The 141436-nt window shown below is 44.8% G+C and overlaps 9 protein-coding genes across 19 annotated transcripts; 7 read left to right on the top strand and 2 right to left on the bottom strand.

Moving 5' to 3' along the window:
• Positions 1-4508: 4508 nt before the first annotated feature.
• malt2 (MALT paracaspase 2) lies at positions 4509-17058 on the top strand. The gene is made up of 17 exons (XM_058073143.2): positions 4509-4941; positions 7266-7432; positions 7525-7664; positions 7892-8051; positions 8169-8356; positions 10016-10112; positions 10181-10231; positions 10320-10394; positions 12628-12831; positions 12904-13081; positions 14350-14424; positions 14504-14631; positions 15704-15853; positions 15914-15968; positions 16127-16229; positions 16305-16442; positions 16525-17058. The coding sequence occupies exons 1-17, from the start codon at positions 4802-4804 to the stop codon at positions 16759-16761; spliced, it is 2286 nt and encodes a 761-aa protein (XP_057929126.2). The 5' UTR covers positions 4509-4801; the 3' UTR covers positions 16762-17058.
• Positions 17059-18118: 1060 nt separating this feature from the next.
• Positions 18119-33132, top strand: safb (scaffold attachment factor B). Of its 2 annotated transcripts, none has more exons than XM_078790268.1 (21): positions 18119-18385; positions 18672-18762; positions 20378-20442; positions 20508-20696; positions 21175-21234; positions 21313-21352; positions 21979-22432; positions 22723-22766; positions 22839-22927; positions 24936-25085; positions 25185-25270; positions 26724-26755; positions 26823-26899; positions 26984-27126; positions 27195-27300; positions 27361-27560; positions 27628-27790; positions 30933-30997; positions 31134-31192; positions 32294-32342; positions 32427-33132. In XM_078790268.1, exons 1-21 carry the CDS (start codon positions 18233-18235, stop codon positions 32536-32538), a joined length of 2427 nt encoding a protein of 808 aa, XP_078646394.1. In that variant the 5' UTR covers positions 18119-18232; the 3' UTR covers positions 32539-33132. The 2 variants fall into 2 exon arrangements, with proteins under 2 accessions (XP_078646394.1, XP_057929746.2); XM_058073763.2 differs by having other exon boundaries at positions 27364-27560; positions 32427-33131.
• Positions 33133-34688: 1556 nt separating this feature from the next.
• On the bottom strand, positions 34689-36403 carry mrpl54 (mitochondrial ribosomal protein L54). The gene is made up of 3 exons (XM_058074342.2): positions 36189-36403; positions 35096-35252; positions 34689-35001 (listed from the first exon to the last, which is right to left on the bottom strand). The coding sequence occupies exons 1-3, from the start codon at positions 36313-36315 to the stop codon at positions 34869-34871; spliced, it is 417 nt and encodes a 138-aa protein (XP_057930325.2). The 5' UTR covers positions 36316-36403; the 3' UTR covers positions 34689-34868.
• Positions 36404-36625: 222 nt separating this feature from the next.
• Positions 36626-40046, top strand: fam32a (family with sequence similarity 32 member A). Its single transcript, XM_058074344.2, has 4 exons — positions 36626-36789; positions 37562-37706; positions 39087-39140; positions 39801-40046. Exons 1-4 carry the CDS (start codon positions 36644-36646, stop codon positions 39867-39869), a joined length of 414 nt encoding a protein of 137 aa, XP_057930327.2. The 5' UTR covers positions 36626-36643; the 3' UTR covers positions 39870-40046.
• Positions 39895-41711, bottom strand: fh (fumarate hydratase). Its single transcript, XM_058074334.2, has one exon. It carries the CDS (start codon positions 41666-41668, stop codon positions 40169-40171), a length of 1500 nt encoding a protein of 499 aa, XP_057930317.2. The 5' UTR covers positions 41669-41711; the 3' UTR covers positions 39895-40168.
• A 721-nt stretch (positions 41712-42432) lies between these two features.
• Positions 42433-55977, top strand: hdgfl2 (HDGF like 2). 2 transcript variants are annotated; one of them, XM_058074332.2, is made up of 16 exons: positions 42433-42683; positions 43076-43152; positions 43907-44048; positions 44119-44307; positions 44947-45066; positions 45147-45218; positions 46393-46582; positions 46884-46977; positions 47478-47769; positions 47838-47947; positions 48011-48078; positions 49297-49367; positions 49456-49557; positions 52209-52362; positions 52436-52535; positions 55484-55977. In XM_058074332.2, the coding sequence occupies exons 1-16, from the start codon at positions 42612-42614 to the stop codon at positions 55566-55568; spliced, it is 1938 nt and encodes a 645-aa protein (XP_057930315.2). In that variant the 5' UTR covers positions 42433-42611; the 3' UTR covers positions 55569-55977. The 2 variants fall into 2 exon arrangements, with proteins under 2 accessions (XP_057930315.2, XP_057930316.2); XM_058074333.2 differs by having other exon boundaries at positions 46396-46582.
• Positions 55978-58143: 2166 nt separating this feature from the next.
• On the top strand, positions 58144-93370 carry ap3d1 (adaptor related protein complex 3 subunit delta 1). 3 transcript variants are annotated; one of them, XM_058074329.2, is made up of 34 exons: positions 58144-58431; positions 63642-63737; positions 63836-63916; positions 63986-64066; positions 64139-64246; positions 64317-64446; positions 65313-65452; positions 65842-65915; positions 65993-66042; positions 68487-68536; positions 68724-68772; positions 72247-72392; positions 72537-72685; positions 72774-73004; positions 73428-73659; positions 74555-74700; positions 74777-74918; positions 75010-75081; positions 75153-75228; positions 75315-75514; positions 76645-76718; positions 77020-77043; positions 80158-80305; positions 80386-80529; positions 82559-82612; positions 85270-85365; positions 85435-85593; positions 85759-85806; positions 88543-88732; positions 88853-88941; positions 89010-89095; positions 89909-90030; positions 90495-90574; positions 90642-93370. In XM_058074329.2, the coding sequence occupies exons 1-34, from the start codon at positions 58336-58338 to the stop codon at positions 90735-90737; spliced, it is 3759 nt and encodes a 1252-aa protein (XP_057930312.2). In that variant the 5' UTR covers positions 58144-58335; the 3' UTR covers positions 90738-93370. The 3 variants fall into 3 exon arrangements, with proteins under 3 accessions (XP_057930312.2, XP_057930314.2, XP_057930313.2); XM_058074331.2 differs by lacking the exon at positions 82559-82612 and having other exon boundaries at positions 58147-58431; XM_058074330.2 differs by lacking the exon at positions 77020-77043 and having other exon boundaries at positions 58147-58431.
• A 402-nt stretch (positions 93371-93772) lies between these two features.
• On the top strand, positions 93773-110219 carry cdc34a (cell division cycle 34 homolog (S. cerevisiae) a). 3 transcript variants are annotated; one of them, XM_058074340.2, is made up of 6 exons: positions 93773-93877; positions 94628-94859; positions 106103-106189; positions 106252-106349; positions 106663-106797; positions 109170-110219. In XM_058074340.2, exons 2-6 carry the CDS (start codon positions 94677-94679, stop codon positions 109381-109383), a joined length of 717 nt encoding a protein of 238 aa, XP_057930323.1. In that variant the 5' UTR covers positions 93773-93877; positions 94628-94676; the 3' UTR covers positions 109384-110219. The 3 variants fall into 3 exon arrangements, with proteins under 3 accessions (XP_057930323.1, XP_057930324.1, XP_057930322.1); XM_058074341.2 differs by lacking the exon at positions 93773-93877 and adding an exon at positions 94410-94428; XM_058074339.2 differs by lacking the exon at positions 93773-93877 and having other exon boundaries at positions 94437-94859.
• A 142-nt stretch (positions 110220-110361) lies between these two features.
• LOC131130137 (C2 calcium-dependent domain-containing protein 4C) lies at positions 110362-119452 on the top strand. 5 transcript variants are annotated; one of them, XM_058074338.2, is made up of 6 exons: positions 110362-110475; positions 111997-112030; positions 112173-112205; positions 113362-113422; positions 114888-115037; positions 115539-119452. In XM_058074338.2, the coding sequence occupies exon 6, from the start codon at positions 115570-115572 to the stop codon at positions 116800-116802; it is 1233 nt and encodes a 410-aa protein (XP_057930321.2). In that variant the 5' UTR covers positions 110362-110475; positions 111997-112030; positions 112173-112205; positions 113362-113422; positions 114888-115037; positions 115539-115569; the 3' UTR covers positions 116803-119452. The 5 variants fall into 5 exon arrangements, with proteins under 5 accessions (XP_057930321.2, XP_078646396.1, XP_078646398.1 ...); XM_078790270.1 differs by lacking the exon at positions 110362-110475 and having other exon boundaries at positions 111824-112030; XM_078790272.1 differs by lacking the exons at positions 110362-110475; positions 111997-112030; positions 112173-112205; positions 113362-113422 and having other exon boundaries at positions 114893-115100.
• Positions 119453-141436: the final 21984 nt, after the last annotated feature.

The raw sequence follows: 141436 nt of genomic DNA on the forward strand, positions 1-141436 counted from the left end.
TGAAATGGGGGAGGAACATGCAAACTCTAAACCACGACGTTGTTGAAGGAAGATGTATTTATTCATGGTGATCTCCTGGCTGTGTGGCCAAGATGCTAACCACTCGTACACCGAACGGCCGCCAAGCGCCACAATTCCCCCCATATTGTGATTTACATATTAGCTTATTTTATCTACATATTTAGATTTCTTGACCATGTAAACACAGCATTAGCAATTGGATTCATAATGACATAAATATTGCTTGAGTAGTTATTGACAAAAATGGCATGTTCCATAATGGCGCTTTTCTTCTGGCTCTAGTGCCATAGCTTTTGGAGATAGGACAAAATCCAGATTCCATATGGTCTGTCTGGGCTATATACAACATAATATTGCTGGTTGCATTTTATAGCTTCATTTCTTCTCTTCCTGATGAAAATACCAAAGGTTTGTACAACCTGTTGGAAAATTGACCTGCTCTGACCAGTGGCGTCATTAGGCCTATTTTAGGGGGGCTTCAGCATTTTACAAAAAAAAATCTCTGATGAATTTCATATAATAGGCTAATAATCAAGCCAATAAGCTACTACAATGAGTAGTAGTAGTAATAATCATAATAATAATAATAATGATGATAGTAATAATAATAGGCTAATTAAAAATATAATAATGATGATTATATAATTGATCACTGTCCACTGGACAGAATGGTTGCAGAGCTTGAGCAGCGGTTTTGCGGTGTAGATTGTGTGTACTTTTGTAAATTTAATGGTGGCCTAAAACAATTGAGTATCTCTACTAAATCTGTCCAAAAGTGGGAAAGTTATATCCCGGTTCTTGTTCATTATTTGTTTTGTTTTTTTGTTTTTTGGGATTTTTTTGAATGTCTACTACATTCATTCACATCCTGAGCATCTCCAGGGGGCTAAGCCCCCCCCCATCCTCAGAACCTAGTGACACCCATGGCTCTGACCATTTATTGTGGAGTTCTATGCAAAATGCTGAAAATGTTTTTTAAAAACTTGCTGGTTCCAGATGGTGATCCCGATCATCCCCCAAATTTGACCACTTTTTCCATACCCCATTTCCCACAACCCCTGAACATGTCATCATTCAGAACTTTTCAAGTTATTTGGAACATAAACAGTCCAACAATATTGCAGTAAAAGTTATTGGACACAATAAGTAGGAAAAACAATGGGTTGGTATCGCCATTGGTCCGATACAACCCAAATATACTGGATTGGGGCAAATGAGGGGTTTAGTGGGTTTGGATTGGTATCAGTAACGTTATTCATCCTCAGTCCAGAATACTGTCTATGTACAGAGATCTTTACATGTATGTAGAGCAGTGGTGGGCAAACTACGGCCCGGGGGCCACATGCGGCCCACCAAGTGTTTGAATCCGGCCCGCCAGTTGCTTTTTCAGTATTTCAACTTTTAACATACAAACTGGCAACATGTCTTATTTAGTCATTTTTTTTTTAAATGTAAAATTTAGTGACATAGTTTGATGTTTAAAGTGCACCTGAAAAAAGCGACATGAGAACATACAGCTACAATTAGACAAATCATTCAAGGAAAATGTGTGTGTGTGTTAAATACATGTTCTGGCCCCCTGGACAATTTTGTTAACTCAATGCGGCCCACGAGTCAAAATATTTGCCCACCCCTGATGTAGAGCTACATGAAATATAAAAGGAAGCAGGGACCTCTGGTGGTAAAAGGAGAAAGTTGCAGCTTGCAGAAGCTGAGATTCTTCCATGATGACAGCGGTCAGGTATGTTTGGACTTGATGAAGACAATCCTGTCAAACTCTGCTCAAAGTTATATTGTAGTATCTTCTCTGATGTCTGCATGGCATGGAGCTTCACAGTTTGGTGAAGATAAAGTCATTTCTCAACCTCCTCCAGACGTCTGGCTCAGTGCTTGTACAAGAGCTCCCAGAAATACATCCATATGGAGATGTTTAGGTTTCGGTGTGCTGGGACGTCCACCCGGTGATTAGAGACAGGAACTATGCTGTGTCGGTGCTATTTTGGATCTGACCCAAACAGAACATGAAACATTCTTCAACATGCATACAATGGTACCATGTGTTGCTTTTGTGTGCGGCCTTCTACCTGACGTCTCAGTAGATGCTGCTGCTTTGATGAGCAACAGAATCAAGCTTTGAAGGTCCATGGAGGAAAAGGCAGGAAGAGATGAGTGTGGAGGGCAAATATGTTTCCAACTGGTGGAGGAATTCCTTCCCCCCGTCCTATAGGAAGGAAAATCTATACATGCACACATGCACATGTGTTTCACATTCCCACCATGTTTGCAGTCCTCGCTGGAGGACGCCAGGGACGGCAAGTTGCGAGACGCTTCCTGTATTGGACTTTCGGTGGGGGTGATGTGAACATGGACGGGCCGCGGTGTACGTTGCAGTGATTAGGGGTTACTACAACGGAAGAGCACACGTCATCAGCTCGCAAGCAGAAGATGCAACCTCAAGTTGTGATGAGTCAGCAAGGCAGCTTCTAGGAGATAATATTCCATAGGGGTTCCTGTCTAATGCCGGCCATGTGTGCATACAGGACAGGCTGTTATTCTGCTGACTTTCCATGGGAATGCTGCGGATGTGGGGTATTATTGTGTGAATGCCCACAAGGGCGTGCCCACTTTTCATTTACCTAATTAGATCTAATTAGATCTAATTAGATCGAAGGCATTTAGACTACATCCGCATTTCTCAACAAATTCCAACTGTTCCAACATCAACATGGACATTTTCTTGCTCCTGTGCTTTTATCCACAGCATAAAAATTCCCACTTTTACAGATGCATTTCATCTAATTAGATCAAAGGCATTCAGCAATGACTTCCACATTTTTCAGCAGATTCCAACCATCCCAACATCAAACTATTCTATCAATAATTGAGGACATTCATGCTATTTTCAACATCACAGTAAATCCCACTTTTCCCGACATTCCTTTTTTCCAGAATACTGAATGCCTTTGATCTAATTAGCTCAAGACATGCAGCAACTACTTCCACATTTCTCAACAAATTCCAACCCTTCCAACATAATTTTGTTGCCCCCCCCCCCCCCCCCCATCACACTCGGGCATTCACATGCAATGACTCCAGATATTGCAATCATCTAGTTATGTTTATGATTATGATTACTATTACTGTTCCAAGCACAGGCACAAAGCCCAGTGCTCATTTAGCATGGCATTAGTTGTGTGCTAGCAAAGTGAATGAAGCATATTGGATAGCTCATTTGTCAACACACAACAAGTAGCAATGGAAGACTTTAGCCAAGATAGCCTGATCACAGGTGCAAGGCCGTGTTTGATCATTTTATCAGCGCTCAGACACAACAGGAGACGAGCAACAAAACAAAAAAAGACCTTGCAAGAGTAGATTCCTGCTCCGGAAGCCTTAATCCAGCTGGAGAGAGGATCAAATCAAATCATAAAAATTCCTAAGTAAGATAGACTCATTCGGCCATTGAGAAATGGTTGTTGGGATCAGCCATTCCAGGTAAATATATCATATAGCAGACCAACACAGGGATAGATGAGAAGTCAAGTAGATGCATACATTTGGGCACCCCAACAGAAAAATGACTTTCAATATTTAGTAGATCCTTCTCTAGCAGAAATAAATGGTTCTTACAGCTTCTAATGGGAGTCTGGATTCTGGTTTGAGGTACTGTATAGCATGTTATACGAGAGATAGAACATGTAATACATGAGATATAGTGTGTTATACATGAGATATAGCATGTTATATGTGATATATAGCATGTTATACGTGAGATATATATATCTGCAGTAACATCCAGTCCGAGGCCTTGCATATATGAGATATACAGTATTATGTTGTACATGAGATATAGCACGTTATAATTGAGATATAGTATGTTATATGTGAGATATAGCAGGTTATATGTGTGATATAGCATGTTTTATGTGAGATATATTATGTTGTATATGAGATATAGTATGTTGTACATGAGATATAGCATGTTGTTTATGAGATAGAGCATGTTATACATGAGATATAGCATACCAATAAAGTAAATATTACCCAATGTAGTACTTAACAGAGACATGATATGTTCTTTTATACAGTATATGCTGAGGGACAATTAAAAAACAAGCTATGGACCAAAAACGGGCCACGGGCCACACATTGGACACCCCTCATGTAACCAATTCTACTCTGGTACTTTAGCATTGCATTATTAGCAGTGCTCGTGTCTGTGATAGTTACTGTTGCTTGACGGCAGTATTGCTGTTGCCATGGCAACACCTGCAATTTACATCCCCTTCCCTCCCCGGCACGAGCTGGAGCAAATTAGGAACTGACGGAAGTCCATGCTGGAGCCTATCCCAGTTGTCTTCTTGCGAGAGGCGGGGTACAGCCTGGACTGGTAGCTGACTGAAGTCATCACAGGAAAAAAAAATCTAACTCGTCAACTTTACCCAGCTAAGTTGTTCTTCTACCAAAGGGACATCTTCGTCCACGAGGGTGCGCAATAACATCGCTACAATCGGTAACATTTTCACCAATTTAATAAATCAACAAAGATTCCGGTGTTGTGGAAAGGTGGTGTGTTCGAAGCATGTTCGTATGTCAATATACACTTTTTCAACAGCTGTTTCAAACATACTTCTTCCTGGAGATGTACTTCCTTTTTTTTTTTTTTTATAAAGACCTGATGGGGAAAGTCCCCTCAGCGAAAGTGACATTTTTACTGGTGCTACTTCCTTTTGAGTAATTTGTGTGATGTATTTCCTTTTGCCGTCCAGCAGACATACGGATGATGGAGGAGTGTAGCTCCACTATTGCTAATCTGGGAGAAGAAGTGATGGACAGGTTGGCCAAGATGTTGGATAACGCCAGCTGTGGATGGAGGGAGCTAGCTACAGCTGTGTCTGAGCAGCCCGAATTACACTGCAGGTGAGACCTGGACCGTACAAAGAAGATGGAGTTGTGTTAGTTAAGTTAGAGTTTACCTATCAGGATGACGTAGTGTGGTTCTAGTTATTATACTGTAAACAGCAGAATAGTATACTGTAAACACAGCCATTTTCACCACTTTACAAGCCAGCAACTGCACTCGTCGTGACAGGAAGTGCCCACGTGGCCATTAAAGTAGTCAAATATACCACCTCGTGATATTTTCTAGCAGATTTACATATAGTGTGTCTGTGGAAGATGTAACTTCCTGTGACGGGGGGGGGGCGTGGCCACCCACTGGCTGCCTCGTAATTCAGGTATCAAATTGTGGAATCATGGTCTCACCTTGGCCACCCCAATGAAACATTTCTGGCTCCACCACTGCCTGTCAAGTAGCACCAGGTCTGAATTAGGGATGTGACGATGTCACCGTTATTGTGACGTCAGTATTATTGTCAGTATTTTCAGGGCATTGTTGATGTTTAACCAGCACTGATCTACACACACCCAAGTCTAACAAAGGGGTATTCTGTCCAGCCAGTTTAGTGGGCTAGCAAGCTTTGTTGAGTGGAAGGTAGCAGTTGTATTGCCGTGGTAACTTTGGGTAAGCCCATAGGCTGGTCGATACCAGGTTATGTCCACTCTTGCACTCATTTTGGAGATGAAGAGTACCAAGTAATATGCAATATGAATACTCAGCCTGTGTTATGTTACCTTATAGCCTTATATTACAGTAGCCTGTTAGTCTTATTCTATTACAAAGACATTGGACACAAAAGACTGCCATGGAAAAAAAAGCAAGTTCTTATTTATTTTTACACACATGAGTGTTATTATGTCCAAGTTGTGCAGTGTTTAGCGTTGATCAATGAAATAATAGTTGGGATGTTAGTGTAACACACTGGACACGTTGCTTGGTGGCATCCCTGCAGTCCTCCCTTGCTGCGTTGGCCTATATGGCTTTTAGCGCTCATGATAACTATACGTAGTCACTTTGTGTCAAATGCACAGGCTGGGATGGCTTCACTTCTCAGCAAGTAGACTCATATGAGCCCAAAGCTGAGAACCACAATGGCAGTGAAGTGTGATTGCAACTATTGGGGTATCACACTCCTCAGCCTCCCTGGGAAAGTCTATTCCAGGGTACACAAAACAAATTGGAAAAGTAGTTTGGGGCAAAAGGCCAATTATAACGAGAATAAAGTCATGATATGAAGGGAAGTTGACAAGGATTATACTGTGAAAGAAGAAGAGTGAAATATTTGGAAAATCAAAAAAGAATAGAGGGCGGCACGGCGGTCTAGTGGTTAGCGCGCAGACCTCACAGCTAGGAGACCAGGGTTCAATTCCATCCTCGGCCATCTTTGTGTGGAGTTTGCATGTTCTCCCCGTGCATGCGTGGGTTTTCTCCGGGTACTCCGGTTTCCTCCCACATTCCAAAAACATGCTAGGTTAATTGGCGACTCCAAATTGTCCATAGGTATGAATGTGAGTGTGAATGGTTGTTTGTGCCCTGTGATTGGCTGGCGACCAGTCCAGGGTGTACCTCGCCTCTCGCCCAAAGACAGATAGATAGATAGAAGACAGATAGGCTCCAACACCCCGCGACCCTCATGAGGAAAAAGCGGTAGAAAATGAATGAATGAAAAAAGAAAAGGCTGAAATTCACACTTGTAGGTCTTTTCGTGTGTCATCAAGCTGAGATCATTTTTTTCTTGAACTATACTGTATTTTAGGCCTCTCACGATAACATCCATCTATTTTCTATGCCTCTTATCCTCACGAGGGCCGTGGGTATGCTGGAGCCTATCCCAGCTGTCTTTAGGTGAGAGGTGAGGTACACCCTGGACTGGTGGCCAGCCAATGGCAGGGCACATATAGACAAACAACCATTCACACTCACATTCATAGCTATGGACGATTTGGAGTCGCCAATGAAGCTAACATGTTTTTGGAATGGAGGAGGAAACCGGAGTACCCGGAGAAAAGCCACGCATGCACGGGGAGAACATGCAAACTCCACAGATTCTTGAGCTGGGACTCGAACCCGGGTCTCCTAGCTGTGTGGCCTGCGCGCTAACCACTCTTCACCATGCAGCCTGTCTAATTATTGACCGATATTCCATCAATTCAACCTTTTCTTTAACTCTACAAAATGAATCACTCTCATTCAAAGATCATTGTGTCGCTAGATCAGGGGTGGGCAAACCATGTTGAAATGTTAGTTGAAACACAGCCTGTGGACTTGATAAAGAAACCAAAGACAGTAACAGAAGGATTTCCTTCTCGTTCGTCCATGACGTCATCCCTTTGTTACCCTGCAGTGAAAGGGACGTGACCAGATGCTCGCTCCAGGTGCTGAGTGCTGCAGGAAGTCCGGGACGCAGCCTCTTAGGTCTACTGGCCGATCGATGCTGCTCCCAGGGCTTCCTGCTCCGCTGCCTGAAGAAGATCGGCCACCAGGAGGCTGTACAGCTCCTCACTGCGACGGGTGAGGGTTCTAATCGTCTCTTCTGCAGCAAAGACTTACTGTATCTGCACGAGGCAACTCCAAGACCTCATTTGAGTGGTCTTTCCACACAGAACACCCAGAAACACGGCAGATCCGGGTTACAGCACATCCCAAGTCGCTGCAGGCGGAGCTGGGCAGCAGGGTGGCGTTGACATGCAGTGCCTCGGGACCGGCCGGTCTTAGTTACCAGTGGTTCAGAGGCAAAGAGGAGGTGAGCATTGTGATTAGCGTGATGTGCTTTCACACATAGATCCCAGTGTTAGTGTGGTGGAGCCTTTTACATAGAACCCACATTTACACCACCTGAATGAAGTGGAACAACTGGCACCCACTTCTCCTGTGGGTTCTGTGTAAGAGGTGCAGCTAAATGAGAGCAGACGTACTGGTCTGGCTGTGCTCCAGGATGTGTTTGTCAAAGAGCTTCCTCCTCTGTTGAAGATTTTGGAAGCGACTGGAAGCACCCCTGAGCTGGTTCTGTGTCCCTTGGGCCCCGAGCACCAGGGTTGGTACATCTGTCGGGTCAACCACGGAGACACCTTCTGCTTCTCCCAGTGGGCTCGGGTGCGCTCGGTTCACCTGCCATTCGGCACCGATCCAGGTATTATTCTCATGTGTGAAATTGCCTTTTTATCCCACAAAAGTGTTGGATGATGATCTGTTCCTTGCACTGTTGGACCGATCAGTCTTCCTTGTGGAGTAAATCTTGTCTTTTCAGGCTGTGGTGGTGCCCTCTTTTCAGGGTCGGCCAGTGGTCTGCGTATCATCTACCAGCCTCGTTCCCAGGCCGTGTCTGATGGTGATGCGCTGCTCCTGGAATGCAACGTCCTGGCAGAGCCCCCTGCCCAGTACCAGTGGTACCACGACTCCGTTCCCATGCCACAATACAAAGCGCAACAACTTCTAGTAAGTCCTACCCGACCAAAACACCCTCTAGTCTGCTTTAGTCCTCTTGGCCTAAACAGCACAGTTATTTAGCAGTTGCCCTCAAGTAGCCAGTTAGCACCCTGTTTGGGTGCTCTATTCCCGCAGTGATAAATGCGTACTACTTTCTGACCTGCAACTCTCAGGAAATTTAACACAATATAACTCCTACGTTCATTCATTCATTCATTTTCTACCACTTATCCTCACAAGAGTCGCGGGCGTCTTCGGGCGAGAGGCAGGGTACACACCGGACTGGTGGCCAGCCAATCACAGGGCACATACAGACAAACAACCATTCACACTCACATTCATACCTATGGACAATTGGTAGTCGCCAAAGAAGCGAACATGTTTTTGGAATGTGGGAGGAAACCGGAGTACCCGGAGAAAACCCATGCATGCACGGGGAGAACATGCAAACTCCACACAGAGATGCCCGAGGGTGGAATTGAACTTAGGTCTCCTAGTTGTGTGGCCTGCACGCTAACCACTCGGTCACAACGCAGCTATAACTTCTACATGTACCAGAAAAAAGGCGTCCGTCCATCCATCCATCCATTTTTTTATACCGATCATCCTCACTAGGGACAAGACGTACATTTGTTACATATTTACGAAAAAAGGTCAAAGATTGTCAAGAAAAAAAGTTGTTCATTGGTGTGGAAAAAAAGCCCTAAATTTACAAGATTAACCCGGACTCACACTGGATCCATCGTGGCTGCGGTCCTGATCCAGTCTGTCTTGCGGCAAAGTGCCACTCACCTGGCTCTGGTCTAGCCTTGTATACAGGAAGTTCTTGTAAACAGTAGCCGTACTGGCCTGTACAGAGGCGGCGGCGCAGATTTCTGTGTTTTTTTGGTGCCTATTACTTAATACAATGAGTACATAGAAATGAGTATACAATGAGTATGTTTATGATTAAATTGACCAGAGAGTGCGCTGGCGTCGGTAATGTCTGTGGCATCCAAAATTAAAGTTAGAACCTGAAAAAGACAGAAAAAGACTTTTAAATTTACGAGAAAAAAGCCACAAAGGGGACCTATGTTGCTTTTTCCACTTGACCTCTGACCTTTAAATGTGAGTTAGAATGTTGTATTCTGGTGTTAAACGAAAGTTTCAGATCATGAGGTGTGTGCATGTAGAATCTCGGGATGGCTCAAAACACTCGGTTTCCAAAGGAATGGTAGAAACAGTTCCTTTGCGACGTCACAGAGGGACGGACTTCATTATATTGGCGCGTATGTAAGCCAGAAACTCTCTGCCCTCCCACATGCACTGCTACGCTGTTTACTTGCTAGGAAAGCCACATTTGTTTCCAGTTCCTAAATATGAGAAGAAGTCGTGCATCTATGTCCTAGCTGTCCCAGGCGATGCCTGTTTTCCTACATAGTAAAATGTGGGTGCTAACCCACAAGTAACCAAAGGTTTCTTGGTAATAATGGTGGGTTTGCCAGAAGCCCTCGCCCAGCTGTGTCATGGCGAGCGTGGCCAATAGCGGTCATCATAGTATTAGCATAGAGTAAATAGCGTACTGGCCAATATCATGTGGTGGCTGCGGCTATGCTCCCGTGTCAGGTGGGAGCATGGCTGTGGGAAAGTGAAAGATACACAAAGCGAGCGTCACTGTGCTACTTTCAGATCCCCAGTGTGACCACGGCACACAGAGGCCAGTACAGGTGCCGGGTCTTCAACTTGTATCACCAGGCGTGGAGCGAGGCAGCAACTGTCACGATAGGTCAGCTCGCATCTGCCATCACCTGACATGATCACATGACACATGACCTCGTGTCACCTTCTATGCAGGCCCGACCTCCATCACAGATGTGTCGTTGGTACAGGTTGATCGTGGCGTAGGTACGTCACTCCCTCTATTCGTGATGACGCCATGTGCTCATCCTGCTAACAGCGTGGGAGTACTGCATGTGTGTTTCATGTCTTACAGAATCCCGTCAAGTGGACAGATCCGTCAGCAGTGCAGGAAGTCCTCCACCACGAGCACCAGCCAACACTTTCTATGGTAGCTACGTCTCATCAACACACCAACAAGCAACACTGAAGGCCATCAAGCCAAATAGGCTGTTCATCAAAAGTGGAAGTGCCCAGCCTTTAAGAGGGGATGGAATTTAGTGTCAGTGTCAAGTTTATTTATATTTAAGGAACCTCAAAAGTCAGGCATTCACACTGGAATCACCTCTTGATGGCAAAGGCAAAAGCTTTCTCTCTTTCAACTCGTCTCACTGCTGCTGAGCTTGGATGCAGTAAGATGGTCATTTCACACTTCTCATAAAACATCCCGTGGCTCATGGAACTAAAACGTCAAGACATGATCCCACTGGCTATCTGTCAAGGCACGGGAACATCCTTGCCCAATTGGTGCCGAGTGCAGTCCCATAACCATCAGACAAGGGATTCAAAAATGAAAAACATCTTCAAAGGCCTGGTCTCCTTCAAGTTCTGGAATGAGCAGGAGAGCAAAAAACATGGGACATTGAGAGGTGGAAGAAGGTTTTCTTCTCCCTTGACGGCCCTGATCCCAAAAAAGTACATTTATGAAAAAAAGTCATACCGGAAAAAAAGCCATATATTTAAGAGAATAAAAGTTGTAAATTTCTGGAGAAAAAGTCTGACAAAACTTTAAAATCTGCACGAAAAACTACAAAAAATTTACGAGAATAAACTTGTAAATGTACGAGGAAAAAAAACATAAAATTACGAGAAAATAGTTGTACATTTACGGGAATAGAAGTCTTAAACGTCTAAATTTACAACGAAAAAAAGTTGTACAATTTTTTGAAAAAATCATACATTTACAAGAAAAAACCTTCAACATTTATGGCAATAAAACATTTACGAGAATAAAAGTCAAACATTTATGAGAAAGTGTTGTATATTTATGAGCAAAAAATTCTTAAATTTCTGACACATTTCTGAGAAAAATTGTTTTTTTTTTTACAAGAATAAAAGTCGGAGTAAAAAGCTGGACTTTGACGAGAACAGAAGCTGTACATTTAGGGAATAAAAGTCATCCATTTCTGAGAAAAAAGACATTAATTTACGAGCAAAAGAATTTCTGAAACAAAAACTGGTGGCGCCATTTATCACCTAATTTCTTTCAAGATATTGTTTCCATTTTGTTTTTTTGATCTGTGGTCTTAAAGGGGACCTGCTATGCTCATGTTGGCCCTTTGTATTGAGTTGTGGACTCCTATAGAGCAGCTACACACAGTAACCAGCACATGAAGCTTTCTAGATCTTTCACAATCTACACCTATTCCAGCTGGATTTCCTTGGATTTGTGCGTCCCACCAAAAGGGACTGTTTTAATTTATTCCACCCACAGCCCACCTCCAGGCCCGCCCACTCCACTGTGATTGGGCACACCAAAGTACTTCTTAAGTACAGACTTTGTCAGAGACACTGCTGGTGCGGTGGAGCTCAGAAGCCAGGCATGAGGGTGCCGCGTGGACGCACAGCGGGTCTGACATTAATGCACCTTTCCCAACCAGAGTGCGCTGCTTCTGGCTTCAGCAACAGTTTGGCGGATATTTCACGTTCATGTTCACAAAAACAGTCCTATGTGAAATGCCGTTGACAGATGAAAATATTTTTCTCTCACTCCAATAACTTCTGCCTGATCTTGCCTCATAACCAGAGAAGCAGAGCTTGGGGGAGGGCAGATTTGGCCTTCAGCCACGCCCATATAAGAAAGCCCGCTCCTCTGTGACATCACAAAGGAACAGTTCTACCATGCCCTCTGAAAGCGAGCGTTTTTTAGCCATCCCCAACTTCTTTCAGGGCTCACTTCCAAATGTACAAACCTCATTATCTGAAACTTTAACACCAGAATACTACATTTTAAAGACATTTATAGGTAAAAAAGTGGGAAAGCATTTTAAACTTTTGATAAACTGATGAAGAGCCTATTTCACTTCAATGCTCCTTTGTAATCAAATGTTTTGTCCATCCATCCGTCATCCACTCATCCATCTCTCATCCATCCATCCATCCAGATCGGGACCCAGATAAATGGAGGAAAATGGATGGCTGGGTTTATTTGTCTCACTGCCATTTCTTCTTTTTGCATGTGAAGCTGGTTTAGGTCCAACAGTGCTAAATGTCCATCAACATTTGGATGAGGAGTGTATCTTTACCAGCCTGTCAGTGTAGACCTGCTGTATGTTCTGCAGCGATTCCTTGTTGCCTTGATCATCTGAGGACAAGGTGACTTTTCTCATGTGTCACGTCCACAGCAACAGACAAGGTGGCTCTCCTGATGGGAAACCTGAACTACCGGCACCTCAATGAGCTGTGTGCTCCCATGGCGGATGTCCACCAGTTAAGCAACCTGCTCAGACAAATGGACTTCAAGGTGGTTTCTCTGCTGGACCTCAATTGGCAGGAGATGCACAGCGCCGTCACCGAGTTCCTTCTGCTCCTTGGCAAAGGAGTTTACGGTTTGGCATGAAAGCATTGACTTCCAAACAAGTCCTCTACCAAAAATGCCCTTGGTTTTTCTCCTTGTGCAGGATTGCTGTACTTTGCCGGCCATGGCTATGAGAACTATGGCAACAGTTTTATGGTTCCCATTGATGCACCAGCCTCCTACACGTCAGAGCACTGCTTGTGTGTGCAAAATATTCTTACTAGGATGCAGGAGAAAGAGACGGGACTCAATGTCTTCCTGCTGGACATGTGCCGCAAAAGGTTTCCTTTGACTTCCTCCTTCTTTTACTGTCCTATGCTAAAGTTTGGCCACCCCTGGTAATTCCCATCATTTTCTTGTGTAAATCAGTGGGGGTTTGGCTCTGTTATTTCATTGTGATAACTGATGGACACAGTAGTATTAGGAGTATAATCGAACCAAGGTTTCTAGGATGAACACACATGAAAACAAAATGCAGGAATGTGGGCACCCCAGTCATGGCGTTGATTTGAACACCTTAATTGTTGATTGTTCAACATAATACCATGCTCGAAATGTTAATTTTGATGTTAGCATGCTAACACCTAGCATAATAGTTCCAAGTGTTAATGTAAGTGTCTAGCTATGAAAATGGTTAAAAAAAGCTATTATGCCCATGTTAGCATACTGGCAATGTTAACATGCTAAAATGTGTCTAGCTATGAAAATGCCTAGAAATGATTCTATGCTAATGTTAGCATAAGAGGTGAGTATTTATATAGGTTTCTAGCTATGAAAATGTATACAATTGCTACTACGCTGATGTCACAATAATCTTAGCTTGCTAACTCCTAGCATGATTGCGCTCTGTGTTTATGCATTTACTAGCAAGCCTAACATACTAACGTTAATATGCAAACACTTACCATAGTAGCAACCGGGAAGGCCAAATGTCCCAAATGAGGCGAGAATTTTAATTTTGGAAGGGTTGAGAAACATGGAAGTGAAGTCGCTAGAACTCCTTAGATTCTGGAAGAAAAAATTTTGGAATTTTTGGGCTAACCAGCTAATAAAATGAATGTCCTGTTGAAAGAGTTGATGTTGGAAAGAGGTTGAGAAATGTGGAAGTTGTAGTACATCAGCAGTTTTAGGGGAAAGTGTGAATTTTCAGTATAAAATGTCTGAATGTCTTGAACATGTTCAATAGTTTGATGTTGGTATACCTTGAATCGGTAGCAGATAACGGTTTTAGAAAAATTGAATAAAATTTTGGGGGAAAATGTTTGGATCATCGACAAAATGTAATCGGTTATGCCATATCCCCTCTCTGACAGTTCCTGAAAATTTCATCCGAATCCATTCAGAAGTTATTTTGAACACAAAGAAACAGATAAAACAGAACCTCTGTGCTAGGCTGGTGGTTGGCGCTAACCTCGGCTGGTGCTCGGCGCTATGCTCGGCTGGTGCTGTGCTTGGCGGAGGTAGTGATGGAATTGGCCAGGGGTGTTCAAACGTTTGCTTACCACTATATTCTGTATTTTTGTGCTTCAAGTGTTTCTGTCCCCTTCAGAAACCCAAATGATGGAGTGGTGGTCCAGCCTGGAGAGGTGAAGGTGACGGCCAACATCGTGTTTGGCTACGCCACGTAAGCTGCAGCTCTTCTACTATCTACCGTGCCTCCAGGCGGTGAAGACATGAATGCATGAGTAAACGTTGGTGTTTAGGTGTGTTGATGCAGAAGCTTACGAGGTGAAGAGGGAAGACGTGTCCAACGGCATCTTCATAAGCTTCCTCAAGCGCCGTGTGTGTGATGGCGAGAAGGTCACGGTCATGCTGGACAGGGTGGCGGAAGGTATGTCCAAAAGTCAGCCAGCGATGACAAGTCAATTGATTCATACGTGCTCAGGCACCCGTATCTGTAGAAGGCCCCACAGTGGGCTTACAGCATGAAGACAAGTTTATAAGGAAGTGTGGAATCTCACAGATTGAACAATGAATACTACTGGCTCTCCATCTGGCTACAGCAGTAAAATATGGTGGTGGTAGTGTGATTGTGCTTCAGGACCTGGAAGACCTCCTTTTTCAAAATGCATTCATAGCAGGGGTGCTTCGATCAATGAAGTTATGGGAAAGAGTAGTCGAAGCTAGACTAAGGGCAGAAGTCAGCATCTGTAAGCAGCAGTATGGTCTCATGCCAAAAAAAGATGCATTACTACAAATGCAGTATTTGCTTTAAGAATATTTATTGAGAAGTACAGAGAAAGTCAGAGGGAGCTGCATTGTGTCTTTGTAGATCTGGAGAAAGCCTATGACAGGGTGCCTAGAGAGGGACTGTGGTATTGTATGAGGAAGTCTGGAGTGACAGAGAAGTATGTTCAAGTGGTGCAGGACATGTATGAGGACTGGAGGTGGAGGTGGGACTGCATCAGGGATCAGCTCTGAGCCCCTTCTTGTTTGCTATGGAGATGGACAGGCTGACAGATGAGCTTAGACAAGAATCTCCATGGACTATGATGTTTGCAGATGACATTAGGATTTGTAGTGAGAGTAGGGAACAGGTGGAGGAGATGCTAGAAGACCTGGAAAGGAGAGGAATGAAGATTATCGCAGCAAGATGGAGTATATGTGTGTGAATGAGAGGGACCCAAGTGGAAGAGTGAGGTTACAGGGAGAAGAGATACAAAAGGTGGAGAATTTTAAGTACTTGTGGTCAAGATTCCAGAACAATGGAGATTGTGAAAAGGAGGTGAAGAAGTGTGTGCAGGCAGGATGGAACGGGTGGTGGAGAATCTTCCAGACAATCGCTTCAGAACCGAAGTAAAATGTTTCAGTTAGTTGGTGAATTGCAGTGCTCCTGATTGTGCAACACAACATCACATCAGCCATCCCATAATAATCCATCACTTCTGTCACGCTCTCACCAGACATGGGCCGCTTTGAAATCACCCGAGGGAGGCAGGCTCTGGAGCTCCGCAGTAATCTGTCTGAGCCACGATCCCTCACTGACCCCATTCTGACCCGGGACTGTTCTGCAGCCCATTCAGCTCGGAACCTCCAGTGGGCCGTCGCTCATGGTACTGACTACAGTCTTAGCTCAGTGGGCTATGTTTCATCTGGGTTTGTGTCCTTTCCAGTCCTCCCTGAGAGTCGTTTCATCCACTTTGACTGCGGTGTGAAGGTCCAGCTAGGGTGCGTATCAAACTCTCCACCCATCTTCCTCTTTCTATTCCAACCTCTTCATGGGCTTATCGGAACAGCTTGTTCTTCACACGCTCAGAGCTCTGAGGTCCTGTGACTTTCACACTGGATTTTTAATCGGTCAGGTTAAACGGTAATGTGCCTGATAGGTTTGCTGCTGAGTTCTCCAACATCATGGTCATCTACACGCACGTACTGGACAAGCCCAAAGAAATACATTCATGCTCCGCTCAACTGATTGACTTCCCTGAGGTACACACTGTGCTTCTTCTACATCTTATGTCGTCAATTCTGTGGAAAAGATAGCATTTTGTCCTCTAATGGCAGGAGGTGGACATCGACCTGAAGAAGAGCAACCAGGAAAGCCTGCTTGAAGCCGGCAGTTTGTTATTAATCAAGGAAGATCTCCCCTCCCCAGAACTCCCCAGTCTCTACACGCGCATTGGAAACCTGCAGAGGCTGAAGGTCAGGCCTTGGTCCAGTGAGACCCATTGTTCATAGTCGAGAGGCCATCATGTCAACAGAGACGGACTGTAATGTCTTACAGAAGGAGCTGACGTTCTGCCTATGTCTCCATTATATTTACTCCAACATGGAGGAGGAAGTAGAGGAAAGGCGAGCCATTACAGTCGGAAAACCGCTGGTCTCCAAACTCAACCTCCATCAACCACGACCTCCTCACGCAAGCTCCGCCACCGCGTCCTTAAGCCTCGACTCATGTGATGTCTCGGAGGTCTCTTGTTTCTCGGAGGACTCTTCCTCCTCCAATTCATGTTGCAACTGATAAATGTGGGCACAAACATTGATGCTGATCATGAAAGCTCTCATGTTGGACTAAGTAGCGAAAACATCAGCAAGCACAGTACGTGGCTAGTTGTCTTGTGTCGCTGTCTAATAAGTCCCACTGGAAACACCAGCTTCTCTCTTTCTCTTGTTGTCATGCTAATGACTCCTGTTTGCTGGGCTTCAGGAATAACTATTCTACACGACACTATGTGCTGTACTACTACCCAGTATTAGGGCCACATTCCACAATAAAGTCATAAATTTACCAGAATAAAGTTGTAATATTACCAGAACAAAGTCTACTTACTTCTAGTCTCATTTCTACATGCAATGCTGCGACTGGAGTAGATCTAACAGCCCCGCATCCCAACTGCAAAGCCTGAGCCTGTATTGTATCTAGTTTCCTCAAGACTGTCTTTGATGCAGACCCATACGCCGTGCATCCATAATCTATTGCCGACCTTATAAGTGCTATATATAATTTTCTCAGCGTTTCTTTACTTGCTCCCCATTCCCTGCCTCGAAGGCATCTCATGATGTTTATTACTTTCTTGCATCTATCAACCACCTTATCCACATGTCTTGTAAATGTTAGTCTTTTGTCAAACCAGATTCACAGATATTTAAATGACTGGACCACTTCCAACTGTTCATCATGGAGTTTAATCTGTCCTTATTTAATCTTTTCTGTGCAAACTACAACTTTTGTCTTTCCCACTGAAAACTTAAATCCCCACTCACCAGCCCAGTCCCGTTCCTGCCACACACGCGACATTTCTCTCAAATTACTCCATCATCTGCAAACAAGGAGACTCCATATGAGCCATCAACTCGACTAAAAATTTCATTGATCATGACTGAAAAGAGGACTGGACTAACAATACTCCCTTGAGGTGTACCATTTTCCACCGTGAACCAAGAACTATGTTCCCTCCCAACTCTCACCGAGTTCTTCTCTGTTAGGAAGTTCCTGAACCACTGACCCATCCTTCGTCTTATCCCCAGCCTCCAAAGTATGATCAATAACCCCTCATTCCACATCATATCATATGCTTTTTCTAAAACAAAAAATACAGCTATAAGATTTTCCCTGTTAATTTGTGCTTTCCTTATCTCATCCTCTAAATATAATGCTGGCCCTATGGTGCTCCTTCCCTTTCTAAATCCACTTTGATATGGTTTTAACAGCTCCTTTGTTTCTAAAAAAATAATTCAACCTCTCATTAATCATTTTCTCCGTTTCTATAGTCGACTCCTTCCACGCCGTTTTCACCGTGGACCCTGCACACTGCTCTTATTTGAACATGCGCAGTGAGCGGCATCGTGGGCCCTGCACTGTACTTCAACTGAGCATGCGCAGTGACGTCACTGACTAACCAGGGTCTCCATTTTGAACTTTTGGACACAAACACGGTGCAGTCAAATTGATTTCTTTTCAAGCTGAGCGAGGATCTTTCCCAGACAGAAGGATGGCTGATCCAGCAACTGATGTAGATCTTCCAGAGGGCTCAGAGGTTCGCAAACTATCGGACCTGAGGGTTATTGATCTGAAGGCCGAGCTGAAGAAACGAAACTTGGACACCACTGGTGTTAAGAGCGTGCTGTCGGAGCGTCTGAAAAAGGTCTCATTCATTGGTCTTCTCTTTACTACTACACATTCAAATATCACTTTATTCACCGCACTGCATCATTTAGCCTTATATTAATGTACACAGCAGGTACTGATACTATATCGTAAATGTGAAACTGCTAGCTCGTATGCTAGTCATACTAACATGAGCAGCTAACGCTATTAGCTCATGTAGTGTACAATTGTCTCCTTCCAACGTCACGTTGTGATGAATTAACTCTTCGTGGAGCAGCCCTGCAATGTCATTCAATTTGTGTTTGTGTTATTTGTATACGCAGGCTATCGAGGAGGAAGGTGGAAACCCCGACGCTATTGTTATTTCACCCGAGTCAGCGTCCAAGAAAGCTACGCCGAGGCGGGCCGCTAGAGGTACACACGAAAGCTGATATTTGCCAACATGTACACACCATTTGCAGAAAACTGCGAGTGAGCGTGGGAGTATGAGTGGAAACCTTGTATTTACGGCCACTGTGGATTGTTCTGCGTGTTCCTTTTCAACTGTAATCCGAAATTACGGAACACTGAACTTCACCCCCCCCCACACACACACAACACTATAAATTATAGGGCCCTGTGATTTCCACATTAACAGAGTCATGGAATTTCACTGAACTTGATTGTCATTTAGAGCTGGGTGATTAATTGAAAAACTAAAAAAAAGCACTTGAAGTGCAGACCTCCGAAAAGAAAGGTATACAAAACTGTTTTGTGACCAGCCATGTTGTTTGGTTTAGAGACAGTGCTCTGAGGAAAAGACAGGAAGCAGAACTGGATGTTGCAGAGATGAGGATGCCGAGGTTCTCATTGGGAGTGACCAGGATGGATAGGATCAGGAAGGAGTACATCAGAGGGAAATTACATGTTAGAGGCCTTGGAGATAAAGTCAGAGAGGCCAGACTGAGATGGTTCGGACATGTCCGGAGGGGAGATAATGAATATATTGGTAGAAAGATGCTGCGTTTCGAGCTGCCAGGTAGGAGGTGTAGAAGAAGACCAAAGAGGAGGTTTATGGACATAGTAAAGGGGGATATGAGCGTAGTTGGTGTGGATGATACTGTTACATTGATACACATTTGTAGTATGACGGGGAAATGCTTGATGGGAAATTTACTTCTGGTGGCAGTGAATCACCTTGATGGGGAAAAGATCATAATCCCATATTAACACCTAGCATGATACCGCCGAGTTAATGAAATTGCAGAATGTCAAAAATGGCAAAATTTGTCAATATGCTAATGTTGGCATGATAATCCAAGTGTTCGTATCAGTATCTACCCATTAAAACCCCTCAAAATGCTATTATGCCAATGTCAACCTGCTTGCAATGCTGACAGCTACCATGATAGCACAACATATCAGGAAGGCTGAACATCCAAAACAAGTGCTCTGACCACTTTTTGTGGAGTTATATGCATAAATGTTGAAAATGGTCCTGTCTTGCGATATTAAAGACTCCTTTAAAAAAATTCCTGGATCCAGATGTTGATCTGGATCACCCCCAAAATGTAATCAGTTCTCAATATCCCATTTCTGATGGTTCCTGAACATTTCATCCAAATCCATATAGCACTTTTCAAAATAAATTTGAAGATCAACATAACCTAAGCTGTGGTGTTAATAACCAAAACGGCCTTTAAAGCTTCTAATCGACATATGCCCTGTTGGTTATTTGCCCAAAATTGGCCACTCATGTTTTGCATCTATAGATGGAAGGGTTTTTGCATTTAGTCCATGGACATTTCATTCACAAGCTTGGAATGCACACACTCTGGTGTGGTATTAAAGATATCATGTGGGAACCTAACACCAAAATAAAAGGGATTTGCTTGGGCCCTGTTCCATGCACAATGGAACATCACCCCACAGGCAAAGCAGAAGTGACTTGGTGCATGAGCAGGGCAGGAAGCTACAAAAGCAACTCTTAACATGCAAGCTCATAAGTCCTCATCCTGGACCTGACCTCTGTGGAAATGCCTTTTTGCAGATGTCAGACAGGAGAACGATGAACCCGAGGATGCCAATTTAGAAGAGGACTCCCACGACGGCAATGTAAGTTTTAACACACCCACCAACTGAGATAATTAAGATGTCAACAGAATCTCGCTTGCGCTCAGGATGAACATGAGAACATGCAGGACATGGACATCCTGGACATGAATGTGTTGGATGAAGCCGAGCATGACAGCGGAATGCCGATGGAAGACGACGTGGACGAGCTGGGCAACTTACTCAATGGGGATGAGGAAGAACACCTGGGCGATGACGATGATGACGACGAGGTAACTCTCGACTCTGAAGACGAGGTGAGGAACTTTTTTGGCTGAAAACAATAGTGCATTGCATATCAATATCCAATATCCACGTTCAAAATAAGCAAAAACAACCAAAACGGTCTATTTCCACATGCATCAAATGTGAATTACCAAAGGGAAACATATTTGCATAGTATTTAAGAGTGCCTTATTGCTGCTACACCAGGGGTTGGCAGTCGTTAGCATGCAAAGAGCCATCTGACCTCCTCTTCAGTAGAAAGAGTGGCTGCAAAAATGAAAAAGAAACCAACTTAGGCGACCTCTTGTGTAGCCATTCGATATTCCATACACAAAATGTAACATTACATGTGACTTGACCGTGATTTGTACGAGTGATTTAACAGCTTTAGCATGAGCAATTCAGAGCTGTGCTCCCACAGTCATCCCTGTACATTTCATGTTCAAATATCCCGAAGCAATATTTCTAATATTTCAAAGGGGAGCTAATGAATTGCAATGTTGTTTTCAGCAGGTGAATGAGTCTGGGCAGATGGATAAAGATGACGATATGTTCTCCTCGCTTTATATGGTATGTGTCTTTGCACAAAGAAGGGAAGGTACGTAAGATGGTGATTTTAAAGGGCTGGTGTATGTTTGTGTGTTTCAGACGGTGGATGCAGGTGCAGACAGCCTGATGGAAGAAACAGGTAATGTAGATACTTGGTCAGAAGAAGAAGAGCTGTGTCTCTATCGCTTAGCTTGGAATGCAAACACTTTCTTTTCAATTCAGCGAGGGAGAGACTGGAAGCCCAAAGGTGATTGCTGGTTGTGTGCCAGGAAGGTGCTTAACTGCATGTATTCCAATTGGAAAAACAAAAACGGCCAAACAATCATCCAGTGGCCTTTTTGGGCCTGTTTGTTATGGTTAACACTTTTGCCGCACATTGCCAGCAATCGAAGAGAAGAAGAGTTAGGATGAGCTGATGTAGGCTGCCAGCAGGGGGTCCTGCGTGAAGATCCGTCAAGGTTTCAAGCACCATTTCACCACCACGCTGACTCAAGATGGATATGAAAACAGTTGGACTTGAGATGGAAGCTTTGTTCAATGTGCGCTGGAAGCCCAAGCAAAAGGAGTTGCAGCGCCACATATCTTCCACCGTGGACTGCTTGCTTTGGATCAGTTAGTGCCCCCCACCTTTGGGCTCCCTTCCAGTCTCTCCATAGGGTCTACTTAGTAAGAGCACAGGCACGTGGCCTTGCCAGTTCCTCCTTAACCATTGCTGTGTTTCAGAAGTGATTAAACTCTGCCATTCTATTCCTGTTAAATCCGTAGAAAATGACAAAGTAGCTGGGTCTTGTTTATCTGAGCCGCTTATCGAAGACCGCCACCAGAGCCGCGAGATGAGCGCCGAAGATGATCAGGCTACCGCCACTCCCGTCACCACCGCCACCGTCAACGCCGAAGGGGAAGACCAGGTGTCCGCCAACACTGGAGCCAAAGCCGACGTGGCTGTCTCCAGGGATGCGGAAATCGACAAGGATGCTATTGAGACGGACGCCACCGAGGCCGGGGACGCGGGGAAAGTCCCAGAAGAGACAATGGACAATGAAAAGGGCTCGCAAGCTGTTAGTGTAAGCGAACAGGACGTTGGGGGTGAAACTGTTGGTTCAGAATTGGGGTCTAAGAAGGGGGATGAGGATGAGAAGACTGAAGAGAATGCCACTTCGGATTCATCCTCGGCAGTGAAAGAGTCCTCCTCTGTAGAGGGCGATGATCAGACCAAGAGGTTTGTTGCTTTCTGTCTACTAGAAACCAAAATGGCTATCTCTCTTGCATTGGCTCCTTTGTGCTTTTAAGAATTGGATGTTCTTTTGAAGTCTTTCGTATCTCCCTCCCTGCTCACCTTTTTTATCCAGCCGTAACGCATCCGGGTTGTCTGGGGTCAAGTCCCGTTTACTCGCCTGTAAAATCTTCCCACAAAGGGTTGCTTTTCGTACAAGGACGTGCAAGTGTAGGCCCCCACCCCCCAGCGGTGTTTGCAAACATCCTCACTCTTTTTTCTTTGACTTTCTCTAGTTCCCAAGGCACAGACTGCAAGGACGAGTCCAAGGATGAAAAGGGTGAGTGTCTTCTGTGATGATCACAGAGACGGCTTGCTTCTTCTTTATTCTTATCAGATTGTCTCTCATAAGCCACTGGGAGCAGAAACCTGTGGGTCAGCGGTCTCGCCTCCACAACCAGGGCGACAGATCTGAAGACACTCTTCAGCAAATATGGCAAGGTCAGTGGCAAGGACAGGAATACAGACTCCTAAGAATGCTGGTCAGCACTGGAATTTAAGTGACTTGTATATTAACCAAGCTATAACAATATTATGATTGTAGCAGCTAACAGCAAAAACTCTATCTGGCGGACTAACACGATCCTCGCTAGCCGCTAGTCTCAGCGTCATTCCCAGACGGAAGAGTGGATACCTAGCTCTCCATTTGGCTAGATGCTGGTTTGCCGTCAGCATTTTGTCCTGAAGACTGGAACACACGTCTGAGACGGGCATTAACACGTCCTCTCTATTGTTGAATGAAAAACCTGCTTGGTTGGACGCTTGATTCACTGAACATGGCTCTTTGCCATTCAGCTGTGGCGTTTTTGTGTCCTCGTTGAGAAGTCTTGCTCTTGCCGTCGTGTTTATTGCCCCCTGTGTTGAGGATTTGTGTGTTCAGCTGCCTGGCTTCTGCCTTCCTTTCAAGGGTCTGGGCTGCCTTCTTATACCATCTGGGTTCAAAGTGATGTTTGTGGGGAAGTTACATGGTTGGCTATTGTTTACAGTGTTGGCGCTAAGCAACCACTCACACTGGTAGCTAGTTTGCTAGCCTGCCACGATGACAGTTGTAATTTTTGGACCCAGCGCCTTTACAGTACAAATGTATGACTAAATATACGGCATGTTCGAATTGCCCCAATCTAATCCTTTAAATATGTACTTGTGGAAACACTATTACCAAGGTGGTCCAACATAAGGGAGCAAGAGGTACAGCAAACAACCACAACACGGTGTGGAGCCACCATTCTTTGTTTGCTCACTCTGTCTTTACCGTTTCAAACAACTGAATGCGCAATCTCAGTCGCAGTTTATACTCTAAGCCAGGGGTCGGGAACCTTTTTGGCGAAGAGAGCCATGAAGCCCATATATTTTAAAATGTGTATCTGTGAGAGCCATATACATTTTTTTAAACACTGAATGCAATAAAATGTGTGCATTTTTATGTAAGACCAACAGTTTTAGATATAATGGGCTCTAATTGTGTAGACCAGGCACACTACCGCACGCCAATGGGGTGTGGCCAGCACACGTGAGCAGCGCAGTGTCTAATAATAAATCAAATACTTGTTGCCATTAATACAACTTCTGCTGCTGCATAATTTTGCACTATACATTTCATTCTTTTGGCCATCTTTGCCAGAAGGCTTGGTTCTGCAGCTTTAGCTAGGTGACTATTTGACTAAAGGAGGAAAGTTTATATTTACATGTTGACATCTCAATGACCGAGGTAGACTACCGCATTACCCAGTAATAATCGAGTTTTGGTGTTTGACCTGGAAAATATCAGGAAAGATGGTCGGCCGTATTGCAGTAGAAAATAGATGGACGAATTAAAATGCATAATTAAAATGCATAAAAAAGTTGTTGATTTTTAATATTTTCATTTCTGTGATGTTTACTTTAAAATGTTTTTATTGTGGTAAGAAATGCTTGAGAGCCAAATACAGTCATCAAAAGAGGCTCCCGAGCCATAGGTTCCCTACCTCTGCTCTAAGCCGATGTAAAACATGACTGGACTTGAAATCATTGAATAAACATGAGAAGTCTTGCGCCAAGATTGCAAAGTCTGATATAATGAATGAAAAGAACAAGGAAATGGCAGACTTACCCGGACCCAGGACAATCCAGGTGCTGTGATGCCACTGTCCCGTGGTTTTTATGACGTCGAGAGGATGAATCCATCCAAAATAATCACAAGTCACCTTATGCACGCAGTGCCATAGTCGTATATATCATCTGTTCACATTCTTCGTGTTTATGGCGGAAATGATTTTTGACCGCACTGTTGCTGTAAATTGTTGATTGACGTGTGTGTGTGTTGAACAAAATTGACAATGTAGTGAGATTTGTAATTTTGAAACCGGGTATATTTTTTAAATTCCACTAAAGTCTCTTTGAAGAATTGATGAATACAAAGGAAAAGAACTGTGTTATAGTTGGGACTAATCCATACCCTATTGGGGCTTAGGTTGTTGGCGCCAAGGTGGTGACCAATGCTAAGAGTCCCGGGGCGCGCTGCTACGGCTTCGTCACAATGTCTTCTACAGACGAGGCGGCTAAGTGTGTCAGCCATCTTCACCGGACGGAGCTGCACGGCAAGATGATCTCTGTGGAGCGGGTTCGTGGTGTCACCATCAGTTCCAAGACCATGCAGAACTACAGCAGTCCAAACCTCTTCCCCCTCATATTGACAAATTCCTTTTAACTATTGATGCAGGCTAAAAATGAGCCAGTGGGCAAGAAGCCAGCAGATGGTGATGGCAAGAAGTCAGGCAGCGATCGGAGACGCTCTTCTGACTCCAAGTAAGATTGATAGATTTCTGATAAAATGTCCAGGTATTCCCTGTCAGATGTACTGTCCAATCCGTTTAAGTCCACGCCCCTCGGAGTGGCAGGCACCATGTGCCTCGTATTTTTCACAACACAGTGAAAATGTATTCATCCAGCCTGAATCACCCACACAGTTGGACTAGCATGCTCTGCTAAACTAAGCTAAACCTGCTAAGAGTTTTTCACTGGTGTTTCACATTGCTGTTTCCACATGTTTAGTTCGGGGAGGGAGCTTTGTCACCACCATTGGGAAATACACTATATGACCAAAAGTATTTGCTCACCTACCGTGACTCGCATATGAACTTAAGTGCCATCCCATTCGGAACCCATAGGGTTCAGTATGATGTCGGTCCACCTTTTTCAGCTATTACGGCTTTAACTCTTCATGAAAGGCTGTCCACAAGGTTGAGGAGTGGGTTTATCTGAATTTTTGACCATTCTTCCAAAAGCACATTGGTGAGGTCACACACTGATGTTGGTGGAGAAGGCCTGGCTCTAAGTCTCCGCTCCAATTCATCCCAAAGGTGTTCTATGGGGTTCAGGTCAGGACTCTGTGCAGGCCAGGTCAAGTTCATCCACACCAGACTCTGTCATCCATGTCTTTATGGACCTTGCTTTGTGCACTGGTGCACAGTCATGTTGGAAGAGGATTTTTTTTCTATGGGAAAATGTGCTTTCCTTTAAGGGGAGTTACTTCTTGACGTACTTGCTCCTACGTGGGGATTGTCACATGAGGCATGCACATGACCCACACAGATTTCCAAACCAGCAGTCAGTAATGCAAAGCCTGTAGGAAGGGAATTGGGATGCAGACTATTTACATGTGTGCATGCAGGAAAATGCAGCCAGGTTGCAAGGGCAAGGCGGGGGAGGAGTGCGTATGTACTACATTGTTTACATTGTCCAACCTCGGCACTGGCTCCTCCTACAGCGGGCGACATACTCCTCCAGTTGTACACTGTGGTTCTTTCCCAGCCATGACTGGCGGCTTCTCCCACTGTATGCTCTGGTTCTCTCTGTCACAATAGCCGTAGGTGGCCTAGGAAGCTACTACGACCACTTTAGTGTCTGTTTTGGTTTGAGTCAGACCTTGTGGAGATTAGTGGTGATAACCAAAGCACCACTGCTGAGTAAAAATGTCATGTACAGTATACACAATGTGTTGGTGTTGATGAAGTGAACAATACAACACATGTCCACAGAAATGACCCATTTAGTGTTCATAAAAGCGGGGACCACGTATGTGGACATCTCCATTTTTACGAATAAGATGATGGGGGACCGGGAGTTGGTCTACATAGACTGGTTGTAAACTTATACGGGTTGGACTGTACGAAGTAAATGCATAAAACCTTCAACCTTGGCATGTTAGACATTCCATAGAAACAATGCGACATGAGCTGACGGGGTTGTCTTCCTGCAGGTCTGACGGAAAGGATGACAGGGAAGGCAAAGGTGAGGTGTTTGTCTGGCTTCGTATGAAGGAAAAGTATTCCCTCTTAACGGCTGTGTTTTTTAACAGGGGACGAGAGGACTGTTGTCATGGACAAGTCCAAGGGGGAGCCTGTTGTCAGTGTCAAGGCCAAAAGCAAAGAGCGAGTGAGTGAGCTGAACCTCCAGCAGTGCAGGAAGACGCTGTGAAAGCTAGCTTTCACCCAATGCACTCCTCTTCTGTGCCTCCAGAGCTCTAAGAGTCAGGACCGCAAGTCCCCCAGTAAGGAGAGGAAGGGCATCTTGTCCTTCGACCAGATCAAGGAGCAACGTGAGCGAGAGAGGCAGAGGCAGCGTGAGCGAGAGATGCGAGAGGCAGAGCGACGCAGATACACGTAAGGAAGCGAGCCATGGAACCTCACCCTTTTGCAATAGTGCTCACTAGCCGCTGTGACTTTGGCAGGAATCGCGGGCATGACAACCGCCCAGACCGCGAGCGTGAGCGAATTCGCATGTTCCGTGAGAAAGAGGAGCGGAAGCATTTGATGAAGAAGAGACACTGGCTGGAGGTGAGGTCACCATACTGTCTTTCTCTTTTTCACACTTGAAACGCCACTTTGATTCCTCAGCAGACTGAGAGAGAGCGCCTCGATGCGGACCGCATGGAGCGCCAGTACCTAGAACGGGAGAGGATGCGCATTGAGTACGAGAGGCGGCGAGAGCAGGAGAGGATCCTGAGGGAGCGTGAGGAGCTCCGAAGGCAGCAGGAGCAGCTACGCTACGAGCAAGACAGACGGCCCATGAAGAGGCCGTGCGACATGGATGGCAGGTATGCAAAGCTGACCTCACATGGCCATTATTTCCATCCTCCTTCTCACATTCTGCCATCTTGTCAGGAAAGACGACTGGCCCGACAAGCGCATGAACATGGATGACAGATACGGCCGCTCAGACTTTGGCCGGCAGGATCGCTATCAGGACTTTGACCACAGGGACAGAGGGCGCTACCAAGACGACATAAGGGATGGCGGGCGTGGTATGGCTGACAGAGATGGTCCGGTAAGACCTGGAGCATTCCTCAGCTACAAAACATCTGATTATTGGTGAATGGGCTTGAAAGTAACACCTGCATTCCATCCTACCTACTTTCACTGTTTCACGCTTCCATGCATACATCAGGCTTTAGGCATGTGTCATTTAGCTCAATGACTAATTAGCTACACAGGATGAAATTGGGATTTGTAAGTCCCAATGTTGTAAATTTACCTACACAATCCAACTAATAGAGAATAAGAAAAGTATAAATTTAATTGTAATAAATTTATATCAATCACAGCCATTTTTCCAAATTCAATCCTTTCAGTGGCCCATCTTTCAAGCAACACAATATTGTGATCTATGGCCGTATAATCATGTTAAGTACCAAAAGAAAAATCAGTCATCTTTGTCCATTCTTTAGCAATCGGAAATAGAACAGTTGGAACCTACACCTTTAGCTCAACTTAGACACATCGTCAGTGTTCCAGTCTTGGTTCACTGGGTGAGTCGAGTCTCACAACAGACACTCTTGCCCAGGAGACCCAGCTGGGGTGATCAGTCCCAGCCTGTGTCTAAGTAGCCTTCGCTTGATCCACAGTCATCTAGACGCCTTTTGTCTGTGGCTTTCTCCATCCTCTGTTTCGATATTGGCCTCCTCCCTCCGGTCTTCCCAGGGAGCAGTCAACTCCAGCAGGACCACTTTCTTAGTTGTTGGACCACGTCTGGCCTCAGAGTGGTTGGGCTGTCTCCCTAGGTCGACTTTCAGCTGCCAGCAGCCCCCCTGCTCGACTCCAGCACTAACAAAGGCAATTGATTGCTTTGTTGGTTGGTTACCGGGGGAGATCCTGTGCTGATGACCTCTGCGATGACCCAATGACTTTGGCCATGGTGCAAGTGGTATCTCCCAACTTCCAGTGCCCTTGGGCAGCATCTCCTATGTGTATGCTATAGGGGTGGAGCCGAACCCGAATACGGTATTCAGAAAGGCATGAATAATTATTTTTTTTTTACAAATAATTAATTCAAACAAACACTTAAAATGTTTGTATTCTGCAACAATTAAAACATATCAGAAAGCTGCGTTTCTCCATGAGACCGCAGTCCATGCCCGGTTCAGCCAATGAGTGACTGGTGTTCAGCAGTCGGGGGTGGAGACTGAGCAGTTTGCCTGCCCCTCACAAGTCTGAACTTGGTAGCATCTGTATTTTGCTTTATAAACATACTACCTTTCACCTCAACTGGGTTTCATATGCTGTTTTCAACTATCAGTAATAGCGGAGTTTGACCTGGAGATTATTCTGTTGGGCTGCATTTAGTTGCCATTTACTTCTCCTGTTGCCTCTGTTAGCATTAGCTTGCTAACATTAAGGCTGTTGACATTGGTTTTAAACTGTTAAGTAAGTAAGGCTTGGCAACTTGTGTAGAATTGGATGCACTTCTGGGTGCTATTTGGTACCTCTTCCTGGATCAGCTGACTGCTTTCCTTTCCCTGGGCCTTGTTGAAGGGAGGTCCTGGGTTGCTCTGGAGACCTGAGCGTCTGGATGCGGGGCTTAGTCTCGTGGACTGCTTCATCAGCCTTTCACTTTCTGCCAGTTCTTACTGCTATGCCAGCCGAGGAGACTTTGTCACTGGAGTCACTATACAGCAGCACCTCTCTTGCTCGGGTGACCAAAAACCCCTCCGTCAGACAACCGAAGGGCAGTTTCACCTTGTTGTTCCTCCCGTACAAGGCGATGCAGCTGAGGCTTCATTGTAGGTCCACCCACCTCCGCAGGAAATGGCTGACCTTTTTCTCAAAGCACACAACGGTGGTCAGTGGCACATCACAGCCCAACGGTTGCCAGAGTAGTCGTGACAGGATGGCACTGGAGACCTTCTCCTTTGGGATCTAGACACTCGCTGCGGGTTGCCACTGCTGTGCTGGTTTCCTTTGTTCAGATGACATTGAGGATCATCCATAGTCACTTCAAGAGTCTGGGCCATCTCTTTTAGACAACATATGGCACTCTGCTGGAACCTGGTACTGAGCTGGATCTAGCTGCTTGACAAACTGCTCTTCTTTCAAGATTAGCTCATTGGTATTAAATGCTGCGGTGGGTTCTGGTGGAGTTAAGGTCCTGCATGGCCCAAGATCTTTCCCTCTCTCACTGTCACTGGGGTACTTATTGACAACCTCTTCTATGCAGTCAAGTTGGCCACATTTGTCTGCCTGAGGATCTTCTTTGTAAAGCCCAAGGGGTTTGCGGTGAAGGCAACCCGTTTCTTCGCTCTCGATTTTCCATTAGCAAGCTTTGTTGCCTGTTTCATCCTGTTTGACTGCTCATACCCCACCGCCCCGTCACATGTGATTCTTCAAATTCACATGCCGACCTTGGCTGGTGGCTGTTTTATATGGCTTAAAACCGAATTTGGTGGTGCGCACCTGACAGGCTATGGTTAGTTATTGAGCCTGGCACTGTGATCATCAGTCGGGCGGTGGCTAATACAGTGTGCATCGCTGTCGGAGGTCTAATGGGCCTTGCACACAGGAGGGCAAGGCGCAGCAAACCACGCGCACGAAGGCGACAAACAGCTGCGACCAACTACACCGGGAATAGTAGCTGGTGTTGATTGGCTCTGGTGCTTTATGTGGATGTTTCCGCTGTCTTCCTGTCAATGAAGGAATGGCAACAGCGCCATCCACCATCCTACTCTCATACCGGGGATATGGTCCTAAAGAAGCCGTACCATGGATGGTGCTGTTGCCCTGTCTTCATTGACAGGAAGACATAAATCAGCTGGCATGACCTGTCACAGGACCATCATGTGACCACTCTGATGAAGACTGCTAGCAAGCAGTCCAAACTGTCAGGTATGACAAAGAAGTCTGTTAAAAAGAATCCTTTAAGAATACCAAAACAGCATTTTTGGACGAAGAACTGTATCCTGAATAAGGTGACAGTAACTAGTAAGTAGCCAACAATAACGGCACTGGATGACATGGGAAGTGTTCTCTGCTGCTCAATAAATGTTTAGTGAGATGAAGATTAATGATCTGAATGTGGAATATCCATATAGTTGAACATCATACAGCAATGGCATGTAACACCCAGAGGAACACAGCAAATGGGTTTTGGTGGACACTGAGCTGATGGTAATGGTTTCAACTTATTCTGTGTGCAGCATTTCTCAGACAGACACGGCCGAGACTCGTGGGGCGGAGGCTATGACAAGCGCATGAACTCCAGGTGAGCAGCTTCTTACACCTCCCCCACGGTCCAAATGTCCACCTTGGCCTGTTCAATCGGGGTGTGAATGAGCGCACACGTGGAGCTGAGGTAGGCCGTTTCATGTACTCTTCTGAAGTAGATGTTTGCATTGCAGGGATGGGGGGCGTGACTGGGACTCTGGGAGGAAGATGGATGGTGAGCGGCCGTGGCAAGGTACAAACTCATTTCATCGTCTGCTACCCTTTTATGGTTGCAACCATCTACCCTAAGTCCTGCTCCGTCACTAGACTGTCCATGTCCACATCCTTTGTGAAAGCCAAAAGACTAATTTCTATGGAACATGTTGGCCATCATCCACAATCCTTATGAGACATAGACATACATCTTTTTCTTTTCTCTATTCTAAAGATATAAAACAGGTCAAAAGAGGCAGCCAATGAATGCATGCTTAATATTCCTGCATACCTACCATTCTTCCTCACGGTGTCTCAAAGTGCTAAAACATCACACAACAATGTAATATGTAGATAACAGATAAGACACTAATGCAAAATAACCAGCAACTGTGAGCTTTAAACATGTCAACCTTGCAAGCAACCAGCTGGCACGGTAAGGCAGGGGAGGAGTGAGAGAGTCTGGGGTATAAAAGTACATTGGCCCTTGCCACAGTAGGGGCTTCTTCTTCCCCTGATCCTGCAGTTTCTCCTGCTGTACAATCTGGCCACGGCCGACACATTTCCCAAAAACTGCAGCTCCTGTGTGTGTGGTAACAAGTACATTAGGCTGCAAGTTAATGCCTCTGGTTTATACGTTCTCACACTCTTAACAACAATGTATTATGGCTTCTAAACAGAATGTACATGGAAAGCTGTGTAGCTGATCTATAGGAGTCCACAGTTCAATACCAAGGCCAACATGAGTATCAGGTTCTCTGGAAGACCACCAGCCTGGTTGATCTCAAACATCTTGCTAGCAGCAGCTTGCACCTCGGCCAATAACATACACACAGGCAACTGTGGCTCACACGGTGGACAATACTAGAGTACCACCTAGTGCTCCAAACACCTCATGACAGTTCAAGAAAAAAATAGCCTTAGATTGTTTGTTTGTTTGTTTGTTTCGGCTTTTTCCTGGTTATGGAGGCGCCTCAGCCTGTCTTTTTGATCCGCATACTGATTTGGCTTACGGAGGATAATTTGTAGCACAACTGTCGACCAGCAGAATGTGTGGTGGTGTCTCATTGTGTTGATGTGAGTGGCCAGTCAGTGGGCCTGGATTTCCACTGACCCACTTAATTCAGCATGTCCTTGTCAGGTCGTGATGGCGGTATCCCTGGCATGGCACGCGGAGGAGGAATGGCAGGGTGAGTTTCATGTCTTGCCTTTCAAAGCTAAAGTCTCCCCATTGCTTGTACTAAATACTTGGTGTGTGTGTGTGGCGTCACCAGGCGTGGGGGCTACATGAACTCATCCCAGTCTCTCTCCGGGGCGCTGAACCGCCAGAACCAGATGATGCAGGGGGGCGGCATGCAAGGTGGAGCCTTCAATCGACGTTTCTAATCTTTTAGTGTACGCAAGACAGCAGTGGTGGGCGTGGTCGTGGTGGATTTTACCTTTTTTCCAGGTTTTGCCTTTTTCTACGTCATGTGGTCACAAACCTGCAGTGTCTTTTATGTTGTCAATGGAAGTGTTATTTTCACACATGGTTGATGGACCTAACTAACCCTCGTCACAGCTCTTCACGGTGTACTTTTTAGACGGCTTCTGGCTACGCATCCTAGTCAATGGACCGTCCTCGTCAGTTTTCCACTCAATAAGCCCCCAAATGCTAGGATCTATTGATGTGCCGGTGATACTCCGTGGAAGACTTTCACATCCACTACGTTATTTATGTTGACACTCTGCTCATGTCCTCCAACAATAAAATATTTGGTCTCTTTAAACATGCTTTTCATTCCTGACTTCAAAACTTACTAGATGGCAATGGAGACCTTGTCAGCATGAGATGAATGGAAGGAATGCCGATACAAGAACTAGCGAAAGGCAGCCTGTGATGAAAGTTTCATTGTTTCAGCAGTTTGAAATCATTGTAGGCTCATAAAGACATCATGAAAGGAATACATGTTCTCACATTGCTCATCTTAGGGGATCTATTTGCTTCACTTCCTCCACAAGCCAATGGCGTCCACGTGGTGCGGGGCCCTGAGGGGACACTTCCAGGCGTAGCTTTCCTCCACGGGGTAGAAGTGCATCCTTTCATTTCCCTCTTCAGCATTTGTGCATGCAGTACTGCGCGGTTGTACTGGTATGAAGTGATCCTGTTACTATGGCAACAAGTTTTAAATTCTGTGATGGTTATTTGGTTCGACTGAAAATAAAATGCAAACATCCGGCCCAAGCCTGCGTTGTTGGAAAGCATCTCCTGGAGTACTGGTACTGGAAAGGAGTCTTTGACTGGCATGTACTCTTGTCCTACAAGTAACAAACCCAGCCACAGTGCTGCTTTTCATTTGACCTTTCACCGGAAATATCCGCTCTCAACACGTAAGTAATCATACAGGAATGTCCTTGGGAAACCCAAAACTCTTTATTGTTGGTGCCTAACTGATTCCCGAGCATATTGGTGTGTGTGTGTGTGTGGCTGTCAACTTCCATTTCTTCGCTGATGGACCAATGAGCAGACATCCCGAGCGGCTGATGCTCGTCCTTCGGGGGGCATTCCCAACCCCGCACGTACTTTCCTATTGTATGTTGATGAGCGTTCCCGGCGCATGACATTGCACTCCGCATGGCGTCTCTTCTATATGCATTATCAGTAGGGATCGACCGATATGTTTTTTTTCGGGCTGATATCGATTTTTTTCCATCACCCTTAGCTGATTGCTTGGGCCGATTCATGTGGCCGATACTGTTTTTGCGCCCTCAATTTACATGAAAAAATTAAAATGATAATATTACAGGTCTCGAAGTTGAAACAAATTTATTGAAATATAAACACTGAACACAGTCGGATTCAGCTTTCTTAAACACACATTTAAATGGTATTATTTAACCTCAGCCCGGCGTTGGCTGAATGAAACTCCCACAAACATCATGGGACTGAATTAACAACGTTGACAATAAACCGGTGTTGGTAACAGCTGTACATATTAGCCTCCAACAGCTCCCTAATTCCAACGGTAGGCACTTTTAAAGATGAAGCATTCAGCAGCATTCCTGGTTTTCAGACCCACAAACTAAACTACGTATATTTTAAAGCACATATATTGCATGCACTTGGCATTCATGTTTCCTATTTCAAAGCAGGTGGCAATATTTCAAGTTTAACTGTTAGAGGCTAACTGAGAGTTGAAAATGTACCCTTGTTGTGATTCACCACTCTTGCAGTGTGGGAAGGGGTACCGTGACTGTGTGATCCTCCGGCAACACAAAGCTGCCTGACAGATGCCTGTCTGTAAATCATGCGGCAATACATTGGTGAACTCACGCGCGTATCGGCTGATACCGATTCAAATACAGAACACAAATATCGTCTCGATTTATCGGCCGGCTGATGTATCGGTTGATCCTTAATTATCAGCGGACGTCCCACAATCACGGTCAAACATTGCCGTGCTCTTGTGTCGCCAGCTTTCAGTAGGTTTGCACCCCTGGTCCTGAGAAAGATAAGACCAGACTAAAGCAAAATAGAGTGAAACAATGAGGGAAAGTTATTGAGAGATGCTTTAATCAGAGAGGGTCAAAAGAAAGCACATGTAATCTGCCTGCATACACATGGGCTGAAGAACAAGCCATCATTGTCAACATATCAACAGTTTCTTCAGCAAGACCATGCAGAACCATGGCGGTGGTTGTCCGGGACCGTCCCATCCAGTCCAGTGGATGACACTCTAAAACTTCTTTCCTTTGCTTAATCTGTTGTGACGCCAAATGTTTTCCTTTCGGAGACGCTTCCAGTATTCCCAGCTCTCTTTCTCCAGTTCGTGAAGCGCCGGGGTCGGACCCAGGTTCAAGTGGAAGAGCCTGAGAGAAGACGGGTGCACACAGGTAGCTCTTGGTATACCAAGTACAGAAAAGAAGCGCTCATCTCCACTTGTACGGTGGAAGCAGTCCTTACCAGTCTGGGTACTCTTCAGGCGGCTTCAGTTTGGGGTCTTCTCCTTGTTTGTAGATGTTGGCCCCCACCGCATACGTGGTCAGTCTGACTGGATCTCTGCACACCTCTGGACCTTTCAGCTCCTCTTTCACAAAACCTTTTCCTTTGCCTTTGGCCGCTGGGGGACAAACATTTTCATTATTAGAGCACATCGGGGACGGCAGTGGCTCGAGAGGTAGAGCGGGTCGTCCGGAAACCAACAAGATCCCCCATTCGATCCTCACTCCCTCAAACCCAGTCACTGTCGTCATGCCACTGGGCAAGACACTTCACCCGCCTTGCCTCCAGCGGCATGCCATGTTTGCATCAGACTACGTCGGTGCGGCTGTAGCTACACATGTAGAATACCACCAGCGTGCGACTGAGGAGTCATGAAGAATGGCTTCACTTCATTGGGTTCCTTGGGAGCTCGTTTTTGTGTGATGGGGAAGTTAAAGTAGCTTTAATAGAGCTGCAAGTTGGATACCATCAAAAACTTGACCCGTCAACGGACCTACCAATGAGCAGCGAGTGCCACTGTGGGCCACTCCTTTTTCTAAAAGCATTCACACGCTCATTCAGAGTTCCAAAAACATTTTCATTTCACGTTTCATGTTTTTGCACACTTTTTACCTCCCCCAGCGTCCATAAAAATGACATCATCTCACCCCTCAATTGACTCACTGCCATAAATAGATTGCAGTCCTGTGGTAATCACGATAGAGAAACTGTATCACTAGTAATATGTTGATATTAACACAATAAAGCAATGGTTTTGAGTGTTTGTGTCCCCTGTTGGGATAGGCTCCAGCACACCCCGCCATCCCCGTGAGGATAAGCGGTTGAAAATGAATGAATAAATGAATGACTTCAATTTAAGCAATGTGGTGCTACAAATTTACACAAGATTATGGATGTAAACTATGATTCAGCTGGCACCAGACACCGTTTCTTTCACACAAGACGATTATTTAATACTAAATAAAATCCTATTTATTTGAGTCTCGTGATGCTAACGCGGCAAATTGCGGTTTCCGCAATAAAAACACAGTGAATATGCCCTCAGTATACTCACCTGCTTTTTTCGCATAGCCGCACGCTTGGAATCTGTTGCATAGGTTATTCCTACGTAGCGTTAGTAGCACACTGTTTGCTATGTGTTTTGTTAATAAAGAAACCCCAAACAAAGAATAACTGGACATTTTTTACATTGACTTACGAACTGCGATTGCCCATGCTACATTTGACATTCAGAGTTTAACTTCCGGTTCCGGGTTGTAGGGTTTCTCTTCCCAGCAAGGGTTGCTTACCACTGCCTGTATTAAATCATCACTGCCCCCGCTAGTCGGGAAGACGCATGACATGCTATTTTGTGACATGATAGGCTTTGAAATTAAATATTTTAAGGCTTAAAATGTTTAAGTTCCCATTAAATGTCTTTAATGGGAACCGAAACTTCTCCCTGAAATATCTAAAATAATTCACGATTGAAGCATGACTCAAAATGACATTGGTGATTGCTTCCACTAGATGGCGCGCGCACTCTTTACATTCCTCCTTCAAAACCCGAAGAAGAGACAATTTCCAGCATTTCTTGAAAACATGTCAGAGTACGACACTGTTCAGAAAAGTGCCCTCAAAATTAAGGGTGTGGGAAGTATTTCTTCTGGCAAAAAGTGAGTAAGATGCAAAGATTTGTTGTTTAACTACGGTTAAATACGTGCCTGTTGTCGTTGCGTTTCAAATAGCCCGTATGCACTCGAGTTAGCTTACATGCTAGCACAACACTAAGCGAATCGGTCTTTCTTGGTGTTTATGTAGACGCAACGCTCTTGAAAACACGTCCTTGTACAATAAAACACGACCCTCCGGCACTGTAGTCTTCCGAACGTAAGCCAAACTGCTACAAACATTTTATAAAATGAGGTTGAGGTGGCAAGTTTCAGGCGCAGTATGGTTTGTCGTGTTTCTGTACGTTTGTTTGCACAAATCCTACAAAGTCAGTCACTAGTGCGTGGGTCTGATAACACCACTGTCTATTTTGAAATAAGGTCAATTAAAGATACTGTATCTTACATATAAAATGTACTAATACCGATGGACATACGTTATAATGCGTGATCCAGTCAGCTGTGGTATGGGCATATGAGTATTGTAGCTAATGGCTGCCTTAGCGTTGAGTGACGTCATCATACCATTTTCATACATGTCACGGATGCTGTGTAACCTCGTAGGAGAGACAAAAAAACTATAAACACCTTGATTACATTTACAACTACAAATAAACTTGATCGAGTGAGTCCCAATGAGGCCCGAGTGTAAGTAAGTGTGTAAGTAGCATTCATGAATATTGAAGTATAGCATATTAACATTTACACATAGGAGCCCAAGTTGTTTTCACTGTACATTTTCAGGCTATACAGTATATAAATACGTGTTGTTGTCCAGGAAGAAGAAGAAGGACAAGGAGAGCAAGCGTCGGTTAGAGCAGGTGGTGACCAATGAAAACGAGGAGGAGGTGAAGGCCACCAAGACGTACATAGACAAAAGGACGCCTGCTCAGATCGCTTTTGACAAGATGCAAGAAAAGAGGGTAAGTATGTCAAATATCATATGAGCACACAATATATGCTTTTGATGCATCTTATCTTAGTATGGCTTTCTACAGATGTACCTTACTGTCTCTTTAAGAGAACTTGGGTGAACTTACTTGACAGCTTCTATTCCGTTATGAGGGGCGTGGGTTAACCAAAGTGATCAATAGCGAACACACCACGGTGACCTTTGCTCCGTAGCTGGGAGATTACACACTGGGCTTCCCGCTTCTACACAGTCCTGGTTCCTTCTTTTTTTGCATGTTTGTCCCACTTCAATGTTTCAGCTCATCACACAAATGTAAATATTAGGCCATGACAACACAACTCGACCCTTGATGAACTTTGAACCTTTTATGATGAAGGGAGGAAACGGGGCGGAGCTCCATGTCCCTGTGTGGAAAAGTGATTAGCCTAAAGCTAATAAGTAGCTGGGCCACCCTTAGCAGCAACAAGTACAACCAAGCCTTTGTGATAACTTGCAATGAGTCTCTTCCAGCTGTGGAGGAATTGTTGTCATTCAGCCACATTGGAGGCTTTTCCAGCATCAAGGACTTTTGAAGGTCATGCCACAGCATCTCAATAGGATTCAGCTCAGGAGCTCAAGTCTTCATTTGCTTAGGTGGACTTGCTGCTGTGTTTTGGATCATTGTCCTGCTACATAACCCAAGTTGCTTTCAGCTTGAGCTCACCCACAGATGGCCGCACGTTCTCCTTCAGCACAATTCATGTTTCCATTGATCGCAGCAAGTCTTCGGGGTCCTGAAGCAGCAGACCATCACACTACCATCACAATGTTTGACTCTTCTCTCATGCAAGATAGAACGGGACACACACCTTCCAAAAGGTTCAACCACAGAGTATTTTCCCAAAGGTCTTGGGGATCATCAAGATGTTTTCTGGCCAAATGGAGATCAGTCAGTGTAAATGTTCTTTTTGTTCAGCAGTGCTTTTGGTCTTGGAACTCTGCCATGCAGGTCGTTTTTGCCCAGTGTCTTTCTTATGGCGGAGTCATGAACACTGACCATAACATTTTGTTTGGCCGGCCGCTCCTGGGAAGGATCATCACTGTTCCATGTTTTAGCCATTGGTGGATAATAGCTCTCACTGTGGTTGGCTGGAGTCCCAAAGCTTTAGAATGGCTTTATAAAATATAGAAAGTGATAGATCTCAATTCATCTCAGCTGCGTCTTAACAGGGGGACCTGAATCACTTTTTCACACAGGGACATTACGTTTGTTTGATGATCTGAGACATCCAAGTGTGGCAAATAAAAAAAAAAAAATGAGGAAGGAGGCAAAGACTTTTCCGCAGCACTCTATAACAGTAGTACAACATTCTAATCATCCCTCACGCTTATTCCTGTTCTTTCTTGACAGCAAATGGAAAGAATACTGAACAAAGCATCGAAGACACACAAGCACAGAGTGGAGGTATGTCATGACACAAAACAGGTCGATGATCCCCAAACACACTGTTTGCCTTGTCTGTTTCAGAGAGCACACATCAGTGTTAAGGGGGTAACCATACACGTACCAAGCATTTGTTCTGTTTATGTTGTGGCATAGTTGTTTAGATATTTGGGCTACATTTGTGTCAAATTAAAATATCTTTTCATGAAAAGCTGCTTTTTAGTTGAGGACTGATATTTGGCTGAAACCTCCCCATGTCCTAACACTGATTACTAAATAATTCCAAAACGTAGAAAGAAACCTTTTTGTGATGAAAGATGAATCTAACCTTTGGTTTGGTCGGGTCTATGTCTCCACCGCCCTGGAAGAAAGATCAGTCCAAAATGGCGGCCACTGGGCGGGGTATCTTTTGAGAATTGTCTGGTTTTGAGTGAGTTCATAATGACAAGAGACAATTTTATTGTAGCTGTTCGGATGAGAATGTCAAGGGAGGAGGCGGATTGGGGGGGGTAACAAAATAAATGTCTCAGGACCTGATAGGGCCGGTGTCAATAATAGGGACTAGAAACGCCCTGGTGTTTGTGTCCAAAAGTAGTCCTCCTGGATCTACTGTATTGTCTTGGAGCATGCTGTGAAGAAACAGTACCTGCATAGACTAACCTGTCCGTTCTTATTCTGCAGGACTTTAATCGCCACCTGGACAACTTGACCGAGCATTATGATATTCCCAAAGTCAGCTGGACCAAATGATTCTCCATATGTTTTGTCTTGGAAGGTTATGTTGTGCTTGTTTAATGTATTCACTTTTTGATATGAAAGAATGAGGAAGACATGATGGTGTTGCTTTTTTTAATGGACAAACCACAGTCCTATTTGGAAACAATGATGGCACATGATGGCAAATCCAATAAACTGCGTTTGTGTCACGGCTTCATGACCACGTCTGGATTTTTTATTAGCGGGCAGACAGTCTAGAACCGCGCGGTCATTGGTTCCATTCCCCAAAGTCATGATAGTTCCACACCCATGTGTGACGTCACAGGAAGAGTTCACTTTGGTCCAAGCATGTCGCTGGGCTTCACCCACTGGTCAAACTGCTCCTCCGTGAGGTATCCCAGCTCCACGGCCGTCGCTTTCAGCGTGGAGCCTTTCTTGTGTGCCGTCTTGGCGATGGTGGCCGCTTTGTCGTAGCCGATGTGCGGGTTGAGGGCGGTGACTAGCATCAGCGACTCGTTCATCAGCTTGTCGATCCTCTCAGTGTTGGCCTGGATGCCCACCACGCAGTTGTTGGTGAAGGACACGCAGGCGTCGCCCAGCAGCCTCGCCGAGTTCAGCACATTCTTCACCATCATGGGCTTGAAGACGTTGAGCTCGAAGTGGCCGTTGCTGCCACCGATGGTCACCGCCACGTGATTCCCCATGACCTGGGCGGCCACCATAGTCATGGCCTCGCACTGGGTGGGATTCACCTTCCCCGGCATGATGCTGCTCCCGGGCTCATTCTCGGGTAAGATGAGCTCTCCCAGCCCGGAGCGCGGCCCCGAGCCCAGGAAGCGGATGTCGTTGGCGATCTTCATCATGCTGACGGCTGTTGTGTTCAAGGCTCCGCTCAGCTCCACTAAGGCGTCGTGGGCCGCCAGGGCTTCGAACTTATTGGCGGCCGTGATGAACGGCAGCCCGGTGAGGGAGGAGACGGTGGAGGCGATCTTTTCCGCAAATCCGATGCGGGTGTTGAGTCCTGTCCCGACAGCGGTGCCTCCGGCTGCCAGCTCATACACCCTGGGCATGGCGGCTTCCACTCGCAGGATACCGTACTTCACCTGCTGCACGTATCCACCAAACTCCTGTCCTAACGATAGCGGCACCGCATCCTGAGTGTGCGTGCGGCCAATCTTGATGATATCTTTGAACTCCTGCGCCTTTGCAGCCAAGGCATCATGCAGGGTCTGCAGGCCAGGCAGCAGAACTTGATGGACCTCCGTGGCTGCAGCAATGTGCATGGCAGTAGGGAAGGTGTCATTTGAACTTTGGCTCTTATTGACGTGGTCATTCGGGTGGACTGGATCTTTAGAACCCAGCGTCCCTCCCAGAATCTCAATAGCTCTGTTACTGATCACCTCGTTGACGTTCATGTTGGTTTGGGTACCAGAGCCGGTCTGCCACACCACCAGAGGGAAATGATCGTCCAGTTTGCCGGATGAAACTTCATCCGCTGCCTGGCAAATGGCGTCCGCTATCTTCGGGTCGAGTCCATAATCTTTGTTCACCACAGCTGCCGCTTTCTTCAGGATACCAAAAGCCCTGATGACCTGGAGGGGCATTCGCTCAGATGGTCCCCCTATCTTGAAGTTCATGGTGGATCTGACAGTCTGCGCGCCGTAGTACTTGTCAGAGGGGACCTTGAGCTCGCCAAACGTGTCCCGTTCGACTCGAAAATTTGAGCTGGCCATCCTGGACGGGTTTATTACAAGTTTACAATTGACGCCAACTTGCAGCACAGCCCGGAGACTGTGGTTTAACCGCTGGACGTGAGCGAAAGAGGGGAACATGGCTGCTCTTTAGAGGTGAATCCGTAGGACGTAAAAGCTGCCTTTCACTTTGGGAGCTGTGATTGGGCGAATGTGACGCTGAGGCCCCAACAACCAATTGGAAGAGAGAGAGAGAAGCGTAGGCGGAATTTTCTGAATTGGTGACCAATCAGAGGAGGACCGTGGAAAGAGTTATAAAATGGCAAGCGTCTATTTCCGTTTTATCACTGAAACTAAGACTGGTCTGTTTATATATGGTAATCACTTGCGTTGAAGCATTTAAAGAACACTTGAAAAAATCAATCAGTTTTTGTTTATATTTACAAGGAATACATAGAATTGTGTTTGTACGCAAATCTTCATTTTTTTTTATTTTGAAGCGAGAGAACAACCTCTCACCGAAAGTCCATTGTGTCATTACTATACGTACTGTGAGACAGAAAGTCTGGACAAAATTATAAATACTGTCGACGGGAAGCTCGTAGAAATACTAAAAGCTTGTAATTTCCCCACTGAGGGACGAATAAAGGCATATCTTAAGGCATATCTTAATATCTTAGTTATACATTTACATAAAAACAAGGGAAATGCAGAAAAATATCTATTCACGCCACCATTTTATGTATTACCATTAAAAGACCACACATTAATTTTTTTGCAAAATTATTTGAAATGCAATGTGATTTATTATTACTTTCGTACTACTACACTCCAAACCAGAAGTGTCTTTATTTTGAAGTATGTCTACAAGCTCTCACCGGAAGTGAGTCGCGTGGTTTCAGTCCATTCACCCTGCTTGTATCTTCTCGCGGTATCGTTAGCATAGTACACGATTAGCTTCCTTAGCTAGCTCCGTCGTTTTCAGGTTTCGTGTCGACCTGACGACTACAGCCAGGGAGCGACACGCAAAAGGCTGCATACATATTTATATTTTTGATTCCAAGCTGCTGACGGGACCAGGACCATGCCGCACAACTTCCAGCCGGGAGACCTGGTCTTCGCTAAAATGAAGGGGTACCCCCATTGGCCAGCCAGGGTAAGTTAGCTAGCAGCAGCAGAGGCGAAGGCATCCTTCCTTGCAACCGTCCTAACACGGACGCATAGAACACACTCTGATATTGTGTATATCTTCACGTGGCGTTGATCTCATTTGCTTATTTTCCAAGTATGCAATTTAGTAAAAAATAATAATGAACATTTGCATGCCACAATGTCGGCCTGCGTACACCATCAGCCAAGCTAACGTTCATTTTAAAGTGACGTGCGACATATTTGCTTAACAACCTTGTTGGAAATTCTTCACCAGCATATGCCGGAATGATGTAAAGATTGAACAAGCATCCTACTGCCCAGTAGTGCAGCAGCTATGTGTGCTATTGTCTTTCTTTTGAAATGGAAAACATGCAAAGTTGTCTTGTTTATTCCTAGATTGAAGACGTGGCTGACGGAGCAGTGAAACCGCCACCTAATAAAATTCCAATTTTCTTCTTTGGGACTCATGAAACGTAAGCATTAAACCACTGTTTGATGCCGCAACATGGGTGGGGGGCGGGGGCACCTGCTGAATCTTTTCCATGATTCTTCTGCAAGAATTTCTGTACGGTTGTGTGGTATACAATTCATGGAAAAACAGACAATATTGATTCATTCATTCATTTTCTACCGCTTTTCCTCATGAGGGTCGTGGGGGTGCTGGAACCTATCCCAGCTGTCTTCGGGTGTGGGCGGGGTACACCCTGGACTGGTGGCCAGCCAATCACAGGGCACATATAGACAAACAACCATTCACACTCACATTCATACCTATGGACAATTAGGTGTCACCAATTAACCTAGCATGTTTTTGTAATGTGGCAGGAAATTGGAGTACCCAGAGAAAACCCACGCATGCACGGGGAGAACATGCAAACTCCACACAGAGATGGCCGAGGGTGGAATTGAACCCCGGTCTCCTAGCTGTGAGGTCTGCATGCTAACCACTCATCCCCCGTGCAGCTCACAAGATCGATTATTGAAGATAATTTGTACCACAGTTATCACAATTTTTGTTAACCTGTTGAAAGAGAAAATAATAGGTTTCTACTTCTGGGAAAGAGGTTTTTCAGGGAGCTTGGGCTGCAATCTGGCCGTGATGGAGGGAGGTGGGACATGAGGTCATCTACTAATTTGCTTAATTGTTCATAACGCACGTGCAAGTGACCAGTAGATGGTGCAATGTCCCCAAAGGTGCGACATGAAAGCCACTGTTTTGTTCCACAGTGCATTTCTGGCAGCCAAGGATCTTTTCGCCTATGAAAAGTACAGCGAGCGCTATGGGAAGCCCAACAAACGGAAAGGCTTCAATGAGGGCTTGTGGGAGATTCAGAACAATCCACATGCCTCCTACAGTGCTCCACCTGTGGTAAGCTTCTCTCTTTGGGGGAGACGTGGCCCCTCAATGATGTTTGGTTGACTTGGTTCTTCCTTCTCAGCCCGCCAGCTCATCTGACAGCGAAGACAACAAGGCCGGTGGTGGAAGCGATGATGACGAGGAGGAGGACGAAGAAGCCCCAGTGCCCAGGAGGGCAGACTCTGCAAGCGAAGTGGACTCTGATTCTGCCAGTGAAGACAGAGGAAGGGGGGGAGGAGGAGGAGTGAAGCGGAGGCCGCAGCCTACAAAGGTAAATTGTTTAGCTTTGTTTATCTTCCAATTAGCATCACAACCCCCCCTCTGTTGCTGGCTAACATGCAAACCTTTCGGATACTTGTACCATGTGTGAGTGACGGGAAGAAAAGCTCTGACATGCTTGGGGAAAGAGTTGTTTGGTGCCACCTTCTGGTTTGCAAGTGTAAATCCCCAGACCCCTTCTTGGTCAGACCGTGTAGTGTCCCGCAGGACTGCAATCTATCTATGGCTTTGGTGGATTGTGTGAAATAGTAGGTGCTTGGAGATATCCTCCAAACAGCCAGTGACTTATGTAGAACAGCTCCCTCTGTGCAAAAGCCCAAGTCTTTCCTCACATTGGGCCGCTGCCATCCGCTATGCTACGCTTTATCCAGCAACCTTTGATGTATTTATCTTTAAAAGGGCTGAAAGAAAACTCCAATGCTTTATTTCCTATTATCAATGCAATCCATAATTGCCATTTAAACCACGTTGCATCCATATATGTCATCCGACCGTCCAAAGACCGGGTATCCACATGGATCCTTCCTGCTCCATCTTCTTCTTCATGAATGTCTGTTCAATCTGTCTGTCAATACAGTACGTACGGTACGTGGCATGACCTCACATTCAGTGCGTCCGTGTTATCTCTCAGCGGCCGCCTCCCCCGAAAAAGACCCGCCGCTCGTCCAGCGACAGAGACGAGGAGAGCGGATCCCAGTCGGAGTCGGAAGCCACTCCCTCAGAGTCGGACTCTGGCAAGAACAGCGACCAGGTGATTTCAGCGCGAGGTGGCAGGATAGTGGCGGTGTTGGGACGCGGGCACCAAATGTAGCGTGTGTTTTTCTGATGCAGGATTTCACTCCCGAGAAGAAAACAGCAGCCGGCCGAGCTGGAAAGAAAGCAGCAGGCAGAGGAAAGAAAAAGGTAAACAAGAACCAAAACCAACTTTTTTCAATTTATCTTCATCTTTGGCACGTGATTGTCAGTTTACTCAGGTATTGCTTAGCATGTTGGCTGACACCTTTCCCATGGCCACACTAACTGGCCAGTGAGACTCGATCGCCATCACACCGTGGCATGAATGACGTAATGATGATTTTTAAATAACTATCAATAACTATCACAATAATGATATTGCAAATGATATTCTGTGTTTGTAAGCCACAAAGTGTCCCAGACAATTTCAGTCTCAATCGTGTGTGCATGGCTTACAGCAGTGGTTACAGCATGTAGGGAAGAGTCACTCCCACAAGTTTACCCAGCATGCCTTGCGGCTTGTCAATGTGGGTATATCCTTGAACAGCGAGGTTACCCAGCATTTCTAGCGGCTGTGAATGTGGGTCTAATTTTGCACCACAATGTTACCCAGCATGCCTTGCAGATTGTACTGTAGATGTATAGTTTTGTCCCCAAGGTTACCCAGCATCCAGCATGCCTTGCAGCTTGTCAATGTGGGTATAGTCTTGCACAGCGAGGTTACCCAGCATGCCTTGCGGGTTGTAGATGTGGATGTGTTTTTGCATGGTGAGGTTACCCAGCATGTCTTGCGGGTTGTAGATGTCGGTATAATTTTTAATTGTGATGTTAGCCAGCATGCCTTGCGGCTTGTCAATGTGGGTATCGTCTTGCACAGCGAGGTTACCCAGCATGCTTTGTGGGCAGCAGATGTGGGTGTGGTTTTGCACCGTGAGGTTACCCTTCATGTCTTGCGGGTTGTAGATGTCGGTGTAATTTTTAATTGTGATGTTAGCCAGCATGCCTTACGGCTTGTCAATGTGTAGTCTTGCACAGTGAGGTTACCCAGCATGTCTTGCGGTTTGTAGATGTGGGTATAATTTTGCACCGTGAGGTTACTCTTCATGTCTTGTGGGTTGTAGATGTGAGTGTGGTTTTGCATGGTGAGGTTACCCAGCATGTCTTGCGGGTTGTCAATGTGGATGTAGTCTTGCACATGCCTAGCGGCTGTGAATGTGGGTATAATTTAGCACTGTAAAGTTACCCAGCATGCCTTGCGGGTTGGAGATGGGGTGTGGTTTTGCAGGGTGAAGTTACCTAGGTATTTCAGTAAATGTATTGTTTTTGCTTTTGCGTTTTGGAGCAGAAAGATTCATCCGACTCAGATTCAGACTCAGGATCTGCATCAGAGAAAAAAGCGGCAGACAGCGACTCGGAGGACGAGAAGCCTCGACCGGCCGTGTCTGGTTCCGAGTCTCAGTCTGGCTCCAAGTCTGAATCAGAATCCGACCCGCCTCCCCGGAAGGCGCCGCAGGCACGCAAAAAAGTGCCAGGCAAGTTTGACAGATTCCTGTCACCATCTTTTTTTCTTTTTTTGTCAGTCATGTGTTTAAAAACAGAACACCCCGTTGAAGATGACACCCCATCAGCCATCCACAGGGATTGTATTGCCTTCTTTTGGTTGGGTCCATGTTGTTATTTGCTGTGGGAGAATCCACAATAAGCCATAAGCCACCATTGCTATAATGATCATGAATGTTTGGGGATAATTGATTCAATTTATGATGGTGACTGTAAACATATGAGGATGCATGCTAGCATGTCTTGATTGCTTTGTATATTTGCCTTCCACAGAGAAACCTGCACCCAAACCCCGCTCACGGAAACCCAAAGCCGCGCCTCCCAAACGAGCAGCGGCAGCATCGTCGTCATCGTCAGACAGCGACAGGTCAGCCTGTCCCCCGCTTCCCACCCCACCATGCCAAAGGGCTTTCCGGTCATTATATGAGGGATCATGATGTCATAGCAATGGCCGCCATAGCTAATGATTGAAAAAAGAGGCCAAATTACTTGGGCGAACAAATCAGGCGCCCTGTGATGTCAACAGCCTGTCCAGCTAGCTCTCTTATAAACAAACATTGTGCCGCCATGAGAGGAAATACGCAAAAAAGTGCTAGAGGTGTCACAGCGGCTCGGAGTGTGTGCCTCAATACGGTGCACCTTGCTGGGCCACAGCAGGTGGCTCCTCCCCCTCTAGCCTCTGGTTCTCCTGGTAGTAGTCATTCATGATATTTGATTAGGACCCATTCATCCAATCCTCATTTCATTGCACTAACTAGGCTTACATCTACATTGGAAAAGTAGATATCAAAAGTTAGCCGTTTGAGAAAAAGGATATATCATGCGGCGTCTCTCCCGTGCATCCATTTCTGTTGCGTGTCCCGACAGCGACAGCGAGCCGGACCGCATCAGCGAGTGGAAGAAGCGGGATGAGGAGCGCCGGAGGGAGCTGGAGGAGCGGCGGAAAAAGGAGGAGGCTGAGGAGCTGCGGCGGCTACGGGAGCGGGAGAAAGAGGAGGAGGAGAAGCGGAAAAGAGAAAAAGAGGTGAAAAAAGTGAGCGACAGTGACAGCAGCAGCTCGGATGAAGGCGTGGACCATCACCCCTTGAAGAGGTCCAAGAAACCTCCTCCCCCGCCCATCCCCGCTCCCTCCGACTCCGACTCTCCTCCATCAGCTGAGGTGCGTGTTGATGAAAGCCACAGAGCGCAGGAGAAGAGTCGTCTCTGACTTGTGTTGTTGTGCTGAAGGTGAAGAAAGCAGCCAGGAAGTCTGACAAGCAAAGTAAAAGCAGAATAAAGAAGGAGAAGGAGAGGAAGGAGAAGAAGAGCAAACCTTCTGAGGAGAGATCCAGAGCCAGGTGAGGGCGCCACAAGCTCATACGTGCTGATGCTGCACACATAGACCTGCTCTCTCTTCTTAGGTCCAAACCTGACAAACCCAGACACAAACCAGAGAGGCTTCCACACAAGAAGGTGGAGCAGAAGAAAGGTTTGTGTCTTATGCTTTTTTTATTAACATGATGGTCAGATCCACAGAGCACCATGACATTGGTACCAGGGGTTGCACCACACACCAGGGGGAATGTCACAGCAGATTGCATCAGCACCTTTAAAACTATCCACTGCGTCGCACTCTTGTGTACACCAGCGGCCCCGCCTCCACCCACACTGCAGATGAATTTGGGTTTTTTCGTTCATATGCAACCTGTGTTTGATTCTTTATAATTCACATTCATTTTCCCATGTGGCTCTATCCTTGTTCGTGTGGAGGTATAGATCTGATATGCCCATCTACTGTTCCGTATATCCCACTTAGACGTGGATAAAGGTACCCACTGTCTGGGCTAAATGCCTCTTCTAATGTTCTTCTGCAAGCTTCCGATGAGAAGAGGAGAGGCAGCCACCAGCAATGGCTTTGTCTCCTCAGACCATCGACACCAAGATATGTGTGTGATGGTTTGTCATCGGCACCTTGCGCTGTGCAGAATAGAACACACGAGCCCAGCACAGCCTATCTCTGGCCTAGGCACACCTTCTCAGACTGTTGAAGATGTGGCGATTCTTTATCTTGAAATGCATGCTCATCTATTCAGCCAAGAAGTGAAGAAAACAACATCCCAGCAAGTCCTCCACTATCTTACTTCTTAATCTCCGACGTAGAATCCTTTGGGCAGAAAATAGTGACTATCTTTGCACGAAATCCTTGAAATGCCACAAACAAGGAGAGCACACACCACAGCAACCTGCGTGTGACGTCGTGCACAGCACTTCCCAGATGCTTGGCTGTCACGTGACCAGAAAATGTCACCTGTTAATGTGATCAACCATCAAACATTGGAACCCTGCATTGTAAACATAGACAAAGAGGCCGTATGGCCGACGTCACTCCGTTCATGCCGTTGTTCTATAGTGCTGAAGGCAGTGCACGGCGTGAACCCACGCATACACTTGGCAATGCATCATTTTCATTGATCCTGTCATTGATTGATTGGTGATCCTCCAAGGCCATTTTATTTCTGAAGGACAAAGCTTTGATGTTTGGAGATGTTGTGACTGCCCTCCTCAATCTACCTAATACATTACAAAATAAACATTTTTCCACTCATTTAGCATCCCCATCCTAACAATGGAAAACTCTTTCCTATAAGCTCCCATGGAAAGTGTCCAAGTTGGAGTTGCTGTGTAAAAGAATTGTTTGATATTTCAGAAGCGTTGCCAGAAGAGAAACTTCAAAAACTCCACACAGATATTAAGTTTGCGCTGAAAGTGGACAACCCTGTAAGTTTGAATTGATGGCAGAGAAAGATGGTGTGCAGGAATCAAAGGAGTGGACGTGTAACCATCTTGCTGTGTTGTGTCTGTGGAGGACATACAGCGCTGTCTCCAAGCCCTGCAGGAGCTGGAAGCCGTGCCCGTCACCAGCCACATCCTGCAGAAGAACGCAGATCTCATCGCCACACTGAAGAAGGTACGTCTCATTCAATGGCGTCTTATTCACAAAATACAGTTGACTGTAAATGCAACTTAAATCACAACAATATTTTTTTGTAATATACCAACACATTTTCTGTGATTACCACTTTGACAAAATTATTCAACCCCTTGGTCACATAGTATGTCTTTAATAGTTAGTAAAACGCGTCCTTCAGACCTGACACACAGCTTGACACAAGCTTCTTGCAGCGATCGACAGGAATCTTAGCCCATTCCCATGGCCAAAGGCCTCCAGTTCACTGGCATTTTTGGGCTTTCATGCTGCATTTCCCTTCTGGAAGTCCCACCAGAGATTCTCTATCTGATTTAAGTCAGGCGATTTGCAAATGCCACTCCAGAATCTGCCAGCCATTTGTCTGCAACCAAGCTTTGGTGGATTTGGAGGCACACTTGGGATTGTCGTCCCTTGGAAGGTCCAATGTCTTCCAAGCTTTAGTTTTGTCATTGCCTGCGTGACATTTACACCCAAGATTTCCTGGTGGTGAACTGAATTCATGGTACCTTGCACACACTGAAGATTTCCTGTACCTGAAGAAGCAAAACAGCCCCACAGCATGACTGACCGTCCACCATGCTTCACAGTAGGCATGGTGTTCTCTTCTTTCAAAGGCATTGTTCTTCCTCCTCCAAACATATCATTGAGCCATAGGCCCAAATAGTTCAAATTTTGTCTCGTCGCTCCATAGGACAGTATCTCACAACCTTTGTTGGTTTGTCAACGTGTTGTTTGGCATACTGGAGTCGACCCCTCATATAATTTGGAGTCAGCAGGGGGCTGCGTCTGGGAGTTCTTGCATGGGGACCTTCATCTCGCAGTGTGCGCCTTATGGTCTGGGCTGAAACCTGGGTACCTCCCTATGATAAGTCCTGTCATAGTTCCTCAGCTGTCACCCGAGGATTTTTCTCCACATTTGGCCTCAGGTACCGGACAGCAGTCGCTGACAGCATCCTTTTTCTGCAGCACGCAGGTCACATTTCCACTGTGCCTTGAGCTTTAAATTTGCAAAGAATGCTTCAGATTGTGTCTTTTGAGACGTTGAATTCCTTTGCTATGTTTTTATATCCATGTCCTTGCTTCTGTGAAGAAATGACCTTCTCTCTTGGCTTCTTTGATAATTCCCTGGACTTTACCATGTTGCAAAGACACCACTGACTGTCTAAATCTGCTGGATTTTTGCTTGTTATGGTTCTGTCCACATCTACAGGTGTTTTCAACACCTGGCTGAAAACACATGATTGAAACTGCTGTTCTTATGAGTGGTCATCTTTCAGGGGTTGAATCGTTTTGTCAGTGAGCAAACCACTAAAAGGGCATTTGTTATTGTATTAAACAAATATTGTTGTCATTTTCGTTGCATTTAGTTATTTTAGAACTTCTTGTAAGATTTTATTATAAACATGATTTAAATGTTTTTCCAAAAAACCTTTCCTGCAATTGGGGGTTGAATAATTTTGAACAGTATATACAAAAATGTACAAAAAGAATGAAACACATGAAAAATGAAAGCTGGGAGCAGATTGGCCACTGCAGACGAAAAGGCATGACTTACTGTTTGTTTGTGAACAGCCTTTTACGTGCATCCGGTCATGATGGTGGCAGGGCCAAATTAAAATGTATGGGGGGGTGCTACCTGGTCAGTTTGTCCACATGAAAATAGCAAAATATGCCAGCATGCCAATGTTAGCATGCTAACATTAGCAAATCCATTCAGAACAGAAGTTATTTTGAACACAAACAGATAAACATAAACTCCACTCTACGATGTGCTTGGCGGAGGTAATAATAAGATAGTCGAGCACTGCTACAAGGTATGTGTCTCTCCCTTCTCGTGAGCTGACCAGACAAAGTCCCTCAATGTAAGACCACATGCAACTTTTAGGAGTTGTTGTCCATAAGCTGCATGCAAGGGCTTAGAGGTGGCACCCGCTGCTCGTTGAGAATATTGACACATTTCCTGGGTTTCCATGAGGATATCATGCCACTACTGCGTTGCTGTGCTTTTCACAGGTTTTAACAACAAATGCATGAAGTAACTTTCATTGCCTTTTTCTCTGCCTTTTCTTCCACTTCTTCTCTGTCAAGTGCCAACAGGGCAGGCATGTGATTCCGGTGCATTCATTCATTCATTCATTTTCTACTGCTTATCCTCAAGGGTTGTGGGTGTGCTGGAGCCTACCCCAGCTGTCTTCGGGCGAGAGGTGGGGTACACCCTGGACTGGTGGCCAGCCAATCACAGGGCACATATAGACAAACAACCATTCACACTCACATTCATACCTGTGGCCAATTAACCTAGGATGTTTTTGGAATGTGGGAGGAAACCGGAGTACGCACGGGGAGAACATGCAAACTCCACACAGAGATGCCCGAGGGTGGAATCGAACTCAAGGTCTCCTAGCTGTGTGACTTGCGTGCTAACCACACGGTGACCGTGCAGCCCATTCTGGTGCATGTTTTTCAAAATAAATGTAGTGAAAGCTAGATATTTGATTTCAAGTGATATTCTAAATATGTGTACATAAAGATATCTGATTTCAAATTGGTGTAAAAGCTTGGAGGTTAGTGCAGGAAGCAGCCACCCCATCGTATTGTCTGGCCGTAACAGCGTGTGGTCTCCCATGTAGATTCGGCGCTACAAAGCCAGCTCAGCCGTCATGGAGAAGGCCAGCGAGGTGTACAACAAGCTGAAGCTTCGCTTTGTGGGCAAAGCAGAAATGGCAGCCAAGGCCAGGACCGACAAGGAAGGCGAGGACAACGAGAAGGAGACGGAGAAGCCAGGTAAAGTACCATGAAACACGTCATCTGATGCCTGAAGTGATGGCCTGTAACCCCTCCCCTCTGACCTGGATAGATTCCACCGCAGTCAACGGACAGTCGGAAGAGAAAAAAGAGCAAGAGGAAAAAGCAGTGGAAGATGACGGCAACAACCACGCTGCTTCCAGTCCAATCAGGTCAACATTTTGATATGATTATTTCTCCTTGATTCACATTTTCACCCACGTTACCAAAGACAGAATAGAACAGTCATCCGTCATGCTGCAATCACCAACCAACAACTGGCACCCAGTAGCAGAAAATTACACTTTTATTCTTCTTTCATGAGCGTATTTTCCAGAGTACAAGTCGCACGAGAAAAAAATGCTTATTATGGGCATGCCTGGGTACCCTGGAGGCCTTCCTAGATTTCACTGTGTTAGCACGGTGCAATGGCTTCCAGGAAATGTTCGTTTGGGTGTGAGCCAAAGCTGTCTTGCCTAAAGAGGCAAGCATCAGGCAGAAGTGGTTGGAGTTTGTGATTCCTGGCCAGCATGAGAAAAATACAGGAGTGTTTTTTGAGAATGGGCTGAGCTGGACTCTCGCTGAACCCCGACACCTTTCCAACGTTACTCGGTTGTGTTGAAGAGTGAGAAGGGCAAGCTGTAAGTAACAATTTCCTTGTGTCCTAACTGTGTTTACTTGGTCTAAGTTATTGGACAAAAGGGATTCGGCAGCTTTGGTAGAATCTGGAAGTCCTCGGGAGCACTTGGAGTGTAAAAGACATGGGGCGTACCTGGAGAAGGGCCTGGGGTGCAGTAAATTAAACAGACCGTTGGGTGGGAAGCGGGAAATCCAAGGAAATACAGTTGGAATATTTTCTGGAAGATCTCGAAAGCTTTGTGTGTAGATGCTCTAGAGGAGTCCACAACTCCATGCAAAGGACCCAAATGAGCATCATAGGTCCCCTTGAACAGTTATTGACATAACTATAGGCTAAATAACCTGCCAAGTCATCAATATTCGTGGCCTTGGCACCTACCTGGCCGTGGAGACTGTTGGCAGGCACCCATTTGTCAACTAGTTCCAGAAGAATGAAGGCAGGCACATAAGTCTGGCATCTTGCACTTACGAGAAGTGGTATTACTCTGAGGGTTAGGGTGGGTCGGTGATGTCATCATTCTTGTATTCCCTGCATACACCCCCGCCCCCTGAAGCTGTTTCAGGTCACCCAGAATGCCGTTCTCTTGTGTCTAAACTACTTTGTGGGGGGAGCCCCTTAGCTGTTCACATTGTACATTTTCAGTGGCACAGGAGTGATCGGAGTAGCAGATACTGGCACACAAGCTTGGAGCGCCCTCTCCTGGCTGTACATAGTGTCCAAGTGGCTCTGGGGTACAAGTGGCAGGACTAGCCAAACCATGTAACAAAGTGTGACTTGTGGTCTGGAAGATACGGTATATGAGCTGACAGACCACCTTCCATGATAAAGTGTGGAAGTAATCCATATCTAGCAGTCAAAGGCTCCAGTACGCTTGCTCACGCACAATCCATGCACACGTACAACACAGACATGTCTTATCAGCCACATGACATCCTTTCCTAGTCATCCACATAGAGCAGCCAAAAGCCCAGCAAGTACTGGGAGGCCAAATGAGGGAATGATGATGTCATACCCATAAATCTCATAACATGAAAAATACATCATGGAAGCCTTGTTGATCCATTGGAATGCTGCTACTACCGGAGGTACATTAATACTACTTTCTACAGATATCAGGATGATAAACCACAGGAGGTCATAAAAGTTCAATTTCAGAGCTGATTTCCAATCTTTTCTTCGTCAGAACCAACATCACTTCCATAGCTAAAAAACTCAACTCTTATTTTACTTGTCATCATATTTGTCCAATAAAGCTACCCTTGGTTGTAGCAGCCATTCAAACCACAAGGCTGCTGTCATCCTTGTTTCCATGACAAGCTCCCATAAGCATTAATTCAAAACGCTCAAATTCAGCAAGATAAGCTGTACTGTGTAGGTGAGCAATCCAAGTGCTCCTTTTTTCTCCTGCTGGTGACGTTAATGGCCTGTCGAAATGTCCCCTGACTAAACAAACTTTCTACTAATCTACTTTCTGAGGAAGACATGTCGTGTGCTAGTTGTACCAAATGCTTTACGACAAGGGTAAAACCCCATGGAGCACAAAACACCTGATCAGCCGCCAAAGCTGCTCGCGTGTGCCCCAGTACAGTGCACCTTGCTGGGCCCCAGCAGGTGGCTCCTCCCCCTCTATGCTCTTCTTCTACTGGTAGCAGTCATGTCAGGATATTTCATTAGGACTCATCCATCCAATTCTCAATTCCTCCTGTCAAAACTACACTTGGCATCTCTGCCACGCTCTTACCAAATGCACTTGCCACCCTGTAGCCGTTTGGATGTCTTAAAGGGGACCTGCGATGCTCATGTGGGCCCTTTTGTGTTGAGTTGTGGACTCCTATGGAGCACCTACACACCATAACAGCACACCAAGCTTTCTAGATCTTCCACAATCTGCACCTTTTCCAGCTGGATTTCCAAAACGCTTTGTTTGCATTCATTCCACCTACAGCCCGCCTCCGGGTACGCCCACTCTGCTATGATTGGTCAGCTTGTACAGCTTGTACCCGGGCACGCCCATGTAAAGAAGCCGGTGCACTGCCAAATTCACAAAGCTCCTGATGTGAAACGTTGGCACGGTTGCCAACACCAGAATCCAACATGCTAACTACATTTATAGGTCGGAAACGTGGAGAAGCATCATAGGTCTCCTTTAAGGCTGCTCTAACGCTGACATCCTTTGCCTCTTTTTGCCTCATGGCACACTTGCTCACAACATAGACACGTCATCGAGTCTTCCACCTGCCAGTTATGAATGACATGATGTCATATTGTATTTTTTTATGTCATGATGGTTTTCATCTCTACAGTCCATACAGTACCTGATGATTGGGGAAATGTTACTGTATGTGCTATAGAAGGCTTAGCCCACTGGAAAGGCACCGTAAGGCAGCCAGGCGTGTGTTCACGTGTGTTCATGCTGGCTCGATGTGAAGATGTAAACTGTGCATGCATGTCAAAAGTGGTAACCATTGTGTAAAATCACAGGCGGAGCCTAGACAGTCCACTGCAGACAAACCAGTACGACCAAGCTAACAGCAACAACTCCGCAGAGATGCAAGCTGAAAGTTAAAAGACGGAAAGACCCCCCCACCCCCAGCAGCTAGTATTTGCTGGATATCAGACATGATGATGGTGATGATGATGATGATGATGGACCTGTACCAGCTTTTTGGGAAGGAGGAAACTGGGGTCTGCTTTGTGCCCTCTTCTCTAACACCATCCTGCCCGTCCGTCTCGGATGCCTTTTCCCTCCCTCCATCCATCCATCCATCCTCTCCGGTGAATACACGTGCACTTGGTTTAGGCTGAAGCATCATTGAGGGGCGGTACTGTACACACGCTACACCTTGGCGACATCACACCCACCTTTTGGCGTCCTCCACACTGCTCAAGCGCTACTCGTCTTAAGTTTTGGTCTCTTTCTGTTTTTTAATGTCAACCTGAATGATATGTAAGAAAATGAAATTTGTTCAAGTCCATCTGAGGTCCACTGACTTTCTTTATATCTATATCAATGTATATACTGTGTGTGGAGATACTGTATGGATACTGTATGCATACAGTATAGGCCTGTTTAGACCTCTATAAATACAGTGGCATTGCACACATACGTACCTACATGATGAGTACGTTGTCTTGCGGTGACCTGTGCTTATGTTAGTAGAAGGGGGGGGGTTGTGTTTTTTTTACTCGCAGGCCACAACACAGCCATAGCAAGTTAATGCATCACGTACATAGACTTCTATGAACAGACAACACGTAACTCTAAACTGGTAATTCCAAGTGCCCGCAAGGCGTGCTGGGTATTCCAGCAGCAACAACAATGTGAAGAAAAAAAACATTAGCTATCACGTGGAGTATGCCAACTCCTCCACCTTCTCTGACCATCTTCTCCACATAATTGCCATCCAGCAAAAATGCCACAAACACGGCAAAATGTTGAAGGAGCACCACGAGCTACCCAGCATGCCTTGCGATGAGACTATATTTGTGTTTTTTGGCATGGGTATTACATGTGGATATTTGTTTGGAGGCCCATGTGGTGCAGCAGGTAGGTTACTTTGTGCGATGTTGTGTTGTTTGGATGGCCATTTTGGCGAATCAAGAGTGCCACGGCAGCCCTGCAAGCACCGTTACCCGCTATTGCTTTCCATGCTAAAGTCAACAGAAGAAGGATGTGCCGATGAAGATGGGCCTGTCGTTGTGTCATTGTACCGCTCATGGCGTGACGAGCCGTCCAAACACGGTGATGCGTCCTGCAGACTAAAATGGAATTTTCAAACACCTCCTGGAAAACCTCTCCTGGAAGGTTATCCTGACCAATGATATCTCCTCCTGCTGCCTGGTGAGAGCACAGGTGCGTCACGGGGAAAATATCAAAATGACTCACTCCATTTATGCTGTTGTTCTATGGAGCAAGCGTGCCAAGATGCTGAAAGCAATGCACAGGAGTGCACTCCCGTCATATAGAGGATTTTCGACTAGCATTTTTGCAGCAACTTTTTAAAAGCAGCAGTGCACTCCCGTCATATAGAGGATCTCTTCTCTCAGCAATGGATGGAATTTTTGTGACTTTGGTGCAACTTCTAACACTCTTGTGTGGACTTTAGGACTGTGCCCGAGGGACCCCTGGATGCATGGCTGCATGGTTTACACAAGGTGGGGGTCAGCAGGTTTTTGTGGAATCTGCTTCCAGGGGGATACGGATGAGAAGGTGAGGCTGCATAGTGTGCGAATGTGGGCTCGTTCTCCAACAAGATGGAAGAGCTGATGAGGCTGCAGCGGGAGAGCAGCACTCCAGACTTTCTGCCTTGACCCGGCACCTGGAGAAGACCACTGGGAGGATCGTTTTCAGCTGGATGGTCCCATCATCAAGCTCATACATAGCCCCCTGCCCCACCTGGAGACCACCCCAAGTCATGTTCTTCCACTTCTCCAGCGCTTTCAAGTTAGCTCATAAACTGGAGGAGGTGGGAGTGGAGCATCAAGCATGCCACAGACCAGGCCAGACGAATACTTTGGAACTGCTGGAGAGCTGCAGTTTTTGCGGTAGATCCTTAAAACCAACAAAGTGCTTCTGTCACGTAGAGGATCTTTGACTACATTTGTTTGTCTTTGCAGTAGCTTCTTAAAAACAGCACAGTGCTCCTGTTGTGTAGAGGATCTTTGACGTGGATTTGTGTCTTTATGTGCATCCTGAAAAACAGTAAAGCACTTCCTGTCTTAGAGAGGAACTCTGAAAAGCGTTTTTGCAGTCAGTCCTTGAAAACAGTGCTCCTGTTGTATGGAGGATCTTTGACTGGCATTTTTTTCTTGTGCAACCTGAATAGCAGCAAAGCGCTCCTGTCATATTGAGGATCTTTGACTTTGATTCCCCTGCAGTAGAGTCTTAAAAACAGCAAGCTGCTCGGTTGTATAGAGGATCTCTGACTAGGGCAAACTGTAACTGTAAAGGTTTACGACAGCAATATTGTTTTGCTGCTTATGACATTCCAAGTATATTTTGCATTTAGAGTGGAAATGTGGGTGAGTGAGGATGCCAGGTGTAAACGTGTAAATGGTGTGTGTAGACCTTTAATTCCCACATGATGTGTGCTAATACCCCAGTCAGCTGACTCGGGACGCCATTTTGTCAGCCTTTTCCTCCATTGAGCGTCTGCCAGCTTCCCCCGCACGCAGCACAGGACGCTCCGTCTGCGGCCTCAGCTTCAGCAGCCCCGGCTCCCTCGACAAGCTGCGGCTCCGGGGTACATGAGAGACGGTCTCGCGGGTCGGTCGACGTCCCAACTAGGAGCCTCCGAGAGGCGCTTTTGGCCGCCAACGGGAGAGGAGCAGCCATGGCATTGAAGATTGTCAAAGGGAGCATCGATCGGATGTTCGATAAAAACCTTCAGGATTTAGTACGTGGCATCAGGAACCACAAGGAAGATGAGGTAAACGAGCAACCAGCACTCGGTAGCGATGTTAGATTGTCAAGTCCACCCCAGCGTGTAGTTTGAAGCCAAGCAAAATGACCGTAATATATCTCTGTGGGACTCGGAGGTGAATTGATTGTATGGCAGGCTAATGCTAGCTGGGGCACCCGCTAGCTAAGCATTAGCATATTACACTTTAGCTCGCGGCGTTTAATTGCAACTTGTACAAAGTCATCTACAGTAACACACGATACCGTTACTATTCCTGCTGGAAATGGAACCTAACTTTAGCTGTCTTGTTGCTATAAAGTTAGCAGCTAGCAAGAGGAAGCCGTGCATCAAATGATGACACATTAGTCTTCCTGCAGAAAGCCATCATTCAGCATCTTTCATTATGGGCATGAACCTACTTCATGGTGTGCTTGATGCTTAGTTTATCTACGGTGTTGATTCCAAATACTCCTTTTATGCCCACTGGACATCCTAAGCTACTTGTGTAATTCATCCTAATACTTCAGTCTTGCTGTCCAGCTTGGACTTTTTGCTCTCGCCTACATTCTCACAGCAGCGCAGTCGTGACGTCATCAAAAGCCGTCACTGTCAATAACATGCAATAAAACGCATTTCATGGTAGGATGAGCTGTTCACATGCAATAAAACCAATTTAATCGTGGGATGAGCTGTTCACATGCAATAAAACCAATTAAATCGTAGGATGAGCTGTTCACATGCAATAAAACATATTTAATCGTAGGATGCGCTTTTTCACATGCAATAAAACACATTTAATTGTAAGATGAACTGTACATATGCAATAAAACCTATTTCATCGTAGGCTGAGCTGTTTACATGCAATATAACATTTAATGTAGGATCAGCTGTTCATATGCGATAAAACTTATTTAATCGTAGAATGAGCTGTTCATATGCGATAAAACCTGTTTAATCGTAGCATGAGCAGTTCATATGTAATAAAACCTATTTAATTGTAGAATGAGCTGTTCATATATGATATAACATTTAATCGTAGGATGAGCTGTTGATATGCGGTAAAACTTCTAAATCGTAGAATGAGCTGTTCATATGGGATAAAGCCTATTTAATCGTATGATGAGCTGTTCACATGCGATATAACCAATTTAATCGTAGGATGAGCTGTACGGTGGACTCCAAACTCCTGACGCGTGTGTCGCTAGTAACTCCTGACGCGTGTGTCGCTAGTAACTCCTGACGCGTGTGTCGCTAGTAACTCCTGACATGTGTGTGCTAGTAACTCCTGACGCGTGTGTCGCTAGTAACTCCTGACGCGTGTGTCGCTAGTAACTCCTGACGCGTGTGTCGCTAGTAACTCCTGACGCGTGTGTCGCTAGTAACTCCTGACGCGTGTGTCGCTAGTAACTCCTGACGCGTGTGTCGCTAGTAACTCCTGACGCGTGCTGGTATTTCCAGGGAGGGGTTGCATTGTTGGGAAGGATGAGTGGATCACTGGAGGTTATTGTGAGTGAGGTAACCCAACCTGTGTGTGGCCAGATAAGGTGATGGTCGCCCTGCCAACAGGGAAGACTTTGCTGAAATATTAATATGCAGCCATGTTGCCGTCACATACTTTTCCTTCAAGTACACGTCACTAATGCCAGGGTGTTAGTAAGACATAAGAATTTATTTTATGTCATTTCAACAATGTGTTACAAAGCATACAAGATGTGGCGTTGTGTTATGTAAGTTATAAAGGATATAAGATGTGGTGATGTGGTATGTAAGTTACAAAGGATATAAGACGTGATGATGTATGTAATTCACAAAGGATAAAAGACGTGGTGATGTTGTATGTAAGTTACAAAGGATATAAGATGTGATGATGTTGTATGTAAGTTAGAAATGATATAAGATGTGGTGTTGTATGTAAGTTAGAAAGGATATAAGATGTGGTGATGTATGCAAGTTACTAAGGATATAAGATGTGGTGTGGTATGTAATTTACAAAGTATATATGTTGTATATAAGTTACAAAGGATATAAAATGAGATCATGTGGTACACAAGTTACAAAGGATATAAAATGAGATTATGTGGTATGTAAGTTACAAAGGATATAAGCTGCGATGTGGTATGTAAGTCACAAAGGAGATAAAATGTGATGATGTGGTATGTAAGTTAGAAAGGATATAAGATGTGGTGATGTTGTATGTAAGTTACAAAGGATATAAGATGTGGTATGTAAGTTAGAAAGGCTGTAAGATGTGATGATGTTGTAAGTTAGAAAGGATATAAGATGTGGTATGTAAGTTAGAAAGGATATAAGATGTGGTATGTAAGTTACAAAGGCTATAAGCTGTGGTGATGTGGTATGTAAGTTACAAAGGATATAAGATGTGGTGATGTGGTATGTAAGTTACAAAGGATATAAGATGTGGTGATGTGGTATGTAAGTTACAAAGGATATAAGACGTGATGATGTATGTAATTCACAAAGGATAAAAGACGTGATGTTGTATGTAAGTTACAAAGGATATAAGATGTGATGATGTTGTATGTAAGTTAGAAATGATATAAGATGTGGTGTTGTATGTAAGTTAGAAAGGATATAAGATGTGGTGATGTATGTAAGTTAGAAAGGATATAAGACGTGATGATGTTGTATGTAAGTTACAAAGGATATAAGATGTGGTGATGTTGTATATAAGTTACAATGTATATAAGATGTGGTGGTGATGTATGTAAGTTACAAAGTATATAAGATGTGGTGGTGATGTATATAAGTTACAATGTATATAAGATGTGGTGGTGATGTATGTAAGTTACAAAGCATACATGTCCGCATGTACGCCTTGCTGGTGTTTACATTTTCCTTTTCTGCTCTTTGGTCGCTTTCTCTTGCCTCTTCAATCTTCTGGCGCCATCCACATCCTTTTTCGTCCTCTGCATGGGTGACGTCAGCGTTTCCTAGATAACTTTTTGGTCATCGAGGTACCGGAATTATAATCAGGAAGTGTTGCACCTTTATGTCTCATCTTGCTGTTTATTGAGGAACATGGCAGAAAAGCCAAAGAAAAAGTTGCTGCCTGAAATGCTACAAGTTGGACTGTAATATCAAGACTGTTGGTCCATTATCCCTCCTTGCTGTCAAGCAAGCCATCTTTGCTTGGACTATTGTCCATTCTAGTTGCAGAATGTGATGTGGAAATCTGCTGATAATGTCTTGAATTCCTCTGCTTGTGTCACCCAGTCTCTGAGCTACACACAAACACACACACACACACACACACACACACACACACACCATGTCACTGCAGTGTCTCATGACTGCACACACATGACCAGCACCGTCTATGCAGCTTGAAGTGTTTGTTGTGGTTGCTCCTCAGCCTTCTTCCTGTGCAATAGTGGATGGAATGTGGAGTGTTGGACATCGCTTCTACTTTCCATGGTCACGCGCCGGGGAAACATTGTAGTGTCCTAAACGGCCAAGGACATCATGTGCAGGGGTGCCTCTGTTAATGTCTGCCCGGGTTAGCGTGTTTTTCAGTTAACATCCAAAGTTCTCATGATTGACTTCACTTGGGAATGCAGGTCAGGGGCCCATGAGCTTACCAAACAAATGTTGTGTTCCAATAATTAGTGCTAAAGGTATTCAAATCAATACAACAACAAGGGTGCCCAAATTTATGCACCTGCCTACTTTAGTTGACACAACTAACACAACTAACACAACAGACTTTCTGTAAATCCTGTAAAGTGAATCTATTCCTGTGTTGGTATGCTATATGATATATTTACCTGGAATGGCTGATCCCAACAACCAATCATTTAGAAGGGAACATTACCAGGGGTGCCCACACACTTTCACACCATACCATACCATTCGTACAGACAGTACACAAAGTGTATGCTAATCACACGTCAAGCAGAAGGGGGGAAGGGGCGGGGCAACTGCACAGAACACAAACTATAGTCATGGTGTCAGGTAAATAGAAGAGAACAAATACGTACATACACACTGTGTATTTACTTATGTACCTAATACACAACATCAAACACCTAATATTAACAACTGTTTAAAAAGCAGTGCCACAAAGCATGATGGGAGATTGTACTAGACCTATCTGGCATACCCTACTGCTACCCAAATTGGGGCTAAGTAGTAACAGTTGTATAGCACAGCTGGTAGAGTGCTTGGATCAGAGATGGTTGGTTAAATTTAGGAAAAATATGCTTTGGTTAGAGTCCGTTCTGGTTTGAGTGGGGCCTTCTGGAAGTAATGACTGATGTTACCCAAGGCACCACTGAATTTGGTTGTGACCAGTGGTAATGCTGTCATTTAGCCAAGGTTGTTATCTGAAGCCGATAGAATGTGGCGTTATTTGGAATCAGGTGCTGGTTGAATCAGAGCTGATATTTCCCCTACTTTGACAACCCATTATGCATGATGTGTACTGTATCACCATTTATTTGAGTTATTTCCAATGATTTGGAGTACATGAGAAAGCGTATTGAACACGGCAACAGCAGAACCAGCGTCCAATTGTCGTGAACTTAATGACTGGGGTAGGTTTCATTTGGCGTAGCACAGCGCAGCCTTCATTGTGACATCACTGAGACGTTTGGTCGGCAAACCTAAACAAAACAGAGCAATATGAAAAATAAGTCTCAATGAAAAGAATGATCTCAATAATGCTGCCGATGATATCAATGATGGAGGATTGTTTGTATCACGTTGGTACAGAAATATATCCTAGTCCAGTTCATGCTGGAGTGCCCAGCATGCCTTGTGGGCACTTTGTAAATGTATAGTGTAGAATGCCAGTTCATTGTTGTTGTGTCATTGCTTTTCAGCCACATTAGGAACGTCTGGTGATGACATGAGTTTGCTTGCAGTGTTGTCAAGCCAACTGTTTGCTATGGCTTCAGGTTTCTTGTTATTCTTTACAATGGAGTAAATAAATGGCCTATATGGACATTATGAGGAAGTTTCTTTGCATTTTGATGACTTGTCTGTGAACTAATGCTTGTTTGTCTATATGTGCCCTGTGACTGGCTGGCCATCAGCCCAGGGTGTACCCCGCCTCTCACCCCAAGACAGCTGGGATAGGCTCCAGCTTAGCTGCACCCTTAGCGAGGACAAGTGGAGCAGAAAGTGGATGTACGGACATCTGGGGACTGGACATACATTGATGAGATCAAGGAATATAATTCCACCTCATCTGATCCGGGTCTGTTGTCTGCCCTCAGGCCAAGTACATCTCCACCTGCATCGATGAGATCAAGCAGGAGCTGAAGCAGGACAACATCGCCGTCAAAGCCAATGCAGTGTGCAAGCTGACCTACGTAAGATGTCTTCATGCGGTCTAGCAGCACGTGGACACGAATACATGTACAGTACAGGCTGACATTCCCGTGTGTGTTCTTCCTTTTCTGCAACACAGCTGCAGATGCTGGGCTACGATGTCAGCTGGGCGGCGTTCAACATTGTTGAGGTCATGAGCTCCTCCAAGTTCACCTACAAGGTAAAGCTGCTTCAAGTCATTCTCCTCCCGTTGTGCTGCCCTGAAAACTAAGTGCTGCTATGTTCACAGAGGATCGGCTACTTGGCAGCCTCGCAATGCTTCCACGAGAGCACTGATGTCATCATGCTGACAACTAACCAAATCCGAAAGGTTAGTACCCCACTGCTTTTCACATGCCCTTCCTTCTCTTCTTCTCATGTCGTGTGTGTATGATGCATGCAGGATCTCAGCAGTCCCAACCAGTATGACACCGGTGTTGCCCTTACTGGCCTCTCTTGCTTCGTCACCCCCGACCTGGCTCGGGACCTGGCCAATGACATCATGACGCTGGTTAGCCAACATGCAGAGGGGTGGAAGTGTGGCTGATGTTTAAGTCTTTGTTGTCCTTCCTTTTGGACAGATGTCTCACACTAAACCCTACATCCGAAAGAAAGCGGTGCTCATCATGTACAAGGTCTTTCTCAAGTACCCCGAGTCCCTCCGCCCGGCTTTCCCTAGGCTAAAGGAGAAACTGGAGGACCCAGATCCAGGTAACAGAAGCTCCATGCTGATGCAGATGTGGAGGCCGATTGAAGAATGGCAAGAAAGTACATTCTGAACTGTTGGATCCAAACACTGTAGACGCCATAGTTTTTTTTTTTTTTTTTAATTTTGAGGTTATATGTCAAAAGGTTTTAGCTTGAAATGGTTGAAGATAAAAGCATACTGTACATAAGAAATATCATCAATATGACCCAAAGGTTATGGTTTACTCATCTAATGGGCACCATCTTATCAAAATGTCCGATTCACTTGTGATACTCTTCCTCATCGCTGGGGCACACCCAGCCATCATCATCAGCACTTCCAGCGGTATCTTCCACACCACTGCTGCCTCAAGTGCTAATATGTACTGCTAGGACTACACAGACCCATAGAAAGTACCATGATACTGTATATCATGCCTGTCATATATGTGATCAATCATGCAGCTCTCATCTACCTATTAGCAGTGCACCTTGTGTCCAGGACACTCCCATGCATACGACCGGCTCTATTGACATTCCCGCTATCCCAAACACATTGAAGCAAAGCATCAGCCAAAGTATATGCTGCTTGTGGACTGTGATGTGGTCGTTGAAATCCTATAAACTCTTACATCAAACCACGCCTCCACTCCTATTAGCTCAATATTTGCTGAATTGGCGTGTTATATTCACCAATGCTGCTTGGACCTTCAAGGGTTAAGGAGGTTTAAGTGGAGCTTGAAAATGCCAAAAGAAGAACTGGCAGTGAAATAGGATGTTCAGCTGATGAAAAGTCGAAGAGCATAGCTCAAACCTCCTTACGCTTCAACAGTGTTGGCATTGTTCAGCAGGTCTGAACATTTTGATGAGGTGTGTGTTTGTCCCCGCAGGCGTACAGTCAGCTGCAGTCAATGTCATCTGTGAGCTGGCCCGCAGGAATCCCAAGAACTACCTGTCTCTGGCCCCACTCTTCTTCAAGCTCATGACCTCCTCTACCAACAACTGGGTTCTCATTAAGATCATCAAGCTGGTGAGTCCATAGGACGCACACATGCTACACAGTCCATTACTAGCAGCGCAGCAACAGGCCTGCCGTGTACTACATCGTCCAAGTACTGGAACGGTGAAGCCAGTGCTCTTATTTTGGATGGAGACTGCAAATATTGGGCTTTGACACGGAAAAATGGATATGAGAGCAGCCTTTACCTCCAGGTAGTTACTGTGGCTGGATGCACAGCTTAGAAGTTAGCAACCTTTTGCCTTGCTTGGTCCATTGACCCGAAGAAGACGATGAGAACAATGGTGCCACCACAAGATTCAGAGCGCCCCTCAGCATTGAGAGTAGGAAGAGTTGAATATGAATAGGAGCATATCTTAATGTGCCTGGGCGTCCTCAAGGTGATCCACTCTGTTTAACAGTTTGGCGCACTGACTCCGCTGGAGCCACGTTTGGGGAAGAAGCTGATTGAGCCACTTACAAACCTCATTCACAGGTGAGATGAACTGGTCTTCCTATTGCCACATGAGTACACATGCCAGTATTCTAATCCAGCTTCCCCCCCCCCCACAGTACCTCGGCCATGTCGTTGCTGTACGAGTGTGTGAACACGGTCATTGCAGGTCAGTAGCTGTATTTTATTGCCATTGTCTTCTTCTCCCCCTTTCATTCTTGATGTTAACATGTTAGCATCGTCATCATGCCAGGCCACCCGTCTCTGTGATATCGGCCACTAAAGCCTCCCCACAGAGTCACATTGTGTCTGGCGCTCTTTAACTCATTCACTACCACAGACCTACCTATAGGTTTAGGTTAGTTCTCAACTATAAAGCAGCTTTTTTACATTTCAAGCATAACTTTCACTTTGATACATATGTAGCCATATATATAAATATATATATATATATCCCAAATATCTAAACAAATATGCTACAACTTGAAAGTAACCATTTATTTACTAATTGTTTCACATTTGGGACTGATCTGTGTGTGTGCATTGTTACATTTTCTCTTCAATTGATTCATCTTTATCTTCATCTGGAATAGATGGGGAAGATGCATGCCCAGCTCTTACCAAAGGCACTGCTGCCACCAACATCTATTGAGCATTTGCATCATCCCCTCTTTGCCTGTCACTCAAAAAACAGTTTTGGGATGGGGCGTTGCGTTGGAAAACCTATATAACTAGGTCTTTGGTATTGAATGCGGTAAGAGGCTAATGCTAGGCAAATCCATGTGTGCTATCTTTTAGCTTGATTGAAGCTTTGAGTTCATTGGCAGCACTTCATCTCTATGTACAGTATATACTGTATATACATATATACTGTATATACCTATACATCGTTGTAGCAGTTCTCTTCATAAACTACAGCAAAAATGGGCATATTAGTGGCATAATGCTGATGGATCATGATTTATTCATGTGTAATGTGTGATGGATGAGATGGAAATGTAGAATCATTTGACAGCCCTATAAAAAATGTGACCATGACAGATCTTACTTTATGTTACTGTAAATGTATTTTATATGTAATAGTTTTAGTGTACAATCACAGCTCGGTCATCGCTCCCTCCCCGAGGTTTTCAAGAATGAATGAATAGATGATATTTTGTGGTCGTCCAAAAGATTGAAATACAAGCTGTACATAGTGTTGTGGCCACCAGGTGTCACTAATGTTCCACGATGGAGACTTGACTTGATCAGCCCTGGCACGGTCACCCCGTCCTCCCATTCCATGTGGAAGGGCTCTTCCCCACTCTTTCTTCAACCCTTCAAGTTGACAATAAAGTAAATACACTGCTCCAAAAATAAAGGGAATACTAAAGTAACATGTTGTAGATATGAATGAATGAAATACTTTGTTCTTTCCATAGCTGAATGTGCTGAAAACAAAATCAAAATCACTCAAAATGATCAATGAAAATCAAACGCATCCACCCATGGAGGTCTGGATTTGGAGTTATAGTCCAAATGAAAGTGGAAAAACACTACAGGCTGATCCAACTTTGATGCTTTAAACAAGTCAAAAGGAGGCTCAGTAGTGGGTGTGGCCTCCACGTGCCATCCAGGCATGCCATCCTGGATGGCAAGAAGGTTTGCTGTGTCTGTCAGCGTAGTGTCCAAAGCATGGAGGCGCTACCAGTAGACAGGCCAGTACATCAGGAAACATGGAGGAGGCCGTGGGAGGACGACAACCCAGCAGCATTACCGCTACCTCCTCCTTTGTACAAGGAGGAACAGGAGGAGCACTACCAGAGCCATGCAAATTGAGCTCCAGCAGGCCACAAATATGCATGTGTCTGCTCCAACAGTCAGAAACAGACTCCATGAGGGTGGTGTGAGGGCCCCACGTCCACAGGTGGGGGTTGTGCTCACAGCCCAACAACATGCAGGACGTTTGGCATTTGCCAGAGAACATCAACATTGGCAAGTTGGCCACTGCCATTAGGTACGGAGATGAGATCCTCAGACGCCTCAGGAGACGATATGCTGGTGTGGTTGGCCCTGGGTTCCTCATAATGCTAGACCTCATGTGGCTGGAGTGAGTCAACGGCAGGTTGCACCACAGACTGTACAGGAGTTGGTGGATACCTTAGTCTAGGTCCACTTTCATTTGGACTATAATTCCAAATCCAGGCCTCCCTGGGTTGATACGTTTGATTTTCATTGATCATTTTTAGGTGATTTTGTTTTCAGCACATTCAACTATGGAAAGAACAAAATATTTCATTCATGTTACTTTAGTGTTCCCTTTTATTTTTTGGATCAATGTACATTAAATCCCGTAGCCTGCACTCTGCCGTTGAGCAATCTGGTGTTAGCAAAGAATAATTGGAGTGTAAAGGTGACTATAGGGCTGTTATTTCATGTCTACGGGGCTCTGTAGACATGAGAAATACTATTCAGAAAAGTCCTAAACAGGTTTAGTAAAATGTGGCAATGGACTTACGTGGAACCAACAAAGGAGGGCTGACTGACTGAGTGTGATAATGATGTACTTGATGTGAAATGACATTTGCCATGCTACCTCTGCTAATCGAATTGCTTGTATGCCTTGTTTTGCAGTGTTGATTTCCTTGTCATCTGGGATGCCCAACCACAGTGCTAGCATCCAGGTAGGCTTGTTAGCCTCCCTTTCCTTGACAGTCCAGTTCTAATGCATGCTTTACCGTTTTTCCTTCTATCTTCCAGTCACATTATTGTTTACCTCGGAGGTGTGCGTACATAAGTGTGTAAGTGGAGTGTGAGGGCGTGTGCTCCCGTTAACGAGTCCTCCCATCTCCCCCCTTCTCTCTCTTGCAGCTCTGTGTCCAGAAACTACGAATCCTGATCGAAGACTCTGACCAGAACTGTGAGCCCTCTGTCAATGCCTGCAGTGTGTCTTTTTCTCATTGTCTGCGTGTTTCCCACTCTGGACCACAGTCCACCCCTTTAGGACCCCACAGAACCCCTCACTCTGGATAACTCGAAATTCACTTCACTTCCACCCCTAAGTCATCATTCAGTCATTAGAATGGGCTTTTTCCTGGATTGACAGATCATCAGTTACTTAGGGAGAAAGTTCTTAACTTCTGTTTCCATGAAGAATAATGGAGGTCTGTGGTGATGTGGCTCAGCATGCCATCGCTGATCAGATCTTGGTTAGTTAGATGGCGGTTGAGACAGCAGCAGTGTAGTTTACCTCATGACTCCATTCGTCTGTCACGACTCCATGGCTGTCCCTCCCCAATAGGAACTCTCCTTTAGATGCCTTCATACGCGTGCAGTGGCAGTGCAAGCCATTCGAGTTATCTGGATCACCCCCTGGAGTAGATAGTTGTGTCTAGACTAGACCGGGACTAGGGTTGGGCATCGTTTGAATTTGAGCCATTCCGATTCCTCCTTTTCGTTCTGCCTCTGATTCTCCATTCCGATGCTCTTGGGAAGTTAGCATGGTTTAAATGAATGTGCTAACTAGAGTGTTTTTCATGTAATGTGTGAACATTTCCTAGAATTGTTTCATGACATGATTAACCTTGCTATGAATTTCAACTTGAATATACCCTAAACACTAAGAAGTGTCCTGTTGCAGGAGGACATGGGCCCGGGCCACATGTACCATATCATATCTCTATCTCATATGCCTGCTAATCTGTCTTTTTATAATGGAACACATCTTACAGAACAATAGCATTGTACCTTCTCGCTTTAAAATACATAAAAGCCAAATCTAACCTTTTAACCATGGGCATGTCAGTCATTCCCATAAAGCATGACTGGAACCCTAATTTCCTACCTCATTTGCTCTTCTAGCCAAATATTAAAGACGTTAGAGCAGATGGGGTGTGGGACAATGGTGCCTTTGCTCCTCATCGCTTTCACATTGAGTCAAGACCAAAACTGTCATCCAACCACAGACAACCCTACCACCAAAGATAACACATCTTATAACGTCGAGTGGCCATTTCCATGTTTTTGATCACAGTCCAAGGAAGAAAGTATATTTCATATGGAGTACGTGCCTCTCACTGCAGTGTATTCCAATGCAAACGTCACATGTCACTATCTCCAGCTAATACAAACATATTAGATTATTACTGCAGCTAGATAGGAAATGAATATCCATATACCTTCTATCTTCTTCCATAGCTTGGCTCCATGACTTTGAAAGGCTTCAAGTTGGACCTGACACTCAATATAAACCCCAATCTAGATAACCTATATACCTGGTATACGTATGAGAATGTATTATAATTATATTTAAAAAATATCAATATATCACCCATCCCTAGGAGGACACTCACAAAAGATGTTTACTTTGAAAAGTAGCTTACTTGGTTTGCTGGCTCAGTGATGCTGTAAGCGATGTTGTTTAGTTAACACAAGTCAACAGGATGCAGCCTGAAACGCTGCTGTTGTGAGCCCGGGGTGACTGCCGCAAACAGCTAGCTTCCTGAAACCCTGGCTTACATTGGCATAACACACACGCCTTTACTGTTCCCTGGTTCTGATTGCTTAATCGGACGCAGCGCTTGAAAGAGGAGGCAGTGTGTTATTTCTGCACAATCAATGGTGTTGGTGGTGCAGCCTTCTCTGCGTGATGTCATGATCCCAACGCCCCTTTTTAGCTGGCTTCATTGAACGATCCTGGGGGAATCGGAATGTTAGTCCCGGATGCCATCCATGCTCCAGACTCGATGCCCAACCCTAGCTGTGACCTTCTGAGGTGGGCTGCACCAAGCGATCCTCACTAACTGCTGAGTTTTGTCCTGTTTTAAGGCAGTCTACGATGACCCGTCTTTACTATTAGCATCCATGTGGATGTCAAATGCCCAGACAATGCAGTCCTGTGAGTTCACCTTTAGAGGACAGTCTGGCATCAAGATGGTGCCCCAATTCCAAATATCCGATTGGTCTAGCCCCCGTGTCCTGGTGTGAGTAGAGCAGACTGTGCACCTGTGTAGAAGAAAGAAAGTGTGATCTTTAGTGTGTTGACACATCTTGGTAGCAGGGCCGCATTGAAGCAGTCTTAGCGTATTCTTCAGCTCTCACGGTGCGACTGCTCGTCGTGGCTGTACCCTATCGACTGCCGCCATCAGCCCAGGTCACCACCACATGCACACGTATTGATTTACTTATCAGTTGGGAATTTGAGAGGCTTTTGTCTGTGCCATAGAGAAAGCGCACCTTCATGTCGTGATTCAGATATTTCCTGAGGAGCAAAAACGCTTCCAGGGATAAGACAGCAAAGTCAAGTACAGGTCCAATGTGTTTGTCTTGTGCTTACATGTTTGTCCGTCCTTTCTATTCATCTTTTTGCTTTGGCTTCTTTTCCTCTCTGACGTTCACACTTGACTTTTCCCGAGCCAGCATACGCTAACATGAATGATGGCACAAAGGGATCGTTTCTAAGGCTAAGGCCATAGCCCCAGTTTGGGAAGATGTGGGTTTTAGAATGAACAAGGTCAGCGCATGAACACGACCGATTGAAGGGCCTCGGGCAGCTTCATTCCGACAGTTTACGCTTACTGAGGCGTTTGGTCAGCAAAGTACATAGAAACAAAATGGTGCACGTTCACTGACTGCGTCGCTTGCTAATGGGCAAAGACATACATACATGCAACATCAGTGTGAAGCTAATGTCTTACACAGATACACCATACGCTATTGAGTGCCATCTAGTGGTTCAAGTGCGAGTTACACCTCATTAGGATCAAAAAGATCTGCTGTGGCGACTCCGTAATCAGGAAAAAGCCAAAAGAAACAAACAAATTTGTAGCACAACTATCAAACAGCAAAATGTTATAGTGACAGGCCTAGTCGTAATTGCTCCAATTATTAACATTATTCATTTACATTATTATTAATCATTAACAGCTGTGGCTGTAGGCAACCTCCTAGTCAATTCTTAATACTGAAAGTGTGATGGAGAATTCTTCATGCGGAACAATCAAACTGATATAGTGGCGGACCACCACAAATGATAACACTGAATACTGACTGACCACTATAGCAACATTGGTTCTATTGCTGCTAACGAACCACGATTGCAACATTGGTTCTGTGGCTGGTGGTTAATAAATGAGCATGTGGTCATTTCTTTGCATTTTGTTATGCGCTGCAAATCGTTCAAGTAAAAAGTATGTTGTTCTAAAAGTAGCTTAGAAATGTCATAAAAACATTTCCTTCCAACAAATGACCCATCCTTTTTGCGGTTGAGTTGAATATGCGTCCTGGCCACAGTGCGAGCATTTACAGTATCTATACTATATGTCTCAGGACATGATGGCTTGTGGTTTTTAAGTGTACTGAGCAAGTGTGTGTGTGTGTGTGACTGTTGATTCAGTGAAGTACCTGGGCCTTCTGGCCATGTCCAAAATCCTGAAGACCCACCCCAAGTCGGTGCAGAGTCACAAGGACCTGATCCTCCAGTGTCTGGATGACAAGGATGAGTCCATCCGCCTGAGAGCTTTGGACCTACTGTACGGCATGGTACGTGGCTATAAAGTATCATTTTTGGTCCACAGAACATTAAAAACACAGTAAACGATGGCTATGTTGGCACCTTGCTTGTTTTACTTTGAATATTTGGAGGCAAAGCTGCTCATAAATGCCCTGTATGTTTTCTGTTTGCAGGTATCCAAGAAGAACTTGATGGAGATCGTGAAGAAGCTGATGCTCCATGTGGACAAAGCGGAGGGAACCACGTATAGGGATGAATTGCTCACCAAGATCATTGACATCTGTAGCCAGAGCAACTACCAGTACATCACTAACTTTGAATGGTCTGTTCCCTCCACCTTCATCAGCATTTAATGTCGTACACGTGCAGGATTTTCAGCTGCATTTCTCCCATGTATGCTTTTTGGACAGGTACATCAGCATCCTGGTGGAGCTGACGCGATTGGAGGGCACGAGGCACGGTCACCTCATCGCCTCTCAGATGCTTGATGTTGCTATTCGGGTGAAAGCCATCCGAGTGTTTGCTGTGGCACAGATGGCCACCCTGCTGGACAACGCCCACTTGCTGACTGGCAACATGCAGAGGAACGGCATCTGTGAGGTTCTGTACGCGGCGGCCTGGATATGCGGCGAGTTCTCTGAGTATGTTGCTCTCTACATGCAGGGCTTAAAGTATTCCGGCGTTTGAATATGACCAATGAATGCAGCTATTGCTAAGCCCCACTCCCCACACCGCTACTGTCCAATCCTACAATTATGCTGCGTTCAAGTTGGGGAAAGGTGTATGTTTTTGTGTGCTGTGCTAGAAGCTAGTGTATGCTATAGGGGTGGAGCCGAACCCGAATACGGTATTCGGAAGGGCACACTGGTCCATGTTTACAATGATATTTTAGTAGTTGTTTGTTCAGACCGATCGTGTTTGTGATTTGATATTCTCAGGCTCAGGCTTATTTTTATTATTATTTTTTACTTTAAGCCCTGTACACGTCATTCAGGGTCCTTCAAAGCAACTGGACTTTATTGGCAATGACTGCAGTCATACAAACCCACCCTCCCCATCTTTAGACACCTGGAGAACCCGTTGCAGACACTAGAGGCCATGCTGCGGCCAAAGGTGGCCACCCTGCCGGGCCACATCCAGGCCGTCTACGTGCAGAATGCTGCCAAGCTATTTGCCACCGTGCTGAGGAGCCAAGAGGGCAACACTGACAGCACGACTGCACAAGAAACCAGCCAGCTGATGATCGACCGACTGCCGCTTTTTGTCCAGAGCGCCAACCTGGAGGTGCAGGAGAGGGTAAGATGCAGGAAGGACATGGCTGGTATCATTCTGACACAATGTGTATTAATAAGATATCTGTACCATGCTTTGGTAAAACGAACAGAGCAGCCAGTACGGGGGCCTGCGCTCTCTCATGCAGATGAGCCACTGCTCACCGACAGGCAGCTTACCTGACAGTATTCACCTGGATCCTACCACCTTTTCATATGTACCCTTCAACTTAGGTTCTGAAGCCTGTCACAATAACTAATTTTGCGACACATTATTGTCCATAGTCGATTTTATCAACCATTTTCTACTGCTTATCTTCACGAGGGTCATGGACAAGCTGGAGCCTATCCCAGCTGTCTTTGAGCGAGTCGGGGTAAACCCTGGACTGGTGGCCAACCATTCCTGTTTTTGAAATGGTTTCCAGGTTTTTGAAATGGTGGAGGAAAGTAGAGTACCCGGAGAAAACCCACACAGGCACGGGGAGAACATGCAAACTCCACACAGAGATGCCCGAGCAGGGTATCGAACCCGGGTCTCATAGCTGTGTGGCCTGCATGTGCAGCCATCAAGCATTGTTCATTCATTATTGTTATGAGATTATTACTGTTATTCATTTATTATTGTTATAATTTACATTTCAGTCACTAGATGGTAATCTAGTGTAGAGTGTGAGCCTACTGTCTGTCAAACATTTGTTACATTTCCCCCAATGTTGGCTTTTCAACCATGTTGAGAGGTTGCATTTCTTTTGCAATCTAGTGAGCAACACCGTCTGCTAGCGTGCACCATTTTCTGTCAACATCTCGGTTTTTTTATCATTGGGTACATTGTTCATGGATTATGGGGTCAGGCCGAGTGGTGATCAGCAAAGTAGAAAACAACGCTGACTGGTGTCTTTCTATGTATCCACACTGGACAGGCGTCTTGCATCCTGCAGCTGGTGAAGTACATCCAGAAACTGCAGCAGAAAGATGTGGAGGTAGCAGAGGAAGTGATCGCACTGTTTGCTGGAGAGCTCAACCCCGTGGCCCCCAAGGCACAGAAGAAAGTGCCTGTCCCTGAAGGGTGAGCACACAATACCCCCAACACGTGCTGGCTGCGAAAGCGTAACCCCACTGAACTGTGTGACGTGCCCACGCAGCCTGGACTTGGACACCTGGATCAACGAGCCTCCCTCTGAGAGCGAGTCTGAGGACGAGCAGCCCAAGGCCATTTTTGCCAAGGAGGAGCCCAAACATTCCCGTCCCAGACATGCGGAGGTGGATGAGAAGGAGCTGGCGAGGGTGGGGTCTTTGTTAGCTTTGAACAGCGTTGGCTGGTGGGTTCCCATGTTTCCTGTAACATAAGCAATGTTGTGTCACTCTTTTTAACCAGAGGAGAGAAGCCAGAAAACAAGAGCAAGCCAACAACCCCTTTTACATCAAGGCCTCCCCCTCCTCGCACAAGGTATCCCATTTCCCTCCAAACTGTCCAACTTAGCGTCTACATGATGGTGTGCTGTATGCTACATCTGGCAGGTGTACCAGGACACACCTGGAGTGGAGCACATCCCAGTTGTTCAGATTGATCTCAGCGTGCCTCTCAAAGTACCAGGTGCGGCCTCCTACTTTCCATTCACATCTGGACCTGGATCCAGTGCTCCAGTGCGAAGACATCAGACAACCACGTGTCTCCCTTAGGTCTGCCCATGTCCGACCAGTATGTCAAGCTGGAGGAGGAGCGTCGGCAGAAGGAGAGAGCTGAGAAGAAAAAGAAGGAGAAGAAAAAGAGGAAAGAGAAGCGCAGCGGACGAGGGAAGAAACATGACTCGGGCCCGGAGAGCGAGGAAGACATCACGCCTGCGCACATGGTGGATATCGTTACCGAGGAGATGCCAGAGGTAGAGGCTTGATCCATTAGGAATGGTGCAAATTGTGTACAGTTGATGATTGATTAGTTCAAGTGTCATGAAGCAATGGAGGCAAATAGGCTATAGTACTGGGAGTAGTACAACCAGCAGAGGCACTCTTGGGTCAGCCTCAACTTGTTAAGCTACAGCCAATCCTTGTGAGACGTGAACACATGTCGTTATCTTTTCTGGGCCTTCTAAAGATATAAAAAAGGTAAAAAGAGGTAGCGAATGAATGCACGTCATGGGACACACCTATTGGCCCTACAAAGGTGGCTATTCAAAGAGCCCCAAAAAGCTTCACCAAGGTTTTCTGTCCATGCTGTGAGCATGTAGTGACAGGTACATTGATGATAACATGTTATACTGGGAGTATTTTAGTATAACTTCCTTCCTGGGTGTATTGATGTCAGATAGTAACATAGAAAGGAAGACGACACCTCGGCTCCAAAACTAAAATATGTAGCGTTGCCTTTGGCTAGCGGGCTGAGGCATCGGGAGCCATTGTGTGCTAAAGCTAGTCATTAGCCGGCTAGTCACTAGGTGTCACTACGTCAGTAATGTAGTTTTTGGGTGTAACAATGTTCATAAGAATAATAGCAATGTGCTTCATATGAAGCTCACATGATGGAAATGGAGCCTTGGTGGCTCTTTTTGGAGTTTTTTTCACAAGGCTTTATAGGCAGAATAGCTGGGTCCTTTTTACATGCATTTTTATCTGCCTCTTTTTACCTGCACAGCACAAAGTAGTGCGTAGGTTGCTTTTTCTGTTGTTTGTTTGTGTTGAAATAAGTTGGATTTGAGTGACATTTTCAGGAATTGTGCAATATGGAAGAAGTGATTACATTGAGGGACGGTCCTGAACACTGTCTGGATCCAGGAATGTTTTAAATTATTCTTTAACATCGCAAGTTAGGACCTTATGGTACATTGCGCTATCATGGTAGGTGCTACTGTTAGCGATCTAATGGTAGCATACTAGCATTTTTTGCTATTTTTGTAGACCCATATAAACACCGCCTTTATTCTGGGTGTTAGCATGCGCATGTTAGCATTGTTAGTATTCTTTAGTATTCCAGGTGACTTGTTTAATGCCGTGTTATTGATTGGTCTCCCCTCAGAATGCCTTACCCAGTGATGAGGATGACAAGGATCCCAACGACCCCCACAAAGCCCTGGACATTGACCTGGACAAGTGAGTCTACACCATGGGCATCCAACTCTAGAACCTTTTTATGTTCTTTATGTTTTTATGCAGTTGTAATAAACATTACAGCATAACCTGGGCACAAACATAACCACACTGACTTCCTGTTCATAGTAAGCTTCAAAATAAGAGCATTGCGGTATGACCCACAAAGGTGTCCACCGTGTTTTGTCTGTTTGGATGTGATGATGTTGTAGCACGGCCATTGTAGTTGCTGTGTACTGTACACGCAACATGTGACTTGATGGCTCTTTGCTTCCTCTCTCCTCTGCAAACACATCCTTCACAGCTTGCTGGAAATGTCTGGGCGCAGGTGAGTAGCGCCTCAGCCACATGACCTGCAGCTCCCAATGCTCCTGATCGCTCTTTAGTCGGCTTGCTAACTTTGCTCGTCTTCCTGCTGCTTTATTGCTGCGATGCAACATTTGGTCTACCTTGCTATGTAGCCTAATCATGACAGCAGCATTCTAACAATGACCTGTGGGCCTTTCTGCAAGTGAGGCTTCACAGGAAATCTCCCCGAAAGGGAAGGATGTCTCAGTCTGAAAAACGAGCACTCGGGTAGAACAATGACTTGAATTGGATGCTGCACGGGTGGATGAGAACTTGGCATGAGATGATGCACACCCCAAAAACATGCATGGTAGCTTCATTGGAGACCCCCAAGGGGGGAATGTTTGTTCATACCATCGGCTAACTACTCCACTTAACTCGTCTCATTACTTGCTCAGTAACTACTCTACTTCTGACTTCCTCACTAACTACTCTACTCATTACGTCCTCACTAACTACTCTACTCACTAACTACTCTACTCGTTACTTCCTCACTGACTACTCTACTTGTTACTTCCTCACTGACCGCTCCACTCGTTACTTCCTCACTGACCACTCCACTTGTTACTCCCTCACTGACTACTCACCAACTATTCTACTCGTTACTTCCTCACTGACCACTCCACTCGTTACTTCCTCACTGACTACTCTACTCACCAACTATTCTACTCGTTACTTCCTCACTGACCACTCCACTCGTTACTTCCTCACTGACCACTCCACTCGTTACTTCCTCACTGACCACTCCACTCGTTAGTTCCTCACTGACCACTCCACTCGTTACTTCCTCACTGACCACTCCACTCGTTACTTCCTCACTGACCACTCCACTCGTTACTTCCTCACTGACCACTCCACTCGTTACTTCCTCACTGACCACTCCACTCGTTACTTCCTCACTGACTACTCTACTCGTTACTTCCTCACTGACTACACTACTCACTAACTACACTACTTGCTAGTTACTCACTAACCACTCTACTCCTTAGTTCCTTAGTAGTTCATAAGTCACTACTCTAAACATAACCAACTATTCTACTCGTTACTTCCTCACTGACCACTCCACTCGTTACTTCCTCACTGACTACTCTACTCACCAACTATTCTACTCGTTACTTCCTCACTGACCACTCCACTCGTTACTTCCTCACTGACCACTCCACTCGTTACTTCCTCACTGACTACTCTACTCACCAACTATTCTACTCGTTACTTCCTCACTGACCACTCCACTCGTTACTTCCTCACTGACCACTCCACTCGTTACTTCCTCACTGACCACTCCACTCGTTACTTCCTCACTGACCACTCCACTCGTTACTTCCTCACTGACCACTCCACTCGTTAGTTCCTCACTGACCACTCCACTCGTTACTTCCTCACTGACCACTCCACTCGTTACTTCCTCACTGACCACTCCACTCATTGCTTCCACTTGTTACTTCCTCACTGACTACTCTACTTGTTACTTTCTCACTGACTACTCTACTCGTTACTTCCTCACTGACTACACTACTCACTAACTACACTACTTGCTAGTTACTCACTAACCACTCTACTCCTTAGTTCCTTAGTAGTTCATAAGTCACTACTCTAAACATAACCAACTATTCTACTCGTTACTTCCTCACTGACCACTCCACTCGTTACTTCCTCACTGACTACTCTACTCACCAACTATTCTACTCGTTACTTCCTCACTGACCACTCCACTCGTTACTTCCTCACTGACCACTCCACTCGTTACTTCCTCACTGACCACTCCACTCGTTACTTCCTCACTGACCACTCCACTCGTTACTTCCACTTGTTACTTCCTCACTGACTACTCTACTTGTTACTTTCTCACTGACTACTCTACTCGTTACTTCCTCACTGACTACGCTACTCACTAACTACACTACTTGCTAGTTACTCACTAACCACTTTACTCCTTAGTTCCTTAGTAGTTCATAAGTCACTACTCTAAACATAAGTGCTGTTGTCATTAGTTCATGAGTAACTACTCCAAACGTGTAACTACTGTACTCGTTACTTCCTCACTAACTTCTCTACTCACTAACTACTCTACTACTTGTTACTTCCTCACTGACTACTCTACTTGTTACTTCCTCACTAACTACTCTACTCACGGACTACTCTACTCGTTACTTCCTCACTGACTACTCACCAACTACTCTACTCGCTAGTTCCTCACTAACTACTCTACTTGTTAGTTCCTTATTAGTTCATAACTCACTACTCTAAACGTAAGTGCTGTAGTCATTAGTTCATGAGTAACTACTCCAAACATGCACACCGTAGTCATTAGTTCATGAGTCACTACTCTATATGTGCACAGCGTAATCATTAGTTCATGAGTCACCACTCTAAACGTAAGTGCCGTCGTCATTAGTTCACGAGTCACTACTGTAAACCTACACGCCTTAGTCATTAGTTCATGAGTCACTACTGCAAACCTACACGCCTTAGTCATTAGTCCATGAGTCACTACTCTATAAGTACACACAGTAACCACTCTAAAGGCATGTGCCTTAGTCAGTAAGTGCTGTATTTTTGTGTTCCTGGTAGTAAAGTGAGAGCTTGAAGCTCTGTGGTTGGGTTTAGGCTGTAGCTTTTAGTTGTTCCCAGCTGTCCTTGGTGGAGGGAGCAAGTACACGTTTGTCGCCTTTCAGCAGTCATGCAAACGTGGTCTATGGTATTGTTTTCTCTTCATCCAGTCAGTTAAGCTAACATCAATGATGTTCATCTGACACATTTGTAGTTTGAAACTAACATGCTCCAACATGACCAGTTGTTGAGTTTGGGGGGGGGTCAGATGGGGCCCCGCCTGTGGCAAGACAGAGAAATAAGCCACAGCGATATAGTGCAGCTGTTGTTCTGGGAAAGCACCAACAGGGGGTGGTGTTGCATGTTGTGGTCCTTGAGGCCCAGGCCAGAGTGATAGACGGAAGACAGTATTGGCATGTAGAGCATGCCTATCCATGGTGCTGACACATGCTGAGCCATAGACGGAAGCAGCAACACTAACTCAAGTGGAAGGAGGAATAGCCTGGGAAATGATTCACCCAAACTGTTCCTTTGTGTCCTGCAGGCCTCTTGCAGACAGCGAGAAGCTGCCGGTGAGGTCCCACCGTGCGACGGAATGTCTTAAAAGCCCAGATGGAGATGCAGAAGGCACCTCGCAGGAAGCCAAGAAGAAAATCGGCAAGGAGAAGAAGGACAAAGTCCGGGAGAAGAAGGTCAGTTGCTGTGGTTGACCTCTTGCTCCTGGTGAACGTTGGCGTCATCACTTCACTCTCTTCTTCCTCTCACCCTGTAGAAGAGCAAAGAGGAGAAAAAGAAGAAGAAACACAAACATGAGGACAAGGGGGTGGATCTTCTTGGCAGTCAGTCAGATGACGCTGTCATCCAATCTGAAGGACCCTGTGAGGTGGGGGCTCCTCCCACTTCCAGTGCCGCCGAGGTATGCCTTCTAGCAAAGGATATGTGGAAAGGTCACATCCGAGCTAACAGCTGTGTTGCTTCTAGACCCTTTTTATTGGCCCCCACCGCATTTTGAAGATGGAATTTAAAATCTGAAGTTGTATAACGCGAACATATGGTCATTTCAGGAGAATAAATCATGCAATTTTTGAAAAATGGCACAAATGTTATCAAGTCAGTATAGGAAAAAAGGCAAAATAATTACAAAAAGAAAATTGACAATAGGTGAGTTCAAACATTTTTAATAAGATGAAAATATAAAGAGAAAACAGTCAAAGTCAATAAACTAGGGCTGTCAATCGATTAAAATATATAGCCACGATTACAACAATTATTACATCAAATTTTATGTAAAAGGATATCTATTTGGGAACTTTGGGCCATTATTTAAAACAATACAGTCAGCAAGCATATTTTTGTGTTACTATTTTTCTTTATTATTAGCATATTAGCTCGCCCACAAACGTTCAGCAAATAGAAAATGTGAGTGAGACCTCTCACACATTTTTATTTGTGTCTCAAAATAAGATTTGTTTATTTATGATACTGGTTTTAAATTCTAAATGTTTGTAACTAAAAAGCCTATTCAGGAACATTCAGAAAGGATTATTATTAAAGATTTGCCTCAATGCACCTTTCCTTCATGAAATGTACAAATACCTAAAACATAGGGCAATAGTCATTTCATCATCACCTTCATTTTTCTTTTAAAACACATTGAAATGCATAGAAATTCATCATTATATTACAATAAATATTATTTTATTACAATACTCTAACTTTAATTTCCACAGATTTTTAATGTTTAATGTGATTTGCAATTTGGGGCTGTATGGATGTATTTGGATGTATTTTCCCCCTTTTTCTTTCACCTCATACTTGCTCCCGAATGCTGATACTATGTCGTAATGCATTAAGGTAAGATTTGATGACTTTGAGTGCTAATGTGCATCATTGTGGTAGTTCCATGCTAAATGGCTAACACTAGCAAAACACTGGACTTCAGCCACGGTCATCACATTGACAGCCTGTCAATAGCAGCTGGAAGTCCAATTTAGCTGGCAGTTCAATGCCAAAATCATCGGTGAAAAGCACTGGTTAGTTGGGCCACTCTTATGCCAAGGTAGCACTGTATATGACAATAAAAACAATACCTGCACTGCTCCAGTCTCTGGCAGGCCATGGAATCCGTGATAAGTCAAACACAGCAACAGTAGATACAAATAACTTTGGTCTTGCTACAAGAGCCATCTGCCAGGGCTTTGAAGCTAACTTATTTACATACTAACATGCAACAATCTAAATACTCTTTTCTTTCTCCATTTTCCATCAATGTTTGTTCCAGCTTGTGGCTACAGTTACCGTGCTTCAATCAAACTACAGTGGGGGCCGAGGGTCAAACAGGAAGAGCACACGTTAATCGCGCATCAAAAAATTTGCAGCTGTTAAAGGGTACTTCTGCTAACGCGTCATTAACTCATTAACTTTGACAGCCTTACTATAAACTTGTAATATTCAAAAGAAAAACTGTAATTTTGTTGAAAAAATATTTTCAAAAGTTATAAAATGTTTAGAAACAAACAAAACAAGATAAAGTCATTTTTGGAACATTAGGTTGGGCAAAAAGTCCAAATATTATAAGGAAATGTCGAAAGATTATTTAAAGGGGACCTATGATGCCCCTTGGTATTGAGTTGTGGACTCCTATAGAGCAGCTACACACAATAACCAGCAAATGAAGCTTTATAGATCTATTCAGCTGCAGACTGAGATGCAGGCTTTCTCGACATATATCCTGTGTAACATCTTAGAATTCCAAAATATCCTTTTATTGCTGACTGTGGGCCCCCTGGAAAAGGGTCTAGGCTGTGAATGGAATGAAAGACTTAGTCAGCATTCCATATCGTAGGACTAGGATTGCAGTTCTTTCTGTCCAAATGATGGATTTGTTGTTTGTGTGTCTAGCCCTCTCACCACCTGGCACTCCTCTCCCTGCCTTGCTCTTCTAGGTTTCCCAGCTGGATTTCTGGCTCTCAAACACTCCAGCGCCCTCTCATGCCCAGGTTGAGTCCCAGCCCTATGTCCTCCTCGTCGCTGTATTTGACTCACCCCCGCCTTCCCATTACTCCACTTTTTATTGCTCACACTCCTTTCAATGCTTCCTCTCATCCTCCAGACATCACCATCGGGGGGCCAACCTTCTCTCCCCACAGGTTGCACCACACATTCCTCATCTTCCTCTTTCTAGCATGCCTGACTATTCTACTCTACTCTACTCTACGGTGTGTTTCTACCACTTTAGTCATGTTGAGCTCCTCTGGAGTCACTTCCTGTTGTTTGGTGTTGGCCCACCACTGCACAGTACGAATGGGTGAAGTGTAGGTGTTAATGACGATGGTGGTGATGATTGATGACGTCATGTTAGGAATGGGCTAGCTTAAGTGCTGTGATGAGTGTATTGTGAGGGCATGTACCGTATGTGCCAGGGTCTTGATTGGAGACAAATGCAGCTTAGAGTGTTTGACCACATCCAGTATGTCGGGTACTGGACAACAGGCTGATTGAAACATATATGCAAGATTTTTTTTAAACTCTGGGTCTGGGACTCTGCCAGACCCTCACAATACTGTGACGGGCACAGAAGTCCAACAACATAACATCGCTCGGGTTCAGATCGGGGGGGGGGCGTTCCTCCCAATCACGCCTCTTCAGGTCTCATTGCCGCTGCAAACATGAGCGTTGAAGTCCCCCAGTCCAAGAAGGGAATCCCCTGAGGGAGCTTTCAGATCTTGGATCTACTGCATCAGGGTTTGATTGTGTAGATCCATCTTCTTGTCCATCTGTCCGAATTTCTCCTCCACCTTCTGGTCCATCTGTTCCAGTTTCTCCTCCACCTTCTGGTCCATATGTTCCAGTTTCTGCTTCACCTTCTGGTCCATCTGTTCCAGTTTCTGCTTCACCTTCTGGTCCATCTGTTCCAGTTTCTCCTCCACCTTCCGGTCTATTTGTTCCAGTTTCTGCTCCACCTTCTGGTCCATTTGTTCCAGTTTCTGGTCCACATGTTGTAGTTTCTGCTCCACCTTCTGGTCCATCGTTTGTTGGCTTTTGACTGTTTCATGTCATCTTTGTTAGCATCTTCGTTATGGCCTCTTGTGTACTAATCACCTCCATCAGCGTCTGCACCAGCTGGTGGTAGAGATAGCTTTCATTGACCTCAGCGGGTCTTGACGGCAGTGGCGAATCATTAAAAGCTGTCTGTGTGCTTGTAATCGTATCCAGAGTGCTTTGACCTGAGCTACATGAGCTAGCAGGTATGCTAGTTTGTCCGTGGGGTGAACCCTTCCCCTTAGATCTAGGCATTATTGCGGTTGCTAGGCAATGCCGTATGCTAACACCGTCTGATTATGCTGTTAGGTTACCTTAACAGCTGTCTTCTGTGTTTAATGTTGGTTGTTATAGCGAGTGTTGTCTCTCACCAGTCGATGTTACAGCCCGGGAAGTCCCCACGAAGATTCCGAGATGTTCAGGCTAAGAGCAGCTATTAGCCAGGCTAGTTAGCTAGCCTTGTAACTGCTGTCGGCTCCTTACTGTTGGTTTGTTATGGTGACTTCGGACCTCACTTGTCCTGAGTGAGGTCACAGAGTTGCAGCGCATTTATTTATTTATTTATTTTAGAGGTGCGGACTTCCAAATGCACAATGCTAATTATGTGATGCTTTGGCATGGTTTAACACCAAACTACAACATTCTAAGTACATTTATAGCTCAGAAAAGTGGAAAAAGCATCATAGATCCCTGTCGTACATCAGGTGATTGAACATCTTCTGAAAAAACAGCCAAAGTATCACTTAATGCAACAAGGTTCCCTTTATTTGGAGGCCTGTCCTTCCTGAGCACATTCCAGCAGTAGTCAGCAAGCATAGATGGATTCCACTTTCCCTGATATCTTTTCTCCATAGCTGCAATGTCCTGTTGGAATCCTTCCTCATGCTCATCACCTTCTCCACACTTCCTGGAAACAAATCTAGATGAAATGCATCTTCAGGGACATATTGCAGCCAAGGGATTTGTAGGACTTGAGGGGGGTTGCCACCAGCTGCTTATAATCTGCCTTGGTGATTCCAAGAAACTCTGATGCAAAAGTCCATTTCTGCTACCCTTCATGAGGTTTCTCTACATGCATGCATATTGTATACTTCCCATTTCTGCAAATAAACCCCCAAACATGTGATGTGAAAACTGGAGCCACATTAAAAAGAATGTGTGCTTTCAGATAGAGGTGCTAGCTTGTATTCACACTCTACATTCTCATAAACTACCGTTCTGCCTTATTTTCACCCAATCTCCCCTCTGACTTACTTTTTCTTTATTGGTGACCTAAAACAAGAAATGCCACTGCCTTTCTTCCGGAAGCAGTGTACTCAAAACTCAAACAGCCTGACTCAGGAGGACAGTTAGCTTGACTTTGGGGGCGTTTGTTCATGAGAGATCATAAGAAGGGCTCCTGTGGCGAGACCACCACAAGCCAGCAGCCCCCAGCATGGCTGCTAGGTACGGTATGGTGGCACGTGTGTTGTTGGGGTGCTTTGGTCTACACTCCAGAGGCTTCACTGATGCTGCTCCCTTTCTGTGCTGTCATCAACTCACCAACGTGACTTGACCTCCAGTTACCCAGACAATGCTGGGTGCTTTTCTCATGCTCAAGCCTTTGTGTGTACAGGAAGCAGCAGCCCCTGTCCCCCAGGCAGCCTCTGGAACGCCGCCCCACTCTGAGCCCGATGAGCCCAAAGACGTGGAGATGGAGACGGAGGAGGCTGTGAGTGACCTGGATGATGTTATCTCTCCTCATAGGAACGTGGCTGACTTGGTTCTTTTCAATGTGCAGAACTCCTCCAAACACAAGAAGAAGAAGCAGAAGAAAGAGAAGGAGGACAAAGAGAGGAAGAAGAAGAAGAAGAAGCATCATCACCATCACCACCATAGCGATGGAGGTGGAGAAGGCTCGGTGCAGAATGGCACCGTGGAGGAAGAAGAACCTCTACCGGTAAGTCCGTCAGGTGGAGGTACAAACATCTACCATGAACTTGATGATGGATGTCAACACACACACACACACACACGTGCATGAGCTGAGCAGCTCCGGTTGCCTGCTTAGCCTAGTGAAGAATGGAGAATGTCCAAACTGACCTGAGCTCCTCTCTCCTTCCAGCCCATGTCCAATTACTGCCTCCTGGCTGAGAACTCCTACATCAAGATGGTGAGTCAGTTAGCTCTTCTCGGATGTCACACACAACATGGTCGCTACCAAATACCTATTTAGTGTTTTCTATGTCCGGTCCCAATGACATAGAAGAGGTCATGTTTGTGCAGTTCTAAGCTGTACCACAAGAAATTTCCCACCAATCCACAGCAAGCAGATAGTGGCATGGAGCTGTGTTGTGTACAGTTCAGTTCCAAATGTGAAACTTGTAAATACTGCATGGTGTTATTGTTATTATTGGTAAAAATGGTTATTTACATGGAAAGAAAGAATTTGTTTATGTTATGGCATAGTTGTTTACATATTTGGTATAAATATATATTGATACATTTGTATCAAAGTGAAATGTATCTTTTCACTAAAAGCTGCTTTTTAGTTGGGAACTGATATAGAGCTGAAACCTACCTCTGTTCTACTGCTGAGGACTAAAGAACACAAAGGTTGAAACTAACCTTTTCTTCAGATGAAAGATGAGTCTAGTCTTTCATTTGGTATGTACTGTGTGCCTTGAAAGATCACTCCAAATCATCAAAAATGGCCGCTACTGAGAGGGAAGTCTTTTGAAAATTGGCGGTGCCCTTTTTTGGAGTCAAGTCATCTAGACATGAACACACATCTTTCTCTGATTCACTCTTATTCACTCCCAGCCAGGTTGCCAAGATAACCCCTTCGGTAGCGGCCATTCTAGACCATTTGGACCGATCTTTAAGGCACACACAATTCGGGCTACGTAGGCATGCTACATACCAAAAGAAAGATTAATACCTTTTTGTGTCTTTAGTCATCAGTTGTAGAACAAACTAAACAACTAAAAGGCAGCTTTTAGTGAAAAGATACATTTTACTTTGACACAAATGTATATATATAAATGTATGTATGTATATATATTTATCCCAATATCTAAACAACTATGCTACAATGTAACACCACAAGGGAAGGCTTCCTTTACATGAAAATAACCATTAATTTACCAATATAACACCATCTACTATTTACAACATTCACATTTGAAACTGAACTTTATGTGCACAGGAATGTGCACACAAAACTTCCCTTCAATATGAAACCTTGTGCTACACGGCAATATGCCATTCCACTTCCTGCTTGCTGTGTGTGTGTGTGTTGGGGGGGCTTTAATAGAATGGGGGCTAGCACTCAAAGTCATCCAATCTTACCTTTATGCATTTCCACATAGTATCAGCAATTGGGAGCTAATAGGAGGTGAAAGAAAAGGGGGGAAAATACATGCAAATACATCCATATATCCCCCTGGGCATCCGAGAACGGTGGATGGTGCGTTCAATGACCCTCAAAAAAGTAGGACAAATCGCAGCTTGCATTAAACATTCCGTTGTAGTTGCACTTTGAATCGTTTACCACAAAGAGATTTGCCTTGCTTATTATAGATAAAAAGTTATTTCTATTTGCGATTAAATGCAATTAATTCTGAGTTAACTGTGGACAAATGTAATTAATTGCAATCAAATACTTGAATCGATTAACAGCCCTAATATGAATAATTTTTGCTAGTAAATGAATTAATATGTATCTCCCGTGATGGAAATGGAGCCTTGGTTCTTCTTGGAGGTTTTTGAATGTGGATGTTAGTGGATGCTTCAGTGGTAAGTCGCCATGCAGACGGTAATATGGATGCTTCAGTGGTAAGTCGCCATGCATAAGGTCTCATGTGGTCCTCTCCCTCTTTTGAAGATGATGGAAGATGCTGATCAGGTACCGGTTGTATTGGAAGTTGTGTGGCGGGCAGGCCATGATTGAAAGGCTGCCCTAGACGTGTTTTCTTCTGCTTTCTTCTCAGCCAACTATCACCTTTTGCTTCTTCCTGGTCATGCCAGTGTGCTGTGGTGTCGGCTTGACTTTGTGTATCATTGCCTGGATACAACTAAAGGCTGCATGATGCTACAGTGTCGTCACCATGACGACTCTTCTCACCTTACCTGCCAACATTGGGAAGGTTTTCAGCCCCAGTGCAAGCATGACATTTAGTGATGGGGTGTGCACCCTTTTATTTTGAAGGCCTGACTTTACCGACTACTGAATGTGTTAGGCCAATGTTTCTCCAGCAAAATATAAAAAAGAAGACAAAATGTTTCCTGGTGAAAGCGGAATAGACGGGTATGCTCCTGATGGCGTCACCATTCTCTTGGGGGGGGGGACATAGTTATATAAGTGCTGATATTTCAACATTTCACTAAGACGCTACTCAGTTTGCTCCTTTATTTTGTTCTTTTGCCGAGTTTACGAATGGAGCTTTCCCAGGAGGGGGAAACAGGAAAGGCAACATTGCGGAAATGATGGATGTCTACCCAATCACAGCTTAGTGCTCTGCATCACCGTGACCCAGGGTAGACTTTTTGCTGAAAGGTTTGGCCCTGTAACGGTGTAATGCTGTAATGGTATGATGTCATGTAACACATGACGCTGTAATAGCGTGACACAGTAGTGGCATCATGCTGCTACAGTAGCAAACCTTTCAGCATAGCACAAAACTTGGATAGGTTAGTGATTTTGGTATCTGTCGTCTTTGGGACCAGGTCGTTGGGTTGAAAAAAATATATATATGAATGGGTTTCTGGTTATGCGTAATGGTGTGACACTGCAGTGGCATGAAGCTGTAATGGTGTGACGCTGTAATGGCGTGATGGTGTAGTGGCGTGACGCTGCAGCACGGTGAAAGTAATGGTCTTGATACCATGTGTGTTCCATGCCACTAAGGTGTGTGACATCCAGGGAAACCTGCAAGATGGCAGTCAGGTGGTGGTGTCGGTCATCTTCGAGAACAAGTGCGAGAGCTTCCTCAAATCGATGGAGTTCAACGTCCTGGACTCGCTCAACTCCAAGCTGCAGAGGCCAGAGGGGGCGGGTCCACACGACAGCCTCACTGTCCCATTCCAGCTGCCCCCTGGTGAGTCATTGTGTGCATTTCATCTCCTGCTTGGCCTTTTATTGACTTCATAGATCAAATGATGACCGATGTTGGAGCATTCATGAGGAGTCCTACTGACCCTGAATGACCTGCTTGCAGGGGTGTCCAATGAAGCACGCTTTGTGTTCAGCGTGCAGAGCATCATCATGCCACAGAAACTGAAGGGAACACTCACTTTCATTGTCAAGGTTAGGAACCCTCAACATGTTCCACCATCCCACACAATTCCTAAAAACTCCTCCTTTGCCTCCACCAGAATGAGGAATCATCGACTCATGAGAAACTGGACTTCAAACTGCACTTTACTTGCACCTCCTACCTGATCACCACCCCATGCTACAGGTGAGGCCTCCACTAGCCCCCCATCTCTTGACAAGCACTAGAGGGCGGTACGTGCCAGGAAGCTAAGCCTTTGGGTAAGACGATGTGTTTGCTGGACATGCAGACAACAATGTCAACAGGTTGTCAACCTTCTAAAAATATCATTTAACAAGACAACTACTGTACATTTAAAAACCACTGCAGTAATATAACAGCAGCAAGTGGTCATTTCATGGGAATAATTCACAGACTTTAGTATCAAAGTGGCAGTTGGACTTTTTGGCTGGAGAAAAGGTTTGACCGTTAAAAACTCAGAAGTCAGAATATTATAGGAAAAAGGCAATAATTGAACAATAATTACCAAGGAAATTGACAAGGTGAGTTCAAACATTTAGAAAATAACTGTACAAACGGAATAAAGTCAAAATATTAAGAGGAAATAGTCCTATTCTAATGGGAGAAAAAGGTAACAATTTTACAACCATAAACTTGTAATATTCTACAGATATTATATCATTATATTATTCAGATATATTATTATATAAAACTATTCAACTGACTATAAATTATCTATGTAATTACTTCCAAACATTGTAAGATGATGAGAAACAGGATAAAGTTGCCTTTTTTTTGGAAAATTAGTTTGGGGCAAAAGTTTAATTATGAGAACATACTACAAGAGGAAAATGTGGATTTAAGAAGTTCAAATCTTTGAAAAAGAAAAGGAAACAAAAGAAACAGAAAATATATATCATTAATTCTGAATGATCCACATGACCCCCATCAACACCCCAAACATGCTGTGCTTGTTTGCTTTTTGGTTTTCTGGCACAGCGATGCCTTTGCAAAGCTGCTGGAGTCCGGCGACTTGAAGGGCAGCTCTGTCCGACTGGAAGGAGTCAACATGCCCTTCCACCATCTTCTGGCCAGGATCTGCTTCCATCACCACTTCTCTGGTACGTTGTGCTGCTCCTGACACCTCATGACAGTAATGCCTTAAAATGCTCGATCAATGATGATGGTGATGTAGAGTTAGGCGAGCCAGCCTGATTGAAATCGTCACGGTTAGACCAGTCTTGTTTCTGCTACTTGTTGATTTGAACAGCTGCTATCACTGTACCACTACGACTGTGATACCGAAGAACACAATGAACAGGACAACATGGAAGGCCTGAAAGCTCCCTTTCTGGGCAGTACAATGCCATAGCCATCCATGTCAGAGGTCAGCAAGGAAATGGCTGCATAAACAGTCAACAAATGCACTGAAGACACAAGGTGCTCTAATTACTGTGGTCTGGTCTCTCCTGTCACATTGAGACGGGATCAGCGGCGCCTCTTGTGGCTGCAGCCAGCAGTGCAGGCGATGTGTGGTGACGATGTGCTGTGCTGGCAAAGGAAGTTATGCTGAGTTATGTTGCAGTTGTGGAGAGGATCGACTCGTGCGCCTCCATGTACAGCAGGTCTGTCCAGGGTCATCATGTCTGTCTGCTCGTCAAAACCGTGAGTGCTCTTCTTATTGGCTCGTCCCACATGAGCGTCCAGGACTGACCGCTTCCTTCTCTCGCAGTCCGGTCAGACCGTGTCCATCGACGCCAAATGTGACGAGTCCACGCTGCTGGGGAACGTGCTGGACGAGATCAAGCAGACCTTCTCTCAGTGCTGATTGTGTCCGGGGTCGACCCCACCCCCCCCACCAACCATCTCACTGAAACGCATCATGATCACAACGCTTCCAGCGTGGCCCTATTTATTCTTCTTGAAATGTCTCCTCTCTCCCTGGTGGCTTCTTTCCTGCTATGCACCCTTCTCACCCTCTGCTCTGCTCTTGGATGGCAGTCTGTGGCATCATGTGACCTCATGTTGACGTCACGTGACATCATGTTAACATCATGTGGCATGTTGACGTCATGTTGACATTACGTGACATCACGTGGTCATCATGTTACAACTGGACTTTTGCTGATGATGGCTGATATTGTGTTTTTACTCTTTTCAACACTTTTGGTTTGTATTGTTTTTTTTGTCTGTGCCGTGTGTGTGTTTGCGTGTGTTTGGGCCTTGGAAGCATGTCTCTTTGTCAGACTCCAAAACAAAGGGCAGCCCCCCACCCCCAGAGCGTTGAAGCTAACTTCCTGCAGGAGATGGTGTTGCTATGAAGGTGTGAAGATAAAAGTCTGACATCCATCCTTCTCTGACAACAGACCCCACCAGCCCTCGCCACAAACTCTCTGTAGCCTAGCTCACTAACGGATGTGCAGGGCTTTTTGCCTGCGGGATATTTATATATATATTTTCCCCAAATTGTTTTTTGTGGAGAACGCCGTGGTGGTAAAATCAGGTTGGTTTCGGTGATATCAATCCCATACTTTGTGCAAACGCTCCTAATGTGTCTGCTACATTTTCAGAAGGAGTATACAGTATCTGAAATCAGAGGATAAAGAATAAAAGACATCATACAGAAGAAACACCCTATTGGCCCCCCAAGGTAGCTCCGATAACTACAAAAAACACCCCAATGAGGTGAGATTACCTCTACTGTGCAGGTGAGCAAATCAGGTGCTCCTTTTTCTCCTGCCTCTGACTTCCCTTGAGCTCACTTGGAAACAAACATTCACTTTCCGAGGAATTCCCTTTCCGAGGAAGGATGTCGTACCAACTCCTCTACGATGAGGCAAAAGAAACCATTGAGCACACCAAGAACCTGAAACACAAGCCATGGTGTTTGAAAATTGTCACAGCAGCTGCTCACGTGTGCCCCAATACAGTGCACCTTGCTGGGCCACAGCAGGTGTCTCCTCCCCCTGTATCCTCTGCTCCTCATGCTAGTAGTCATTCATGATAGTTCATTCGGACTCATCCAATCCTCATTTCTTCCTGTCCTCCTTACCTCCAGGGGTGCACCAACTACACTTGTATGACAAAAGGTTCTGGTTTATCTGTATGATGTCAGTCTATGCTGTACGACCGCTTGTGAGCTCCACTTAACACAATATCCCAGTTTATCCATCGAGACACTTCAGTTCACAGACAATCAATTTCCTTGGCTAGCATATGAAAGTAATCAAGTGTACAGCTAGGATAGCAGTACTTCCTGTGCACTGCAAATGGGTCAACAGCATTATTAGCCATTGTTGTGTAAATAAGACATACTCATGATCATCACGCACCGCCTTGATGATCTTAGGCATGGAAGTGAGCTAAGCTGCTCTGGAATCCTCCACCTTTCATCCTTCCTTGTTTCCCCATTCTTCACAATGTCCCAGTCTTGTGAACCGCAGTGCTGTCAGCACTCGTACAGCCCCAGACTTGATTGACACAATTATCTTTCTGCTCACACTTTTACTGCGAAGTATTTACACAGTCGTGTCTATCGCTCTCCAGGCTATAGGTACAGAGAGTTTCTGGATGAGGACATCCCAGTGGGACTGGTTGCCTAAGAGTCATTATCAGTATTCATGGATCTTGTGAGAGCTTTGTTGCACCTCCTCTGTCACATGTACCCGAGTGTGAACGGCACGCTTCCCATTTCCCCCCAACGCAACTCAGGCTGTCCAGCCCCCACCGATGTAGACCACACTTACTCTTACCATCTGAACATGATTTTAAAGCGTGCTCCTGTCAGTGTCCCACCCAGTGATGGGCTATGCCAAGGTGGGGGTGCAGCAGACTAGTGAAGGGTGACTAGACGGGGAGAGCCTGTGAAGATGTTTGTGGCCTGAAAGTCAGCAGCCGTTCCATGACTTTGTCAACTCCATCGGCCGTAACCATGGGAATGTCAAACAAACCCAATGTTTCCCATTCCATCCCATGGCTTATCTGTCATTGGCACCTGCTCCTACTCATCTTTTCTTTCCATTTTGTATACCACATGATTTGAATGTACTTTTTTATGAACCGTTTGTCTTTCTTTTCCACACATTCCATCTTGTCCTTTTTTTCTTGATTTTGATGGCCTGTGTTTTTAGCCATTCCAAGACAAACACATGAATATTCTTGGACGGTATCAGCGATGAACCAAGGGATGGAGAGGATGCTGAGAGCTTGGGGGGTTAGGGGCTTCGTGATACAGAAGGTCATAATCCAGGTTGAGTTGTAGTTTTATTTTGGAATAAAGGTTTGGCTTGTGACGTGGACATATACTCTCAACATTGATGGATTTCCAAAGGTCCTGTGTCTGTATTTGTTTCTCCATATTATCCCGCTGTAAAATGTCATATGTTTCAAAAAGGGGGCTTGAATTGCATTCACTCCCTCCAGATATCCAACTTCAAAGTGAAAATAAAAGCTGTAAGATGCGACTGTCTTTTACTGTATAAAGGAGAAAGCACAAAGTTACAAGATGGCGACATGCCTGACATAGAGATGTTTTTTTATGTGACATTGCCATTTAGGGTATCATAGTAGTCTTGGTGTTGAATTACACCACATCAGACAGCTCCATTTCCACTTACCTCGTTTAGCTACAAGAACCACATTTCCCATCAGTCCTTACGCGAGTTAGCAAGGACGCTACACCATTCACCAAGCCAAGTTCAACGAAGGCGTCCGATTTTATGGCATACTGCGTAAGCTTTTAATTTAAGACCATTTAACTCAACCGATGTTTTTTAACATTAGGAAAGGAAGCATTTACAATACATTAAGTGTTGAATTACACCACATCAAACGGTTCCATTTCCGCTTACCTCATTCAGCTGCAATAACTCAATTTCCCATGACATCTTGCGCGCGTTAGCAAGGACGCCGCACCAGCACGGAGCCAAGTAAAGTTCAACAAGGGCATCCGGTTTTGGGATATCCTGCGTAAGACATTTGTTTAAGACAATTTAACTAAACCGATGTCTTTTTTTTTAGAGCGGGTAAAGGAAACATTCACAATACGTGCGACAATTCCCGCTAGCACCCATGCTAGCACCCATGTTATTATCGTGTGTTCCTTTACAGCTTTTCAAAATATAAGTGACGGATTAGGACGCTTTTAACTAGAATTTTTCTTTCAGGTTAGCCACCCTTATCGAAAAGTGTCTAAAATGGAAGTATAATCCGAATGTAGCAGTTTGAAAATCTTCATCGCTGTTCGACGCCCCCGCCCCGTCATTGGTGCATTATTTAAACGGATATTCATTCCATATCATGTCCTGGTTTAAAGAAATGACGCGTGTTTGACAAAGGGTATCACGCCAATTAAGAGCCTTTTTCGCACGCTTTACAGTTCATATAACCACATGGTTATTGTCTGGTTTCATTTCAATGGTATCTTCTTGCCGTGAGAGCGATGTGTTGGCTTTCTGTAGGGCTCACCGACAGATTGGCAAGCTATTATTTCGAAAGCCCCTGCCGGAAGTGAGTGCAAGGTGCGTGAGATGATAAATTGAGTAGCGCTCGCCGGGTTTCTTCACAATAACACAGGAAGGAACAGCATTTTTTGCTCCAGTAAAACCGAGTAACGCGTGGAATCGATGCCGTTTTGAAGAAGCCCGAAAAAACAAAGTGCCGTTAAATCATTGTTGTCCACGGAAGTCCCTTTTAATGCCTGTCTTTGTTTGTTGTTAGCGTCTAGAGCTGTGTGGCTGCCAACATTTGTCCAAGTGGTGGTTGGAATATGGCTCAGCATGGACATCATGTAGCCAGTTCACAAAAAGCACTCATGCTGGAAATGAAAAGTCTGCAAGATGAGCCGGTGGAAGGCTTCAAAATAACTTTGGTCAACGAGTCGGACATGTACAACTGGGAAGTGGCGATCTTCGGACCTCCCAACACACACTACGAGGGGGGCTATTTTAAGGTGAGTAGCTAACACTAGCTAGCAGGACGTCTATTGTTCCTTTACTAGCACCTAAAGTTGCCTTCTTTATCATAAATTGGCCTGAAAAACCATAATTTAAAGCTTTGAACATTGTGGCATTGTCTTTTAAAAACAAGACGGCTGCCAGCGTCCCCCATTAGGCTGTATGCTCTTGAGTGCAAGTTAACCATAGTCTCTATTCTAATGCTAATAAAAAGTTAGCATAACAATAACATAGCATAATACTTCTTTGTTTTACTCATTATTCGCCCATTCTTGGCTGTGTTATGTATTTATGAACGTCTATTGGTGCCTTCTTTTTAGTTTTTCTAATCTCAAAACACGTTTAAAAGCTTTCGGGAAGAAGTTCTTTATTAATAACAAGAACGCTGACCGGATTGCTACTAAAATAGCTTAATCACACTTGTATTTTACTAGGACTGTCAAAAATAATGCAGACAAAATAATTATTTTCCCTTAATTACGATAACATTTGTAGCGTAATTAACGCATGCGCATCATGTCGAGTCACATTTCTCTTGTCATGACAGAACAATAGCCTCCTCGAGGTCTGCCGCTCGTGAATAATGTTAGTCTCACCTGGACACACCAAGAACGGTTGGATTGCAACATATACTTCCTCATTGTCACGAGACGACAACGAGGTGCATTCAGGGACACTCCGAGCGTCACAAAAACGAATTCTGATTGTATGTGTGGTCGAAATAAACAGACGACAAAGTGGCTATTCTTATCAATCACTACTGTACCTCTTACTGCGGAAGTACATATTTCTGCATTTATGTATGCTCAGAAATTACAGTAAAATACATCTACATTCCTAAAGGTTAATTCTACTTAAATTACGTGCTGTCTTTGAACGCAACTCATCTTTGCTGACAAAGTGAGCTCAAATGTTCTGCCAGTATTAAAGTGTTGGGCTCTTCATATGGAGATGTTGACCTACAAACATATCAGATCACTTTACCTTCTCTTCATATAATCCATTAATAACGAGCATATTTCACATGGAGTCAAATGGTGGTGATCGTGATGAATGTATCATTTCAACTGTATCTTCTTGCTATTAAGGAACCCCCCTGTTATTATTGTTGATATTTGAAGTGCAAGTTAAGCTAAGGCTCTATTGTAACTCCAGGAAGAACCAATCTATGTTGTATCTGTCTATGTCTATTAGTCTGTTTGTGTGTCTAGTTTCAAGTCGTGGTGGAATGTCACATGTCTATGTTGTGATGACCTTTTGACCTGTTGATTAGCAGCTGTTAGTGCACTCCAGCTTTCCTTTTCTCCATGGCGGGTTATTTTGCAATAAACATACATGGACACCAAGGCAGCCTCAACACTAGGCTGTTTTGTTAGGACACTGGATTGGGCAGAAGGATGCAGTCCAGTGTTTCTATGCAAAATATGTTGGTATTCATTTGTGTCCTGTGGGAATCGGCTGTTTTAGGCAACTGTGGATTATGTAGCGCTAGCCTGACTTCCATACTGGATCGTTCTGTACCATGGCTTTAGTAGTGTGTTTAGTAGAGTGACAAATGGCAATTAAAGAGATAATGGGAGGGTTATGCAGCTAATTATTAGAAGTAGTTTGAAGAACACAGAACACTCATGCAGCTCAGGCATTTTCAAAGTCAACACTGGCCTGTGTGGTTCCTCTGTGGTTCCTCTGTGGTTCCTCTGTGGTTCCTCTGTGGTTCCTCTGTGGTTCCTCTGTGGTTCCTATGCTTACAAAAGGCTTTTTCATTGTGGTGCGCCAATGCTAAGTGGTATAGAAGCTGTGTTGTTGGCATACAGTGGTATGAAAAAGTATCTGAACCTTTTGGAATTTCTCACATTTCTGCATAAAATCACCATCAAATGTGATCTGATCTTTGTCAAAATCACACAGATGAAAAACCAGTGACTGCTTTAACTAAAACCACCCAAACATTTATAGGTTTTCATATCTTAGTGAGGTTTGCATGCAAACAAGGACAGAAGGGGGAGGAATAAATAACTAAACCCCTGCCTAAGGGGCCATCCATAATTTTCAACATTTTCACGAGCGTACAAACCGTACGAGGGGGGGAGGGAGTTAAGACATCAACGTACGCTTTTTTGAAAACCAGAAAATGTCGATGTCTGTATGTTCGAACCGCGGGACGCAGTCAAATTTTAGCGCGAATAGACTGGTCCCCTGTCGTCGTATGCTAGCGCGAGAGCGTACCAGTCCACGCGATACTCCACGTAGCTCTGCGTGCTTCGCATTCCAACACAACAATCAGACAATGGCCGACCCCGGTGATTTCGATTACCTATTTTTGTTTCATCAAAAAGAGAATTACTGCCATTCATCGCTCACCGAGCAATGCATACAAACAATACATCAATGTTTACTGCTTTGTGCGTTCGGAAAGAAAGCTGTCGCGGCTGGCCAGGCGGCTTGAAAAGGTTCCAAATCGAAGGAATCGAGCAGGGCGGATTTGTTCCGAAGTGCCGTTGCGAAAATGGAGAAGACCAAAACTAAACCGACCATCCTGAATCTATTTGCCAGCTCTGTGTTTATTTTCTATATTATTATTATTTATTTTCTATATTTATTTTCTGAATGACTCTGTGGTGGTGAATTTGACTTTGTGGACAGTGCAGTAACAATCAATGTGATTTTCACTACCTGTGATACACGGACTAGACTATAGGTGTGATTGTTAAGCCTTTTCAGTTGTGGCATCTTTATTGCATACTTCGCATAGAGTTGAGTTCAAGGGTTGTGTCCATCATTTCAAAGAAGATTTTATCTCCTCAGGCTTTTGGAAACCAGGGGCAACTCTTCTGCTCCTTGAGTAATCATGTGTGTGTATACAAGAAGTATTCCCTTGTTTAAAAAATCCTGTGGAAAACAGTTGTTGCATCAGGACTTTTCTACATGTATCATTTGATAGAAAGAACAATACAAAAAGACCAAATTTGTAATACATTTGTATTTTCTTGAAAGAAAAATACAGTAAACCTCGGATATATCGGATTCAATTGTTCCCACTGGTTTTGTCCGATATAAGCGAAATCCGTTATATGCGTATACCGGAAAACGTCCGCCACATTCATTACACGCAATGCCATGGGGGAACTTTCTTTGATCCATGTTCACAGCCAAAGCTGAAGATTATAACATCTTTGTATGAATTACAGACATGTACATGAGCATGTACAACGAAATAAAAAAAAATCTCAAATCTGTAGAAATGCCTTCTTGTTGCTATTAGCGAGGTCACCGGCGTCACAGGCTATTGACAAGTCGGCAAGTTCCCATACATTTCAATAGCATGTGACATCATTATCGTTTGCACTTACGTTTATCGTTTGGTTTCTAAACCTCGCTAATAGCAACAAGAAGGCATTTCTACAGATTTGAGAATTTTTTTTTTTATTTCGTTGTACATGCTCATGTACATGTCTGTAATTCATACAAAGATGTTATAATCTTCATCTTTGGCTGTGAACATGGATCAAAGATGGATCAAAGGCCACGATGCGGCCATCCGATATATGCCAGGGAAATTGGGACTGGAGATTTTGTCCGAAATAGGCGAAATCCGTTATAAAAAAATCTGATATATGCAATGAATTTTTATTGGAAATGCATCACAGAAAAATTGGTTCTTTTTTATCTGTCCGTAGTGAGCGAATTTCCGATATATCAGAGTCCAATATATCTGAGGTTTACTGTACAAAAAAGAGGCATTTGATATAATTTTTTATCTTGCTCGTGTTCAATACAATGTTGATGGGCAGTGACTGATTGACCAGAGTCCCAAAATACAGCCAGAGAACATGATTGGATTGGATATGTTCGAATTTCCTGGCTGTATTGGGTCAGTTGGTCATGGACCTATCAACATTTTTCATTTGGGATTGTACTCTTTTTAGGGGGGGGGGGGTTTGCTCAAAAGAGTACTCTTTGTACTCTTGTGAAAATGTTTAATTATGGATGGCCCCTAAGGAGACTTAAAGAGCAATTGAAACCAATTTTTACCAAACAATTTAAGTCAGGCGTGTGCCCAATCACTGATGAGTGGCTTAAAGCTGCCCTGCCCACTATAAAACACACACCTGGTAAGAATTGTCTTGATGAGAAGCATTGTCTGATGGTTCGCTCAAAAGAGCTGTCTGAAGACCTGCGATCCAGAATTGTTGATTTGTATAAAGCTGGGAAAGGATACAAAACCATCTCTAAAAGTCTGGATGTTCATCAATCGAAGGTTGAAGAAGTTGTCTAGAAATGGAGAGAGTTTGGCACTGTTCTCTCTCCCAAGGAGTGGCCGTCCACCAAAGATGACGCCAAAAGTTCAGCGCAGAATACTTAGAGAGGTAGATCAACTATATGTAAAACAATGGCCAAGAATGGTGTTCATGGGAGGACTCCACGGAGGAAGCCACTGCTGTCTAAAAAAACATTGTTGCTCGTTTAACGTTGGCAAAAAGGCACTTGGACACTCCACAGAAGTTTTTGCAAAATATTTTGTGGACTGATGAAACCAAAGTTGAATTGTTTGGGAGGAACACACAACGTCATGTGTGGAGGAAAAATGGAACAGCTCACCAACATCAACACTTCACATCATGGTTTGGGGCTGTTTTGCTGCCTCAGGGCCTGGACAACTTGCAATCATTAATGGAAAAATGAAATCAAAAGTTGATCAGGATGTTTTGCAGGAAAACCTGAGGCCGTCTGTCAGACAGTTGCAACAAGACAATGAACCAAAACACAGAAGTAAATCAACTTCAGAATGGTTTCAGAAGAACAAAATACATGTTCTGGAGTGGCCAAGTCAAAGTCCAGACTTTAAGATGCTGTGGCATGACCTCCAGACAGCGATTCATGCCAGACATCCCAGGAATCTGATTGAACTACAACAGTTTTGTAAAGAAGAATGGGCCAAGATTAGTCCTGATCGATGTGCCAGACTGATCTGCAGCTACAGGAAGCGTCTGGTTGAAGTTATTGATGCCGGGGGGGTTCAGTTACTTATTCCTCCCCCTTCTGTCATTGTTTGCATTAAAATATGAAAACCTATAAATGTTTGGGTGGTTTTAGTTACAGCAGATGCTGTTTTTTCATCTGTGATTTTGACAAAGATCAGATCACATTTTTTACCCTTTTACTGAACCATACTCCAAAGATGGTGATATAATGGACATGGACTTAATGTGCAGACTCTCAGCTTTCATTTGAGGGTATCACATTCAAATTGGATGAAGGGTTTAGGAGTTTCAGCTCTTTAACATCGGCCACCCTCTTTTTAAAGGGACCAAAAGTAATTGGACAATTGACCAAAAGGCTATTTCATGGGGAGGTTTGGGAAATTCATTCATTATATTACTATAAATTAAGTAGATATAATGCCTGGAATTGATCTGAGGTTTGGTGTTTACATTCGGAAGACTTTGCTGTGAAGACATGTGGTCAAAGGAGCTCTCCATGCAGGTGAACCAAGCCATCCCTAGGCTGTGAGAACAGAAAAAACCCATCAGAGAAATTGCTATAATATTAGGAGTGGCAAAATCTACAGTTTGGTATATATTATATATATATATATTTAATTTGTCCAATTACTTTTGAGCCCCTGAAATGAAGGGATTGTGTTTAAAAACTGCTTTAATTCCTGGCATTTTAATGCAATCTTTTTGTTAACCCCACTAAATTAAAGCTGAAAGTCTGCACTTGAACTACATCTGAACTGTGTCATTTCAAATACATTGTGGTAGTGTGCAGTACCAAAATTAGCAAAACTTTGTGCCTGTCCAAATATTTATGGACCAAACTGTAACTCCCACTTATTATCCTGCACGCCAACAAAAGCTTTTTTTCCCTTTATATGTCTGTGTTGTCTTCCAAGCACAGAGTCTCCACCAGGTTCACCATGAGACAGTGGCATTTTGCAGCGTGCCCCCCCTCCCAGTGCACTGTCCCTTTTATGGTAATGGTAATTGGTGTACGGTACTGGGAACGGCGGGTACTGTTTTACTGTTTTACACCACTGGGAACGGCGGGTACTGTATTATGCCACTGGGAACGGCGGGTACTGTATTACGCCACTGGGAACGGCGGGTACTGTATTACGCCACTGGGAACGGCGGGTACTGTATTACGCCACTGGGAACGGAGGGTACTGTATTACGCCACTGGGAACGGAGGGTACTGTATTACGTCAGTGAAGCAGAGAGTCCACAATGTCTGTACACCCTCTTGTCCATCAAACACTGAGCATGTTCCCACAGTGTTTGTGCTACTTGATCATCCGTCATCATAGTCACATTCATGATATGAGCAGTGTTTGTGCTGCACTGAGTGGCATACAGTGTTACCATGGATGGAAAGGCAAGGAGGACACCGCTCCAAGAGACCGCATCACAACCCAGGAAGAATTGTTAGCGCTAGCAAACCCTGCAGTGACTGAAAGGTTTTTTGGGGGGATGAAGGACAAAATAACATGTGCAACTTCCACATGGAATGGAGGAAAACTTGTTTTCACTCTTGTGTGACATGCCATGTCTCACTACATGCTGTGTGAAGGTCATGTCATGTCATCAGTGTATAAGCGCTATTAGTTCTGATAGTGTATATGATGTTAAACGTAGCATCGGCAGTGTTGTCATTGTACCTTTGCTTTTACTGTACAAATAAAAAGTCCCAGCAGGGGTAGAGAGACAGTTTCAGGTTGGACGTCTATCAGGGATCCCTACGCCTCTACATAGAATGCAAGGAATGAAAAGTGTGCCTGGCCATCTGTTGTAGCAGGTCAGACATGGGTCCCTGTAGTGTATTGTGTAATAGTATGTAGTATGTTAAGTCAAGCGTGCATCCTTCATGGTTACCAGTGAGAGAACCCGACCCACCTGTGGAGGGTTGAGCAGGGCGGGGTGGTGGGGATCATGTTCCCCACCCCCCGTGGCGGTGTCACATGGTGAGGGAAGATTCAGAGCAATGTACTTCTTAAAGAGCTAAAATAGCTTGGAGAAGTTTCCATCAAGTACAGGTCATGATGTAACACTCAATCCACTGCTGGTTCTGGTCCATGATCTGGTCCATGAAAGGGTCCTTGACTTGAATCATCAATGTTGCTTAAATATGTTCCACTGTATGTTGTACGTGGTTCCATTTTTGGACGCCAGTGATTGTCCAGAACGACCTGCTAGCTTGCGTATGAGGCAGGGTATCAACCATGTGTTGGTGGTTTTGAAGGAGAAAGGAAGGAAGGAAGAACATTTAGAACATGGACATAAGCTTGAAGACATAGAGATGAAGATTTGTGGCATTTCCAAACACAGAATGGTAAGGCTAAATGACTCTGGACTTATCCTTCAATTAGTCTCTTAAACGGCTTCTTCGTGAGCGTGAAGGGCTCTTTGTAGCCGTTTTGATTGACATTTTTACAGGGGGACTGCAGATCAATACTGGGGCACGTGTCCCAGTGAAATCTGTCTGGTGACGCCGCTGCCCCCCAGTATGGCAGTGAACAGATGTTCATATAAGAAGCCGTTTAAGAGACTAATTGAAGGATAAGTCCAGAGTCATTTAGCCTTACCATTCTGTGTTTGGAAATGCCACAAATCTTCATTTCTATGTCTTCAAGCTTATGTCCATTGTCGCGATCATGGAGTAGTGTTTCCCAGACAGTATGTAAACAAAACATGGCTTACTACTTCAGTGGTCCTTCTTGTCATTTCTTTCCCCGTGTGCTGGCGGAATAGCATCTTTTTCAAAATGCATTCATAGCGTACCTTGCAGGCAAATGCTTCTTGTCAAGGTGTTCCTTCATAGCAGTCATCACTGAAATGTTCACTTCCTGGACATGACACCTTCTTCTAAATATATTAGAGCTTTCTAGACATGAACTAACACCCCTATAGGCACTTTAACATTGGTATCATTAGACAATATAGAGCATATAAGCAGAGAAACTCTACATTGTAGGGATTCAGAGATGAGTTCGAGTTTGCTGTGGGCTGTGGCCACAACAGTAACTCGTGTTATTTGTACCTATGTTTGCTGCTGGCTCGGGTGTCAGTAATTGTTACATTGATGAGACGATGAAAGGAAAAGAAACATTTGAGTCTGTTGAGTTTGTTATGTTAAGATGTTTTATTTCTCTTATGTGTACAATATTGGATAATACAATTCTGAAGGTAGTTATAGGGCTGTTATTTCATGTCAATAGGGTTCTAATAATGTTAAAGTGGATTTAGAAGGTGAACTGCTTTTTTTGTCTTTTGTCTACCATATTTTGTAATGGTAGGGTAGGACCATAGGAGAGTTATTTCACATCTAGAGGGCTAAAAGCATATTTAGAATGTGGTAAATGGGTTTTCTTTGTCTTTCTATGTCTTATTTTCTCTTATTACGTCTACCTTATTGGGTAATAGTAGTGTAAAGGTTACTATAGGGATGTTATTTCATGTCGACAGGGCTCTAATGTTCATTTGTTCATTCATTTTCTACTGCTTGTCCTCACCAGGGTTGCTGGAGCCTACCCCAGCTGTCTTCGGGTGGGAGGCGGGGTACACACTGGACTGGTGGCCAGCCAATCACAGGGCACATATAGACAAACAACCATTCCCACTCACATTCATACCTATGGACAATTTAACCTAGCATGCTTTTGGAATGGGAGTGGGGGGGAACCCACGCATGCACGGGGAGAACATGCAAACTCCACACAGAGATCTTATTTTCTCTTATTACATCTGCCAGTTACCAGATTGGGTAATATTAGTGTAAAGGTGACCATAGGGGTGTTATTTGTTGTCTCAGGGCCTCTAATCATGTTAAAAAGTACAACTGCTGGCTTTTACCAGCGGCCTGAAAGCAAGCCACTAGCCAAAACATTGTGTACAATTGCAAGACTGGCTTGGTGTGAGTAGAATGATGATATTGTGGTTGTCCTCATGCAGGGATGTAGAAGTGTGCCGTGTCGCCTGTTAGTCTGCTAGTTGAAGCGTTATCTTTCATCAATCATCTTTCCTATTCTATGTTCTTCCACTCTGGTGCCTGTGCAGTAAAAGCAGTGTTCCATCCAGTACTCCTGTGCAGCTGTGATGTTTTTCAGTGGGGGTGACCGTGACCCGCCCCCGATGGGCTGTGCATCAGGCGCGTGGCGTCAGAACGCAAATAGCCGCCTGAGAGACTCCCAGACCGGCCCATGAAAGCCGATGAGGTGGTGACACATGTCTGCACCTCGTTTTGTCATATGGTTGTACTGTACTACTACAGTAGTATAGTATGGTGTGTGTGGTGGCAGGGCACAGCAGGAGACACTTGGTGGAGGTTGTAATGAGGAAGTATGAGTATGACGTGGTGTCATGCTCAAGGTACGCTGGGTGCTGCAGGTTGGTCTTCCTTATATTGGTTACAGTGGTCCCCTGTAGGAAGGTAGGACTGTTCCCATGGAACAACTTCTGAGCCATCTTCAAAGGACAGTTTGATCTGACAGTAAGCTGCATGATATTCTTTGGTATGAATGATGTCATGGAGGATGTTAGAAGGTGGGCACCTTTCCAGCAGACTTGGAGGTGGTGCCCTAAGGCCAGTGTTTAATGTTGAGTCTTATTCTAGACATGGCAAACCTTTTTATTCTGGACTAAATCCCCTCACCCTCTGTCCTGTTCCCATGGGAGCTGTGGCGCCCACCAGCTGACCGTGCCGAATCAGCAAACATGCCTGTGTGTGTGTGATGGGAGATGCTCCCCCTGCTGCCTCCCATTGCAGGCTTAATGAACGGGAGGGGTTCCTTGCACAGTGTGTAGTCATGGGCGTGGCCTCTCTCCTATAACAGAGTATGGGTGTGAGTGCTGGATTGTCTTGGGTTGCTGTGACAGCTGGAAAGGCACAACCCCCCCACACACACACACCCTGTGTGCATGTCATGCCAGTGCCAGCCTCCCATGCCCCCTCCCTCCTTGCCATATTGTGTTACAGTGTCATGAAGTCCTTGGTGGGTTGGTGCTGATCTATTTTCATCTTCTCAATGACAGTACAGCTTTATACCTTTACACCAATTTGCTCATAATATGCTGATACGCTCCTATTTCATTCTATCTATCCATCTTTTATTGGTCCTCCTGAGGGGAGCGTCCATGTTGTCACATAAGTGTAAATGGCGCCCCATATGGGTGGTTCCCAAACACTTGACCTGCTAGCATACATATAGTCCAGCTATACTGTATGTAGGGTGACCAGATCCCAACTCACCATATGAGGGACAGTGAGTATGCTTGTGGGGGGAAATGTGGGACGCAGATGACGCTCGCGGCGGACATACATATATATACATATGGCATAGCTTGCCAACTGTTCAGTAACATATAATATATACGACTGTAACAAAATAACAACTATAGATCTACAAATAAAAACATTCATTCATCTTATCCTCCCGAGGGTCGCGGGGGGTGCTGGAGCCTCTTCCAGCTGTCTTCGAGCGAGAGGCGGGGTACACCCTGGACTGGTGGTCAGCCAATCACAGGGCACATATAGACAAACAACCATTCACACTCACATTCATACCTATGGACAACTTGGAGTGGCCAATTAACCTAGCATGTTTTTGAATGTGGGAGGAAACCGGAGTACCCGGAGAAAACCCACACATACACGGGGAGAACATGCAAACTCCACACAGAGATGGCCGAGGGTGGAGTCGAACTCCGGTCTCCCAACTGTGTGGGCACGTAAAATATATCAACTATGTTGTAGTAGTTGATAGTGGTTGTACAGCACGTATAATATATCAACTATGTAGTAGTAGTTGATCGCGGTTGTACAGCATGTATATCAACTATGTAGTAGTAGTTGATAGAGGTTATACAGCATGTATATCAACTATGTAGTAGTAGTTGATAGAGGTTATACAGCATATATAATATATCAACTATGTAGTAGTAGTTGATAGTTATACAGCATATATAATATATCAACTATGTAGTAGTAGTTGATAGAGGTTATACAGCATATATAATATATCAACTATGTAGTAGTAGTTGATAGAGGTTATACAGCACGTATAATATCAACTATGTAGTAGTAGTTGATAGAGGTTATACAGTACATATAATATATCAACTATGTAGTAGTAGTTGATAGAGGTTTACCGTGGCTAAGATACAGTATATATAATATACAACTATGTGTCGGTGTGTAGCTTTGCCGTGTAGCTAACGTCTGGTCTTGTCTCACCCCAAAGGCTCTCCTCAAGTTCCCAGTGGACTATCCCTACTCCCCACCCGCCTTCCGCTTCCTCACCAAGATGTGGCATCCTAACATTTATGAGGTAAGCCAAACGGTGTCAAGTTGTTGCAGACCCATGATGCATTGATAATACTTGTGTGCCAGAATGGAGAAGTTTGCATCTCCATCCTGCACCCTCCGGTGGACGACCCCCAGAGTGGTGAGCTGCCCTCAGAGAGGTGGAACCCCACCCAGAATGTGAGGTAAAGAGCCTGTAGCTAATAGCTTTTATAGCCATCAACTAGCATGACTTTGCAGTCATATTGCCACAGTAACAGTAGATGCTCCAAGGAAGAATCCATGACATCTAGATAAAGGGGATAACACAGGAATCAATGATGATGATAATAATGATGATGATCGTGTGAATTATTAATAGTGATCACGTTAGCAAAGACGAATGGTGGCTGTAGGCTGGAGCAGATGGGTGGTGTTGACACTGAACCCTCATCTCCTGGCCCAGCTCCCTACCTGTGTCCTTCTCATCCTCCTCCATCACCTGTCTCCCTCACCCAGGACCATCCTCCTCAGCGTCATCTCCCTGCTGAACGAGCCCAACACCTTCTCCCCGGCCAACGTGGACGCCTCCGTCATGTACCGCAGGTGGAAGGAGAGCAAGGGCAGGGACCGGGAGTACATCGACATAATCAGGTAGGCCTGGACCCCTGACCATCTAACCATCTCCATGTTGGACACATCAACATCATTCTTCATCACTATTAACAGCATTTTGTCCATCGCTAACTCCTAATTAATCACAGATAAGACGTAGGGAGGTAAATCATTCAATAGGCATGTCCATGGGTTAAGCATCATAAAGCACATGGGGAGGGGGGGGCTATATGCCCTTGGTAGGGTCTCCCAAGGCAACAGGTCCGAGGTGACGGGACAGACCAAGAGTGATTCAGAAGACCCGTATGAACAAAATCAAGAGGAGGAACCGTACCTTGCCCGGATGTGGGATATCGGGGCCTCACCCTGGAGCCAGGCCAGGGGGAGGGGCTTGATGGTCGGGCCTTCACCCGTGGGGCCCGGCTGTGCCCAGCCCGAAGAAGCCACACGGGTTGGTCTGGTTCTTGGGACATGGAATGTCACTTCTCTGGTGGGGAAAGAACCTGAACTTGTGTGAGAGGTTGAGATATTCCGACTAGACATTGTCGGACTCACCTCGGCCCACAGTTTGGGTTCCGGAACCAAACTCCTCGAGAGGGGCTGGACCTTGTTCTACTCTGGAGTTGCTGCAGGGGAGAGTCGGCGAGCTGGTGTGGGCTTATTAATAGCCCCCTGGCTTGGTGCCTCTGTGTTGGAGTCAGCCCCGGTGAACGAGAGGGTCATTTCCCTATGATTTCGGGCTGGGGAAAGGGTCCTGACTGTCATTTGTGCGTATGCGCCAAACGGCAGTTCGGAGTACCCGGCCTTCTTGGAGTCCATCAGGGGGGTGCTGGAGAGCACCCCAGCTGGTGACTTTGTCGTCCTACTGGGAGACTTCAACGCCCATGTGGTCAATGACAGTTGAGGAAGAGGTTCTGGCTTCGGGCTGTGACCTTCAGCGTTTACTGGGACGGTTGGCATCTGAGTGTGAAGCGTCTGGGATGAGACTAGGTACCTCCAAATCAGAGGCCATTGTTCTCAGTCGGAAAAGGGTGATGTGCTCCCTCTGGGTTGAGAATGAGGTCCTGCCCCAGGTAGAGGAGTTTAAGTATCTCGGGGTCTTGTTCACGAGTGAGGGAAGGTGGGAGCGTGATGTCGACAGATGGATCGGGGCAGCCTCGGCAGTAATGCGGTCGCTGTACCGGACCGTCGTGGTGAAAAGACAGCTGAGCCGGAGGGCAAAGCTCTCAATTTACCGGTCGATCTATGTTCCCATCCTCACCTATGGTCATGAGCTTTGGGTCATGACCGAAACAATGAGATCGCGGATACAGGTGGCTGAAATGAGTTTTCTCCGTCAGGTAGCTGGACTCACCCTAAGAGTTGGAGGGTTCAGAGTAGAGCCACTTCTCCTTCACATCGAGAGGAGTAAGTTGAGGTGGCTCGGGCATCTAGTCCGGATGCCTCCCGGACGCCTCCCTGGTGAGGTGTTCCGGGCATGCCCAGCCGGGAAAAGGCCCCGGGGCAGACCTAGGACACGCTGGAGGGATTATGTCTCACAGCTGGCCTGGGAACGCCTTGGTGTCCTCCCGGTGGAGCTGGAGGAGGTGGCTGGGGACCGGGAAGTCTGGGCTTCCCTACTGAGACTGCTGCCCCCGCGACCCAGACTCAGATAAGCGGAGGAAAATGGATGGATGGGGGGTGTCTTAGTACAATGATAACATAAGTACATATAGCTGCTGATTAACTTCATATCTGTTTTGAAAACATTTCTTTATTCAAAACATTTTGCTAAACTTTGTTGGACGGTCCTTGAAGGCACCACATACGTAGCTGCACAGATTATCAGATTATTATTTCTAGCCTTATCTTTCAGCTCATATTAGCTCCAAAATGCTGATGCTGTGTGGGAATGCTTCCAGGCACGAATTGATGAGCTTATGGAGAGCTAATGTGGATGTTTGTTAGTCCAGGCTGGTACTGGTGGATGCTGGCTCTGTATTCATTTAGTGCCCTAGTGTTTTGGAGGCGAGGTGTAGCCTTCCTTTCTATGTTGCTATGTGAAATCAATGCACCCAGGTAGGAAGTTATACTAAAATACTCCAAGTATAACATGTTAGCTTCAATGTTACTACATGCTCACAGCATGGATAGAAAACCTTGGAGTTTTTTGAAGGTCTTTGAATAACCACCTTTCTAGCCATGACATGCATTCATCACCTGTCTTATACCTTTATACCCTGTCGTATACCTTTAGAGGACAGAAAAGACAAAGACGTGTTCATGTCTCACATAAGGGTGATGGCTAACAATTTTTGATGCGGGCTTTGATTTCCACATCACTGACTCTGACTTCCAGAGATGTTGAGATGTTGGGGTTTTCGCTCCGAGCATGCTCTCATTCATCCATCCTCTTCTCAACCACCCTACAGGAAGCAGGTGCTAGCAACCAAAAGCGACGCAGACCATGACGGCGTCAAAGTCCCTGTGACGCTGGACGAGTACTGTGTGCGCACCCAGGTGCCACCCACGGACGACGGGTCCAACCTGCTGTATGACGACTACTACGACGATGAGGACATGGAGGATGACGAGAACGACAACGAGGACTGTTGCTATGACGACTCGGGCACAGAGGACTCCTGACCTCCTTCCTCTTTGGGACTTTCAATCTCCCGCCCTCATCTCTCACCACAGACCCCGCCCCTGCCTCCTCCTCTTCTTCTTCCTCCTTCCACATGTGCAGTCAGTTTGTGCTGAAATGTTTTTCTTTTTCTCACACACACCACAGAACAGTGGTGTGTTGGTCTTTTTTGAAAGGATAAGGACAAATGTAAGACGGATGAAGACCAGCCACCTGTGATTAGAAAGCTGTGAGTGTGCTTTTTGAGCCACTGCCTCGCTGGTGCCTTTCCCCCATCATTGCCTGCATGGCAGCGCTTGGGTTGTTCTTGGTGACCCTGACGTGATCTCCAACATTGTGGATGAGATCATGTGAGCGCCCTCACCTGCTGGAACGCTCCTGTATTTCCTGCCAGCGTCCGTCAGACGCGCTGGCGTCTTGGCAGTCAAGCAGGGAGCGCAGACAAGGAACGGTGCTAAGGCTCCGGCCAGGCGCACACCCCCACCTGCTGATCAGCGGCGTTTGGTCTGTGCTGCATGGTGTCAGGAAGGGGTCAGGGGTCAATGTGGGCGTGATGTGTTTGTGTATGGGCTGTGCAGCATTCGGGCTGGGCTTCGTGGAGCCAAGGAAGACCGGCTTCACTGCAACGTGAGCCGAGTAGCATGGCGTCACTGCTCTGCTTTCTTCAACAAAAAGAGCTCAGGAAAACAAAACATCTTTTTTGGCTCATGGACTGTTTACACTTAGCTAGCTTGGTATGCACCAGCGCATACTTTTCACCATCACTTCTTTTCTTTTTTCTTATGCTTTGTAAATCTATTTAAAAAAAAAAGTGAAATAAAGAACTTTATATGCTTTTTTTTGCTTGTGCCTGACCATTTGCTGTCATCTCTCGTAGACACTAAAAGGTGTTGAGCGGTAAAAAGGTAAGACTTATTGATTCTACTTGACTAGCCTTCCTTTCTGCATATGCTAACATCTTCCATCATCTTTCTGCAGGTCTCCGTGCAGTGTTGGCCACATGTGCAGGCCCTGTGATTGGCAGGCTGGCCAGTGCGGCCACGCCTCCTCCCCAATGGCAGCCGGGGTGGCCCCACACCCCGAAGTGCAGAAATGTAAGCAGACTACTAGAAAAAATTAGGGGTGAACGACTTTGATGTGGGAATTATCAGGTCATACAGGTGAATCCACTAACATTTAAAAGCGTATCCAGAGTATTTTCATTGCCCTTGGATCCTTCAATCACATTACTGTACCGTCTATTAGCTTTGGATGTGCGCGGTACCAACACGTGTAGTTGGAGCCATGCATCTTCACTGAGTGAGCTAGCTGTCCGATTGCGTCTTGTACCCATGACTTCACACATGAAGTTGGCGACTAACCGAAAAAGCTGGCACTCACATGGTTTGTGTGTTAGTAACACACACACACAGCTGCATTAGCATGCTCAGCTAAACTAGGCTAACCCAACTAGCTTTCACTGGCCATCCTGTTTGACATGTCTCTATGACTGATCGGTCTGCTGGGGGAATATTTCCCCACATGAATGTTCCTTCTCACGGTCAGATTCCACGATCAACAGTAGAGAAGCTCTTTATTGGCCACCTTGACTATTCTGAAGATGGCTGAATGATGAATGACGAGGCCCTAGTGATGACACCGAGCTGGGGGGGCTATTACCAAGCCCACGCCCACTCGCCACCTCTCCACTGCAGCAACTCCAGCGTAGAACAAGGTCCAGCCCCTCTCCAGGAACCAAACTGTGGGTCGGGTTGAGCGTCTAGTCAGAATATCCCAACCACTCACAGAAGTTGGGGCTCCTTCCCCACCACAGAAGTGACATTCCATCTCCCAAGAAACAGATTTGGCCAGATTGCCCGGGCGCCTGCCCTCACCTGCCACCCAAGACACACATCAGACCCTTATGTTTGCCCCATGGGAGATCCCATGTGGTTTTCCGGGTCCCACAGGTAAAGGCCCTACCACCACGCCTGGTAGACCTCCGTCGGGCCTGGCTCTAGGGTAAGGCCCCAGTATCCCACGTCCAGGCGAGGTGCGGTCCTTCCTCTTGTGGTGGTTCTTAGTGGATCACTCTTGGTCTGACCTATCACCTACAGTAGGACCCTTTGGCCTTGGGAGACCCCCCAGTACCAGTGGCATATGGCCCTGGACAACATGGCTCATAGGAGCACTCGCCACTCAAAGTGAATAAGGTGAAGATGATAGCTTTCCTTTTCTATGGTGCACTGCTGCTTGGGAGACATCATTTAGTGTAGGAGGGAACTAATACAAGACATTGTCCTTCCTCATAGATACATGTCATATTCCCATGAGTTGGAACACCAAAACAAACGTATTATTACTTCATAACACCTTTCCACAAAACATTTTACTAGCATGCTAGAACCTCTAGCATGAAATCTATGACATAGTATATATGGAGGTGGGGTGCATGATGACACGAGTACTCTGCAGTCATCCTGAGAATGAGGATGGTGGAGACTTGAAAGGATTTTCTGATGCACACACCCACTGGCCTCCAGGGGGCAGCATCAGCTCACGGTGGTCCAGGCAAGCCTATGCAGGAGATAAACCCCTTTACCAAACTGCTAATATTGTGGTTTGTCCTCCTACAGTTTGTGTCAAGTCCGACAGTCAAGTTGATTCCAGGTAGGAAGATCTTTTCCTTCACCTTTTTCACCAATCAATGACTCCTGATTCCTGCAGGATTTGATCCCAGCAGCGTTTCCATCTTGCTAATTTAACAATGTTTTTTTGTTTGCTTTTTATGTAACATCCGTTGCATGAGAAGAACATCCATGTTTGGGAAAGAAGATATTTCTTGGTAAGTGGAGTGAATAAAGAACAAGATATGAATGTACAGTAACCCCTCCCCAACCATCCTCACTTCCCTCACATCACTCTTTCGAAAAGTCATTCATCAATAAATGATAGCTGTTGTCTGCATGAATATGGCTTATTAGTCAACAAAAGTATTAAGCTGTTGGACTTATTCTTATGTTTAAACTATGAAACTAAATGAGGTCAAATACAAATAGAAGTCAGAAGCAGCATTGTAATAGTGAATGTAGGGTTCTACATTGGCCACTAGGTGTCAGTGTTTGGTGGGACCGGCACTAGACACTCCACTAAAGGTTCCCGAACACATTGACTGTAACACTGCTCAAACAGGAGTTCTATTTATGTCCTCCATGGCTTATTTACTGTTATTATGTCTACTATATTGACTAATAACTGTACAGATTACTATAGGGGTGTTATTCACATTTAGAGGGCTCTAATGTTTAATCATAATTAGAAGGTGATTAACAGGTTTTCTATGTCTTATGTCTACTATATTGGCTAATACAAATGTGAAGTTGACTATAGGGGTGTTATTCATGTCTTGAGGGCTCTAATCATATTTAACAGGTTTTTCCTATGCCACAAGTACACAGGTATTGTGTGTATTTGTGAGTATTGAATGCTACATGGCAGGCATGTAGTCATCATGGGAGGGGGGTGGAATCAATGAACCCCCATAAACCAGGGATGAGAGTTCACACTGCTTTGTACAATTGACTAGATGATGCGGTAGAGACCACAAGCAGGGATTAGACAGACAGACAGAATACTTTATTAATCCCTTTGGGATTCCCTCAGGGAAATTGGCATCTCCATTGCTCCACATGTAGCACTATTCAAAGTAAATACATAGAATAAAGAATAAATATAAAGTATAAAAGAAAAAAATATTAGGATTAGACCCACTTAAAGGAAGTAATAATACAGTACTTCAACATATTATTCTTTTTCTTGATGTAAATGTACATCTTCATTCTCTTATTGTTATGAATTCTGTTTTCGTGAAGTTACTACTTTAGTTTCATGAGTTTATGATTTGTCAAAATGTATTTATCACTTTATTCTGATAAAATGAGCACTGTTTTCTTCAATGTACCACTTTATTCTCCTAATAATATGACTTTTTCTTCTTGAAGCTGTAAAACTTTATTCTCAGAACCTTCCCTTTTCTTCTTGGAAATGTAGGACCTTATCGTGGTAAGTTTCCAACATTGTTCTGGTGAAGTTATGATTTTATTGTGGGAATGTGGCCTCATGTAGACTAGAGTCAGCATGGTGGTACCGGTTGGTGCTATGGCAGTACTAGGAATGTAAAGGTGTATTATACAGAAACGTACAGTAGCTGGTCATATAGTAGCTGTTCTTTCCTAGAGGTCCTAAGAACATCAGGAAGACATATCATCCAACCAATGTGCCCTTGTGATACGTGATGAATGAATGAATGAATGAATCTGACATTCCTGAGCCTGGTTGAACCAGCCCATATAGTAGCAGCTGGTAGCGTCAGCACTATCATGAATGAAGCATGGAGGTGATGGAACATGTGACCTTTATGAATAAACACTGGACTGAGGGGAGAGGGGGGGCAAATGGGCCTCAAGGAGGAGCCGCACCACTCAGCGGTACCTCCATCCATCCATCCTTCCGTCCATGCTGGGCTCGGCCAGGCCGGTGGGGGCTGTGGATGAGGAGAGCAAGGTGGCGGGTCCTGTGGCTGAGAAGAAGAGGTAGGAGAGCAGGTTGGAAGAGAATGCCAGGAATTGACACGTCTCCAAGGCAACAAGCGTCGGAACGTCAGGGCGCTCGCTTGGTGTGGAAAATAACCTGAGTGAGAACAATACCAGGAAGTCAGGCTGAAAATGGATGCTGTGACCGGTTGGACATCTTTTTTTTATCTGATGTGTCAGTCATCCAATGGGTTAGCGCTTTGGGCTTTTGCAGACTTCCGTTCTTGGCACCGGAGAACAAAAAAGCCATTCCATGGTGACACTTTCTATTCTTCTATTCTATTCTTCTATGCTGTGACCAGGGGTTAACATGGGTAAACACAAAAATAATTCAAAACACCTTCAACCCATGCAAATGATGCAAGCACATCCATCATGCAACTTCTCACAACAAAATGGAAGTTGTCCAGGCTACTATGTTTTTAGCACACAAGCACGGTGTACCACCCATCACATGTTTAGCACCCAAGCACGTTGTACCACACATCATGGGTGCACTGTCCATCATGCCAGTGTGTACCCCGCCTGTCACCCAATGGCAGCTGGGATAGGCTCCAGCATACCCCCACCCTAGTGAGGATAAGCAGCATAGAGATGGATGGATGGATGTATCTCCAATCAGGGTTATGAAGGTCCATGTACCAGATGCACCTCCCACCACAGATTTCCTTTTGGTTGTAAAAGGTAGTTACTTCCTGTGTTGTGTTGTTCTAATGGGAGAGAAAAGAATAACATGTGTAGCAAGTGACTACAATGAAAAGATATAAATCCATACATAATAAAACGCATAGAGAGTAGGTGAATAAAGGAGCCAGTAGGAGTAAATGATGTCATATTCTTCATCTGGAGGAAGCAGTGGAATGGATGTGTTGTTATCGTCAAGCACAGGTGGAAGAACAATGCGTGTGTGTGCGTGTATGTGATCATACTAACAGTACCAACTGGTCGTGGAGGGAACTCCACGTCTGGAAGCTGATTGGCTGCTGCACGCCGACTTTGGGTATAAAGCCCCGCCCCCGGAGGTCCGCACGGCACAGACCGGCGAGGACGCGCAGCGGCAGCCGAGCGCTGGGCACTCCACCCGGGTAAGGAAACACCTGTGGCTGCGGGAGCGCAACAAGAGAAAATAAACAGAAATCAGCAGCAGTGTGAGTATTCATGCCAGATAGCCTCTTTGCTGCTAGCTTTGTTCATTTCACTGCTTAGTGTTATTTGTCATCCAAAGCCGAAGAAAAAAATCTCAAGCCGCGAGTTGACGCCATTATTTTGTCTTTAGCAACAGTTTTTTTTAAAGTCAAGTTTGCCATATTGTCATGTTTTAAAGAATGAAATAAAATAGAAAGAAAGCTGCTTGATTCTTAATGACGACCTAAACAAAATCTTTTTACTTTCACTGGTGTCTTTTCTAAGCACAGGCCACAATATTAGGAACAGTAACCCCCCCCCTCCAAAAAAAAAAACAGTGCCAACATCAAACAGGACTCAACCATGTTGGCTAAATGAGCCTGGTGGGCGTTGGGAGGGGTTTTGCTTGTGCATGGATGGAATTAGACGTGCAGGTCTACCTAATGTAATGCTGTGTTAAGTGCAGATCCAGCCGAGCGTCTGGGGGCCGCCATGTGGGTCCTGGATAAGATCCGGGGGTCGGTGGAGACCGGTGACAGGAAAGAGGTGGCCCCGCCCTACACCAACGTCCTCACCCCTGACAGCATCCCGGACTTTTTCATCCCGCCCAAGCTGGTCAGCTGCCCTGCGGAGCCCGAGGCCCCCGCCGTGAAGCCCAAGGAGTGCATGCAGCCGTCCACTTCAGAGCAAACCATTTGCGGTGGGAAAAAGATGGGCGCCCCAAAGAGTCCGCGTCTGGTCGCCAAGCTCGCCGGGGACACTAAGAACCTCCTGAAGGCGGCAAACCGCCACATCATCCAGATCGAGAGCGCCGATGACGTCACCGGGGACACCAACGCTGACCCCCAGTCGCAGAGCGCCATGTCTCTCCCTTACATCCCCAAGACCCAAACCTCCTACGGGTTTGCCACCTTGAAGGAAAGCCCCCACACTCGGCGTAAAGAGTCGCTGTTCCACTGTGACGCCATCAGTCCCGTCCCCTCCCCCAACAGTCAGAGGAAGACGACGAGCAAGAGCGGTGACGGCGGGAACCACCTGAACCCGGCCGACTGTAACGTCTCCCACATCAACCCCTACCGCTATTTCAGCGGTGGCGAGAGCGATACATGTTCCTCAGCCGAGTCGTCCCCCTTCAGCTCCCCCCTGCTGTCCCGCTCCGCTTCGCTGCTCAAGATCTTCACCCACGAGACGCAGGCCAAGGTGGTGAAGGCCAAGCGCACCTTCGCCCGCCACAGCTCACTCTCCACCGACGAGTGCAGCTCGGCCGAGCCCAGCCCCAGCCTCCAGCGCCGCCTGCACATCCCCTCTTTCCACTGCGCCCCACCCGCGCAGGAGCACGGCCTGCAGCAGGAGCACACCATCAACCTGCACAAGGGCGGCACCGTGAGGATCTGCGCCAACTACGACGCCGGTACATCCCGCCTGCGCATCCGAGTCCTTGCAGCCGAGAGCCTCTACGACGCACACTACGACATCAAGAGCATCAACTGCTGCGTGGCGGTCTACCTCAACCCCGGCAAGCTGCAGAAGCAAAGGAGCAACATCATCAAGAACAGTCGGAACCCCGTCTTCAACGAGGACTTCTTCTTTGATGCCATCAGCTCCGTGCACGTCAAGAATCTCTCCGTCAAGTTCAAGGTGGTCAACAAAGGCACCAGCCTCAAGAGGGACACGCTGCTGGGAGAGCGAGAGGTCCTCCTGACCAAGCTGTTGTCCGGGATCTAGACCCAGGATCTTGAGCCAGGATATAGCCCTGGACTTTGAAGACTCCTTCTGTCTGCACTTCAGGGGAGAACAGCATTGCCACCTTTCCACCAAGCAATATGCTTCACTTTGGTCCACTTTGGGCAGCCCTGATCTTACTTGAAAGGTACCATACTATAAAAAACAAAGATTTGGATTCACAAGAGATTGTTATTCATCCACCAAACAATGGACTGCACAAAGTAACCCCCACTCCTTTGGAATCCTAAAGCGGTTAGCACCACAACTGAAGGGTACTAAAGTCCCGCTGTGATAAAGGTGGGGATTAGTGGAACCACCACTTGGGTACTTTGGGTATGGTACCACTGCGGTTGTTGTCCATCCAGAAGAACAGTCAGTACCCTCACTAAGGGCTACCAAAAACATCTAATGGATTCATAAGTTAGACCTTATACGGCAACCAATGAATAGACCCCCTTAGTTGCAGGGTGGGACCAATCACGTTTGAGTAAAAAAACATAGATGCGAGCGGAAGCGTACCGCTTGGTGGAAACTTGTGCTGTTGCATGGTGGTCTTCTTGTCATGTGGTCTTGTCATGTGACGCTGATGACGTTCAAAGACGATCATGCTTTTGTTCAACGCTGTGCTTTGAAGCCACGCAACATCCTGATGTGCAAATCCTGCTTTTCATCCCAACGCCTTCATGCAGGCCGCACTGTAAGCCCCCCCCCCATTCTTTCTCTGTGTAAATAGATGTAGAATGCAAGTAATCCATGTCTTGGTACTTTGATTGGAATGGTTTTCTACATCTCCTCTCTGCTACGGATTGTATCTTATCTTATATTTCTTAACTTTATTTTACGTTACCTTCAAATGGGGCTGTCAAAAATAACATGTTCAAACTCATTGATTTCATTAATTAGATAAAAATTTGTATGGTAATTAACATACGCGCACTATGGTAAGCACCCCCCCCCCCTTCAGCTTCTGTTATGACAACAGCTCAAAGTACAGTACATTGGTGTGTCCTCGCAGAATCTGCCCTTCTTGTCTTACATTGGTGTGTCCCCGCAGAATCTGACCTGACCACGCATGCATGCATCTCGTCCTCCTCGGAACCATGCTTCCTCACAACAGCGAGATCCATTCACAGACACTCTGAAGATCACAAGATCAACTTTATTAAGCATGCGTGTGGTCTACAGACAAAGAAAACCAGCAAGTGGATGTTTTTATCGGTCACTAACGTAACTCTTAATGCACAAGTCCAATTTGATGCGTTTAAGTATCCCAGAAAATACATCTACACGCTAATCATTTTGTTGATCAAATACAACAACAAGGTGAATCATGATTCATTTCAACTATTTCACCAGAGGATAGAGGTAATGACATGAGTACTAGTACTACATGACTACTACTACGAGAAGCGAAGGATAGAGGGGGAGGAGCCACCTGTGTGGTCCAGCAAGATGTGCTGTATTCGGGCACACACTCCAAGCAGCCGCTATGACACCATGGAGGTCTCTGGGAAAGCTTTCCCACTTTTCAAATGTGCCTGCGTTCTAGGTGGCTGATTGGTCATTGTTATCATGTCATAATTCCCTGATATCGGCCTGCTAATTAAGGTGCACCACTACATATACTTTATAATGTTCTCCATCAGAATGGACTCATTTAATTGGAATCAATACTGCTGGTTTTGCTATGTCTACCTCTGCTGGTCAACTCAAATATTACACTTGTTAACTCTTCTAAGAGGCGTACTCCCCGGTCACCATCCATGCCTTGCTAGCTACCCTGTGGTATCGTACCCGTGTGGTGGCTACCCTTTTCAGTGTGTAGCAAAAAAATACTTGGGCGAAGTGCTCCGTGTGGCTCCGCCCTTGCCAGCGTACAACAACACAGTAAGGTTTTTCAGCTGCTTTCTCTGGCATGTTTCCTCTTTGAAACGCTGTGCATGAAGACGGCCTGCTTGAAGGTCTTGCGGCGAGGTCCTGATGTGATGTTTGACACCCTATTGTGTGTCCAGTGGTGCAAAAATGGCTGAGGCGTGTGAGACGGTGCATGGCACCAACACCCTCCCCCCGAGGCCTTACTTCCTACTTCATCCTCACTGAACACAACCTTAGCTACACCTTCATCTATGTGCTCCCCTGAACTGGTGTGCAGTGTGTGTGTGCATGAGATAATGCATCATTTCTAGTCCCAGTTTGGCGTGTGTGATGTGTTCAGTGAGGGTAGGATGTTTGCATGTTGAGTGTTTTTTTCAAACTAAGTGATGTTGGAGTGGGCGTATCCCCAAAAGTGATCCAAGTGAGATGACGCAAAGAACGCTGTTGATGTTCCGGCTGCTTGACTTGTTGTCATGTGACTCAGTGAAGTCCTTTCTTGTGGGGAAACAGTCCGACGGAGACGCCCGCACTGTCTGTGAGCTCAGCTAGCAGGAATCCAATAAAAGACCCCACGGTTGCCGCCAACAACGGACTCTTGTATGTTGGCCCTAACTTGTTGTCATGTCGGTGAAGAAGATGAAGAATAAAGACTTGAAGAATGTCAAACCTTTTCAGATTCATTTTATAACAAAATCATTGATTCAGTCATTTGTAGGTATTTTATGAGTAAAATATGAATTTATTGGTTAGAATTATTTTAGTCAGTTGCATATTTTATGAATACAATATTAACCTGTTGATTGATTTATTTAATAATTTGTTATTGTCATGAATTTATTGTAAAAAAAATTAATTTGAAGAATATTTTGCAAGATTGTGAAAATAATAGCTTTTTTAAAAATTCTTTTTTGATTTTTGTATTTTTTATTTGATAGCATTAAGATTTGCATTTACGTTGGTAACATTACAGTTGCTTTCTTTCAAAAGTCATTTTCAGAATATTCAGATTGTTATTTTTGCGAGGTTGCAACTTTTAAAAAGTCAAAGAGTTTTCTTAAGATTTTTGAAAAATTTATATTTTATTTACTTTTATTTGCATTAGGAATTTAATTTAAAATGCATTTATTTTGGTAAAGTTCGCATAAAAAACAAAAATGTTACAACATGATACCACTAACCAAAAGTGTTACAAAATGATACCACTAACCAAAAATGTTTCAACATGATACCCCTAACCAAAACTGTTACAATATGTCACCACTAACCAAAAATGTTACAGCATGATACCACCAACCAAAAATGTTACAACATGATACCACTAACCAAAAATGTAACAACATGATACCATTAACCAAAAATGTTACAAAATGATACCACTAACCAAAAATGTTACAACATGATACTCCTAACCAAAAAAGTTACAAGATGATACCACTAACCAAAAAAGTTACGACAGGATACCACTGACCAAAAATGTTACATGATACCACTAACCAAAAATGTTACAAGATGTCACCACTAACCAAAAATGTTACATGTCACCACAAACCAAAATGTTACAAAATGTTACCACTAACCAAAAATGTTACAGCATGTTACCACTAACAAAAAATGTTACATGTCACCACAAACCAAAATGTTACAACATGATACCACAAACCAAAAATATTACAACATGTCACCACAAACCAAAATGTTACAGCATGATACCACTAACCAAAAATGTTACATGTCACCACTAACCAAAAAAGTTACATGTCACGACAAACCAAAAATGTTACATGATACCACTAACCAAAAATGTTACAATATTTCACCACCAACCATCTCACGTGCATCACTAAGTCTATTGGAGGTACGAGGCCATCAGCTTTGTGTTGCCACATGGACCAATAGTACATTGCTCTGGCAGTCTTTACACCATGGACACTCGAAAAATGACATAATATTTGCAGAAAATAATTAATAAATGTATGGTGATATTGGATAATTCCCCATGGCACACCTGACAATTTCTCTGGTCTCATATGATGACTTCATTTCAAAGATCCAGTAATTGATTGAAGAGGAAATGTGTCTTTTTATGAATAGACTCTTTTTATCTCAAGCAGAAATACAACTTCTTTTTGAAAAAATAAAACGTAAGTTGTATATTGTGGCTCAGCGGTCGAGTGGTTAGCGCGCAGACCTCACAGCTAGGAGACCAGGGTTCAATTCCACCCTCGGCCATCTCTCTGTGTGGAGTTTGCATGTTCTCCCCGTGCATGCGTGGGTTTTCTTCAGGTAGTCCGGTTTCCTCCCACATTCCAAAAACATGCTAGGTTAATTGGCCACTCCAAATTGTATGAATGTGAGTGTGAATGGTTGTTTGTCTATATGTGCCCTGTGATTGGCTGGTCACCAGTCCAGGGTGCACCCCGCCTCTCGCCCAAAGACAGCTGGGATAGGCTCCAGCACCCCCGTGATCCTCGTGAGGATAAGCGGTAGAAAATGAATGATGAGCTTTTCTGAGAAAGGCTGTAATGATGTTTATATTCCAAAACTCTTTCAACATTTTTTCTCCAATAGATGAAACCTGATTTGGAACTTTCCTTTCCACAAATCCTGACTCTGTTTCCGCAACAACAGGATGACACCACTGCAACTCCTGTTTGACATTAGCAGTATGGACACCAAGAACAAAGGTCAACTAAAACTCACCACGGGAAAAAAGAGAAACACAAAATGCCGCTAGACCCAGGAATAGCAGGAAGCGGCATGGAAAAGTAAAATAGCTCATAACGCAAATGTTCAAATCAAAAATCAGTGGAGCGACGACTCGCAAGTGAAACACTGGTTGGTTGGGACACCGCTATGCCAAGGTAGTATAAAAGACCACAGGAAAGACCTGCTCCAGTACCTTCTCACATCTCACATTAGAGACTCCACCTACTCGGTGCAAGTCAACTCCCAGCGACGGCAGGTCGGACTAACTTGGTCTTATGGAGAGAGCCACCTGCCAGGCTTTGAGGCTCTTCCCATCGGTATGTCTTCCCTCATGCACCGCCGCGTTTCCTCAAAGTCTGAGGTGGGCCGAGGGTCAAAGCGGCTGTGGGACCAGGTACCTTTGACGGCTCTACGGAGGATCAACCCAGCCAGCCGGTGAAGGTGAGGCTGAGCGTTGAGGTTGGTGCTTGTTGGTGTGAAGAAAAGGAGAAGTGCTGAGGTGGTATGTTTGTTCATTTGCATCTGGATGAGACTGGATGAGACTCCTCACGCTGACTTCATAGGTTTGTAATTATGTCATTATGGGCCTGCAGGGCGGCCATGACGGAATGAAGGGTAAATTAGATTGGGGCCGTTTGGATCCTCCAGCTTTCTCGGCAGCAAGCAGGGAGGCTTTATCGCTGCTTTATTGGCTTTGGGGTCGCCATGGTAACCGCAGAGCACGGAGCAAGAAATGAAGGAATACTACAGTACATTTACGACAATATTCCTCTTTCCATTGGCCGCCTTGTCGAAGTACTCCATCCTTTGGCTTTACTTCACATCTCGACTGTGTACTCTATTACCGCAACGTGCTACCCCAAGTAGTACCCCAGCTGGTACTAAAGGTGACATCAAAAGTGGTATCCAAAAATAATACTCAAAAAAGGTACCCAAAGTAGTACCGAAAAGTGGTACCCACTATAGCACCCGAGCTGGTACTAAAAGTGATACCAAAAGTGATATCCCAATGAAGTAGTACTCAAATTAGTAGTGTGATACTGAGTATTTACCAGTGGAGTATTGTTGTGTATACTTGTACAGTAGTTGGTGTGATACTACAGTATGACGTGATGGAAGGTGTACACAGTAAATAGGTGAGGTGAAATAGAAGTGAAAGTTACAATTAGTTTGGCAAGAAGACAACACCAAGGGGGTATAGAATAGAACATATGGTATATTAGCCAAGCTAATGGTGTACACACATGTTCATATTTACTTATATAAAACATATGGTACAGTATCCAAGCTAATGGTGTACACACGTGTTCATATTTACTCATATAGAACATATGGTACAGTATCCAAGCTAATGGTGTACACACGTGTTCATATTTACTCATATAGAACATATGGTACAGTAGCCAAGCTAAGACATTGGTATATTGATAAATATTGATATACGTATATCATGGATTCCTTCATGGTGTCCACCCAGCTGCTTGTGGTTCTGATGCTGATGTGGCTCCGGTCGGGGTGAGGATGGCGCTGACTGCAGGAGGGCTGACAAGCGCAGGTAACCATGCTGGCTGGGTTGCCACGGCAACAGAGGAAACCTACACAGGTGAGGAATGAAGGTACTGCTTAGTTACACTGTCAAATATGCACACTTCCTCCTGCAAAGTATGCTTCACAATAAAAGCATGGCAGTATTAATGTGGACTGTAGCACAGTAGATTGAAAAAGCTTTATTGTCCTTGGAGTCTAGACAGACAAGACAATGAAATATAAGGCATTAACATAACATATAGGGCATAAATATGAGGAGAAAAATCATGTCATCATCTCTCATCAGTAATTCTCCTTATGAACAAAGTCAATGTGCAGGTGATGGCTATTGTTAGTTATGTTGACAACTGCTTATAGCTTGTCCGAGGGGTGTCAACATAAACAGGTTCCTCTGCAGTTTGTTCACCTTCAGAGTGTGGACAAGCTTATAAAGCCATTTCTAAAGCTTTGGGACTCCAGTCCAGACTCCAGTGAGAGCCATTATCCACCAATGGCCAAAACATGGAACAGTGGTGAACCCCATGAGGTCACAAAAGACCCCACAACAACACCCAAAGAGGTGCAGGCCCCACTTGCCCCAGTTAAGGCTCGTGTTCATGTCTTCTTCACAGCAGTGTATGATATATGAAGTAACATGAAGAGTTCATGATCAGGAATTGATCCAGTGTGAGTAACAGAGATTAATCTGCGTGGCATTTAGGAGTGCCATCAATATTAATAACAATTTCCCCAGCGTTTGATTGGCTGATGAAGTCCATGGCAGACGTTGGTCTTTCCCGGCCCACCAAGGACAGACCTCCTGTGTGACACCAGGGTATCATTGTCTTTTATTTTCCCACAGAAAAGCAAAACAATAAAGCCACTTGTATAAATCAAAGCAGTTTCATCAGCATCACGCAGACTCTTTCCCTCCACAAGCTCTCATCGTGTTAGGAAGCTCGTGAAGGAATCATTTCTTCTTCTCTCACAAAGCAGCCAGTCGTCGTCCTCGTGCTGCTTCTCTACATGGTCATCAGGTTACGAACATCAGTACATCTTTATTTATAGTTGACATATTTATATATATATATATATTTTTATTATACCGTATTTTCTGGACTATAAGTCGCTCCGGAGTATAAGTCGCACAAGGCCAAAAATGCATAATTAGGTAGAAAAAAACATACATTAGTCTTGAGTTTAAGTCACATTTTTTGTGGGTAATTTATTTTCCAAACTACTTGACCAAAACAGACATTACGTCCTCTTGGAAGGCAAGTTCTAACAATAAAAGAATAGAGAACAGGCTGAATAGGTGTAAGATATGCTAACATAATAGTTATTCAGCTACATGAAAAATAAACATGAACAGAAAAGGTGTCCAGTGTTTATGTAACATAATTCATTTATAAGTAATTCAATTAATTTATAAGTCGCTCTTGAGTACAAGTTGCAGGAACAGCCAACCTATGAAAAAAAAAGTGCCACTTATAGTTCGTATTTACATTTATCATGAGGCTCCTTTTGACAACACCTTCTACAATCAGTACCAAAGTCCTCCGGGTGGCAAAAATGACATTATTAGATGAATCAGGGGCCCACTTACCATTAAGCAATTATCTTGTGCCTCGAGATTTCCAGGGCCCTCAAATGTCTCATAAAAACCGATTAGTGATTTTTTTCCTTCAATTTAAAGAAAATGTGTCCTTTTGTAGCAATGCTGCCCATCACCCACAATCTTTATGTGAGACACCGACACGTCTTCCTCTTTTCTGTGGTCAAGGAAAACTGAGAAAAAGGCAGCGAAGCTGATGAGGCCAACCTAGAAAGCCTTCTGAGGAAGCATCCAAGAAGCTAAACACTCCATTTCCTACCTACCTACCTCACTTACTCCTCCCTCCCTCCCTCCCTCCCTACCTATCTACCTACTTACCTACCCACCCCTCTACCCACCTCGCTACTACCTGTACTCAACTACTCTTTAGTCCCTCATTAATTCTTCATGAGTTCCTTGGTAACTACTCTAAAAGTACAGTGAAGAAAATAAGTATTTGAACACCCTGCTATTTTGCTATTTCTCCCACTTAGAAATCATGGAGGGGTCTGAAATTTTCATCGTAGGTGCATGTCCACTGTGAGAGAGATAAACTAAAAAGAAAAATCCAGAAATCACAATGCATGATTTTTTAACAATTTATTTGTGTGATACAGCTGCAAATAAGTATTTGAACACCTGTGTACCATCTAGAATTCTGACCCTGAAAGACCTGTTAGTCTGCCCATTAGAAGTCCACCTGCACTCCATGTATCATCCTGAATCAGATGCACCTGTTTGAGGTCGTTAGCTGCATAAAGACACCTGTCCACCCCATACAATCAGTAAGACTTTAACTTGTAACATGGCGAAGACCAAAGAGCTGTCCAAAGACACCAGAGACAAAATTGTACACCTCCACAAGGCTGGAAAGGGCTACGGAGCAATTACCAAGCAGCTTGGTGAAAAAAGGTCCACTGTTGGAGCTATCATTAGAAAATGGAAGAAGCTAAACATGACGGTCAATCTCAATCGGAGTGGAGCCCCATGCAAGATATCACCTCGTGGGGTCTCAATGATTCTAAGAAAGGTGAGGAATCAGCCCAGAACTACACGACAGGACTTGGTCAATGACCTGAAAAGAGCTGGGACCACCGTTTCCAAGGTTACTGTAGGTAATACACTAAGACGTCATGATGTGAAATCATGCATGGCACGAAAGGTTCCCCTGCTTAAACCAGCACATGTCAAGGCCCGTCTTAAGTTTGCATATGACCATTTGGATGATACAGAGGAGTCATGGGAGAAAGTTTTATGGTCAGATGAGACCAAAATAGAACTTTTTGGTCATAATTCCAATAAGCGTGTTTGGAGGAAGAAGAATGAAGAGTACAATCCGAAGAACACCATCCCTACTGTGAAGCATGGGGGTGGTAGCATCATGCTTTGGGGGTGTTTTTCTGCACATGGGACAGGACGAGTGCACTGCATTAAAGAGAGGATGACTGGGGCCGTGTATTGTGAGATTTTGGGGAACAACCTCCTTCCCTCTGTCAGAGCATTGAAGATGGGTCGTGGCTGGGTCTTCCAACACGACAACGACCCGAAGCACACAGCCAGGAAAACCAAGGAGTGGCTCCGTAAGAAGCATATCAAGGTTCTAGCATGGCCCAGCCAGTCTCCAGACCTGAACCCAATCGAAAATCTTTGGAGGGAGCTCAAACTCCGTGTTTCTCAGCGACAGCCCAGAAACCTGACTGATCTAGAGAAGATCTGTGTGGAGGAATGGGCCAAGATCCCTCCTGCAGTGTGTGCAAACCTGGTGAAAAACTACAGGAAACGTTTGACCTCTGTAATAGCAAACAAAGGCTACTGTACCAAATATTAACATTCATTTTCTCAGGTGTTCAAATACTTATTTGCAGCTGTATCACACAAATAAATTGTTAAAAAATCATGCATTGTGATTTCTGGATTTTTCTTTTTAGTTTATCTCTCTCACAGTGGACATGCACCTACGATGAAAATTTCAGACCCCTCCATGATTTCTAAGTGGGAGAAATAGCAAAATAGCAGGGTGTTCAAATACTTATTTTCTTCACTGTATATACAGAACTCATTCATGTGTTTCTTGGTAACTACTCTAACTACTTTAAATTTATGTACATCATTCATGAGTTCCTTAGTAACTACTCAAAATGTATGTGCCTTATTCATGAGGTCCTTAGTAACTACTCTAAATGTGTGTACATTATTCATGAGCCCTCTAATAACTACTCAAAATGTATGTACTGTATTCATGAGCTCATCAGTAACTACTTTAAATTTATGTACCTTATTCGTGAGTTCCTTAGTAACTACTCAAAATGTATGTGCCTTATTCATGAGCTCCTCAGTAACTACTCTAAATGTATGTCTCTTATTTATGGGTTCCTTAGTAACTACTCTAAATGTGTGTACATTATCCATGAGCCCTCTAATAACTACTAAAAATGTATGTACTGTATTCATGAACTCCTCAGTAACTACTTTAAATGTATGTACCTTATTCGTGAGTTCCTTAGTAACTACTCAAAATGTATGTGCCTTATTCATGAGCTCCTCAGTAACTACTCTAAATGTATGTATCTTATTCATGGGTTCCTTAGTAACTACTCTAAATGTGTGTACATTATCCATGAGCCCTCTAATAACTACTCAAAATGTATGTACTGTATTCATGAACTCCTCAGTAACTACTTTAAATGTATGTACCTTATTCGTGAGTTCCTTAGTAACTACTCAAAATGTATGTGCCTTATTCATGAGCTCTTCAGTAACTACTCTAAATGTATGTATCTTATTCATGGGTTCCTTAGTAACTACTCTAAATGTGTGTACATTATCCATGAGCCCTCTAATAACTACTCAAAATGTATGTACTGTATTCATGAACTCCTCAGTAACTACTTTAAATGTATGTACCTTATTCGTGAGTTCCTTAGTAACTACTCAAAATGTATGTGCCTTATTCATGAGCTCCTCAGTAACTACTCTAAATGTATGTATCTTATTCATGAGTTCCTTAGTAACTACTCTAAATGTGTGTACATTATCCATGAGCCCTCTAATAACTACTCAAAATGTATGTACTGTATTCATGAGCTCCTCAGTAACTACTTTAAATGTATGTACCTTATTCGTGAGTTCCTTAGTAACTACTCAAAATGTATGTCTTATTCATGAGCTCCTCAGTAACTACTCTAAATGTATGTATCTTATTCATGGGTTCCTTAGTAACTACTCTAAATGTGTGTACATTATCCATGAGCCCTCTAATAACTACTCAAAATGCATGTACTGTATTCATGAACTCCTCAGTAACTACTTTAAATGTATGTACCTTATTCGTGAGTTCCTTAGTAACTACTCAAAATGTATGTGCCTTATTCATGAGCTCCTCAGTAACTACTCTAAATGTATGTATCTTATTCATGGGTTCCTTAGTAACTACTCTAAATGTGTGTACATTATCCATGAGCCCTCTAATAACTACTCAAAATGCATGTACTGTATTCATGAACTCCTCAGTAACTACTTTAAATGTATGTACCTTATTCGTGAGTTCCTTAGTAACTACTCAAAATGTATGTGCCTTATTCATGAGCTCCTCAGTAACTACTCAAAATGTATGTGCCTTATTCATGAGCTCCTCAGTAACTACTCTAAATGTATGTACCTTATTCATGAGTTCTTTTGTAACTACTCGAAATGTATATACCTTATTCTTGAGTTTCTCGGTAACTATTCTAAATACATGTACCTTATGCATGAGTTCCTCGGTCACTACTCTAAAATTATGTTCCTATACATGTGTCCCCGATGAGTACTCTAACTATATGTACTATATGCATGAGTTCCTCGGTCACTACTCTAAAAGTATGTTCCCTATACATGTGTCCCCTAATAAGTACTCTAACTAGTATATGTACTACATGCATGAGTTCATCGATAACTAGTCTAAATGTATGTACCTTATTCATGAGTTCCTCAGTAACTACTCCAGATGTATGTACCTTCTCCATTAATTCCTCAGTAACCACTCTAAATATATATACACCTCAGTAACTACTCTAAATGTACGTATGTACCTTATTCATGAGTTCCCGGTAACTACTCTAAATGGATATTGTCACGCCCTGTGTGGGTTCCCTCGTGACAGTTTGTTTGTGTTCACTGTCTGGGCTTTAGTTTCCGTTTTTGACACCCTTATTTTGTATGGAACTTCCTACTTTGCCCTGTCTTCCTTCGTTGCCCCAATCATCCACACCTGTCCCTAATTTGTGTTGGTATTTAGTGCAGGTGTGTGCGTCTCCCCGTGTGGGATCATTGTCGTTTGTCCGTCTGCTACCTGAGTTGCTTTTCCTTCTGCTGCTGTTATTGCACAGAATAAATATTATTTACCTGCATTTGGTCCTGCTCTCTGCATCCTGGAGTCGAACCATAAAGCAATGAAGCCCGATCGTGACAGATATACCTTATTCATGAGTTCCTCAGTAACGACTCTAAATGTATGTATCTTATTCATAAGTTCCCCGGTAACAACTCTAGATGGATGTACCTTATTCATGAGTTCTTCTGTAACTGCTCTAAATGTATGTAACTTATTGTAAAGTCAGACCAGTATGGTTATGAACATTATTACACCCAAGAACTACGTTACTGGGGTAGTGACACCTAGCGACTAGCCGGCTAGCGACTAGCTTGAGCACACACTGGCCCCCGATGTCTCAGGCCAAAAGGAGTAGGAAGAAGCAAAGCTTATTAAATCCTACCCCTCCATCTGGTACTTTTACAATCAGTAACTGTTACATTTGTTCACTTCCTGCTTTCCTAATATAGTTCAAGGTTTTTTTAATTTATTTTTTATGTTTTTATTTTTTAATTTTGTCACGTAAAGTAAACTGTTTATAAAGTAAACAGTGTACATTCTACTCTTATTGTCACCATATTGTACTGAGCAGCCAGGACAAAGACATGTAGTGTTTAATTCCTGCTTCTATGGTTATCAACGCACTCTTTGCTGTCATTTTCTTTCCGGTCAGCAGCTTCAATCCTTTCCAGGAACAAGTGTTTCCGCTTTGCTAACCATCCAAGCTACTCTAAGATCATTTCCTTTGGAGGAGGACCAGCGTCAGGAGCCCATGCCATGGAGACCCCCGCTTATTGAGATAAATCGGTCCCAATAAGCGGGCGCCAGAAGAATGTGTGTGTGTGTGTTACGGCTAAATGGCATACCTTGAGGTTGCCATGGTGACTGGCAGGGTGCAGGCACCTGTGAATTAACATCCACCGCTGCAGCAAAGCCAGATGTTAATTAGAGAAGCAGGGAAAGAGCAGAGTGGCCTCCCTTCAATAAATGTGTTATGGACGCTCCTCATCTACTCCGCGAAATCAAAGAGTTGCCGTTGAAAAGAACAGCTGTGGGTTCTCGTAGATCCACAAACCCAGGTGTATGAGAGATGGAGAACATCAGCTCGCATCCAATTCCAATGGGTTCTGGACATGCTTATGTAAGTATTATTAATAAGCAGTTAATATAGCCATAGAAGCCAATATTCTGAGTGCCTTGAAAGATCCGTCCAAATGGTCTACTGAGGATGTAGCCGCCCCTCCTCCTTTTAGCTCGTGTTCCTCCCGATAGCGCTACTGAAAGTACACTGTGAGTCAACCAGGGGTGGAGAACCTTGCTGGCTATGAGAGCCATGAAAGCCACGTACTGTATGTCCTATTTCCATTCGAACCCTAACATCGTTAGGTTTAACATCAAATACAACTAAATGTATGCACAGACTGACCCTCTGAAAATGGAATATGTATTCTTTAAAATACTTCTTACCATTAATACAACATCTGCTGCTGTATGTTTTTTTTGCCATCTACTCCATCAAAAGGGTTAGCTAGCTAACTGCAGTGTCCTCTCGCTACATCGTGATGTTTCTATATTTTTTTAACAGCATATGAACAGTTGTGATCTGTGTCCTTGTGGTGTATTAGAGCTGTCTATTGTATGTTTGTTATTGTATTCACTCTTGCTACCAGTAGAGGGTGTTGTATGCTCATGTTGAAGACGTGCATGTCCACCTGTCTCACTATGTGTTGACGTGCTTGCATGAGCAATTAGGAACCCACAGCAGACATTAGCCGGCCAATAGCCTTATGGGCTGTAGACCATCGCCTACCGTTGTAGACCTTTGTGCTGTCACAAGCAAACTGCTTGCTAAGCGCCAATGAGCATGAGAAGAAGAAGACCGGAAAAATGAATCTTCGGTTCAAGGAGGACGACAGCAGGAGGAATGTGTTTTAACAAGTACAGAAAAATGCTACAGCTGAACGGCGCCAAGATGCAGTACAGTCAGAGCAAGGAATATGGTGAGTCATCATTTATTGGGTCCAATCTACTAGATACAGTTTTAACAAAATTTGAACTTTGAGAGTGTTTAAAATGTGATTTTTTTTGGGTGTTCAGCCATATTTTGGGTATTACCATATAGACTGCCAACACGGATGCTGCTCTGGTCAGGACAGGGCAGAGCTGTCTGTACTCCCTCAGAACGCCGGCATCCTTCAAGGTATGCAGGATCTCCTACCAAACTGTTGGAGCTCCCTCCCTCCTGTATGCAGTAGTGAAGTGGGGGGGCCCCCTTCAAGAAGAACGAAGCCACACGCCTGGACAAACCGGTCAGGAAGGCAGGCCCTGTCTTTGACACGGAGTTGGACAGCCTGACATCCGTGGCAGAGCAAAGGACACTGAGGAGGTTCTGTCCATCACGGAAGACCTGGATCATCCAATCCGACAGTGGCAGATTACTATCACTGTCCGGCTCCACTGAAAAACTAAACAGATTGTTCGGGGTGCTCCGATCAATGGGCCAGGAAAAAACCTTAGTGATTACTAATACGGCCAGTAGTACATTTGTACTTCTATGTGATCCGTATTGGTATCGGCCAATTTCATTCATGGATGATCAGGATGAGTATTGGCAGCATAAAGATCTGTTGCTGTGCACAAGCCCATGATGCTAGGAAGAACTTGACCCAGGGTTCGCTATGCTTTTGCTAGGAAGAACAACACTGCAGATGTCAAAGTCAATACCAGGAAGGACAACAACAAGGTCAGGAGTTATTCCGGCCTGATAGGGGAAACGATACATCAACATCTTTTACAAAGGACCATATAAGGACTTGAACTACCCCGGGATCACACTCAATCCGTTGTGGCCGCCAGAAGCATTCTACAGGATTGAAATCCTTGTAGACCCGCACCACGTCTGTGCGGTGCAGCTCTGGTTCCGGCGCTCATACCCGCACCATGGAAATAATCCCTTTCCGGTGTGACCCTTTTTTCATATCATCGTCATATCAATACGAGAAATGGATCATAGTTACAGTGTAGATTTGGATGATATCTATGTACATCGTACACTCAAAGAATAAACAACAACATGAAGGTAGTCAATGATGAAATGTCAGCAGACATATAACTCCAGAATCACTCCAGGACACTGGCGTTTGTGAGTGATGGGAAGAAAAGCTCAGACTGGCTTGTTTTGCATGTACTATCGGTGTCTTGTCACCAGATACAAGACGACCCAGACTGAATTCTATTCTTGTTGACGTGGTGTCTTATTATTGTTTATGTCTGCTTTCTGCTTATTAAATGTAACCATAGTGAGAGTGGCAATGGGTTCTCTTCTGCAAATGAATGTAAATGGACTATAGCCACAACATGAACACCAAACAGCACGTTGTAATCGTCTGTTAAACGTTAGGCGGCTTGCATTCATTACCGTCCAAATTGTCAAGGCGCAAGAGTTCAGAGACTGTGGTTTCTTTAAAAAAAACAAACAAACATTGTAATCATTTCACCTCTTGGCAGTACAATGAAAAGAGAATACTGGTTTGTCTAGACGCCTCTTTTCCATCATGCCGCACCTTAACATGGTATCCACATGATCAGGCTTCTATTGTCTCGGCTGGGCTAAAAAAGGAGCCTGATGAACCTGGTCTGATGATGAGGTGCTGGAACCGGCGATGCTAATAGCAGGCCCGGACCTCAGTAGCGTGATTAGCACAACAAAGAGTCTCAATGGGACGGAAACGGTGAATAAAGAAAACACGACACATGCGGAAACAAGCAGTCATGAAGCCAGCACATTGCTTTTCTTTCTGATTACCTCTTAATAAAACCTAGACGTGCATGCGCACACACACACACACGCACACACACACGGATCTGTGATTGTGAACAAATCTTGCCTTGCTTTATTCTAAATACCAGAGTTGGTGCCAAGACCTAAATATAGTACCTCAATATACCTCAATTGCAAATTTCCCCACTGAGGGGCGAATAAAGGCATATCTTATCTTATCTAATAACACTACTACACTACAGGACTTAATAGTACTTAATAGTACTTAATAACACCAGAAGCATTCAAAAAGGATTCAGCTCAAGACTTGGACTAGGCCGCTCCAAAGTCTTCATTTGCTTTGGTGGACTTGGTGCTGTGTTTTGGATCAATGTGGGTTTGAATAGTCTTCCAGGTCCTGAAGCAGCAGACCATCACTCTACCACCACCATGTTTGACTCTTCTTTTTCTCTCATGCCAGATGGAATGGGACACACACCTTCCAAAGGGTTCAACCACAGAGTATTTTCCCAAAGGTCTTGGGGATCATCAAGATGTTTTCAGCCATTTTTCAAAAAGACATCTCCCTCAGTAGTGGACGTTTTGGACCATTTGGACTGATCTTTCAAGGCCCACAGAATACTGTGTTCTCGGGCAAGTAAACATGGAACCTCCCAAAAGAAAGACTACACTCTCATGTTTCATCCGAAGATAAAAAAGTTTGTTTCTACCCTTTTGTGGGGTTTTTTTTGTATCAGCAGTAGAACATCAGTAGGTTTCAGCTAAATATCAGTTCCCAACTAAAAGGCAACTTTTGGTGAAAAGAAACATTTCACCTTGATCCAAATGTAGCCATTTATATTCATCCCAAATATCTAAACAACGAGGCCACAACATAAACAACACATGAAAATAACAATTTCTTTACTAATATAACACCAGGGGCGGCATGGCGGTCTCGTGGTTAGTGCGCAGACCTCACAGCAAGGAGACCAGGGTTCAATTCCACCCTTGGCCATCTCTGTGTGGAGTTTGCATGTTCTCTCCGTGCATGCGTGGGGTTTTCTCCGGGTACTCCCACATTCCAAAAACATGCTAGGTTAATTAGCGACTCCAAATTGTCCATAGGTATGAATGTGAGTGTGAATGGTTGTTTGTCTATATGTGCCCTGTGATTGGCTGGCCACCAGTCCAGGGTGTACCCCGCCTCTCGCCCAAAGACAGCTGGGATAGGCTCCAGCACCCCCGTGACCCTCGTGAGGAAAAGCGGTAGAAAATGAATGAATGAATATAACACCATCTACTATTTACTAATTTAATTTAATTTGGAGTGTGTGTGCACACGTTTACACATGTGTGTGACTGCATTAACCTACATGCCTCCTTGACTTCCTGTCTGCTGTATTTAGACTACATGCCAAAGACGCGTGCCTTTTTATGCCTTCAAACGGCACCAGACATGATCTCGCCTATTGTGCAATTGCATCATCGCCTGTTTTTGCCTGTCACTAAATAAAACGTCAAAGTACATCTGTGGGATGGGCGTTCGGGTTAAATAAATGTATAAACACGTCTCTGGTCGCCAATGAGTTCAAGGTTTTGTTCACATTTGGCAAGTTTTTGCCAGTTAATGTTGACAGGGATCTCCGGAATGTGACCTCAGTCTCCTCTGGAATAAAACTAATTCCCTTCCTGTGGCCAACAACCACCGGCTCAGCAATCCAATAAATACCGGAGACCCTCAAAGTTTGTGTTTCATTCTGATGAATGTCGGCCATGACATGAGGCAAGTCGTGCCACTCCTGGAGACGGGTCATAGGTCACCAGCAAAACGGTATGAAACAAAATCACAGCCTCCCTGGAGGAGGTAACAAGGTGACCTGCATGTCCTGCATGTCCTGCATGACCCCCCCCCAGGGACACTTGCATGCTGTTCATAATTGGTTGTCAGCGGTTATGGTGCGTTTAGGATCCAGGCTTCTGAAGGAATGCTTTTGTAGCCCGAGCTGCTCTTGCAGTTGCTCAACGGCTTCCTGTCAGCAGGGGGTGAAAAGTCCTTCCTGTGAGCGGGCAATTAGTTTAGCGATTGGCCAGATCAGGGTGGACAGCTCCTCATTGATCCACAGTGTGGAAGTAATGACTCTCTTCTCACTCAGGCTTCAGCCCACGAGTCAACAAATTGTCCATCTCTGCTCTCTAATTCACTTCTCCACTTTACAACCGCGTAGAAGCGGTGAACCCAAAGCCACCCCCCCCCCCCCCCCCCCCCGTCCAGATATTCATGGATGCTGCCGTGTCCTTCCAGTTTCTCGGAGGAACGGCCCAGCCTTGCCATCGATTGATGTGAGCTATGTTTAGAAGCCAGCGTCGTACCAAAAGGCTTCTTTCAAACCCCCCCAGCACGCCTCTCATTTCCAATTGGCATTCTGCAGAGAGAGATGAGAAATCAGGCGCAGACAAATATGAGGGCGAGAATGTCATTTCGGTCGCTTATTGGAACATCTTCTCTGCACAGATGCTGTGATCATTTCTCTGGATAACCATGCTGTAATTATCTTTTCATCAACACACAATTCAAAATCATCAATAGAGTTGAAGAGGCCTTCTTGCGTTTCACCGGTTCCATGTAGGAGGCGGTACATGGGGGGCAGGGGGGGCAAACATTGGCATGAAATTACAGCAGGTGGCATCTAGCACAAGGACATAATCGCTCACGGTGCAACAAAAACAATATATGGGTGTTTTTTGGCATGAGGCCTTCTTGCGTTTCACCGGTTCCATGTAGGAGGCGGTACATGGAGGGCAGGGGGGCAAACATTGGCATGAAATTACAACAGGTGGCATCTAGCACAAGGACATAATTGCTCACGGTGCAACAAGAACAATATATGGGTGTTTTTTGGCATGAGGCTTTCTTGCGTTTCACCGGTTCCATGTAGGAGGCGGTACATGGGGGGCAGGGGGGGCAAACATTGGCATGAAATTACAGCAGGTGGCATCTAGCACAAGAACATAATCGCTCACGGTGCAACAAAAACAATATATGGGTGTTTTTTGGCATGAGGCCTTCTTGCGTTTCACCGGTTCCATGTAGGAGGCGGTACATGGGTGCAGGGGGGCAAACATTGGCATGAAATTACAGCAGGTGGCATCTAGCACAAGGACATAATCGCTCACGGTGAAACAAAAACAATATATGGGTGTTTTTTGGCATGAGGCCTTGCGTTTCACCGGTTCCATGTAGGAGGCGATACATGGAGGGCAGGGGGGCAAACATTGGCATGAAATTACAGCAAGTGGCATCTAGCACAAGGACATAATTGCTCACGGTGCAACAAAAACAATATATGGGTGTTTTTTGGCATTAGGCCTTCTTGCGTTTCACCGGTTCCATGTAGGAGGCGGTACATGGGGGATAGGGGGGGCAAACATTGGCATGAAATTACAGCAGGTGGCATCTAGCACAAGGACATAATTGCTCACGGTGCAACAAAAACAATATATGGGTGTTTTTTGGCATGAGGCTTTCTTGCGTTTCACCGGTTCCATGTAGGAGGCGGTACATGGGGGGCAGGGGGGCAAACATTGGCATGAAATTACAGCAGGTGGCATCTAGCACAAGGACATAATCGCTCACGGTGCAACAAAAACAATATATGGGTGTTTTTTGGCATGAGGCCTTCTTGCGTTTCACCGGTTCCATGTAGGAGGCGGTACATGGGTGCAGGGGGGCAAACATTGGCATGAAATTACAGCAGGTGGCATCTAGCACAAGGACATAATCGCTCACGGTGAAACAAAAACAATATATGGGTGTTTTTTGGCATGAGGCCTTGCGTTTCACCGGTTCCATGTAGGAGGCGGTACATGGAGGGCAGGGGGGCAAACATTGGCATGAAATTACAGCAGGTGGCATCTAACACAAGGACATAATTGCTCACGGTGCAACAAAAACAATATATGGGTGTTTTTTGGCATGAGGCTTTCTTGCGTTTCACCGGTTCCATGTAGGAGGCGGTACATGGGGGACAGGGGGGCAAACATTGGCATGAAATTACAGCAGGTGGCATCTAGCACAAGGACATAATCGCTCACGGTGCAACAAAAACAATATATGGGTGTTTTTTGGCATGAGGCCTTCTTGCGTTTCACCGGTTCCATGTAGGAGGCGGTATATGGGGGGCAGGGGGGGCAAACATTGGCATGAAATTACAGCAGGTGGCATCTAGCACAAGGACATAATCGCTCACGGTGAAACAAAAACAATATATGGGTGTTTTTTGGCATGAGGCCTTGCGTTTCACCGGTTCCATGTAGGAGGCGGTACATGGAGGGCAGGGGGGCAAACATTGGCATGAAATTACAGCAGGTGGCATCTAGCACAAGGACATAATTGCTCACGGTGCAACAAAAACAATATATGGGTGTTTTTTGGCATGAGGCTTTCTTGCGTTTCACCGGTTCCATGTAGGAGGCGGTACATGGGGGATAGGGGGGGCAAACATTGGCATGAAATTACAGCAGGTGGCATCTAGCACAAGGACATAATTGCTCACGGTGCAACAAAAACAATATATGGGTGTTTTTGGCATTAGGCCTTCTTGCGTTTCACCGGTTCCATGTAGGAGGCGGTACATGGGGGATAGGGGGGGCAAACATTGGCATGAAATTACAGCAGGTGGCATCTAGCACAAGAACATAATCGCTCACAGTGCAACAAAAACAATATATGGGTGTTTTTTGGCATGAGGCCTTCTTGCGTTTCACCGGTTCCATGTAGGAGGCGGTACATGGGGGATGGGGGGGCAAACATTGGCATGAAATTACAGCAGGTGGCATCTAGCACAAGGACATAATCGCTCATGGTGCAACAAAAACAATATATGGGTGTTTTTTGGCATGGGTAGATGCCCACATAGTGTTGTTTGGATGCCTTTTTTCTACAAGCTGCAGATTGCAACTGACTGGTGGGCCGGATTAAGATGCTTAGCGTGCCCCATGTGGCCCGCGGACCGCTGTTTTCACACTCAAAGTTTTCACTGACAAAGCTGGAACACTGAAAGCCACCACCAGGTGAAAGACGATTCCACGTGTTGACACACGTGCGATGTATGAAGATTCCGTTCCTAATAGTTCACTTTATCCATTTTTCATTGTCTTTTCCCAGCGTTCCTCTGGTCTAGTCTGATTGGATCAGATGGCGTCTCGCTGAAGGTTTTAAGAGAGCGACAGGAGGATTAGGAGGAGATTTGCTGTGTTTTGTCTGCAGGCTGAGAGCCTCCCAAAGCAGACGAGCTAGTTTGCATTCCTAGAGTTAAACCTGCTGCTTTAACTCGCCCTCACTTGTCAAAATCTGCTTCACGAGTGGTGGAAAATCCATACATGTGGCAGACAAGCTAATTTAGCGAAAGTGTTGCACTCATAATAACGCAGCGAGTTTTATGTACTGTGACTGTGAGAAGCTCATCACAGGTACTCGGTATAATACCCAAAAGGTGATGCATTATGATACTCTTGGAAGTTAATTAGTCTTTTAAATGAGAGGCCAAATGTCACTGTTGTTGTTTCAGGGAACTTTATTGGGTATGTCCGTACGAGATGCCAGGTATATTTCTTGAACTCTGGTAGTACCCCATCAGTCACTTTAGGGTTAGGGTTGGGGTTTAGGGTCAGGGGGCAGGGTCTGAGTCCGTCCCCTGGATAGGGCAGGAGGAGCACGCTCCATCCCTCGGTCGCTCCTGTCACCCTGGACCCACTGCGATTGACAGAGGCGCTGGCGTCTCCTCCCATAACGCACGTCCCCTCAAAATCCCCCATTGTGTTTTTTTTTGTGTGTGATATCACCTTTGTTATTCTATTATGATAAACTGTATTTGAGATTATTTTTTATGAATTCTTATGTATTTCTTTATTTTAATATTCATTCATTCATTCATTTTCTACCGCTTTTTCCTAACGAGGGTCGCGGGGGTGCTGGAGCCTATCCCAGCTGTCTTCGGGCGAGAGGCGGGGTACACCCTGGACTGGTGGCCAGCCAATCACAGGGCACATATAGACAAACAACCATTCACACTGACATTCATACCTATGGACAATTTGGAGTGGCCAATTAACCTAGCATTTTTTTGGAATGTGGGAGGAAACCGGAGTACCCGGAGAAAACCCACGCATGCACGGGGAGAACATGCAAACTCCACACAGAGATGGCCAAGGGTGGAATTGAACACTGGTCTCCTAGCTGTGAGGTCTGCGCGCTAACCACTATACCACCGTGCCGCCATTTATTTTAATATGAAAAATGAAATCAATTGAAATGCAAAAAAAATGGAAAAAATGATTTTTATGAAAAAATAATCAAAATTCTGTTTAATATTTTAATTCCCGAAATTTAGTAATGTGCCTGTTGCAACTTCTGGCTTGGGCACAGTGGAAAAAGGGGAACCTGGTTATGCAGTCTGCCGGCTGAACGATGTTATACCTTTGGTGGTCAGAGCAAGAGTGTGCTTCCTTTTCTGTTGGTCCCTATGGGGTCTGGTTCTAATCTAACTTGCTAATGTTGCAGGGCTCGACAATAATGATGTACCGATGGCCCGGGGCAAGTTAAAACAAAATTGGGGCAAGTAAATCCAATCAGTGATATTCCAGTCGGGCAAGTGCACTTTGGCATGCCATACTGCCAAGAGTTTTTTTTTTTAAAGCGGTTCTTGTTGGGTGTTGGTAAAACACGGACTGTGTAATTCCGGTGATAATTTGCAAACCAACCCTCGCAAATCTTGAAATGGACCAATCAGAATCGTTTATTTAGACCGCGGTCCGTAATCCACAGTCCGTGTTTTACCCACACCCGTTATTGTTCGCGATCAACCAATCAGCGATGGTTTGACTAGGAAAACATCTATCATGGCGTCCCTGCCAACATGGTCTAATTCTTCAACAACTTCTGAAGGAAAACACCATAAAGTGATGAAACAGTGCCTCCTAAATGAGAATTTTATTAGCGGCAGCAAATCAAATGATGGCACAGGTGAGTGCTTCACAAATTATTGTTTGACCATTGAGCATTTTTTTCTGGATTAAAAACACTTTACTAGTACACCAATGTGTCTATTCAATAATGTTTCATTGTGGTGCACAACTTATAAATATCACTGCTTACTACGACTACCATGTGTAAGGTAGTATGGCATGCCATGTTAACATACATCTCCACAATTTTTCAGACATTACTCCAAATTAAATGCGTCAGTACTATTATCTGATGAATTATCTATGATGATCTATGTAGGAAAACAACCACAAGAAATGATATTCATTTCATCTTTATTTGAGATTCTCATGTGATGCCACGAAAATGAGATGATTATCATTATGGCAGTCTTTTCATTTTACATGGGGCAAGTTCGGGCAAGTCATTTTTGTTTTTAATGTAGAGCCCTGTGTTGATTTACTTAATAACTTTGTCTTATGCTTTATGAATGCTTTTAAAATTATTCATTAATTGAAAAAATGAAGCTTTTAATGTAATTTTAACCAATGTAATTTTAACAAATATAATATATGTAATATACAAATATATCTGATGTATAACTCCTGTAAATGTATCATTAGGATGAAATTTAAAAAAAACTTGTTTTTAAAAAAAAACCTATCCTTATTTCGCTATGGTTAAAAACGTTTTATAATCATTATGTTTTAACTATTTTTGTCTTTGTTTTTTAAACTTTTTATAGAACATTTTTGTTCATTTTATGTTTTGGATTTAGGGGTAGAGTTAGGGGTAAGAGTAGGGGTAGGTTTAGGAGTAAAGTTAGGGGTAGTGTAGAGTAGGGGTAGGGTTAGAGTTAGGGTTGGAGTTAGGGTTAGGGTTGGGGTTAGAGTTAAGATTATGGTTGGGGTTAAGGTTAGGGGTAAGGGTAGGGGTAGGTTTAGGAGTAAGGTTAGGAGTAGGGTTAGAGTTAGGGTTGGGGTTAGGGTTAGAGTTAGGGTTAGGGTTAGGGTTAGGTTTGGGGTTAGGGTTAGGGTTAGGGTTAGGGTTAGGGTTAGGGTTAGGGTTAGAGTTAGAGTTAGAGTTAGAGTTAGAGTTAGGGATAGGGTTAGGGTTAGGGTTAGAGTTGGGGTTGGGGTTGGGGTTGGGGTTAGGGTTGGGGTTGGGGTTAGGGTTAGAGTTAGGGTGAGAGTTAGGGTTATGGTTGGGGTTAGAGTTAGGGTTGAGGTTGGGCTTAGGTTTGGGATTGGGGTTTGGTTTGGGGTTAAGGTTTGGGGTTGGTGATAGGGTTGGGGCTAGGTTTAGGGCAAGGCTTTGGGTTGGGGTTAGGTTTGGGTTGAGGTAGGAGTTAGGGTCGGGGTTAGGGTAAATTGGGGTTGGGGTTAGGGTTGAGGTTAGGGTTGGCGTTAGATTTGGGGTAGGAGTTAGGGTTGGGGTTAGGGTAAATTGGGGTTGGGGTTAGGGTTGAGGTTAGGGTTGGGGGAAGGTTTAGGACTAAGGGGTAAGGGTAGGGGTAAGGGTAGGGGTAGGGTTAGAGTTAGGGTTGTGGTTAGGGTTATGGTTGGGTTAGGGTTAGGGTTAGAGTTAGGGTTGGGGTTAGAGTTAGGGGTAGGGTTAGAGTTGGGGTTGGGGTTGGGGTTAGGGTTGGGGTTAGGGTTAGAGTTAGGGTGAGAGTTAGGGTTATGGTTGGGGTTAGAATTAGGGTTGAGGTTGGGCTTCGGGTTGGGATTGGGGTTTGGGTTGGTGATAAGGTTGGGGCTAGGTTTAGGGCGAGGCTTTGAGTTGGGGTTAGGTTTGGGTCGAGGTAGGCGTTAGGGTTGGGGTTAGGGTAAATTG

Source organism: Doryrhamphus excisus, linkage group LG4 (genome assembly GCF_037039965.1).
Source record: "Doryrhamphus excisus strain RoL-2023G ecotype Guam linkage group LG4, RoL_Dexc_Guam_v1.1, whole genome shotgun sequence".
In the NCBI taxonomy this organism is placed as follows: domain Eukaryota; kingdom Metazoa; phylum Chordata; class Actinopteri; order Syngnathiformes; family Syngnathidae; genus Doryrhamphus; species Doryrhamphus excisus.

Coding starts and splice junctions, on each gene's coding strand:
- fam32a (XM_058074344.2), top strand. CDS start 36,644: ATGGCGCGCGCACTCTTTACATTCCTCCTTCAAAACCCGAAGAAGAGA. Junction 37,707..39,086: donor ACAAGATGCAAGAAAAGAGG/GTAAGTATGTCA, acceptor CTTTCTTGACAG/CAAATGGAAAGAATACTGAA. Junction 39,141..39,800: donor CACACAAGCACAGAGTGGAG/GTATGTCATGAC, acceptor CTTATTCTGCAG/GACTTTAATCGCCACCTGGA.
- fh (XM_058074334.2), bottom strand. CDS start 41,668: ATGTTCCCCTCTTTCGCTCACGTCCAGCGGTTAAACCACAGTCTCCGG.
- cdc34a (XM_058074340.2), top strand. CDS start 94,677: ATGGCTCAGCATGGACATCATGTAGCCAGTTCACAAAAAGCACTCATG. Junction 106,190..106,251: donor GGCATCCTAACATTTATGAG/GTAAGCCAAACG, acceptor CTTGTGTGCCAG/AATGGAGAAGTTTGCATCTC. Junction 106,798..109,169: donor GAGTACATCGACATAATCAG/GTAGGCCTGGAC, acceptor ACCACCCTACAG/GAAGCAGGTGCTAGCAACCA.
- hdgfl2 (XM_058074332.2), top strand. CDS start 42,612: ATGCCGCACAACTTCCAGCCGGGAGACCTGGTCTTCGCTAAAATGAAG. Junction 45,067..45,146: donor CTGGCAAGAACAGCGACCAG/GTGATTTCAGCG, acceptor TTTCTGATGCAG/GATTTCACTCCCGAGAAGAA. Junction 49,368..49,455: donor CGCTGAAAGTGGACAACCCT/GTAAGTTTGAAT, acceptor GTGTCTGTGGAG/GACATACAGCGCTGTCTCCA.
- malt2 (XM_058073143.2), top strand. CDS start 4,802: ATGATGGAGGAGTGTAGCTCCACTATTGCTAATCTGGGAGAAGAAGTG. Junction 10,232..10,319: donor ACAGGTTGATCGTGGCGTAG/GTACGTCACTCC, acceptor CATGTCTTACAG/AATCCCGTCAAGTGGACAGA. Junction 15,854..15,913: donor CCAGTGGGCCGTCGCTCATG/GTACTGACTACA, acceptor TGTCCTTTCCAG/TCCTCCCTGAGAGTCGTTTC.
- mrpl54 (XM_058074342.2), bottom strand. CDS start 36,315: ATGTCCAGTTATTCTTTGTTTGGGGTTTCTTTATTAACAAAACACATA. Junction 35,253..36,188: donor CGGCTATGCGAAAAAAGCAG/GTGAGTATACTG, acceptor TTTGTCCCCCAG/CGGCCAAAGGCAAAGGAAAA. Junction 35,002..35,095: donor CCTGAAGAGTACCCAGACTG/GTAAGGACTGCT, acceptor GTCTTCTCTCAG/GCTCTTCCACTTGAACCTGG.
- LOC131130137 (XM_078790270.1), top strand. CDS start 111,880: ATGCACACACCCACTGGCCTCCAGGGGGCAGCATCAGCTCACGGTGGT. Junction 112,031..112,172: donor GACAGTCAAGTTGATTCCAG/GTAGGAAGATCT, acceptor TTGCATGAGAAG/AACATCCATGTTTGGGAAAG. Junction 115,038..115,538: donor GCGCTGGGCACTCCACCCGG/GTAAGGAAACAC, acceptor TGCTGTGTTAAG/TGCAGATCCAGCCGAGCGTC.
- ap3d1 (XM_058074329.2), top strand. CDS start 58,336: ATGGCATTGAAGATTGTCAAAGGGAGCATCGATCGGATGTTCGATAAA. Junction 75,515..76,644: donor TTACCGAGGAGATGCCAGAG/GTAGAGGCTTGA, acceptor GTCTCCCCTCAG/AATGCCTTACCCAGTGATGA. Junction 80,530..82,558: donor CCACTTCCAGTGCCGCCGAG/GTATGCCTTCTA, acceptor TTGCTCTTCTAG/GTTTCCCAGCTGGATTTCTG.
- safb (XM_078790268.1), top strand. CDS start 18,233: ATGGCTGATCCAGCAACTGATGTAGATCTTCCAGAGGGCTCAGAGGTT. Junction 18,386..18,671: donor TGTCGGAGCGTCTGAAAAAG/GTCTCATTCATT, acceptor TTGTATACGCAG/GCTATCGAGGAGGAAGGTGG. Junction 21,235..21,312: donor TGTTCTCCTCGCTTTATATG/GTATGTGTCTTT, acceptor TGTGTGTTTCAG/ACGGTGGATGCAGGTGCAGA.